This window comes from Panulirus ornatus, chromosome 57 (genome assembly GCF_036320965.1).
Source record: "Panulirus ornatus isolate Po-2019 chromosome 57, ASM3632096v1, whole genome shotgun sequence".
NCBI lineage: Eukaryota > Metazoa > Arthropoda > Malacostraca > Decapoda > Palinuridae > Panulirus > Panulirus ornatus.
In genome coordinates, this window is record NC_092280.1 from 29,870,381 (window position 1) to 30,014,559 (window position 144,179).

The 144,179-nt window shown below is 47.9% G+C and overlaps 1 protein-coding gene across 1 annotated transcript; it reads right to left on the reverse strand.

The window, feature by feature from the left end:
• Positions 1 to 12,400: 12,400 nt before the first annotated feature.
• LOC139766190 (neural cell adhesion molecule 2-like) lies at positions 12,401 to 80,221 on the reverse strand. Its single transcript, XM_071694462.1, has 15 exons — positions 78,408 to 80,221; positions 43,334 to 43,466; positions 39,972 to 40,180; positions 37,516 to 37,626; positions 31,250 to 31,453; positions 29,863 to 30,110; positions 25,753 to 25,962; positions 25,359 to 25,496; positions 24,984 to 25,143; positions 24,468 to 24,576; positions 23,655 to 23,842; positions 22,786 to 23,127; positions 20,670 to 20,900; positions 16,650 to 16,831; positions 12,401 to 14,434 (listed from the first exon to the last, which is right to left on the reverse strand). The coding sequence occupies exons 1-15, from the start codon at positions 78,496 to 78,498 to the stop codon at positions 13,958 to 13,960; spliced, it is 3,033 nt and encodes a 1,010-aa protein (XP_071550563.1). The 5' UTR covers positions 78,499 to 80,221; the 3' UTR covers positions 12,401 to 13,957.
• Between the last annotated feature and the right edge of the window lie 63,958 nt (positions 80,222 to 144,179).

Sequence of the window (144,179 nt, forward strand, 5' to 3'; positions counted from 1 at the left end):
GCACTGGCTAGGTTGGTGGGACAACACAGCACTGGCTAGGTTGGTGGGACATCACAACACTGGCTAGGTTGGTGGGACAACACAGCACTGGCTAGGTTGGTGGGATAACACAGCACTGGCTAGGTTGGTGATGAAAGCGTGGGACAACACAGCACTGGCTAGGTTGGTGGGACATCACAGCACTGGCTAGGTTGGTGGGACAACACAGCACTGGCTAGGTTGGTGGGACAACACAGCACTGGCTAGGTTAAGGATGAAACCATAGCACAGCGAAATGGTATTTACAGAAGACGTCAGTGTGACTAGATGAACCTACATTATTGTGGGGAAAATATCGCAGAGGATGTGTTCATAAATCATACACTTCATACAACGCTGTATTTCAGGTAATGTGCTTTGTTGCCGCCGTGTTGATTTATCATTTACCATTTATCACTTAACAACGAAGGAAAATGTGAATGGAAAAATCGGTTATTTATGCGTATGAAATTAACTGAAGATCTAATTAGGCAGACAGGTGTCCAGTTTCAATAGCGTAATAATCTCTCTTGTTACTAGTGATGGTAGAAAATTGTGGCATGAAACTGTTTATCTTGTCCGATTACCATGATGGATTACTGGAAATATATGTATATATATATATATATATATATATATATATATATATATATATATATATATATATATATATATAGAGAGAGAGAGAGAGAGAGAGAGAGAGAGAGAGAGAGAGAGAGAGAGAGAGAGCGAGCAGTAATCAGGTGGTTGGAGGAAGACCTGACTATTGGTGACGGGTGTGACCTGACGTTACCTGGAACCTGGCAGGTCAGAAGTGACCCCTGACCTTTGACTTAAGCCTGAGATGAGGGGAGGGAGGGAGGGAGGGGGGGAGAGACGACGCCAGTGTTGCCAGACCTGTGGCCTCACGACGCTGTGACAAGTATAGCCAACATGAGAGGAGAGATGAAGGCTAGTCCAGTGTGATTAATGTGAGGATCGCATTAATGTGATTAATGTGAACCCTGGAATAATATCTTGCAGAGAAAGTGGTAAGACCATATATATATATATATATATATATATATATATATATATATATATATATATATATATATATATATATATATATATATATAAAGTTGCATAGAAACGTATAAATCAAAATGACGGAATCACCAGAAGTAAGATCTCTGTGTTACGTCGTGTTATAGGGGTCGTTAGGATGGTCTGTGGTGGCGTAGTGGACCTCGGAGAGGTCTGTGCAGGGCATGAGGCCCCTCAGAAATGCTTGTGATGGTGTTTGGGTCTTCAAGAATATCTTTGAAGGTGTAGGAACCCATAGGGATGTCTGTGGGAGGTTCAGGGGGTCCTTAGAGGTAGGTGTCTGTGGTGTGTGTGTGTGACGCCGCCCGTCCTTGGCACAGACGTCACACTCGCTCGTTCATTGTTATATAAATAATAGATTACCAACAAACCTGAAAATTTATAGATTTGCAACAGGCAACACTGATCACTGAACGCGCCATTGATGGATGATTTGCATATCAGGAGCGGGACTTTTGAAGTTCAGGGAGATTTTCTCTGTAATTCAATTACCCGAATACATCAAAGAAAGAAATATTTTACAGCTGAAATGAAATAAAAGAAAACTGCTAAAATATCATTGCATTACATTACAAGAGTGAATGTGTTATGAGGGGCCATGATGTGAGGGGCCATGATGTGAGGGGCCATGATGTGAGGGGCCATCATGTTGGTTTATGATCGGGATGAATATGGCGGACCTGTGAGGCGTCTAGCTCTCGTATGACTTATTATCTGCAATAAACAATTTATGTCTGATGCGATTCACGTATACACAGCATCATTATTATTGTTTATCATTTGTTATTATTGTTATCTGGCCACAGTGTTGGAAACAGTGAGGCCATACCTCATGACGTCACACTGGGACAGGTCGTGACCCAACCTGTAAACCCTCTTCCCATCCCATCACCTCCCCCTAACCCTGCATAACCTTTCCTATTGGTCACCTTGGCTGATCACACACCTCCTTGACCCCCTCGGCGGCTGGGGGTCGTCCATGCCGGCGTAGTGGTCAGTTGCTGGTCGTACGCGCGACCCAGGTGAAGTTCCTGGGGGTACAGTGTGACCCAGGTGAAGTTCCTGGGGGTACAGTGTGACCCAGGTGAAGTTCCTGGGGGTACAGTGTGACCCAGGTGAAGTTCCTGGGGGTACAGTGTGACCCAGGTGAAGTTCCTGGGGGTACAGTGTGACCCAGGTGAAGTTCCTGGGGGTACAGTGTGACCCAGGTGAAGTTCCTGGGGGTACAGTGTGACCCAGGTGAAGTTCCTGGGGGTACAGTGTGACCCAGGTGAAGTTCCTGGGGGTACAGTGTGACCCAGGTGAAGTTCCTGGGGGTACAGTGTGACCCAGGTGAAGTTCCTGGGGGTACAGTGTGACCCAGGTGAAGTTCCTGGGGGTACAGTGTGACCCAGGTGAAGTTCCTGGGGGTACAGTGTGACCCAGGTGAAGTTCCTGGGGGTACAGTGTGACCCAGGTGAAGTTCCTGGGGGTACAGTGTGACCCAGGTGAAGTTCCTGGGGGTACAGTGTGACCCAGGTGAAGTTCCTGGGGGTACAGTGTGACCCAGGTGAAGTTCCTGGGGGTACAGTGTGACCCAGGTGAAGTTCCTGGGGGTACAGTGTGACCCAGGTGAAGTTCCTGGGGGTACAGTGTGACCCAGGTGAAGTTCCTGGGGGTACAGTGTGACCCAGGTGAAGTTCCTGGGGGTACAGTGTGACCCAGGTGAAGTTCCTGGGGGTACAGTGTGACCCAGGTGAAGTTCCTGGGGGTACAGTGTGACCCAGGTGAAGTTCCTGGGGGTACAGTGTGACCCAGGTGAAGTTCCTGGGGGTACAGTGTGACCCAGGTGAAGTTCCTGGGGGTACAGTGTGACCCAGGTGAAGTTCCTGGGGGTACAGTGTGACCCAGGTGAAGTTCCTGGGGGTACAGTGTGACCCAGGTGAAGTTCCTGGGGGTACAGTGTGACCCAGGTGAAGTTCCTGGGGGTACAGTGTGACCCAGGTGAAGTTCCTGGGGGTACAGTGTGACCCAGGTGAAGTTCCTGGGGGTACAGTGTGACCCAGGTGAAGTTCCTGGGGGTACAGTGTGACCCAGGTGAAGTTCCTGGGGGTACAGTGTGACCCAGGTGAAGTTCCTGGGGGTACAGTGTGACCCAGGTGAAGTTCCTGGGGGTACAGTGTGACCCAGGTGAAGTTCCTGGGGGTACAGTGTGACCCAGGTGAAGTTCCTGGGGGTACAGTGTGACCCAGGTGAAGTTCCTGGGGGTACAGTGTGACCCAGGTGAAGTTCCTGGGGGTACAGTGTGACCCAGGTGAAGTTCCTGGGGGTACAGTGTGACCCAGGTGAAGTTCCTGGGGGTACAGTGTGACCCAGGTGAAGTTCCTGGGGGTACAGTGTGACCCAGGTGAAGTTCCTGGGGGTACAGTGTGACCCAGGTGAAGTTCCTGGGGGTACAGTGTGACCCAGGTGAAGTTCCTGGGGGTACAGTGTGACCCAGGTGAAGTTCCTGGGGGTACAGTGTGACCCAGGTGAAGTTCCTGGGGGTACAGTGTGACCCAGGTGAAGTTCCTGGGGGTACAGTGTGACCCAGGTGAAGTTCCTGGGGGTACAGTGTGACCCAGGTGAAGTTCCTGGGGGTACAGTGTGACCCAGGTGAAGTTCCTGGGGGTACAGTGTGACCCAGGTGAAGTTCCTGGGGGTACAGTGTGACCCAGGTGAAGTTCCTGGGGGTACAGTGTGACCCAGGTGAAGTTCCTGGGGGTACAGTGTGACCCAGGTGAAGTTCCTGGGGGTACAGTGTGACCCAGGTGAAGTTCCTGGGGGTACAGTGTGACCCAGGTGAAGTTCCTGGGGGTACAGTGTGACCCAGGTGAAGTTCCTGGGGGTACAGTGTGACCCAGGTGAAGTTCCTGGGGGTACAGTGTGACCCAGGTGAAGTTCCTGGGGGTACAGTGTGACCCAGGTGAAGTTCCTGGGGGTACAGTGTGACCCAGGTGAAGTTCCTGGGGGTACAGTGTGACCCAGGTGAAGTTCCTGGGGGTACAGTGTGACCCAGGTGAAGTTCCTGGGGGTACAGTGTGACCCAGGTGAAGTTCCTGGGGGTACAGTGTGACCCAGGTGAAGTTCCTGGGGGTACAGTGTGACCCAGGTGAAGTTCCTGGGGGTACAGTGTGACCCAGGTGAAGTTCCTGGGGGTACAGTGTGACCCAGGTGAAGTTCCTGGGGGTACAGTGTGACCCAGGTGAAGTTCCTGGGGGTACAGTGTGACCCAGGTGAAGTTCCTGGGGGTACAGTGTGACCCAGGTGAAGTTCCTGGGGGTACAGTGTGACCCAGGTGAAGTTCCTGGGGGTACAGTGTGACCCAGGTGAAGTTCCTGGGGGTACAGTGTGACCCAGGTGAAGTTCCTGGGGGTACAGTGTGACCCAGGTGAAGTTCCTGGGGGTACAGTGTGACCCAGGTGAAGTTCCTGGGGGTACAGTGTGACCCAGGTGAAGTTCCTGGGGGTACAGTGTGACCCAGGTGAAGTTCCTGGGGGTACAGTGTGACCCAGGTGAAGTTCCTGGGGGTACAGTGTGACCCAGGTGAAGTTCCTGGGGGTACAGTGTGACCCAGGTGAAGTTCCTGGGGGTACAGTGTGACCCAGGTGAAGTTCCTGGGGGTACAGTGTGACCCAGGTGAAGTTCCTGGGGGTACAGTGTGACCCAGGTGAAGTTCCTGGGGGTACAGTGTGACCCAGGTGAAGTTCCTGGGGGTACAGTGTGACCCAGGTGAAGTTCCTGGGGGTACAGTGTGACCCAGGTGAAGTTCCTGGGGGTACAGTGTGACCCAGGTGAAGTTCCTGGGGGTACAGTGTGACCCAGGTGAAGTTCCTGGGGGTACAGTGTGACCCAGGTGAAGTTCCTGGGGGTACAGTGTGACCCAGGTGAAGTTCCTGGGGGTACAGTGTGACCCAGGTGAAGTTCCTGGGGGTACAGTGTGACCCAGGTGAAGTTCCTGGGGGTACAGTGTGACCCAGGTGAAGTTCCTGGGGGTACAGTGTGACCCAGGTGAAGTTCCTGGGGGTACAGTGTGACCCAGGTGAAGTTCCTGGGGGTACAGTGTGACCCAGGTGAAGTTCCTGGGGGTACAGTGTGACCCAGGTGAAGTTCCTGGGGGTACAGTGTGACCCAGGTGAAGTTCCTGGGGGTACAGTGTGACCCAGGTGAAGTTCCTGGGGGTACAGTGTGACCCAGGTGAAGTTCCTGGGGGTACAGTGTGACCCAGGTGAAGTTCCTGGGGGTACAGTGTGACCCAGGTGAAGTTCCTGGGGGTACAGTGTGACCCAGGTGAAGTTCCTGGGGGTACAGTGTGACCCAGGTGAAGTTCCTGGGGGTACAGTGTGACCCAGGTGAAGTTCCTGGGGGTACAGTGTGACCCAGGTGAAGTTCCTGGGGGTACAGTGTGACCCAGGTGAAGTTCCTGGGGGTACAGTGTGACCCAGGTGAAGTTCCTGGGGGTACAGTGTGACCCAGGTGAAGTTCCTGGGGGTACAGTGTGACCCAGGTGAAGTTCCTGGGGGTACAGTGTGACCCAGGTGAAGTTCCTGGGGGTACAGTGTGACCCAGGTGAAGTTCCTGGGGGTACAGTGTGACCCAGGTGAAGTTCCTGGGGGTACAGTGTGACCCAGGTGAAGTTCCTGGGGGTACAGTGTGACCCAGGTGAAGTTCCTGGGGGTACAGTGTGACCCAGGTGAAGTTCCTGGGGGTACAGTGTGACCCAGGTGAAGTTCCTGGGGGTACAGTGTGACCCAGGTGAAGTTCCTGGGGGTACAGTGTGACCCAGGTGAAGTTCCTGGGGGTACAGTGTGACCCAGGTGAAGTTCCTGGGGGTACAGTGTGACCCAGGTGAAGTTCCTGGGGGTACAGTGTGACCCAGGTGAAGTTCCTGGGGGTACAGTGTGACCCAGGTGAAGTTCCTGGGGGTACAGTGTGACCCAGGTGAAGTTCCTGGGGGTACAGTGTGACCCAGGTGAAGTTCCTGGGGGTACAGTGTGACCCAGGTGAAGTTCCTGGGGGTACAGTGTGACCCAGGTGAAGTTCCTGGGGGTACAGTGTGACCCAGGTGAAGTTCCTGGGGGTACAGTGTGACCCAGGTGAAGTTCCTGGGGGTACAGTGTGACCCAGGTGAAGTTCCTGGGGGTACAGTGTGACCCAGGTGAAGTTCCTGGGGGTACAGTGTGACCCAGGTGAAGTTCCTGGGGGTACAGTGTGACCCAGGTGAAGTTCCTGGGGGTACAGTGTGACCCAGGTGAAGTTCCAGTGTGACAAGTTGCAAGTTAGTTAACTTAATGTGTTCCAAGTTGGTCAAGTGTTGGCTGGGAGGTGAAGGTTAGGGCGGGGTAGGTAGGATGACCCGGCATTTGACCTGACCTCATCCTCCAGGGGTTCAGGTCAGGTCATAGGCCAGGGCATCTTACCCCAGGATCCCCCCGTCGCCCAGAGTAATTAATGATAATTATGACTGAGATCAGATCCCTCCATACTCGGTGACGTCATACTCCTCATCTCAATCTTCCTCATGACGTCATGTGTCTCATGCCAGCCTCATTCCCTCACTGTTCTCATCGTCTGTCTCATGTTCAGTCGTCCCGGATGTACGCCAGCAGTCGCCCCCTCTACAAAGACCACCTCCACAAAGCGAATATCTTACTAAGAAATAGTAATCTTCTTGCGAATACGTCAGAAAATGGGGGACAGAAGTGTGAGGGGAGATAAACAACTTGATATTAAAAAGATTTTAATTCAGATGATAATAATGAGAACAAATAGAACTTGTGAACCTTGACCAGAGAACAGAACGTGAACTGAACTTTGGGTCAGTGTATTATGGATGCGCATGTGACAGTGGCGTGGAACTGCTACAGTGAAGGTGATCACTGTACGTATGTTTGAAGATGCATGTACCGTCAGCCACTGTGGTACATGTACCGTCAGCCACTGTGGTACACGTACCATCAGCCACTGTGGTACACGTACCGTCAGCCACTGCGGTACACGTGTGTGTATGTGTGTGTGTGTGTGTGTGTGTGTGTGTGTGTGTGTGTGTGTGTGTGTGTGTGTGTGTGTGTACTTAATGACATATGGTTACACATACGGTATACAGGGACCACATCTCTCTTCGTAAGACACACCCATGGTACCCACCACACAGTCCGTGTTACCATTGTACTTGCATCGTAAAGGTAATCAGGTCTTACCAGGTGTGTGCTGTGCTGCAGGGTTGGGTCCTGGGTCCCTAGGTGAGTGCTGTGCTGCAGGGTTGGGTCCTGGGTCCCCAGGTGTGTGCTGTGCTGCAGGGTTGGGTCCTGGGTCCCTAGGTGAGTGCTGTGCTGCAGGGTTGGGTCCTGGGTTCCCACACGTTCAGCGTTCATGTCTACCTTCACGAAAACGTTCGCCATTCGTCCCAGCGGTGATAACGATCCATTCTGCTCTCAGGTACTCACACCTGACTGACAGATGTGGATTCCAGGAGAGGAACAAAAGAGCCAGACGCTGAATACAGTAAGATGCTGTAACATTCATGATTACATAAGTTTACAAGCTGACGTTGCTGGAGTATCCTTGGTCTCTGTATCAGAGGGAGGGAGGAGGTGTTTACTTAAACATGTCGCTTGGTTTACGCTTGATTTACTAAGTTTTACATCTGGGATAAGTTTAGTAAATGTTTTACAGAATAGAGAGGCCAGATGTCTATCGTCCTGTCGTGTCCAGCTGTCAACCATTGCACCAAATGGTTGTTCTTAACTACCATTGTAAACAGTGGCCATGTCCGGACGATGGTTTACAATAGGGAGGGGGGGGCTGGGATCCTCGTATTGTAAACACTGGACGTGTATTTGGGTATTGAAAATATGAATAAGTAAAAAAAAAACATGTTGAATATGTGATGAATGACGCTGTCTGACACCTGTGATTGTGTCGATATAAGACCAGAACATCTGTAATGTCATCATTACTTCCTAACACGTGTAACACCCACCCTACAACACCTGTGTCATGTACGTGTTATGTGTAACACCCACCCTACAACACCTGTGTCATGTACATGTTATGTGTAACACCCACCCTACAACACCTGTGTCATGTACATGTTATGTGTAACACCCACCCTACAACACCTGTGTCATGTACATGTTATGTGTAACACCCACCCTACAACACCTGTGTCATGTACATGTTATGTGTAACACCCACCCTACAACACCTGTGTCATGTACATGTTATGTGTAACACCCACCCTACAACACCTGTGTCATGTACATGTTATGTGTAACACCCACCCTACAACACCTGTGTCATGTACATGTTATATGTAACACCCACCCTACAACACCTGTGTCATGTACATGTTATGTGTAACACCCACCCTACAACACCTGTGTCATGTACATGTTATGTGTAACACCCACCCTACAACACCTGTGTCATGTACGTGTTATGAACAACACGTGAGTAGTTAGCGGACATAATGACCGTCTTGATATGGGCAGTTACGTGGTTACAGCCACTTACCTGGTCATGGGATCTAGTTAGCTTGATGCCCAGCCTGTTTCCTTCACCATAAATAGGTTTTCAATCTAGTTAATTGGCCATCAATTACGTTGTGTCTTTTATATCAAGTCTTACAAGATTTCTGGAATGGTTCCGTCTGGAATGTGAACCTTGACGAGCAGTTGTTGACCTTATGTATAGCCACATTTTCTGTCTGTCTTTTTGTCTGTTTATCTGTCTGTCTTCGGACTGTACACAGACCCGCCGTTAATCTAAACGAATTCAGTGTGATCTTTTAAACAATGGCTGGCCACCCTGGCACGAGTGACAGCTGGAAATGTCACGACCAGCCTGGAGGACCCGCCGTGTGACATGTGTTACAAAAGCAATTGTCACCAAGGTTACCGACGTATCTGGTTCCCCACTGTCCTCAACTAGGTACCAGTACAGACACCTTGTTCACCACTGACCTCACCCTTGTTAACCATGTGGTACGCCACTCTCCTCATTGCTAACGTGTCAACATCTAACATGGTGAAGTACCTCAGTTCATTTAACTACGCGACCCAGAAGATCTGGGAGGAAAGAACAGTATCCAATACTGGAACCCAAGTTTTGTATTGAAGTTGTGTATATCTTGTAATCTATCAAGAAACGTCTTATCTATATTGCTATATACTGATATAATATATGCAGTTCATTATTCCAGTTATCTTGAATAGTTTTCGGGATTATTATCCCTGATAGGTGGCCTTCATTTCATTTTCTGTAGTTACTGTGCTTTATTTGAGGCCCGCCTTTCGTTTTCTGTGGTTACTATGGCAAACAGTCGTTTTCTGTGGTTATTGTGCCTTATTTGTGGCCCAACTGTCATTTTCTTTGAGTATTGATCCTGACTGGTGGCTTCACTGTTATTTTCTTTGTTTATTGACATTTGTGTCAGCAGCAGATCATGTTTGTCAGAAGGGGCCATGTGTCAGCTGTATCAGCAGGTGCCTGCGTGTCAGCAGGTACCCCCTCACGTCAGCAGGTACCCCCCTCACGTCAGTAGGTATCCCCTCACGTCAGCAGGTACCCCCCTCACGTCAGCAGGTACCCCCCACACGTCAGTAGGTACCCCCCTCACGTCAGCCGGTAACCCCCCTCACGTCAGCAGGTACCCCCCTCACGTCAGCAGGTACCCCCCTCACGTCAGCAGGTACCCTCCACACGTCAGCAGGTACCCCCACACGTCAGCAGGTACCCCCCTCACGTCAGCAGGTACCCTCCACACGTCAGCAGGTACCCCCCACACGTCAGCAGGTACCCCCGTCACGTCAGCAGGTACCCCCACACGTCAGCAGGTACCCCCGTCACGTCAGCAGGTACCCTCCACACGTCAGCAGGTACCCCCACACGTCAGCAGGTACCCCCCACACGTCAGCAGGTACCCCCCTCACGTCAGCAGGTACCCCCACACGTCAGCAGGTACCCCCCACACGTCAGCAGGTACCCTCCTCACGTCAGCAGGTACCCCCCACACGTCAGCAGGTACCCCCCACACGTCAGCAGGTACCCTCCTCACGTCAGCAGGTACCCCCACACGTCAGCAGGTACCCCCCACACGTCAGCAGTTACCCTCCTCACGTCAGCAGGTACCCCCCACACGTCAGCAGGTACCCTCCTCACGTCAGCAGGTACCCCCCACACGTCAGCAGGTACCCCCCACACGTCAGCAGGTACCCCCCTCACGTCAGCAGGTACCCCCACACGTCAGCAGGTACCCTCCTCACGTCAGCAGGTACCCTCCTCACGTCAGCAGGTACCCTCCTCACGTCAGCAGGTACCCCCCTCACGTCAGCAGGTACCCTCCTCACGTCAGCAGGTACCCTCCTCACGTCAGCAGGTACCCTCCTCACGTCAGCAGGTAGGGTGATAATGAAAGAAACATTTGGGTACAAATTATTTATTCTCCTGCTGAACGCCGGAGCAACACCGAGATGGTAGAAAAGCTAACACAGTGAGCCGGGGTGGGCCGAGGTGTGGCCGTGTGCTGGCAGCGCCCCGACCCACACACCACCGACCAACTTGGGGCCCCAGGGAGCAAGGCTCTGGTAGGAGCCCCCCCCCCTCCCTCACTCCCCCCTCCTACTAACCCCCCCCCCCCCCCCCCCCCCCCCCCGGGTTTACAACTAAGACACCGTGAACAGCGACACGCTCACTCAACACACCTGCCTCATCAGAACATGAGGACCTCCTCATGATGTCTGAAACACACGGAGACATTTGATATAAATATTCCCTTTAGAAGGAACTCACTTTCGGAGAGAGAGAGAGAAGAGAGTGAGAGAGAGAGAGAAAGAGAGAGAGAGAGAGAGAGCTCTAACCATCTCTCTTTTTCTCTCTCTCTCTTCTTTACACATTTACAATACTTTTTTGGAAAAGTAATTTAACAAATACGACATAATGAGTGAAGGTAATGAAGATAATGTAACACACACACTTGTATTAATGTTAAAACCAGTTGAATCCAAAAATTACAAATTCTGGTTTTTCGTTAATCAAAGCCATTAGAAAGAAACCCTTCAAATGTACAGTTAATGTCAAAATGTTTTAGATCCACAGATCTAATGTAGGAGCAATCCTGCACAGTTTATGTATAAACATCTGTACATATACAAATAGATAATGTTATCTTTGAATCGTATCTATTACACAGTTATCACAGAAATGGATTCTTTTACTGGCACTCCCAAGTTCTGTGGTACAGAACCTGTATATATCCTGTATAGATCCCGTATGGGACCTGTATAGTGTATACAGTCGCTATGTTGATCACAATTCTTGACGCTTACAAAATACGATCCATCTTAAGCACATTTACTGTAAACACGTCACATTAGGTAGATATTATTGTATCTAAACACACACACACACACACACACACACGCACGCACGCACGCACGCACGCACGCGCGCACACACACACACACACACACACACACACACACACATTAACTCCTTGATAAACAAGAATAAATATCTGTATTGTTATCTCAGATACAAAGAAGCAAATATTAAGTTATATGAGCAGAGTTACCATAATAATTAGAACAGCTGCACGATGAGACAGAACTGGTGTTCAGCAAGAACAGCTGTTATTGAGTTAGGACAGCTGTACGTTGAGTCAGAACAGCTATTCGCTGAGTAAAGACAGCTGTTCAATGAGTCAGAACAGCTGTCAATAAGTGAGAACAACTGTTCAGTGAGTCAGAACAGCTGTTCAGTAAGTGAGAACAGTGTTCAGTAAGAGCAGCTGAATCAGAACAATTGTTCGTTAAGGACAGCAGTTCAGCGAGTAAGAATACTCACTTCCTTGTTAATGTTAAATTATGTTAAATTATGTTAAATCATTCTTAGGATAGTATAGGTGGCAGGCTTGTGTAGGTTATCTGAGAAAGTTACTTAAAAAAACGTTAAGTTAAAATTGTTAATAACACTCACTTCTCACAGTCACACCAAAATGTTAATATTACTTTTAACACACACATATCCTGTTGCCGTCACACCATTATGATAAGTTAACATTGTCTTTAACACATATCATCCTCCTGACAGCCACTTGAGAATGTTAGAATTTTTAACACATACACTTCCCTTGACAACAACACCAGAATGTTAAATTAACAATGTATTTAACACATCATGTACTGTTTAGAACACAAGGCTCAAAATATAATGCTTTGGAGAAAAGCAACAAGAATATTTTTTACAATATTTCATAAAGTTATAGTAGAAGGAGAGAGAGAGAGAGAGAGAGAGAGAGAGAGAGAGAGAGAGAGAGAGAGAGAGAGAGAGAGAGAGATTGTGCATCAACGTATTTGTTATGTTTGATCTGTGCATGAAAGTAAATCATTTACATTTACATGCGCTTACATAGATTTTGAGCGTATTTTTTTTTCCACATTTACAAAAGGGAATGATTGTGCTGATCTGTGTTGTTTACAAGGTTATTTACACATCTGGCTAATCTAGCCGGAATTTACACTGGTCTGTAAATCAGACCCTCGGGTTCTTGTAAACATCATCCCGGTATTTACACTTTTACATGGACTATATCTGGTTTACGTCTGGTTTTTAAGATGTATCAAGTTTGCCAACACCTGCAAGGTTGCCACCATTACCAACAGCCGATACTGCCACCAGCCCATCAGCCCTGCCAACACCCATGATGCTTTACTGGCATCAGTAGCCCCTGCCACCACCAGTACCACCAATAGCCCCTGCCACCACCAGTACCACAGCCCTGCCAACAACAGCTGCCATCCTTCCAACGCCACCAGGGAACACCATCATTACAAGTCTTATGAGCCAGTCTGATGGCAGTCGGGGCATTACGGGACGATGGTTCCTCCTTAACGAGTCGTTAATATGAGGAAATATAATTATATAATCAATTATGATTAATGGAATTAGCCAAACACTTAGGTTTATAAACATCTCATATGGCCAATTACTTTGGGGATAATTACCATTAAGGAGTCCAGGTTGGTCCTTACAAGAGGTAGTTATAGGATAACTCTGTTGTCGTATTAATTACCTGCTTCTTGATTATATCATTAGCATGGTACTCTCCATCCAATGTGTATGTACGAAGGACGGATAACACACGACCCCCTGATGATCTATGACGAGGTTATCTGCTGCAGGACAGTACGTGGAAGGGACAGATAACAGAAGACCTGATGGTCTACAGTGAGGTTATCTGCTGCAGGACAGTACGTGGAAGGGACAGATAACAGAAGACCTGATGGTCTACAGTGAGGTTAACTGCTGCAGGGCAGTACGTGGAAGGGACAGATAACAGAAGACCTGATGGTCTACAGTGAGGTTAACTGCTGCAGGACAGAAGTAGTATCCTACATTCATTATCTGTAGTGATGGAGACAGGAGACACATGCAGGAGGCTCCCCCTGGCCTAACACCTGCTAATGAGGCGGGCAGGATACCTGTGTACCCGGGTCTTGTAGCTTGCCTGATGACCTCCTCATTAGGGTAGGAACATTCCTGCCTCATCCTTCCCTTAATCTCTCTAAATCTGCCTCATAATCTGTTTCATGAGCTGCCTCATACTATGCATCATAATCTGCCTCAGACACCATAATGTGTCTCATGATACAGTGAGAAGCATGAGTCCTTGAGACATCTCTCACACACACCCTCTTGCCGCCAACCTTATGATTTGATAGGTAACGTGGGAGGGGCGGGTCTGGTGGCTGGGTCGTCACCACGGGAGGGGCGGGTCTGGTGGCTGGGTCTCACCATGGGAGGGGCGGGTCTGGTGGCTGGGCCTCGTCTCCCACTACACGGAGCTCTCCCGGTGCGTGGGACTCACACTCCTCTCACTCCCAGCCTCCCAGGGGCTGGGCAGGGGCGGCAGCCCTAAGGGCTCACTGCCTGGCGTAAGGGCCAGGGGTAAGGGCGACCCCTGGGTGATGACTGGGGTGCCAGTGAGGAGGCCGCCCGCCTTCCTGCCGAGGCTGAGGGTGTAGGTCGGGTAGGGCGGCGGGCATGGGTGAGGGTGGGCGGCGGGCGGGAGCTGGTGGTGCTGGTCGTAGACTGACGGGGCGGCCAGGAAGGAAGGCAGGTCCCGGGGCGTGGCGCCCACCTCGCACGGGTGCGGGATGGAGAGCGTGGAGAAGTGTGGACTGTGGTGCGAGAAGAGTGTGGACGGGGATGTGGAGGTCATGGGGGTGGAGGCCGCGAGTGGAACGTCCACCAGGGCCAGCGGAGGCGGCTCCTGCTGCTGCTGCTGCTCGCGTGACGTCAGACCGCCCTGCTGGAGGACAAACGTAAACAAAGCATGAGTCTCATACACCGTTTTCTGTAACTATCGTAATGGATCATCTGTAATGTTATGTTTACACGAAATGTCGAAAATCTCTGCAATAATTTTAAAGAAGGACAATTAAGCATATGAAGTACGACCATCGAGCACGACGGTACGACTCAGGCACGACGGTGGTACGACCCTTGAGTAAGGGTGACAGTACGACCCTCGGACATGATGGAAAGACCTTTGACCTGACACCACCGCTGCCGCCAGGTCCGCCAGTAATGAAAGAGAGAGAGAGAGAGAGAGAGAGAGAGAGAGAGAGAGAGAGAGAGAGAGAGAGAGAGAGAGAGAGAGATTATGAAGTAGTAATAGCTTGACGTAGTAGATGTAGGGAGGAAACCGCCCTTGTGTGTCAGGAAATTAGTCGTAGTGTGTGTGTGTGTGTGTGTGTGTGTGTGTGTGTGTGTGTGTGTGTGTGTGGTGTGTGTGGGTAGAGTGTGTGTGTGTGTGTGTGTGTGTGTGTGTGTGTGTGTGTGTGTGTGTGTGTGGTGGGTGTGTGGGTGTGTGGTGTGTGTGTGTGTGTGTGTGTGTGTGTAAGGAAGCCATCAGCGGTCTTTATCAATACATTTTCTCTCTAAGTTTAGCCATAAACAATAAATTTCATTTTTAATGACCACCTGTAAACATCACATTTTCTTTCTCTGTTTACCAGCAAACAATACATTTTCTCCTTATGTTTACCAGTAAACAACATCTGGTACGCAGTGCACAATAAACTCGCCTTTGCATTTCATGGCATCAAAATGTTTTTTTGTAAATATGATTATCATTTCACTATGAGGGAAAAGTAATTAGCTACGTAATCAAGCTCTAATTGGCGGGCTGTTGTAGACAATTTAGTCAGTTAATGATGGATGTGTATATCTTGTGCTTATAAAATGATATTAAAAATATTTCAAACATGTATTACCTTCCCTCAACTGCAGGTACCCTGCTGGTCAGCACAGTGTACCGTCACCGTACCCTGCTGGTCAGCACAGTGTACCGTCACCGTACCCTGCTGGTCAGCACAGTGTACCGTCACCGTACCCTGCTGGTCAGCACAGTGTACCATCACCGTACCCTGCTGGTCAGCACAGTGTACCGTCACCGTACCCTGCTGGTCAGCACAGTGTACCGTCACCGTACCCTGCTGGTCAGCACAGTGTACCGTCACCGTACCCTGCTGGTCAGCACAGTGTACCATCACCGTACCCTGCTGGTAAGCACAGTGTACCGTCACCGTACCCTGCTGGTCAGCACAGTGTACCGTCACCGTACCCTGCTGGTCAGCACAGTGTACCGTCACTGTACCCTGCTGGTCAGCACAGTGTACCGTCACCGTACCCTGCTGGTCAGCACAGTGTACCATCACCGTACCCTGCTGGTCAGACCGCCATAACAATGACTGTCAGTACAACCCGGAACAAAGTAGGGCAGTTGGGCAGATCCAGTTTATGTAAAAGCGATATTCATGTTACAGCGGTACAGAGCTGCATGTAACCAGCTGGGGTTTTAGACCGGCGGCTCAGGCTTCCATCTGCTGTATTAACTGCTACATCCACCCGCTTGCTTGATTGTACCCTCCGCCGGGCCTACCTGATTACAGGACGTACGTCATTACAGGACGTACGTCATCACAGGACGTATGTCGTTACAGGACGTACGTCATCACAGGACGTACGTCATTACAGGACGTACGTCATCACAGGACGTATGTCGTTACAGGACGTACGTCATTACAAGACGTACGTGATAATAGGGCGTGCATGATTAAAGTGTGCACGTGATTGTGGCAAGTACGTGATGACGAGCTTCACGTGTTCATGACCCGGCCTCCTCAGCCATCACCACCTCACCCTCCACCACGCCCTCCCGTCTCCTGCCACCTTCCCTCCCTCACTCCCTCCCTCCCTCCCTCTGTCTCACAGGTATTATCCCGGTAGTGTGTGTGTGTGTGTGTGTGTGTGTGTGTGTGTGTGTGTGTGTTGCTAAGGCTTGGACCAGCTGCACGGGAGGGGGCCGCTGCTTCCCATACCTTGTGTGCGGGCAACACCTACACGAAGACTGAGAGAGAGAGAGAGAGAGAGAGAGAGAGAGAGAGAGAGAGAGAGAGAGAGAGAGAGAGAGAGAGAGAGAGAGGTGTGGGTGGCAGCATGAGCGGGGTGGGGTGGCTTACCTGGCGCAGGAGTGAGCCTGGGTTGATGTACAAGGATCCCTCGCTGGCCTGCAGGTACTCCTTGGACAGGTGGTGCTGCAGCTGGCCCCCGTACAGCTCCAGCTGGCATGGGTGCTGCCGCTCGCTGCCCACCTCACCAGCCGACGTGTGCTTGTGTTGCTTGGAGGCTTGTACCTGGTGGTCTGAGGGGAGAGGAAAGCAAGTTAATGATCCGGTGTTGACGATCTCCACAGCAGCTGTGCTGTCCTGCTGTGCTTGACGTCAGCTGTGCTGTGTCTGCTGCTGTAGCTGTAGTGCAGGAAGGGTTACGATCTGACCTCAGCGGCAGCTCTGGTGATGATCAGTGAGGAGGTTGTGAGGCTCGAGGTGAGGAAGGAGATGTGAGTTAAGGAAAGACTCACAGATCTTGCAAGTCAGGAGGAACAGGAGTGTAGCTGGAGGGGGTTTACAACGGTGAGCCACGCGTGGGCGAGGCTCTACCTGTGTCAGGTGCCCAAGATTACGAGAGAAAAAGTTTTGTTCTTTTATGCACGAGTGAGAGAGAGGAGCCAGTACAGATGGAGGGTGAGAGAGACGCCATCAACAGCCGGGAGGAGCATGTCATATTCTGCACACGAGTTTCTGATGTTCAAAGGAATAAGTGGTTTTTGTACTGGATGAAAATATGAGGAGGAAGAGTATGAGAATGAGTTAGGACGTGTGGGGGTGTTAGAGGCATCTATGGTGGAGTTAGAGAAGAAGAGAGAAACAAATACATTTTTGTTGATAGGAATAACAGCTATACAGAGGAAGGCAAGACGACTGAAGTTGTTGGAGATGATACAAGCCAGAGACCACACGACTCCGTCAATACAAGACGAGGAGGAGAGGTTGTCGCATTTCCTCCATATAATGAACAACTTAACCTCACCAACAACATGTTGTAGTGAGTCACCAACACCACTGTTGATTGTGACGTGTTGAGGTAGTGGCTGCAGAAGGTATGTTATACTTGCTTATGTACGATTGAATATATATATATATATATATATATATATATATATATATATATATATATATATATATATATATATATATATAGTGAAATGGATGTATATATGTATTGTGATTGATGTATTCCTTCATGAGTACACAGCCCCAGACACACACGTGTGTACACGTACATGCAGGGTTCGTGGGTGAGGTTTACACGTTGCTGTGGTTTACGAAGAGTGAGTCAGGCGGAAGTTAATCTGCCAACCTTGCGAGTTCATCTTGCTTTACGAGGGGAAGATGGGTCGGTCCAGGTCTGGAGATGGAGTCAGGTCAGAGGGTGGCTGTTGACCTGGCTCCTCCTGCTGGGGGGCTGCACAGACACACACACACACACACACACACACACACACACACACACACACACACACACACACACACACAACAGTTTCTATAGTGACATAGATTGAGCTCAGTAGCCGGGAGCCAAGACATTGAGGTAAAAGGTTTTGTGAAATTTACAGCCAAGGAATTGGAACTTGGGAACCATTAGCCCCAGATGTAAGGGAGGTTGTAGAAGACGGAGGAATGGTTCACTACGAGACGTCAGAAGGCAGAGCAGCCTCGCGATGCGCTGTGGGGGAAGATATAAGCGGCACTAGAGCCAGCCAGCGCCTGTAAGGTACAAGGTCGCAAGAATCGAAGATAACAGGACGAGAGAAGGAGAACGGCTGGCAAATATCATAACATCTTGACTTTATGTGGATAACGATTTATTGAGGAAGCTCCTCACATCCTAGGTTTGGCCAGAAGTAGAATGTGTTCCTCAAGTTTGGTCAAAGCACCTACAGAAGCATAGAGACTTGATAGAGAAGGTCCAGAGGAGGTCAACAGATACGGTACCAGGGTTAAGAGAGATGAGTTACACGGAAAGGCTTTAGAAGACCTGAATTTGTCCATCATGGAAGAGAGAAGAGCGAGGGGCGACTCGATCACAACCTGTACGATTTTAATCCAGATCGATGACGTGAACAACGAATAGTTGTTTGGACAGATGGAAGAACAGAACAACCAGGTAACATGACATGGAAGTAAACAGAGAGGCTTGTTAATGAAGAGGTGGAGAAGTGTTGATGTAGTATGAGAACACTGGAGGAACGGAGGATGTGGTGAGTGTTGACAACATACAGACGTGTACAGAGATGTGTAGTGCCAGAGGGTGTTCAGATGGGGCCCAACCACTGTACAACTCCCTTTTGCACTGTGCGCGTACACACACACACACACACACACACCACACAATTAGTCTTTGGTGGTGTCATAGTGAGGGACAATAATGAAGGCGCAGCTCAACTGTGAGATAATGAGGAGCAGGAGAGGTTATAGACGGAAGAGAGGAGGTGGAAGTTTATGAGGACGTGGAGGGAAAACTTCCCCTCATAACTCCTGCCTCACTCACGAGGGTCATAACTCATCCATCTCTCCCACGTCGAGTGGAAACCTACCAGCACATCACCCACGCCCAGCGGGCACCCACCAACACCTGCCTGACGTGGCTGGTGCACACCTGAAGGTCAGATGGTTCAGTGTCTCTTATTTACACAAGTAATCCACATTTTCCCACACTTTTTGTGAAACTTTGACTCGCTTCTCTTTATTCATGTATGTGTGTGTGTGTGTGTGTGTTCTTCATGACAATACCTAAGCCACTTTTAAGTCACATGTTACTGTAACGTGCCCTTTAACCAGGCGATACTGTAGCAGGTCCGTGGGAGGCGTCAGGTCGCCCTCAAAATGATAATACTGTACAAAAAATCCTCACGCGAGATGGATGTGAAAAAGGCGAGTGGCCTCCGTTTGAGGCTCAGCTGGAGTGGGACGTGAGGCTATCAGCTGTGTCGACCGCTGGGCTGGCCAGCACCAGCTGCCTCCACCACCTGCCAACCCTCATACCATAACTCACACCTCAGGACTCCCATACCATAACTCACAACCATCAGATCACAACTCACGACTCTTATACCATAACTCACAATCATCAAAACACAACTCACGACTCCCATAGCTCATAATACTCATAACATGGTTCACAACTCATACTTTCAAACCGCAACTCACAGCTCACATATTATATCATAGAACCTTTATACCCCGTCCCATTTACAGTTCTCATATCACAACTCACATGCCTCATAACACAACCGTCATACCACAACACACAAGTCTCATATCACAGTTTACAACCATCATACCGTAGCCCACAACCTTCATACCACAACTTACACCTCTCATACTGCAACATGCATCGCATATCACAACTCAAAATCCGTATACCAGAACTTGGTACTCTCATACCACAACTCACGAACCCCATACCACAACTCATAGCTCTCATAACATAACTCAAAACTCTCATAACACAACAAAGAACAAGAACAAAAAGAGTAAATGTAGTGGTGTGTGTGTGTGTGTGTGTGTGTGTGTGTGTGTGTGTGTGTGTGTGTGTAAGTACTCGGCACCGGATGCATATTATAATGAGCCATTTTTCAGGTGATTTCCCTAATGGCTAAAACACACACATAAAAACAAATGGACTTGGCAAGTCTGTTTAACATGTTCATAAGAATATATACAAGAATATGTTTGGTAGTGTGGTGTAGTGTACAGGTCTTCTGTGTAGTTTATATTGGTGCTCAGGTAAGGCAGTTTTGTGTAGTTTATATTGGTGCTCAGGTAAGGCAGTTTTGTGTAGTTTATATTGGTGCTCAGGTAAGGCAGTTTTGTGTAGTTTATATTGGTGACGACAGTTATCATTTTCCTGTGGAGTCTGTGTTTTGTTAAGTCAAGGCTACGACTGTATGACCCTTGGGTACGACGGTACGACCTTTGGGCATGATGGCCTGGCTTTTGACCTGACCCTAAAGGGTCGTACCATCGTGCCGACGGGTCGTACTGTTGTGCTCAAGCATCTGTAACTCATGAGGTACGACCCCCACCCGGAGGTACGACCCCACCCGGCCCCTGTGGGTCGTGTGGCCCAACACTCACCGTCGTTGACGGGGATGACGTCAGGGTTGGGGTCGTCAGCGTCGTCGTGGTGCCCTGGTGACGACCCCTTGTGGTGGAAGACGACCATCTTGACCTCCGGCTTGTGGTGGTTGTGGTGGAGACGACGTGACCTCCTGACCAGGACGACCACCACAGTGGCCATGACCAGCAGTGAGGCTAGGACTCCCAGCACCACGGCTAGGAGCGACGTGACAGCCAGGGCGCTCCCGACTGGAGAGGGACATGACACTTGCTATGACAGCATGACAGGCATTATGACAGCATGACACGTGACATACGTATAACATCTCAAGTAGGAAGGTGCATGACACTAGCTATAACAACATGACAGTGATTATGACAACTTGACAGTGGCTACGACAGCATGACAGTGATTATGACAGCATGACAGGTGACATGTAAGTATGATCATACTGGAAGCATGAGAGCGTCAAGGCAAGGACGTTGGCCAGTAGTGGCATGACAGTGTGTACGGCAGCCTCACATGTGACATTGAACTAGAAATATGGATTTTCAAGATCTTGAAGAATTTTTGTGTATGTTTGAGTCGTGGGAAGAGACACATAACCATTGTGCTATCGTATACATTCCCTTATTCATACATACGTATTCACAGTATGAATATACATACGTCAGGACGTAACCGAACTACCAGATCATCTTGTTTGAGACGTATCCAGGGGGCACCTGGCACGTATAGTTACGCTCCCAGCAGATAATTTCTGCTTCTGTACCGAGGCTTCATGATGTACAGAGTGAACAGTGGCCAGATGAAGGGAGGCTGACGGGAACGTGGGATTTCAGTGAGGGATTTGAGGAGCGAGCGCTCAGGCCGTCAGCTGTCAATTACCAGAATATCTGAGTTCAGACACGTAATTTGTATTTCATTTAAACTAATCATGAAAAGGAAAAGTTCGGAAGGGAGTCAGGAAAGTGAATGGCGCGCGGGTCAGCTGCGTTCCAGACATGGCTGAACAGTTCACCGTTGTGATGAACATGGTTATGAGAAGAGCGTGTGTCAGACGCAGGATCCGCTCGTGTGTCAGACGGAGGATCCGCTCGTGTGTCAGACGGAGGATCCGCTCGTGTGTCAGACGGAAGGACCTCTCGTGCGTCAGACGGAGGGACCTCTCGTGCGTCAGACGGAGGGACCACTCGTGTGTCAGACGGAGGATCAGCTCGTGTGTCAGACGGAGGATCCGCTCGTGTGTCAGACGGAGGATCCGCCCGTGTGTCAGACGGAGGGACCTCTCGTGCGTCAGACGGAGGGACCACTCGTGCGTCAGACGGAGGGACCTCTCGTGCGTCAGACGGAGGGACCTCTCGTGCGTTTCCCGTCACGACCACGTCCGTCCATCTCGTACAGGAGGAAATCTGCGGAGACGTACAGAGGAACACGACGGAGTGAGTGTACAACAGTCGTGTTGTGTGGGCAGTGTAGTGTGGGTCGGCAGAGACGATGGCCCACAAGAACAGCTGACCCGTGGCTTAATGGATACCGCGTCCGCCTCGCGATCGAGAGTGCCTGGCTTCGATATCCGGGCAGAATTAAACTTTCAAGTTTCCCCTCATCCCTGGCTGGGATGAACACAACCGCGCTGGCCTGCTCGACCTACTCAGTTGATACGTCAGGAAACACTGGGCGCGTTAAGACCGGATGTGTGGAAGTTAACATCGTCTGCGGGAGGTGGTGGCCCTTGTGATGTTACACCGCCGAGCCAGACTACATTAACGCCTTCCACCCGGGAGGTGGGCAGTCAGGTGGTCAGTTAAGCACTGGTGGAGGTGATCGGCCGTCGGCCAACCAGCGTACACTGACGGGGAGAGTTTGTGTACCGCTAACAACACTCACGATCGGATGTCGTGCGCTCATGGTCTCTCGTGGACGGAGAGGAACACAACAGACCCAAGTGTTGTAACGCCAGCAGGGTAGCACCTCTCTCCACTACCATATGATTGTAACGCCATACACACTGTGCGTGTCATCATAACGTAACGCTGCTGGGGTAAGGACTGGAAGGGTGGGGGTGCTTACCGCCGCTGGGGCAAGGACCAGGGGGGATACGTAGTAAGGACACTGTGGCCCAGGACTCACCTGGACTGGTGCGCTTCTCGGCCACGTCCTTGAGGGTGAATATGGCCAGCCTGACGGGTTCACTCTGGCCCTTCTTGTTGACGCCCATGATGGTGAGGACGTACTCCGTGCCGGGCTCCAGCCCGCTCAGGCTGAACTCTGGCCGGGGTGAGGTCGAGGTGTTGGCCAGGACCCGCGGGGAAGCCTTCTTGTTGTCGCGGGCGCGGGTGTGGGCGCGGGCGTGGGTGACGGAGAGGGTGAAAGTCTGGCCCAGCCCACCGTCCCACCCGGCCTGGCACCGGACGCCCACGCCCGTCGAGCTGATGTTCTCCACAGTGCAGTTGTTGACGGGGTCGGGCGCAGCTGTGGGGCACACGTGTTAGACAGTGGCTCACTAGTGGTGGGTCTAGGTAGTGGGGGAACAAAGGGTGGGGGAAGGGGGGGGGGAGTTGTACAGGAGGCGAGGGACATGTGTTCATAACCTGGTCGTCAGGTGTTAGCCAGAGTTAGAATGAGGTAGACGTGGCTCTGCTGGGTGTCAGGTGTGGACGCTGTAGTGCCGGGGGGAGATTCCTACTCTGTTATGAGCAAGGGGGACAAGTGCAGACATACCTGGTCTCTTGATCAACCATTCTGACACACACACACACACACACACACACACACACACACACACACACACACACACACACACGTGGGTCTTAGATAAACTCCCTACATATTTGTGCCATCATTACTGACTGTCTCACACTAAAACCAAAAAACTTTTATGTTTAACAACTACAACAGCAACACCATCCCACGTTTTCCTTCTCCAGTCACACTGAAGCAGCATACATTCTTGGGAGGCCTGGGGCAGGAAGGTAGAGGCAAGATAGTGGTGTACCCACAGGCGTGGATGACGTGGAAGATGCATGGTTTCCTCTGGACCCCGACGTCATTGGTCGCCCAGCACAGCAGGGAACCGTAGTCCTGGTGTCTCCTGGGCGTGTACGTGACCTGGCTCCGACCTTTGCCCACTGACCTGACCTTACTGGCCGGTATGTCCACGACCTCAGACGAGCTGTTGAAGGCCCACCTGGGGAGCAAGACAGTGAGGGGAGTCAGTCAACACTCTCCCCGGGGAGAAGGTCCTTCTCAGGTTAAAGTTGATACAAAAGCTGAAATCTTAGTTAGGTAGACTGTGGTAAACCTTTGATGCTAATAAAGTAGACTCTGGTAAACCTTTGATGCTGCTAAAGTAGATTGTGGTAAACCTTTGATGTTAATCATGGTAGCTTACATGGTTGGCGGTATGAAGTGTTGATTTTAGAAGATTAAATGTTGCTGAAGCTTTTCCTTCTCTTCTGCTGAAGTGTAGGATGAGGTTTAGATACTGAGTGACCGGCTCCTGCTGCAGGACCTACCTGAAGGAGGTAGGCTCCTGCTGCAGGACCTACCTGAAGGAGGCAGGCTCCTGCTGCAGGACCTACCTGAAGGAGGTAGGCTCCTGCTGCAGGACCTACCTGAAGGAGGCAGGCTCCTGCTGCAGGACCTACCTGAAGGAGGGTGGGTTCTGCTGCAGGACCTACCTGAAGGACTCAGGCTCCTGCTGCAGGACCTACCTGAAGGACTCAGGCTCCTGCTGCAGGACCTACCTGAAGGAGGGTGGGTTCTGCTGCAGGACCTACCTGAAGGACTCAGGCTCCTGCTGCAGGACCTACCTGAAGGAGGTGGGTTCTGGGTGCGCTTCTACGCTGCAAGTAATGTTCAACTCTTCCATCTTGCCTGCACCGTAGACCAGCGTCTGGCCAGGTCGACACAAGGGCGAGACTGTCAATATAAACACAAGACCGTGAGTGCCTCACGGGTCACTGTAAGTGAAGCATGGGTCACTGGGTCACTGTAAGTAAAGCATGGGTCACTGTGTAGTAGTGTATGATCATCAACCATCATGTGTTTGGTTGTTGTGAGTACCTGATTCTGATGACGTCATTAACCATTCCTTCTAATTCAAGGTCAAATTTCTTAACGATTGAATAACTCTCATTCTGACACATTTGGAGGGAAGAAAATTGTAACCTGAGTCACAAGATTTTTGACACCTGACACAAAGCTCAGTTTTTATCCTCAACCTTCACGACTCACACTTGACAGAGCTCCCAACATATGACACTCAGACTTGACACTGAGCTGCACATATGACACACACACTTAGAGTTATGACACATGACACTCACACTTGACACTGAGTTGGACGGCGTTGGAGCCACATGTTCCCTGCAGGTTGGAGGCGGAACATGTGTACTGGCCTGAAGACGTCTTGCTCAGCCCCTGCAACACCAGCGATCGGTTGCTCTGGATGATGCCGCCTGACACGTTGTGCACCAGCTCCTCCCCCTGCAGGAGACGGCACGGGGGTTACTGGGGCAAGGTCCTGGCTGTTAGGGAGACTTGAACATTATTTACAGTGAACCACTGAACCTTTTAGTGAACCACTGAACTTTATATTGAACCACTGGATCTTACAGTGAACCACTGAACTTTATATTGAACCACTAGACCTTGTGGTGAACCGCTCAACCGTGTAGTGAAGCCACAAGTTTGTTACTTACATTATGGAACCACTGGACCTTGTAGATGTTGGGGTTGGCCTTAATACCACACTGGAAGTAAACATCGTTACCTTCTTTGATGTTTTCCATGTCCAGGGTCGTCCCCGCCGCCAGGGACAGTCGAGGCGCGTCTGCGGGGGACAGATGGATAGTAAAGGGTTATTATTCAGTCTAGCGTAGCTCCCTGACGCCAGGGACTCTTGACGGACGTTGGAGAGGACAGATGGATAGGAAGGGGTTAAGATTTGGTACAAGGGACGTCTGGGGCTGTGAAGGTGTGGAAAGGGACGGTACTAAAGGGGAGAATCAGAAGCGGCAACGTATCACTGCATAACATACGAGACAGAAAAGTTATCACTGTCCAAACCTGTCTTACTGGACGGACGAGACTCACCTGTCCACCACGTCTGTGTGGAGTTAGATTCTTTCCGTCTATACACAAGAGCGGGAAACGCTCTTCACTCGGCACATGTTGAGTCTGATAACGACATGACTCGCCCCTCCTCCCGCCCATAAACGACTCCACATTTGTGCCAAATGTGGGAGAAATACGTGGGGTCACTGTGGCAGGGGGACGCGAGCTGGCCAGGACACTTGGCAGAGACTGTTGCCAGGCAATGATTTATAAAGTTGTGTACAACATAGGAACATAGAGGCTTAATGTATGTACGTGTTGTGGTGCGACGTTGTTTGCCCAGTCACTATGAATCACGAGAATATGTTTCGATCCGTCATAAATCCTCTTAATGCTTGGAACATACAGTCTGCTATTTCTATGCCAGATACCACGGCTGATGAATTAAGTACTTGCCACACACTGTAGGTGATGGCGCTACTTGTAAACTTCTGAAGATGTTCATTTGTTCGAAAATAACTTTTGAAGACTAACGTAAGGTAATATATAGATCCAGGAACCTTAATTGATGTGTGTCATGAGAGCTCGGCCAGCCTCGGGGATCGGGGCCAGATGTTTACTTTATGAGTTTGTTATGTGTCATAGATAGAGACATAGATAGAGACATAGCTGTAGGAAGGAGATGCTATATCTCAGATACTAAGACATATCATATACGGAACTCGCTGTCCATGTTTTCCATGTCTTGATAACCATGAGACATAGAGACCGTCTGGGATCTTTACTGTCTGAAACCTTTTCAGTTTAGATCCGTCTTTGTTGTTGTGCTTCATTATTGTTCATTACTGATAAATGCTTAGATGAACCTAAAGTTCTGTAAACACTGACCTACTGCCTCAGGTTTCTAATAAGGATCCTAACGTCTACATGTTCTCGACGAGAGACTCAGCTAAGATAGGGTTTCTAACTCGTGCCTGAAGGTGCGCCAACATGACTCGCTAATATCAGTATCAAATCAGGAATCCTGTTCAATGTTGTGGAGACACTGATGATCCTCCACACCGATGGCTTCAGGCGAAGCTTCCACCACCATGACCTTCCAACACAGACTGAGGTGCACACATCTGTACAGCACTCGGTGCCACGGTAGGGCACCCACACTCCGCCCCACATGTAAGGCACTCCATGCTAAGGCCCTCCGGACGACACCACAGGAGAGGCACTCCATGCTAAGGCCCTCCGGACGACACCACAGGAGAGGCACTCCATGCTAAGGCCCTCCGGACGACACCACAGGAGAGGCACTCCATGCTAAGGCCCTCCGGACGACACCACAGGAGAGGCACTCCATGCTAAGGCCTCCGGACGACACACAGGAGAGGCACTCATGCTAAGGCCCTCCGGACAACACCACAGGAGAGGCAACTCCATGCTAAGGCCTCCGGACAACACCACAGGAGAGGGGACTCCATGCTAAGGCCCTCCGGACAACACCACAGGAGAGGCACTCATGCTAAGGCCTCCGGACGACACCACAGAGAGGCACTCCTTGCTAAGGCCCTCGGGAGCATGGTTTACCTTGGTCGTGGTGTACAGGTCGGGAGCATGGTTTACCTTGGTCGTGGTGTACAGGTCGGGAGCATGGTTTACCTTGGTCGTGGTGTACAGGTCGGGAGCATGGTTTACCTTGGTCGTGGTGTACAGGTCGGGAGCATGGTTTACCTTGGTCGTGGTGTACAGGTCGGGAGCATGGTTTACCTTGGTCGTGGTGTACAGGTCGGGAGCATGGTTTACCTTGGTCGTGGTGTACAGGTCGGGAGCATGGTTTACCTTGGTCGTGGTGTACAGGTCGGGAGCATGGTTTACCTTGGTCGTGGTGTACAGGTCGGGAGCATGGTTTACCTTGGTCGTGGTGTACAGGTCGGGAGCATGGTTTACCTTGGTCGTGGTGTACAGGTCGGGAGCATGGTTTACCTTGGTCGTGGTGTACAGGTCGGGAGCATGGTTTACCTTGGTCGTGGTGTACAGGTCGGGAGCATGGTTTACCTTGGTCGTGGTGTACAGGTCGGGAGCATGGTTTACCTTGGTCGTGGTGTACAGGTCGGGAGCATGGTTTACCTTGGTCGTGGTGTACAGGTCGGGAGCATGGTTTACCTTGGTCGTGGTGTACAGGTCGGGAGCATGGTTTACCTTGGTCGTGGTGTACAGGTCGGGAGCATGGTTTACCTTGGTCGTGGTGTACAGGTCGGGAGCATGGTTTACCTTGGTCGTGGTGTACAGGTCGGGAGCATGGTTTACCTTGGTCGTGGTGTACAGGTCGGGAGCATGGTTTACCTTGGTCGTGGTGTACAGGTCGGGAGCATGGTTTACCTTGGTCGTGGTGTACAGGTCGGGAGCATGGTTTACCTTGGTCGTGGTGTACAGGTCGGGAGCATGGTTTACCTTGGTCGTGGTGTACAGGTCGGGAGCATGGTTTACCTTGGTCGTGGTGTACAGGTCGGGAGCATGGTTTACCTTGGTCGTGGTGTACAGGTCGGGAGCATGGTTTACCTTGGTCGTGGTGTACAGGTCGGGAGCATGGTTTACCTTGGTCGTGGTGTACAGGTCGGGAGCATGGTTTACCTTGGTCGTGGTGTACAGGTCGGGAGCATGGTTTACCTTGGTCGTGGTGTACAGGTCGGGAGCATGGTTTACCTTGGTCGTGGTGTACAGGTCGGGAGCATGGTTTACCTTGGTCGTGGTGTACAGGTCGGGAGCATGGTTTACCTTGGTCGTGGTGTACAGGTCGGGAGCATGGTTTACCTTGGTCGTGGTGTACAGGTCGGGAGCATGGTTTACCTTGGTCGTGGTGTACAGGTCGGGAGCATGGTTTACCTTGGTCGTGGTGTACAGGTCGGGAGCATGGTTTACCTTGGTCGTGGTGTACAGGTCGGGAGCATGGTTTACCTTGGTCGTGGTGTACAGGTCGGGAGCATGGTTTACCTTGGTCGTGGTGTACAGGTCGGGAGCATGGTTTACCTTGGTCGTGGTGTACAGGTCGGGAGCATGGTTTACCTTGGTCGTGGTGTACAGGTCGGGAGCATGGTTTACCTTGGTCGTGGTGTACAGGTCGGGAGCATGGTTTACCTTGGTCGTGGTGTACAGGTCGGGAGCATGGTTTACCTTGGTCGTGGTGTACAGGTCGGGAGCATGGTTTACCTTGGTCGTGGTGTACAGGTCGGGAGCATGGTTTACCTTGGTCGTGGTGTACAGGTCGGGAGCATGGTTTACCTTGGTCGTGGTGTACAGGTCGGGAGCATGGTTTACCTTGGTCGTGGTGTACAGGTCGGGAGCATGGTTTACCTTGGTCGTGGTGTACAGGTCGGGAGCATGGTTTACCTTGGTCGTGGTGTACAGGTCGGGAGCATGGTTTACCTTGGTCGTGGTGTACAGGTCGGGAGCATGGTTTACCTTGGTCGTGGTGTACAGGTCGGGAGCATGGTTTACCTTGGTCGTGGTGTACAGGTCGGGAGCATGGTTTACCTTGGTCGTGGTGTACAGGTCGGGAGCATGGTTTACCTTGGTCGTGGTGTACAGGTCGGGAGCATGGTTTACCTTGGTCGTGGTGTACAGGTCGGGAGCATGGTTTACCTTGGTCGTGGTGTACAGGTCGGGAGCATGGTTTACCTTGGTCGTGGTGTACAGGTCGGGAGCATGGTTTACCTTGGTCGTGGTGTACAGGTCGGGAGCATGGTTTACCTTGGTCGTGGTGTACAGGTCGGGAGCATGGTTTACCTTGGTCGTGGTGTACAGGTCGGGAGCATGGTTTACCTTGGTCGTGGTGTACAGGTCGGGAGCATGGTTTACCTTGGTCGTGGTGTACAGGTCGGGAGCATGGTTTACCTTGGTCGTGGTGTACAGGTCGGGAGCATGGTTTACCTTGGTCGTGGTGTACAGGTCGGGAGCATGGTTTACCTTGGTCGTGGTGTACAGGTCGGGAGCATGGTTTACCTTGGTCGTGGTGTACAGGTCGGGAGCATGGTTTACCTTGGTCGTGGTGTACAGGTCGGGAGCATGGTTTACCTTGGTCGTGGTGTACAGGTCGGGAGCATGGTTTACCTTGGTCGTGGTGTACAGGTCGGGAGCATGGTTTACCTTGGTCGTGGTGTACAGGTTGGGAGCATGGTTTACCTTGGTCGTGGTGTACAGGTCGGGAGCATGGTTTACCTTGGTCGTGGTGTACAGGTCGGGAGCATGGTTTACCTTGGTCCTGGCGTCCGTCATAAGCATGCCGTCCTTCCACCAGGTGATGGTCGCCGACGGGCGTGACCCGGAAGACTCGCACACGATCTTGTACTGTCGACCCTCCGACAGCGGCGCCGCCTTCGATCCCAGGATCTTCACGTCCAGCGGCGGGACTACAACGTAGGACACACTGGTCAGGTCCACCACACCTCATACTCACCAGCAGACTACTGACTACACACTTATACTTCACTGTGAATGATGATGATGATGATGATGTCACTGATGATGATGATGATGATGATGATGATGTCACACTGTGTGATCATCCTGCTGCTCCGTGGCCTTCCTCATCCTTGATATTTCTCTCATACTTATGGTCACACTGTCCTCATACTTCACACTCACCGTCCTACTAAACTTTCCTCACTATCATACTACCATCATATATGTAACTAGGCAACCCCACACTTCCCTCACACTCATACTTCTGGTGGACTTTAACTTCCCTTCTGTTTATGTACCGTCATACTTGGTGTATGTAGAGTGATGGTGAAGGCTGGTGTACAGGAACAGCAGCAGTATCATGTACACACTGGATCATGATATTAGACTCCTAGTGACGTCACCATAGGTCTTCATCATCACTACACTGACCATCATCATCACTACACTGACATCACTCTATTCACATCGTCACTATACTATCATCACTATACTGTCCATTGTCACTATACTGACCATCATCACTATCACAAATACTGTTGGGCCCAGCGTCCCACCCATGGGAACTTCTCCCCTTACTGTGACTCTGAGAACATAATCAAATATCCGAATCTCTCTCTCTCTCTCTCTCTCTCTCTCTCTCTCTCTCTCTCTCTCTCTCTCTCTCTCATTGCGCGACGTAGCGGCATCACATGTGCTCCAGGCAAAATTTGTTGATTTGCAGATCTTAATTACCGTGGTGCTCGTCATCATGGCTGGTAATGATGCCCTCCACATTAACTGCAGCACTACACACGACACAATATGCTGGCCAGGTCGTTACCCTTCGTGACTGGTGTACGTACACGTCTCTCACGGTCACAAGATGTACGCCAGCATTTGCGTACATGGGAATGGATGTACACACGAGAATAGCAGGAATGTGTAGAAGTGTATGTGATGGTTTGGTCGTGGTCATGTACCTGGTCCCCATTGGTATAGGGATCGCCCGCGCGTGCGCACACACACACACACACATACACACACACACACACACACACACACACACACACACACTAGACAGACAGACAGACAGACGGTAACTAACAGCTCATGTCTAGCGTGACGGCGGCTGCCAGCGGGACAGAGAGGTTGGAGTTGGAGGCCTTGCAGGTCAGGACCAGGTAGAGGTCACTCCGGGTCAGGGCGGGCAAGGTCAGCGTGTTCACCGTGACCTGGGCGCTCTGCTCCTCGATGACGTCATCCAGTAGGGTATCCTCGTTCCACCAGGTCACGTGAGGCGCAGGTCGACCTAGCAGGTGGGGAGAGAGGGGTCATGAGACAGATCAGGTGGACCTGGAGACGGGTCAGATGTACGACCTGAGTCCAGGTCAGGTGGAGGTGTGGACACCTCACAATGCAGATAACCCTAACAACAACACATCACTCGCTTTAAGACAGTCATAACAAGTTGTTATCATCACCGTATCTACATGCGTCACCCACACTCTTGTCTTTCCCATCAACAAATGAGAAAGAGAAAACAAATCTCGTTTATAATTGTCATTCCTGGTATCCTGTAGTACCAGTACCAGGTAGTGTCAGTAGTACCAGTACCAGGTAGTGTCAGTAGTACCAGTACCAGGTAGTGTCAGTAGTACCAGTACCAGGTAGTGTCAGTAGTACCAGTACCAGGTAGTGTCAGTAGTACCAGTACCAAGGTGGAAGAAAATGGTATGAGTACCTCGGCGCTTCCCCACTTGAGGTCAGAGGTTAGGAAGTCGAGGACCACAACAGCTGTTCAATAATCCGATCAATGGCTCTCTCTTCCGTGCCCCGTGACTCAGCAACACCACCACCACACCACCACCACACCACCACAACACCACCACACCACCACCACCACCACCACCACACTTATCTACATCCTGATTAACCTTATCTGTTGCTCTTCAGGAAACACAGGTGAGCCTTCTGTGGTACTCTGACCTACTGGTGCGTTCCTTGTTCCCTGGTGAGCCTAGTGTGGTTCCTTGTTCCCTGGTGAGCCTAGTGTGGTTCCTTGTTCCCTGGTGAGCCTAGTGTGGTTCCTTGTTCCCTGGTGAGCCTAGTGTGGTTCCTTGTTCCCTGGTGAGCCTAGTGTGGTTCCTTGTTCCCTGGTGAGCCTAGTGTGGTTCCTTGTTCCCTGGTGAGCCTAGTGTGGTTCCTTGTTCCCTGGTGAGCCTAGTGTGGTTCCTTGTTCCCTGGTGAGCCTAGTGTGGTTCCTTGTTCCCTGGTGAGCCTAGTGTGGTTCCTTGTTCCCTGGTGAGCCAGGGAACACACTGGTAGGTAACCTCACCAGGCTTGAGACGACTTACCTACTGTGCATCACAATATCTATAACACACCGTAACCTTGTACTCAAAGGTCGTACCGTCGTGCTAATGGGTCGTACCGTCGTGCCCATGGGTCGTACCGTCGAGCCCATGGGTCGTACCGTCGTGCGCATGGGTCGTACCGTCGTGCCCATGGGTCGTACCGTCGTGCGCATGGGTCGTAGCGTCCGCCGTGTTCAAGGATCGTACCGTCGTGCCACGATACACGACCCTGAGGGCAATGACCCAGGACCACCAGGGTAACGACCCTTGAGTGCCACGCTGGGTAATTAGCCAACATAATATGGTTGATTGCCAGGTGGGTAATGAAAAGATGATTGGTCGACGCGTGGACGGTTACCCAGAGGATGTGGGAGAGAGAGAGAGAGAGAGAGAGAGAGAGAGAGAGAGAGAGAGAGAGAGAGAGAGAGAGAGAGAGAGAGAGAGAGAGAGAGAGAGTCAGTATTTACACTACACCGGCGGTGTAGGTAACCATTTTTCGGTGAGTGCAATACACAGATCCTAAAGTGTATCATGAATGGGTTGGCTGAGATCCTCAAGTACACACACTTACACTGAACAAGAGGCACTTATGTTGTAAGTACTTCAACGTTGAAGGTGAGTGCTTGTTATCAGTTGCCTGAGTGATAAGACGGAGGAGCCGTCTGAGGTGAAAATAAGGATAACAAACACCGGTGATACGGTAAGGTGAGCTGGAGGTGTGGGTCACTGCTGGGCCACGGAGGGAGGCAGGTGCGTACTGACACAATATATGGAAAATAACAATGAGATAGATAGACATTGATGGATGTAGAGATAGACAGACAGATGCATAGGTTGACAGAGAGACAGATAGATAGATAGATAGATTGATAGATAGATAGGTAGATAGGTAGATAGACAGACAGATAGGTGAATAGATAGATAGATAGATAGACAGACAGACAGATAGATAGATAGATAGATAGATAGATAGATACATACATACATACATACATACATAGGCAAATAGATAGATATTTACATACATACATACATACATAGGCAGATAGATAGTTGAGGCTGGCCTTCATCAGATGTTTTAAGTTCGTGTTTGGTTTACCGGTTTAATATTAAGTCACGTCCGACGAGGACTACTTCAGTCATGCTGCTTCCTGCAGAAGCCATGACTGCCTCACTGTTGAGGCGCCTCCCCTCCCAGCCACTCCACCCACCCGCTGCGCCAAGTGTCAAAACAAGGGTGAAGAGGCGGTACGCTAGGGTCGATAACCACTGTGGTCATGAATGGGAGACTGACCCCTGCCCGGTGATGCTTGAGATAGATAGATATAGGGAGGGAGGGAGAGAGAGAGAGAGAGAGAGAGAGAGAGAGAGAGAGAGAGAGAGAGAGAGAGAGAGAGAGAGAGATGCGCAAATTAATACCGCCACTTGAAAATCTCGTAAAACTGATTCAAAGAAAACACTCTGGACTCAACGACTTCTTCCTGTTTCTCTTATAACTTTGCTCCCCACAAGGCCAGAGAGAGAGAGAGAGAGAGAGAGAGAGAGAGAGAGAGAGAGAGAGAGAGAGAGAGAGAGAGAGAGAATCATACATGAAGCGATCTTGGCGTTTTCCCGGAAAGAGAGAAGAGGAGCACTTATCTGTGTTATCTTACTGCACCACACACTAGCAGTATTGCCCCTCCTGGACGTCGTTCTTTCTGGCTGGAATGAAAGAAAATGTATTTCTGCAATCACATTTTTGTTTGCCGTTTCCCTCTCAGCGAGGTAGCGCCAGGATCAGATGAGCAAATGGCCTCATCCGCTCACACTCAGTCTCTAGCTGTCATGTATAATGCACCGAAACCACAGCTCCCTATCCACATCCAGGCCCCACACACCTTCCATGGTTACCCTTACTGCCTCACATGCTCTGGTTCAGCCCACGTCATCCCCTGTATACCACATAGTTCCAAATGGTTTTTCCTCTCTTTTCAATCAGTATATACCCAAACTGATGAAGTGTTCGTCTGACAAACAAAGAATTTTGTAGTCTTTACCCAAACAACATAGTCAAATCTTAATTGATTCTGTTTGCAAAAAACTTCTTAAATTTGTCTTAAAATTTTAGCTACAGATTTCAAGTTTCATAAGATTTCTTCTTGCAGCCTTACTGACTTGTGTGTCAAAAAATTTCCATAATTCATATTGTAGAATTTATTCAGAATTTTGATGATCTTTATGTAATTACTGGCAAGGTTTTCCTCCCTGAGAGACGAGTGATTTAATCTGCTTGCCCCCCCTCTAACCACTTCATATCGTAGATTTCTTGGAACTGGAATTAGTTTTGTAGACTTTGTACGTACTTGTTCAAGGTTTTATTCTCCCCTTTTCGTAGCGGAAGGACCAGCACTGGGCTGCATGCTGAAGGTGTGGTCGTACCAACCCGTCGCAATGAGTTATTCTGGTGTGTTGTGTGTGATGTTGGTGACTGTAGAACCGAACATTCGGTTCGATATATTGGTGTTGCACTGCGCCGGTGTAGTGCGCGTTAGCTCATCACTGATAGCAACTCGAAGGTACTTGTCTTCATTTACTCTGCATAGCTGATATCCAGGCATTTTATAGCCTCGTTTTATATTCTCATCTCTAGAGGGCATAATTTTTTAATCGTATACGGTAAATAATATTTGCTATTTGTCTGACCATTCTTCTGATATGCTATGATCTAGCTGGATCACTTGTCCTCCTCTCATAACCTATCTCTTAGTTTCGTATCAACAGGTAATTTTGAGATCGTATTATTGAGATCCAGTTCTACATCGCTTATATATATATATTACCAAACAGAATGGGACGAAGGACCGATCCCTGTGGCATTCCACTTGTCACCTTGAGCCACTACACCTTCATCTTTCCCAGTGAGTCAGTCGCAAAGTGCGTTCATGTATTTCGTCTTCTGTGCCACGCCTTTGCAGCTGATGCAGTACTTTCTTGCGTGGTACATTGTCGAATGCCATTTGAAAATCCAGGTATATTAAATATGAAGGTACTACCGAGTGCCAGTTCTCGTATGTGTTACAGAAAATGTCTGTTGAATCTGCAGAACAGGATCTGAAATGGCGGTGGCCATGATGAGTGTGTGTTATGTGTATACAATTTTTCGGTATATTTTTTTCTTGTGAGAGCACAAGGTGAGGCTGCTGGGCCATGATTTTAAGTATGTTCCTCATCTCTTTCCTCACGTCTTGTATACAAGCAATGCAGACGTTAACAGGTGACCTTTCTCAGTTTCGACTCACTTGGTTTCTTATGTTGCCTTCGTAATTTACCAGCTGAACTCACAGTACAGTCTGCTGGCGTGTATGTCAGATGGTCGTCGCTCATCCTTCCCTTCACATTTAAGTTTTCGTCATATCAACATGAGAAAAAATGTTGTTATTGAGGTCTATGTATAAATCTTGGATCGTCTGTACAGAATTGGTGGCCTTGGTAAGTGTGTTTGTCATATCCTATATCATCGCCACAGATTTTTCATTGTCAGTGGTTTTCTTGTATATTTGATATTCTGTCTTTGCCTTACGTACCTAAAGAATTTCTTGTGAATATATATATATTTATCACTTCGGAAAGTTCATTTGTCATGTTTCTTCTATATTTGTGTTCTGCATTGCCTCTGCATATTGATGACGAATTCTTGCTGATGTTCATATTTTTATGTTAACAACATGAATATCTTGTACGTCTTTACTGACGGCGAATCACTGCTCCCTTTACTGTCCCAGTTATCCAGGTGGGGTGCCAGCTTATATTCGCTTCTTATTTTTATCTTTCTTACAATGTTTTAACTTTCAGGAAACATTTTTTTTTGTTTCGTTTTGAAATTATTCCACAAATTCATCCTCCGTATGAAGAGCAAGATGTATTCTGTCGCTCAGACCAGTCATGTAAAGTTTGATCCTTGGACTGTGTTCAGATCTTGTGTTTATTTTCGTGGTGGATGACGATGTGGTCGCCCTTTGCCACAAGCTTCACCTGCCTGGTGGGAGTTGACTACCTTCCTGTGTGTGGTGAGAGCCAGGTCAACCAACTTGCCTCCGCCAAGTGTATAATTCACCTGGCTCAGTGATGGCCTTCAGTCAGGTTGATTAACCTCTTCTCCCAGTTGATCACCTGCGTCTCTGTGTGTTCCAGCCTTCACTAAGACTGTCACCCACCATTATAACTCCCACTGTTGTTTACACTTCAGTTGGTCGTTGTTGTAGAGAACGAGTCCATTTTCTTCCTTCTTTGTGATAGGTGTGGGGATCCCACATACCTAGGTCAGCTCAGTGACCTTTGATTGACCCAGTCGGCCTCTGGGCTACGTAGGTATCCTTTATCTTGGCCCCAGTACCACAAGCTCCCCCCAGTACCACAAGCTCCCCCAGTACCACAGTACAGTAGTCCACCTCGCCCTGATGTCTTACACGAGGATTTACAACCAGTATGATACCAGGGTCGTGCCCGGACATGACCCTCGAGTGTACTGTGTTGGGTGGGCGCCTCCGTAGCCTGACCACCTCCTGTGGTCACCATCTGGGTCGATCAGTTGTCTCAGATGTGAACCTTCCTGGAAGATATATGACCACTGCAAAATCTCATGAAAACTTCATGCCAAGAAAACATTCCGTATTGATCCACCTCCTCCGGTCTCTCTAACATGTCTTACACATCCAGGTGAGAAATAGATAGATAGATAGATAGATACAGAGAGAGAGAGAGAGAGAGAGAGAGAGAGAGAGAGAGAGAGAGAGAGAGAGAGAGAGAGAGAGAGAGAGAGAAGAAAGGTAACAGAAGGCCACATCTTCAAAGGCAAGGGTCAACAGCTGTTACCATTAGGGGAAAAGTCTTTTAGTGTTCCACGTTTGTTGATAGTCACGTCACCAGCAGTCTCCTCACATCCTCTCTCTCTCTCTCTCTCTCTCTCTCTCTCTCTCTCTCTCTCTCTCTCTCTCTCTCTCTCTCTCTCTCTCTCTCTCTCTCCCCCCCCAGTACTCACCATTGTCCACCCTACAGTGGAGACTGAGTGACGCGCCAACTGGATACGGTCCTATGACCCCGCTCACCTCCACACCCGCCTCGCTCACCACCCGGATCTTCTTGGGAGGCACTGCCGGCAGAACGAGGTCAGAGGTCAGGAGGCGACACGAGGTCACACAGAGATGACTAGGTACAGTGCAGGTCACTTGAGAAAGGGTGGGGGTGTCATGCAAGATAGGGCTAGGTCAGGTTAAGTCAGGTCACAGGAGAAGTGGACACTGGTATAGTGATAATAATAATGCTAATGATAATAGTAATGATGATGATGATAATCATAATAATAATAATAATAATAATAATAATAATAATAACAATAATGATAATGATAAGAATAATAATAATTGATTATAATAATAATTGATTATGATAATGATAATATTGATAATGATAATATAATGATAATTACTACTACTACTTATGATGACCTACTTGACCAAGCATCAAGACCATATAAGTGTACTGTGTATACAGACACGTGTACGTGGATCAGGATCGTCCAATGTGCACACACACGTGTGGCTGTAGTACCATGACGTAACTAGCTGTTGTGGAATTACATTTGAACTGCTCAAAAGTATGAAAATAATTACGTTTAGCTTCAGTTACGATTACTGATCGGTCCAAGCTTAACCTGACCCCTAGCGGCGGTGAGGCGGACCACGGTAGCGGAGGTCCACCTCACAGCAGCTGGCTGGCTCATGTTTACTCGCTAATCAAGATCATTTTTATGCTAAAATCTCAAGCGGGTCAGGCAGGCCGCATTCGTGCATGACCTGTACACTTGAGGACGCTTGTGAGAGGTCAGGGATGAAGGTAATTTGATGGTAGAGGGTAATTAAGACGAGTTCAGACGGTAATTAGTAGAGAGGAAGTGACGGGCACGTGGACACATGACTGTGATTCCTACCGTCACGTAACGTAACGAGGCTTGAGGTATGTACCAGTGAGGGACGTGTGACCTGCAGCTGGTGACCTGAGGAGGATGCTGGGGGGGGGGGGGGTTAGTGTGTGGTGTGTCTGGGTCTTGCTGCCGTTCCGGGTGTGTCATTACACATGTAGGGAAGGGCTTAAACATGGGGTCATGGATGAAGAGATGGCATGGATTGATCTCCTGCAGGAGGCACTGATGGCCTGGGATTATAGGACTGTGATCAGGTCAGGTCAGCTTTTTTTTTATGGTGTGATCATGTCATCCTCCACTGAATTGGTCGTATGACATGGTGCGACCGTACCATCCTCCACTGAACTGGTCGTATGACATGGTGCGACCGTACCATCCTCCACTGAACTGGTCGTATGACATGGTGCGACCGCACCATCCTCCACTGAACACAGTTTGTGAGCTACTAACTGGCCACCTCCCTGAGGGGTCTGACGTCATGAAGTTAATGGAATAACTGGTATTATACTCGTCATCACTGGGAATGACCTAGTGTGAGTTACAAAGGAATTTGTTCCCACACATAAGGCAGGTCAGTCCAGGGCCGCTGTCCTGTCCGTTCTGGGAAGTCCCGCCCGCCCGGAGGGGAATTTATATCTTTTGTTCCTGGTATTTATATAGATTTGTTGACCCTTTCCTCAGGGGTGTGGAGGGTGGGTCAAGACACCTCCTCGTGTGCTGCAGCGAGACAATGGTTCTCTCTTCCGGGGAGAGAGTTACCACAGGGAAGGATGAACGGCTGGGTTTACTGTGAACCGGTTGGCTGCCTCGTCCGGGATTCGATTCCCGTGCACATTGGATTGGTGGGTTGCAGGCTACCCACTACATCACGGAAGTGTGTTGATGTGTACATATGTAGAGATATGTGAGTGAGGCTGTGTGTGACTATATGTATGGGTGTGTGATGGTGTGAACGTGTATGTATGGATAATTGTGTATATATATGTATGTGTGCGCGCGCGTGCGTGCGTGTATATGTCGGCACAATTACACACACACACATGATTTTACTGCCACATCCTGACGTCATCATCACTACGCCTTTACGTCATCATCACTACGTCCTGACGTCATCACATGAAGAGACTTACTGTACACCAGTAATTGGAAGATCCTGGACAGGTCATGACCACACGCTGACCTGACCCGTCCAGCGACGATCTCCCGGAAATAATATATATATATATACCACGACCTACCATGACCTTCATCTCCTGCCAATTTAAAGTTTACGCTTGAGATAATTTCTTCATAAAACCTGAAAGTGTTGGAAAAGTTATGAGTCTTTAATTATGGTTAGAAAAGGCGACCGATTCTGGCGTCACCACAAGTTGTGAAAAAACTGTGTGTCAGTTCAGGGAAAGGTCAGATAGATAGATATAGATAGATAGACATGTACATAGATAGATAGACAGATCATGAGAATAGAGACAGGTGGATGAGTAGGTAGCTAGATAGACAATGAGGCTACTGACCTATGACCTTGAGGTTGACCCTGACGTTCCTGGTGGGGGCTGACCTGAAGTCGACCCTGCAGCGGTACTCGTCCTGGTCAGAGGAGGTGACGGGGCTGAGCACCAGACCTGGCGGGTCTGAGGACAGGTCAAAGTAGGCCCTGGAGCCCAGTGTCTCCTGGTTGTACCAATGCTGTACTCTCCGCACGGGTCCATTACGACCATCAATGCTGCCGGGGACACATACTCACCTGGTTTACATGGCTTTAACTTCATGCCCTAAGTGGGTTTACCTGCTTAGTTTACATCTATGGTTTACATAAGTTTACCTGCTTGGTTTACATGGGTTTACCTGTTTGGTTTACATTGGTTTACCTGCTTGGTTTACATTAGATTACCTGCTTGGTTTACATTGGTGTACCTGCTTGACCCACATTGGTGTACCTGCTTGATATACACTGCGCACCTCGTTGGTTTACATTAGTATGCCATGGCGGCTTATATAAGTTTACCTGCTTTAATTAAAGTGACTTACTCAGTGCAGTGTTATTGTACGTGTTGGTTATAGTGTAATTCTTGTGAGTTATGATCTACTGATTGTGAACCACAAGATTCAAAATATACAACAAATAGTAATTTATTATTGATAATTGATTATTGATTGTGAATTGAAGAATCTCATCAAAGCCAAATTATTCATAAATTGCTGCATATTTTGAAGACAGAAACATCCTTCAATGTTGACTGATAAAACAGATGTAAAAAGTTATTTAGAAAATTACTTTGAAGGAGAAAAAAAAATGGTGGATTTTGTTGAAAAAAATCGGTTCAAAAATTGATTGAAAAAATTGGAGGCAAATTTGACGTGAAAAATGTCTTACTGTATATTGCATGTATGTCTTACTGTATGTTGCATGTATGTCTTACTGTATGTTGCATGTATGTTTAGGAAGGAAGGTATCATGGCTTGTTAAGTACAACCATACAATTTATATAAAAAAAATATTGTGTTCTTCATATCTGAAAAAGTAAACAACTTTATTGTTGCACTTAAATACATCTGATGGACCTGAAACTTGACTGAAACATCTGATGGACCTGAAACTTGACTGAAACATCTGATGGACCTGAAACTTGACTGAAACATCTGATGGACCTGAAACTTGACTGAAACATCTGATGGACCTGAAACTTGACTGAAACATCTGATGGACCTGAAACTTGACTGAAACATCTGATGGACATGAAACTTGACTGAAACTGACTCAAGTGCGAGTGACTATTGTTTTCATCGCTTGTTACCCCATTGTTAATGGTTTGGTGTAGAAAATGGTTTCTTGTGATGTAGAATATAATGTGGAAAAGTGTGTGTATGTGTGTGTGTGTGTGTGTGTGTGTGTGTAAGACAATAAAACACAGTGATGAAACACAAAGTCAGGATCACAAGGCAACATGGAACACAAAGAGAAGTTCTGCCAGAAACACAACTGCAACTCAACATACGATTCCCTTCACAACACAGACTCGTCATCACATGATGAATTACTTTGATGCTTTTAAGAAAGTGTAAGTAATTATCCCAAGCAGAGAACTCAAAAAATCATCCTTGACAGTTTTTGATGATGATGCAAACTTGGCCACTGTGCTGGTCATTAGCCTAATTACCTCCCCCCTCCCCCCACCTCCCCCACCTTAACTGTATAATGAACTTCGTATTATAATGTAATTTGAGACAACGTAATGATTAATGGTGAACAACCGAGTGAGATATCCTCAGATAATCACCAATGATCATATTAATCATCTGGCGCCACATTAATCTCTCCACTAAATTGGTTTATCAAGAAGAATTTTAAGGAATTTATTTTGACGTTTATGATAAACATCGCTTTAAGTTCTGGGTACGACGGTACGACCTTTGAGCACGACGACTTGACCTGAGGCACGACAGTACGACCCTTGAGCACGACCATACGACACGAGCGCAACAGCGCGACCCTGTGGTATAATGTCGTAGTCCTTGACCTGACCCTTATGGATGAGGTCAGGGGTCATGCTGTCGGACTCCAGGTTTCCCAAGGGTCGTATGGTCGTGCCCGAGGGTCGTATGGTCGTGCCCGAGGGTCATATGGTCGTGCCTGAGGGTCGTATGGTCGTGCCCGAGGGTCGTACACGTTAGTAGACTCTGATGACAACAATGTTGTGAGTATGACAATTAGTCTCAGAATGATGATAATCTGTCAGTGAAATGTGTCTCTCTGACACTGAATGAACTCTGTTATCTTTACCGACACACACACACACACACACACACACACACACACACACACACACACACACAAAACAAAGGCCACGTTTCTGATGTTTGGAAAATGTTTACACTGTTACATTGTTGGGTTAAGTTCATCAAGACCAGACTACACACTGAACATCCAGGACATGTTGGGGCAGCAAGATGTGTGTGTGTGTGTGTGTGTGTGTGTGTGTGTGTGTGTGTGTGTGTTCACAGAGCCAAACAGCTGGTGCTGCTATTGTGGAGGTATTAACACTAGCAGCACCAGCTGTCTGCCCTGCAGAGCAGCAGCACCAGCTGTCTGACCCCGGGAACAGCAGCAGAAATGCCTCCTTCTCCTAACGATCACCCCCCCCCCCCCCCACCCTCCAGCAGCACACATAACTTGGCACTTTAAACTTCCTCAAACTTTACCATCGCCAGAGGCCAGTCACAACAACAACAACAACAACAACAACAACTACAACAAGTGTGGGTTGATGACTCGCCATGTCACAACAGTGGTACCAAGTGGCGAACATGTTACGGGAAGAGATCACAATGTTGGTCACAACTGAGAGACGTCTCCTCATGTTGACACAATCAAAATTCTCTCTCTCTCTCTCTCTCTCTCTCTCTCTCTCTCTCTCTCTCTCTCTCTCTCTCTCTCTCTCTCTCTGAGGCGAGGCCTTGTTTGAAATATGGAAAAGTTTGATAATAAGGAGCAATAAGGGAAGAAGGAAAACGTTCTAAAGTATTCCTGCGATCATGGTTGTAAGGAAAGACACGATAGGCTGCAGAGATCCAAAGCTTGGCGGTGTAGTGAAGGAAATAGATATCACAAAGGGCCAGCACCTACTGAACTGCCACACGGTAACCATATGACACCCGTGAACGTGTCTCCACCTACCACAACAACCGTAGCGGTAGCACATGAGCGTGGCTCTCACCTGTATATGGGCGTGGCTCTCACCTGTATATGGGCGTGGCTCTCACCTGTATATGGGCGTGGTTCTCACCTGTATATGGGCGTGGTTCTCACCTGTATATGGGCGTGGTTCTCACCTGTATATGGGCGTGGTTCTCACCTGTATATGGGCGTGGCTCTCACCTGTATATGGGCGTGCCGACGGTCCTCCTGTAGAAGAGGACGAGGATGGTGTCGTCGCTGGAGATTGGAGGGCTCACCTGACACGGCAGCAGCACCCGGCCCTCCTCGAGCGCCTCCACCTCCGTCAGTGGACCTGTGGTGGTGGTGGAGGGTGGACTGGTTAGTGGATCTGTGGTGGTGGTGATGGACCTGTGGTGGTGGTGGAGGGTGGACTGGTTAGTGGATCTGTGGTGGTGGTGATGGGCCTGTGGTGGTGGTGGAGGGTGGACTGGTTAGTGGATCTGTGGCGGTGGTGGTGGTGGTGTAGACTGGCTAATGGATCTGTGGCGGTTGTAATCAGAACAGTTGTACACTGTGTTCTGGCTGGACCATCCAACCGAGTTTAACTACCCTACCCCCTCCCCTCACCCCCCTCCACAGGAACCACCCCCCCAGACCCTGGCTATGGACACAGCGCAGTTCCAGTGGTAATCCTGGAATGGGTCGACCTGGCTGTGGTAAACCTGTTTTATGCATATACGAACCTGGAGGTTTGCAAGGGAGTAATGTAAACAACGCAGACGCAGTCGCTCTCACAGACACCATGACTTGTATACACCATGTCTGCAACACCCTCACAGACAACATGTCTGGCTTGTGTATCACATACACCATGTCTGCAACACCCTCACAACCATGTCCCTCCATCTAGGCCATCACAGCTCACTCTGGTTTGATAGTTGAGCAGACAGACTTGTCGTGGTAACGCACGTAAATTATTCCTGGCTGCCTACTGATAGTCAGATGTATGAATATGTTTGACAAACACAATTTAGCAGCTCGTTTGATCTGTTATTGGTTTAGTGAGTTTATTGGACACTTACATGCACCGGCATGACGCGTATGTGAGGGGACAGAAACAGTGGCGATGGTGGGAAATAGTGACGATGATGGGAAATACTGATGTTGGTGAGATATAGTGATGATGGTGGGAAATAGTGGTGATGACCTTACCAAGCTGGTAGAGGGATGTTTTGTTACTCTGCAGGCAGTGAGAGATGAGCTGAAACTATCATTAAAATCTTAAGAAAATATTTAAAGAAAATTATTGTGGGAGGAGATGAATAGTGCGAGGAGGAGAAGAGGATACACGAGAGTGAGAGTGGAAGGACTGTACTGGGCAGGTGTGTGTGTGTCTACTACGGCAAAGACGAGTATGTCTGAGGATACAGCGACCCCCGGCAGTGTTGTATAGAAGACACTGTCAGGCATTGAATGCAAGTGACATGGAGAAGATGGACGTGTTGGACACAGTATGTGGCTCGATCATGTAAGATATGGCAGTGCAAACACCGTGGATTGGTAGTAAGTGTAGTACAACTGTCAGGATGTCGTAGCATGAACATTCAGGAAGGTGCGAGGCGTGCATGGGATAGAATAGCAGTTTGTAGGACTGGGATGTGGACGGTGCGGTACTTCATAGTGTCAGCTGGAGAGCAAGTGAGGCCATTGTTCTTTTGTTTCAAAGATGTACACGAGTGAGGCGCGAGTGGAAGTGACAGAGAGAAAGTTGTTATAGACTGTGTCTAGGATCATCCGTCTTAAAGACGTTTACAGCTGAGGAAGAACAGAGGAGAAAGATTCCTATTCTTGCTCGACATAATGACCTCTTATATCTGAATGCTTTAAAGGTCATGTGCCCTTGTGACCTGTAGACAGTGCCATAAAGATGAGTGAGTGGTTCCAGACCTGCAACTATTAGACAATGTAGTCTTCCAGACGCACCCCCCCACCCTCTCTCTCTCTCTCTCTAAGGACCATTAAAACCAGTGTCTCCTCTGAAGCCTGAACCAACTTGACCTCGACACTGTTACACAGACACATTGTTAACGGATGCTGCTCTGAGACACACTGTTAACAGATGAGACACACTGTTAACAGATGAGACACACTGTTAACAGATGAGACACACTGTTAACAGATGAGACACACTGTTAACAGATGAGACACACTGTTAACAGATATTTTTCAGATTTCTTCATACAGAGCCTTCCAGCATCAGGCATATGTTGTGTATCATGAGGAATTCGTCTTACAGCTACTCTTAAGGACGAAGCATGAAAAATGAGGCTATATATATATATATATATATATATATATATATATATATATATATATATATATATATATATATATATATATATACAGTGGGTACAGCAGGTACACCACTTGAGAGAAGCTGTACCGTCGGGATCCAGCAGATATTCCCCAGATGTCCCCACCCATGTCCCCTCCCATACCCTGCCCGTGTCCCCTCCCATGGTCACCTCCAGGTCCCCCCCTCATCATACACAACGACCGGTCGTCCGCCTGGCTGGTGTATAAGGGACGACACTGATACAGCGACCATCTCTCGTGACCACGTCAGGTCGGGAGAACAGCCTTTATACAGAGGTCCACTGTAAGTGTGTGGTGGTGAGTGTGTAGTAAAGTATAAGTGTGTGGTGGTGTTACTAATGATGACGGCTGAGTGTGTTGTGAAGGCAAGTGCGTGAGGTGTGAGTGCATGATGAATGCATGGTGAATGCATGATGAATGCATGATGAGTGCATGGTGAATGCATGGTGAATGCATGATGATGTCAGCAAGCAGAATAGAGGACGCTTCACCACCAGGTGTGGTACACTGTGGTACAGGACATCAGACATCCCCCCCCCCCTCTCTCTCTCTCTCTCTCTCTCTCTCTCTCTCTCTCTCTCTCTCTCTCTCTCTCTCTCTCTCTCTCTCTCTCTCTCCGTTTTCTGGAAATCCCTATATCCTCATCCAATCAGCGTACGAATATACAAGTATTGGAGTTTAATGTTTAGAATCGTCTATATTTCCAGGAATTACCAGATAATTAGTATTCTTTTGTCATTAAGCTCCAGTGTTTCCAGATTTACAGAATCCATGTTGTCGTTTACAAATATTCATTTACAAAAACAAACTACGTTTACAGTCTACCCTTCTATTTAACATTTTACCATAGTGGAAAAAAAAAAATTAAATGTTTTCTGTACAGTTTAAACGAATTGTTTCCCCCTCTCTCAGGGGAGCGGCACACGGGTTGTTGTCTACCCTCGTGTACCGTTCATGTTGTTAGTAGTGGGTCGAGGTACACAAGGTGTGTGTAACGTTGTGTACCGTTCGTGCCAGCGATGGGTCATGGTACACAAGGTATATGTACCGCTGTGTACCGTTCATGCTGGTCACGGTACACTAGGTATATGTACCGCTGTGTACCGTTCATGCTGGTCACGGTACACAAGGTATATGTACCGTTGTGTACCGTTCATGTTGGTCACGGTACACTAGGTATATGTACCGCTGTGTACCGTTCATGCTGGTCACGGTACACAAGGTATATGTACCGTTGTGTACCGTTCATGTTGGTCACGGTACACAAGGTATATGTACCGCTGTGTACCGTTCATGCTGGTCACGGTACATTAGGTATATGTACCGCTGTGTACCGTTCATGCTGGTCACGGTACACTAGGTATATGTACCGCTGTGTACCGTTCATGCTGGTCACGGTACACTAGGTATATGTACCGCTGTGTACCGTTCGTGTTGGTAGACAGTAATGAGACAGAGTTAGTGATGGTGGGAGACCCAGTGTACAGGTCTGGGGAACACGTGTCGCACGTGTTCCCTTGTTATCACGTCATATAAACCTTCCCCATGTGAGCCTGCTCATGGCGGGGTTCGAACCCAGCTTGCCAGCCGCGAGACGTAAAGTCAACCAAGTAGTTTCGTCCTTCCTTCCTCTCCAGTTAGGGTGATTAGGCCTGGTGTGGTAGTTAGGGGGGGGGTCATTCATACCTCCCAGTTATCTCGTGATATGAAGATAGTCTATCGTGAACAAGCTTACTATCTATCTGACCTTGTGATAACGTGTACGTGGAGGTCAGGGTATACCGCACTCACATGTCCTGCTCAAGGGTCGTGCTCGAGGGTCGTACCGTCGTGCTCAAGGGTCGTACCGCCGTGCTCAAGGGTCGTAGGGTCTTGCTCAAGGTAGGTACGGTTGGACCAGAAGGTCAAGGGTCAAAGGTTAATGGCAAATGGAGTCGGTATCCATTAATCCAGTAGCATAGAGGCGGCAATATGTGTGGCGGGAAGGGATCATTCTCTGTGTATACGACACACACTCACACATACGATAGATATAGAGGTATAGGAAGTTAGATACACAGAACGATAGATATAGAGGTATAGGAAGTTAGATACACAGAACGATAGATATAGAGGTATAGGAAGTTAGATACACAGAACGATAGATATAGAGGTATAGGAAGTTAGATACACAGAACGATAGATATAGAGGTATAGGAAGTTAGATACACAGAACGATAGATATAGAGGTATAGGAAGTTAGATACACAGAACGATAGACAGTTAGTTAAATGAATAATCAAACGTGACTAAGTTATTCATATTGGATTTACTGAGATGAGTAAATTGGGTTCAGAGTAATTAGCTTTAGATACATAAATTGGGTCTCCATAAGTAACTTAGGTCTCCATAAGTAACTTGGGTCTCCATAAGTAACTTGGGTCTCCATAAGTAACTTAGGTCTCCATAAGTAACTTGGGTCTCCATAAGTAACTTGGATCTCCATAATTAACTTGTGTCGTCATAAGTAATTTGGGTCTTCATAAGTAACTTGGGTCTTCATAAGTAAGTTGGGTCTTCATAAGTAAGTTGGGTCTTTCTAGACAACACCAGGTTTCGGGTGTGGGGGTGGGGACAGAGGTAAACATTGGATGTGTACGCACGTGTGTACGCATATATATATATATATATATATATATATATATATATATATATATATATATATATATATATATATATATATAGAGAGAGAGAGAGAGAGAGAGAGAGAGAGAGAGAGAGAGAGGTGTTACCGGACTCCGCCAGCTCGAGGTTACACTGCGAGTGGAAAAGAATAATCACGGGAGACCAGACGGCACCACAGTGCACAACGTCTTCAGAGAACGTCTCCAAAGTAAGGAGTTGAGAGTCCCTGCTACTGGAGGTAGCGCAGGCTTGGCTGCTGGAGCGTTTGGCAGGAAGATGGTGACCAGCACCAGGTGTGTGTGTGTGTGTACCTTGAATATATTGGTCCTGGGATAATTCATGTGTATGTATGAAATAAATAGATGAATGAATATGGCATGAAATCATTCAGCTTCATGATAATTATTTCCAACAGCAGCAATAAATATTAATTAATCAGTTAATGACATGACTCGTACATAACCATTGTACTTCCGGGAACCAGAGTGGTAGTTACCTTGTTATGTTGTTATTATCTTGTTATCATCATGTTGTTACCTTGTTGTCATTATGTTGTTATCTTGTTATCATCATGTTATCTTGTTATCATCGTGTTGTTATCTTATCATCATGTTGTTATCTTGTTATCATCGTGTTGTTATCTTATCATCATGTTGTTATCTTGTTATCATCGTGTTGTTATCTTATCATCATGTTGTTATCTTGTTATCATCGTGTTGTTATCTTATCATCATGTTGTTATCTTGTTATCATCGTGTTGTTATCTTATCATCATGTTGTTATCTTGTTATCATCGTGTTGTTATCTTATCATCATGTTGTTATCTTGTTATCATCGTGTTGTTATCATCATGTTGTTATCTTGTTATCATCGTGTTGTTATATTGTTATCATCATCTTGTTATATTGTTATCATCGTGTTATCTTATCATAATCTTATTATGTTGTTATCATCGTGTTATCATCATGTTGTTATCAGCATGGGTTATCATACGTCTCACTGATGCTGGAGATGTTATCACCATTCATAATATTGTTATCATGGGGGATCACCCCGGATGTACAGCCAAGGTTATCATGTAAATCTTCGCTTTTCTAAGTTATCTTGCTCGTGGTTTATCTTGTGTCACACTGTTATATAAACATTATCCACATTGCTCACAACACTATAACCATAAACATCGGCCCACAACACCTGCTCGACTCACATGTGAAGAAACACCTGATTATAGATAGAGTTTATACACGACCAGCTATACACGACCAGCTATACACGACCGGCTATACACGACCAGCTATACACGACCGGCTATTGTTATACACGACCGGCTATTGTTATATACGACCTGAACAATAGACTCGTTCAAGAACAGAGTGGGTGATTATTTCCAGTCGCTACATTGTCATTAATTAGAGAGTAATGAATGAAGATCATAAATCCATCATAATAAATAGCTTCATCATGAGTCTGTCTGTCTGTCTGTCTGTCTGGTGCTTCCTCATGTGTCCTCGTGACACACACACACACACATACACACACACACACACACACACACACACACACAGGTCACATGTCACCCGTTACTGCTGACCCCACCACCAACAAGGGTCATAATCGCCAAAAATGAGCTCAGGAAATCGTTCTCTTTGGCATAATATTTCCTCCCTCCCCCTGTGGGATAACTCGTTCTTCCCCCGCCCGTCTCCACCACTCAGTGTAGTCAATTATCGTCTCCAGCGTCCCAGTCCCGGTCCCAGTCCCAGTAGTGACCCAGTCCTGGTCCCAGCGTGACACTGTGCCACACGCTCGTGTCATGACCAGCCAGTGCCAGCGTGACACTGTGTCACACGCTCGTGTCATGACCAGCCAGTGCCAGCGTGACACTGTGTCACACGCTCGTGTCATGACCAGCCAGTGCCAGCGTGACACTGTGTCACACGCTCGTGTCATGACCAGCCAGTGCCAGCGTGACACTGTGCCACACGCTCGTGTCATCTCTGAGCCACAAGTCAGTTTGTGTTTCTAGGAAGGAGAAATATATATATTGTGATGCAGTATATGAGAAATAACTTGATGTCAGTGTAGCGGCCGCCAGCAGTGAACACACACAGAATGGCCCACCATCACGGCACAGGTTCGAACCCCCGCCAGACACTGGACGTGGCACTGGGCGACCCACACGTCATGACCACGATTTAGGCTTCTCAAACATTTACTCTCTCTCTCTCTCTCTCTCTCTCTCTCTCTCTCTCTCTCTCTCTCTCTCTCTCTCTCTCTCTCTCTCTCTCTCTCTCTCTCGTCTCCTTCCTCTTACATTCTCCTTCACTGTTTCCTTCCATCTTTCCCTCCCTCTGTGGCTCTCCTGCTCCACGACCCAGCAGGTACCACCCAGCAGGTACCAGCACACCTCGCCTGCTATACTCTCCTTAATTCTCCCTCTGTTGCCTCCCCCTCACACGCCTCTTACTCAAACCCCACTCCCCCTCTCCTACCGCACTCTCCCTCCCTCCTGCTCAGCCAGCAGACACCCTGGATCTCCTGCTGAGCCAGCAGACACCCCGGACCTCCTGCTGGGCCAGCAGGAGGTCCTGCTGTGAGTCAAGGAGCTTCAGCAGGACGGGTGAGGGAGTTCCGTTGTGGTGGTAAACAAAGGCGTCTGAACTGTGATGTTGACACAAGGTAACAACCCCCAGCCCTCCCTCCCCCAGCCTTCCCTCCCCCAGCCCTCCCTCCCCCAGCCCTCCCTCCACAAGCCTTCCCTCCCCCAGCCTTCCCTCCCCCAGCCTTCCCTCCCCCAGCCTTCCCTCCCCCAGCCCTCCCTCCCCCAGCCTTCCCTCCACAAGCCTTCCCTCAGCTCTCCAGCCTTCCCTCCCCCATCCTTCCCTCCCTCAGCCCTCCAGCCCTCCCTCCCCCAGCCTTCCCTCCCCCAGCCTTCCCTCCCCCCAGCCCTCCCTCCCCCAGCCTTCCCTTCCCCCAGCCCTCCAGGCTTCCCTCCCTCGTCCCTCCAGCCTGCCCTGCCCCTCCCTGGCAGCTACCTGCTCCCCTCCAACTCGCGGGGGGTGAGTACGAAGTATGACCAGCGCGTCAGAGCGCAGTGTAGCACCAGCAGATGTCATCCTCAAACATGTTACTTTTCCTCACCAAACTTGTAACGCCAACTTGGTACAGCAGTGTTGCCAGACGACACGCACCCCACCCTGACCTGACCTGACCTGACCTTAAGGTCACGGGGTCGACCTCCGCTGGAACTTTTCAACAAAGATCAATATGTTCTTTTTTTTTAGTTTTATCCCCAACCCAGATTTATTGGTTTAAGATGTAGTTTATTTGGTTTAGTGGTTATATATTGATGTTTACTGGAGAGCCAAGTTAGGTCATCTTTCGGAGGAAGACACAAGTTGTAGTGTAATTACCTGTGTAATTACCGTACCACCTGTTTATACTGTGCGGGAGGGAGTTCTGTAGTGGCGGGTCCCTGCTGTACTCCCGCCTGGTGATCGTGTTACTCTGCCAGTCTCCACTGTGGCACAGTGTCACATGCTTTCAGGCAGTCCACATACGAACCGTCTATCCATGTGTGATTACTATGTGTTATTACTTTTTGTTGTCACCTTCACCAGTACACCTGCCCGGCTGTGTACCTCCCACCCCTACACCCGCTACCTTCACCAGTACACCTGCCCGGCTGTGTACCTCCTACACACGCCACCTTCACCAGTACACTTGACCTCATGTATACCACATGTACACACTCGAGTGTACATGTACTTCAGACACCATCATTCTGCTGTGCTCTTCCTTCCTGAACTTTCCAAAATCTTCCAGCATTTTGTGAAACGTTCCAGGATTTCTCAGGCCATTCCAGACCTTTCTTAAACCCATCCAGATCATCCCAGACCTTTCTGGAACATTCAGAAATGTCCAGGACATTCCAGACCTTTCCCAAACCATCGCAAACCTTCTGGAACGTTCCAGATCGTATCAGGCCATTTCAGACGTTCCCCAGGACCTGCCAGAAGGACCTTCCAGAACTTCCTGGAACGTTTCAGATCTTTCCAGAAGTTTCCCAAAGTCTAAATTACCGTTGGACGGTGAGCCCGAGACTCGTACCAACAATACCATCGCCAGTTGTAAATGACCCGCAGCCCATCAGGGACCCTCAACAGCGGTGAAGCCTGTTGTAAATTCGTTTTCCAGTTGTAAAAGACGTCTAGAGTTATTCCAGCATTCCAGGACGATTTACAGACTGATTATGTGTGGGTCCTGGAACCCCTGGAATGGTGGGGGTTCCTCCTGAGGGGGGGAGGGGGTGTTTGTTTTCATCTATAATTCTTGAGAAAGTTTGAAATGAAATTGCTGAATCTTAAATTGTTGGTCCACGCGTCGTAAACCATTAAACCATAGTGGTAGGTGAATGTTAAACCATTGAAATGTAGTGGTAGGTGAATGTTAGATTTTTAAACCATAGTGTAGGTGTGTATTTAACCGTTAAACTGTAGTGTTACAGGAACGTTAAACTGTTGAATCAGTGTTACAATCATGTCAGAGCGTTAAACCAGAGCGTTACGTGCATGATAAACCGTGACGATGATTGTGTTACTTGAATACTAAACCACATGGTGGCAGACAGACCTGATCAGTCACGCTCATACGTTTATATCAAACCGTGTGATGATGCATTAAACCGTGTCATGACGTATCAAACCGTATCATGACGTATCAACCGTGTCATGACGTATTAAACCGTGTCATGACGTATTAAACGGAGTGATGACGTATTAAACCGAGTGATGACGTATTGAACCGTGTGATGACGTGTTAAACGGAGTGATGACGTATCAAACCGAGTGATGACGTGTTAAACCGAGCGATGACGTCCTTACTTAAACCAGGAAAGACGTATCTACATGTGGGGGAGCCAGGCAGGGTAGGCTGGGTCTGTGGCCAGGTGAGGTCATGTGAGGCCAGGTGAAGTCAAGTGAGGTCATAGGCGATCAGGTGAAGTCAGGTGAGGTCAGGTAATGGTGGGTAAGAGAGGCGAGATGGATAAATAATGGAGAAGAGGAATGAATGTGGGGAGAGGAGATAATGATGGAGGGGTGGATGGTGGGGAGATACTGGAGGGGTGGATGGTGGGGAGATACTGGAGGGGTGGATGGTGGGGAGATACTGGAGGGGTGGATGGTGGGGAGATACTGGAGGGGTGGATGGTGGGGAGATACTGGAGGGGTGGATGGTGGGGAGATACTGGAGGGGTGGATGGTGGGAAGGTAATAGAGGGGTGAAAAGAGGCGCTGGGGAGTCCTGGGGTGTACAGTGTTACACCTATGTACACTTAGAGAGGCTTGGCGGCTACCCCATACGTATACCAATATACACACCATGTACACCCATACATACACCATGTACACCCATACATACACCATGTACACCCATACATACACCATGTACACCCATATATACTGGACATAATCCCACCGAGTCCAAAATTCAAGGTGACAGTTTGGTTCGCAGAGCCATACACTCGCCGTACGAGGCGCAGATGGCCTAAAAAGCTATGACCATTTACAGCTGGTAATAAATACATTGTGAATGCATTTGCATTTCCATATTTACTTGATTTGCAGGTGAACCTAAGCTGTAAACATTTACACTCCATTAGCATGACCCAGTACTCCAGGACACATAGTACCAGGTCACATGGTGTGAGTCTGACCTGCGGATGATTTCAGGTCACATGGTGTCTGGTACAGGTCCATCTCAGGTCACGTGTTGTGAGTCTGATGTGGTGAGAGGTTGGGTAAGAGAGAGGGGGGTATATATATATATATATATATATATATATATATATATATATATATATATATATATATATATATATATATATATATATATATATGATAACAGACAAGCTGGTAGGGGTGGAAGACAAGAAAACGGAAGGTGGAGGAAGATAACAGGAGGTGGTTGAAGATAGAAAGAGGGGAAGGACAGATAGCAGGTTGAGAGAGAGAGAGAGAGAGAGAGAGAGAGAGAGAGAGAGAGAGAGAGAGAGAGAGAGAGAGAGAGAGAGAGAGAGAGAGAGAGGCTTATCATTACAACACACTCACCAACATACTCATCATAACGACACTCATTCTTTCACAAGAAAATCGTTTTTGCTCTTCACAAATCCTGTTCTCGTTTTCTTAGCTTCAGTAAGTACGTGTCAGGAGGGAGGTTCCAGGGTTCCAGGGTTGTCTTACTTCATACTGGAACATGAGTGGGAGTTGCCCTCCATCCTGCTCTAGCCTGGACACTGGATTATTGACCTCCTCCCCGCCACATGGAACCCTCATTCTGTTGCGCCACTCCTTCAAATTCTATTTCTGAAACAAGACCTGGAAGCGAGAGTCCTGGAAGGCAGGGTCCTGGAAGACATGATGCTGGAGGGGAGGAGGAGTTGTTGTTGGAAGGCATGGGGCTGGAAGTCAGAGTGTTGGAAGTTAGGGTACTCAGAGCGAAGATACTGGAAGGCATGGTGCTGGAAGTCAGGGTGCTGGAAGTCAGGGTGCTGGAAGTCAGGGTGCTGGAAGTCAGGGTGCTGGAAGATAGGATGGTGGGAGCGACGATCCTGGAAGGTAAGGTGCCGGAAGGGTTGGCGGATGGGCGGATGGGGGGGGGTGCGTTGTGCTGGAAGACAAGGTAATTGATATTGAGACGAATCGACGTGTCTGGAAGACTTAAAATGAAATTTGGTAAAATATTGAAGCTGGTGAGACCCGATGCCAGCGGCCGGGGAAACTGAAGTATAGAGAGAGAGAGAGAGAGAGAGAGAGAGAGAGAGAGAGAGAGAGAGAGAGAGAGAGAGAGGCAGAAGTGGAGAGCAAATAGAAAAAGAAGAATAAATATGGACGGGATGGGATCACCAATCCCTGGTGGCTGTCAACAATATCAGGTCAGATGTTGTTGTCAGCCACGTCATCACAGATGTTGTTGTCAGCCACGTCATCACAGATGTTGTTGTCAGCCACGTCATCACAGATGTTGTGTCAGCCACGTCATCACAGATGTTGTTGTCATTTACGTCATAGCAGATGTTGTTGTCAGCCATGTCATCACAGATGTTGTCATTTACGTCATTACAGATGTTGTTGTCAGCCATGTCATCACAGATGTTGTTGTCAGCCACGTCATCACAGATGTTGTTGTCATTTACGTCATCGCAGATGTTGCCAGCCACGTCATTACTGATATTTTCAGCTACGTCATCAAAGATGTTGTCAGCTACGTCATCGCAGATGTTGCCAGCCACGTCATTACTGATATTTTCAGCTACGTCATCGCAGATGTTGTTGTCATTTACGTCATCACAGATGTTGATAACTGTGACGTAACAAATGTTGTTGAAAGTGTGACATGTGTGTTGTCAACAATAACATACATCATCACAACTTAGTTGTAATCTGTCTTATCAGTTAAGGAGTTTATCATGAGTGGGAGTTTATCATGAGTGGGAGTTTATCATGAGTGGGAGTTTATCATGAGTGGGAGTTTATCATGAGTGGGAGTTTCCCTCCATCCTGCTCGAGCCTGGACACTGGATTATTGACCTCCTCCCCACCACATGGAACCCTCATGCAGTTGCGCCACTCCTTACAATTCTATTTCTGAAGCAGGACCTGGAAGGCAGGGACCTGGAAGATAGGGTACAGGAAGCGAGGGTGCTGGAAGGCAGGGACCTGGAAGATAGGGTACAGGAAGCGAGGGTGCTGGAAGGCAGGGTCAGCCTTGATGTGACCCTAGGCGCGTGACTGGAGCCTCCAGCATGACGTCCAGGATGCTGAGCAGTAAGATAAAGATAATCTTTGACGCGTCTGAGTCTTATGTGATACTACAGGAGGAGAGGATTGTCCAGTCCCTCCCTCGCTCTGTCTCGAGATGTAGTAACTTGTTGAAATGATGAATCATTACGAGGATCTAACCCTACACCACACATGAGGAGTAGCCCCTGTGACGTCACGTTACACACACACACACACACACACACACACACACACACCGCCATCATAAGCTGTGTGGTGGTTATGTGAACAGTGGAGTCGGTGCCGCGGGTTGCCGCCTACAGTGGTCGCCATGACAACCCCCTCCCCCCCCCCCCCCCCCCCCCACTACTGAGTATAAACGTACGTAATTACCAGACGAGAACATTATTATCATCTCACACACGACCTGACCTGACCTCACACACGATCTGACCTGACCTCACACACGATCTGGCCTGACCTCACACACGATCTGGCCTGACCTCACACGCCTCACAGAGGCTTGTGAGCTTGTCCGACTTGTCTCATGATCGGACACGAAGCGGGAGACGAACCCGGGTCTCGCCTTCTCCAGGTTCGGGTCTGGTCATGACCCACCATCTCCAGGTCATTGTTCAGGTCATCACAACCTTCTCGCCTCGTCTTCTGAAGGTATTGGCTGGTGTCGTCTGTGCCGTGTGACACAGTGGGTGTGGCAGGTGTCGTCTGTGCCGTGTGACACAGTGGGTGTGGCAGGTGTCGTCTGGGTCGTGTGACACAGTGGGTGTGGCAGGTGTCGTCTAGGTCGTGTGACACAGTGGGTGTGGCAGGTGTCGTCTGGACCGTGTGCCACAGTGGGTGTGGCAGGTGTCGTCTGGGTAGTGTGACACAGTGGGTGTGGCAGGTGTCGTCTGGACCGTGTGACACAGTGGGTGTGGCAGGTGTCTTCTGTGCCGTGTGACACAGTGGGTGTGGCAGGTGTCGTCTGGACCGTGTGACACAGTGGGTGTGGCAGGTGTCGTCTGGACCGTGTGACACAGTGGGTGTGGCAGGTGTCTTCTGTGCCGTGTGACACAGTGGGTGTCGCAGGTGTCGTAAGCTGACTGTGCCGAGTCGATAGCTTGGGACACAGAAATGTATGAGGCGTTAAACTTGCACTGGTTAAAGTGACACTTCCTGAGGGAGCGGTCATAATGACCCGGGCATGTTGACCTTATTGACCTGTCTTCTTCCCGTGTATATTTTGTCGGGCGACGTGGAGGCCGGGTGTCGAACCTGTGATCCCAACACCAGGGGTGGCATAGTGGTGACCCTATTGCCTCTACCATACACACCCTGGGGGGTCTTGGGGCTCCCGTGGGGTCTTAACACACACTCTCTCTCTCTCTCTCTCTCTCTCTCTCTCTCTCTCTCTCTCTCTCTCTCTCTCTCTCTCTCTCTCTCTCTCTCTCTCTCTCACCAACACTGTGGTGGTGGCGGAGGCTGCCCGTGTCCACCACCACAACCCGTGGTTGTGTTGTGTCCACACACCAGCCTTCACCTCCCCCAAGCCCTCTCCCAGCCCCCAGCCCTCCACACACCTCTCCCAGCCCCCAGCCCTCCACACACCTCTCCCAGCTCCCCCTCCACCTGCTGCAGGAGCGTCGCTCGTGCTACCTACGTGATGTCTCCAGTGATGGAGCTGAGATCTTCATACCTTTATGTTGTATTGGTCGACGTTACCTCACGCCCCACAGATTTCCTGCCATTTAGAAAGTTTCACAAAAGTTTCACAGACGTTACACAAAAGTTTCACAGACGTTACACAAAAGTTTCACAGACGTTACATAAAAGTTTCACAGACGTTACATAAAAGTTTCACAGACGTTACACAAAAGTTTCCCAGAAGTTCAACGTTTCAAGCTTTATCATCAAGTTAATCGGGCCAGCGACATGATGAACAGTGACACAGATAAGTTCTTGGCAGAACAGTTGAAGAACAGGTTGGTTCGTGTGTGTTCCTGGAGCAGGTGACCTCACATGTTCCTCTGGTGGGTCACGTGATGCATGGATGTGTGGGTAGGGAGAGGCTGGCCATCTTCTATCCCGGGTATGAAGGTCCCCTGGATGGAATAGCACACTATCCTCTCCCCAGCATGGCGCCCCCCTGCATGGGGCGGTAACGTATCCTCCCCATCAGCAGGCCCGCTGGGTGGAGGGAGGGGCACGCAGGAGGTGGAAGAGGAGGGAGAGAGAGAGGGAGAGTGTTGGAAGAGGAGGGAGAGAGAGAGGGAGAGTGTTGGAAGAGGAGGGAGAGAGAGAGGGAGAGTGTTGGAAGAGGAGGGAGAGAGGGAGAGTGTTGGAGGAGGAGGGAGAGGGGGAGAGTGTTGGAAGAGGAAAGAGGGGAAGTGGCGGGGGGAGGGGGGAGGTAGGGTTAGCTGCTGGGGGTAATGGGAAAGGGGAGGTGGGGGGTGGGGGGTGGGGTGGGTAGCGAGGGTAAGTATGTGTCATCGTCCGGGGAGGGAGGGGGGGGGGGTCCACCATCACTATCCTCCCCCGAGATCAAGTCTGTCTTGTTGTTGTTGTTGTTGTTGTTGTCCACTGGAACGATATGCTCTCACTGATGATGTACTTTTGACGAGAGAGAGAGAGAGAGAGAGAGAGAGAGAGAGAGAGAGAGAGAGAGAGAGAGAGAGAGAGAGAGTAAATCACGGGTCACATGACAGTGGTGGGTGAGGGTGGGGTGGTGTGGGTGGGTGGGCAGGAAGCAGAGAAACCATATGATATCGAACCAGGAAATCCGGCTACACCAGCCTGTGTGTGTGTGTGTGTGTGTGTGTGTGTGTGTGTGTGGTCAGAGCATCTCTCATGTGTGTGTGTGTGTGTGTGTGTGTGTGTGTGTGTGTGTGTGTGTGTGTGTGTGTGTGTGTGTGGTCAGAGCATCTCTCATGTGTGTGTGTGTGTGTGTGTGTGTGTGTGTGTGTGTGTGGTCAGAGCATCTCTCATGTGTGTGTGTGTGTGTGTGTGTGTGTGTGTGTGGTCAGAGCATCTCTCATGTGTGTGTGTGTGTGTGTGTGTGTGTGTGTGGTCAGAGCATCTCTCATGTGTGTGTGTGTGTGTGTGTGTGTGTGTGTGTGTGTGTGTGTGTGTGTGTGTGTGGTCAGAGCATCTCTCATGTGTGTGTGTGTGTGTGTGTGTGTGTGTGTATGTGTGTGTGTGTGTGTGGTCAGAGCATCTCTCATGTGTGTGTGTGTGTGTGTGTGTGTGTGTGGTCAGAGCATCTCTCATGTGTTGTCTTGGTCATGTCAGCCCCTCGTCTGTGCCACTTTTCTTCCCGTTCTGGAGGGTCATAAGGTCGACATCCTCGTGTTGAACGGGTTCAGTCGTCGTCCTCAGAGCATCATGACCTGGCCTTCCACATGACCTGTTTATTTTCCTCGACATATTTCCGTTAATAAACGGGAAGTGTACAAACAGACAGACACAGACCAGTCATCGCACAGACAGCGTCTGGCCACCGCAGACACAGACCAGCAGAAACCACAGACCTCCTAACTAAGGTTCAAAGGTTAAGACGAGAGCTCATTGTAATGCAATAACCCAGCAGACCAGGTCAGACCAGGTCACTACACTGGCTAGTTGGATCTGCCTGTGTAACACAGTTTGCTTTGTTGCCTGTGTTGGTGTTTGTAACACAGCACCCGTGGCTGACACACACTCGCCCTCTCTGTCTCGACCAGCTGAGGTTGTCGTCTTTATGTCTTCCTGTGAAGTTGATAACGAGACGTGTGTCGTGTTCATAACGAGACGTGTGTCGTGTTCATAACGAGACGTGTGTCGTGTTCATAACGAGACGTGTGTCGTGTTCATAACGAGACGTGTGTCGTGTTGTCGTGTGAGGAGGCCAAGTGGGTCAGGTCACGTATCGTTACCTCTGGGAACTCGTGTTTCCCTCCGTGAGGACGCCAGATGTGGCCTCATTCACACCACGTCATCTTGACCACAGTAACGTGTCTCGTACACGTTCTGTGGTCGCCCTCACAACGTGGCAGGTCAGCACGGGTCCCCACCAGGCCCCCCTCACTCCACCCGAGGTAACCCACTGTACACAGCTTTCCTCTGGCCACGTTTTTGAACAAGTAAATGTCAGACGACCCCACGGTCGCCAGCAGGTTACATGGTACAGGCTGCACGCACGGTACAGGCAGCACGGTACAGGCACCACGGTACAGGCCCTGGGGTATGGTACGGCGGTACAGGAGAGAAACACAAGGAGCAGGACAGAGGAAACAGCAAATCGAAATGAAAAACTGGTGTGCGTGGGTCGACCTGCGACAGGTCACTACGATCACGGAACAAAAAATATAGATGAAAGAAGAGGAGCAGCAAAGGCGGGGAAAATCTTCAAAGAGGAATTGGAAAAACAAGAGAACAACGTGGGGGAGAAATAGATAGGAAACGCCTCCAGGATACGACAGAAAGAAAAACAGATATATGAAGGGATCGACACAAGTAAATAGATTTAAGAGAAACTGGGAATCACAGGCGTAGAGTGTGGCCAGCAGCTGTCGGAATGGTGAGGAAAAAAGATTATTTAATACAAGAGAGACGAGGGAGGGAAGACATAACAGAGGCTGGAGTTATTGAACGAGATAAGAAGCCAGCCAGGCCGGACGACGGCAAGTGAGAGACACAAATGTCTCTAGATAAGGTGAGATAGTGGGTGGCACTGTCCCTGCCCTGGGTGATGGGTTGGGGCAGTGGGTGGCACTGTCCCTGCCCTGGGTGATGGGTTGGGGCAGTGGGTGGCACTGTCCCTGCCCTGGGCGGGGGTTTGGCTGACTGTAAGGAGACCTCGTGCCTTAGAAAACGACGGTACGACCTCCAGACACGACGGTACGACCCATAGTTAAGATGACGTGACCTCTGACCTGACCCCAAAGGGCTAGGTGGAGGATTAGACTCGTTCCATCGTGCTTAAGGGTCGTACCGTCGTGCTCAAGCGTCGTACCGTCGTGCTCAAGGGTCGTGCCGTCGTGCTCAAGGGTCGTACCGTCGTGCTCAAGGGTCGTACCGTCGCTGAGTTGTAACAAATGAAACTTTTTGGAAAAGTTCCCTCCCACTGTTTCATAATGTTTCGTAGAATAAACAAGTGTCGGTAAAATGTTTCATAATGTTTCACGTTTTATGACGTAAGGAGAAGCATTAGTGAAGTGTCCGGAACGACTTAACCAGAGACGACGGGGGTAATGGATCTGGTGGTGTCACTGACACCGGCACTCTGACAACACTGGAGGGAGAACCCCTGACAACAGTGGAGGGAGATGTTCACTGACAATAGTGGAGGGAGAACCGCTGACAACCGTGGACAGAGAGATCCCCTGCCAGCAGTGGTGTCAGGTCTAGTGGTGGTACCAGCAGTGGGAGACAAGCGTCACCTCCTCCCAGTGTCGTCGTCACCATAGGTGAGGGCAGACAGCTGGCACGCTCGTCCGCCTCCTTTTATAATTCACAAGTCAAACAGACGTGAAACAATGGCGTCGCCCCGTAGATAACGCCCCTTTATACCGGGGCGGGGCGGGGCGGGGCGTGGCGGGGGACATTCAGGCTGGACTGTTTGAACTTGGCTGAGCCGGTCACAGCGGCACCATCTCCATTGCTCGGGTAAATACAACGTACTACTTCACCTGAAGCATCACCCCCCCAACCCCCGGCCGGAGCGAGCCAGGATGAGGCGTGCGTCAACACATCTCCTGCTCTCTCTCTCTCTCTCTCTCTCTCTCTCTCTCTCTCTCTCTCTCTCTCTCTCTCTCTCTCTCTCTCTCTCTCTCTCTCTCTCTCTCTCTCCCCCCATATTTACCAGCAGGGAGGGAGCGTTAGCCTCACGGGGGACGATGTATGGACGTTGTCTGGGTCCCCTTGTGATGCGGTGCAGTCCTCACAGCCTTGCTCATGCGCGCACCGTCTCATGTGTCTCACCTTCTCTCATGCAAGTGTTTCTTTATTATCTGATCCTGTTCTTGCCTGAGCTTGTGTGTGGCACGAGTCTGCGGCTCCTGAAGTACACCTCCTCCCGTCCCTCCCTACACCTCCTCCCGTCCCTCCCTACACCTCCTCCCGTCCCTCCCTACACCTCCTCCCGTCCCTCCCTACACCTCCTCCCGTCCCTCCCTACACCTCCTCCCGTCCCTCCCTACAGTGCAGCACGACCCAGCTCACCTGGTCGTGCCGGAGATGGTAGGTGACCCCGCCTCACTTCCCCTCCTCACACCACGACTCGTCGTGATTCTCCCAAAATGTGATCCACCGGCTGGTCCCTGTCAGCCCACGCCCACCTTCATGACTTTATACATTATGCATCATTGTGTTTCATTATTCAGTGATCTCGCCAGATTCACGCCAGAGCTTCCATAATGTGGCCATCATCAGCATATATATATATATATATATATATATATATATATATATATATATATATATATATATATATATATATATATATATATTGGAAAGGATCACAATTTTGCCCGTGATCAAGATATTCCTATGAGTCCATGGGGAAAATGAAACACGAAAAGTTCCCAAGTGCACTTTCGCGTAATAATCACATCATCAGGGGAGACACAAGAGAGGAATATAACAGTCAGTTGACTCATAGGAATATATATATATATATATATATATATATATATATATATATATATATATATATATATATATATATATATATATATATATATGTATATATATTTCGACGTGGTTCAGCCTCGTTTGTTATATCATCACATGGATCAGATGTGGTAGTGGCCCCAACACTGACCCCTGACGCACTCCACTTGTAACGCTCGCTCAGATTACACACACACACACACACACACACACACACACACACACACACACACACACACACACGGATCAAATACAGACAAACGTGAAGTCAAACAGAAAATGGGACTTGAAAACAGACAGACAGACGTATGAAAACGTCGAATTTTCGGAAGATAAACAGACCAAATGCAGAGAAATGCAAAGTACATAGACAGACACAGACAGACAGACAGGCGAAGACCAGTGGCGTTCAGACGGTATCTTCAGATGACCAGACACCAGTTCTGGTCGAGCACTGCCGACCAGACACCAGTTCTGGTCGAGCACTGCCGACCAGACACCAGTTCTGGTCGAGCACTGCCGACCAGACACCAGTTCTGGTCGAGCGCTGCCGACCAGACACCAGTTCTAGTCGAGCAATGCCGACCAGACACCAGTTCTGGTCGAGCGCTGCCGACCAGACACCAGTTCTGGTCGAGCACTGCCGACCAGACACCAGTTCTGGTCGAGCACTGCCGACCAGACACCAGTTCTGGTCGAGCACTGCCGACCAGACACCAGTTCTGGTCGAGCACTGCCGACCAGACACCAGTTCTGGTCGAGCACTGCCGACCAGACAGACTTATCACACTCTTCAAAGTTTAGTGCCACTTCTCTCAACACAGGGAACGCACTTCTCCGAGCCCACACACTCTGTGTACCAACGCACTCTTCTTCCCCCACCCGACTCTTTGCACACACTCTCTTTAAACACACACACACACACACACACACACACACACTTTCGTTACATTCTCAAGGGACTAACACACTCACCCTGCCGAGCCTGGCTCCTGCCACACTCACTATGTACCAACGCACCCACCATCAGTCACACACTCACGTAATAACAACACATTCCCCCTTGAGCCCTGCATACATCCTCTAACACACTCATACCCAGCCCCACACACCCACGCACTCTGTACACCCTCAGTGGTCACGTGACGTGGACGAGTGCGTTCGAACTCTCAAAACAACAGATTACAACTTAGCGACCCTGTGAGGACAGGTTGTAAACATGTGGGTTACGCCTTTTATGACCACTCCCTCTAAACTGTATTTTCCTGTAATAACAATGATTCTGTAATGGCCGACCTCAGGTCATGGAAAATCAAAGGCAACAAGCTCATTAATTTGTATATGATTAATATGTAATAAATTAATTAGCAAGTAATTAAGGTAATTATATTTAGGTATTATTGTCATGATTATTTTCGTGTATTCATCTCTTTCCTCCCCCGTTACCCCTCATGTAAGTCTCCCTACACCCCAGCCTCCCCACCAACCTCCCCAATAGCCATTGATTTTCCCTCCCCGCTCCTCCCCGCTCTAACCTGTTTAATCTCCCGTCCCTCTTACCTGCTGTCTCCCTCCCCACCTTACCTGACCTTACATTCCTCCCCACCTTACCTGACCTTACATCCCTCCCCACCTTACCTGACCTTACATCCCTCCCCACCTTACCTGACCTTACATCCCTCCCCACCTTACCTGACCTTACATTCCTCCCCACTAGTCTCCCCTCCTCCTCCCCGCCACTGGTCAATATATGCCATCCACTTGCCATGCTGTTCCTTGGTGTTGTGAGCCACTACAGGCAGTGGCTACAGCGGTACAGCACTTACAGCAATACAGTAGATGTGTGGCACCGTGGTAGAAATACAGTTACATTATCCAGGGACAACTGTAATTATAATACAGTCAGGCGATACAGAATTAGAGAGAGCGGTACATGCGTATATCTTATGTACGATACAACATCTGTGTGTAAGTGCGTGCGGGCAGAGTCCGGTAGCAAATGTATACACATAAACAACAACAAAAGTCTTGTTATCATTTATTGTTGACGTGTTTATACATCACAACACTACAAGTGACTACAGTAACACTACAACACACAAGTGTTGTCGCGTTTCTGTGTTATAGAATTTTACCTGCAGTGTTGCAGCAATACATTATAATGAAGTGGCTCTGAAGAACGTGTGTGGTTGTTTTGTGTTGTGTTGCCACAAAACCTTGCTAGTGTTGTTGTGCGGGAGAACACCAGGGCCAGCAGTGGGTTTGTGTTGCACGAGGCAATGATGGTGTCGTTAGGCTGGTGTTGTACACTGTGTGCGGCCTTTGTCCATCCTCCCACTGCCTGTTGTGAGGGAGGGAGGGATGAGGGAGAGGGTTGTGTTGGGGGCTTGTGTGAGGGAGGGAGGGATGAGGGAGAGGGTTGTGCTGGGGGCTTGTGTGAGGGAGGGAGGGATGAGGGAGAGGGTTGTGTTGGGGGCTTGTGTGAGGGAGAGAGGGAGGGAGAGGATTGTGTTAGGGGCTTGCTTGTGTGGGAGAGAGGGAGGGAGGGTTGTGATAAGACGACGTGATGAAGGAACTGGAAAACATTATTCCATAATTTCTGTGGACCGATTTTAAACGAATCTGTTTTGACATTATTAACATGAACAGTCTGGTCTTGTGTCAACCGGTCTGTTGTTTTCCATATTTCCAGGTTTGAAAGTTGGTTTATCTATTCTTATTAACAATTAGTTTCATGTTTATAGTTGGAGGATCCATGTGTTCCCCCGGTGATGAAGATGTGTCACAATGGTGTATGAAGCTGGCTGGCCAGGCCTGGGTCAACCTTTCCCTCATGCATAGAAAACGGGTTGTGTTCGTCTAATCTTTCAATGAATGGCTTGTTTGTTTGTTCGTCCTCTTGTTGATCTAATTGTTCCATTTGTGCGGCGGTACAGCAGTTGTGCAACAGGCTTCGTGAAGTGCTGCAGCTGTAAGGTACAGCATATGTAAGGTACAGCACATGTCAGGTACAGCACATGTACGGTACAGCACATGTAAGGTACAGTACATGTACGGTACAGCACATGTAACGTACAGTACATGTACCCTCAGTACCCCATCACATCCTCAACCCTCACCCTCACAAACTTGCATTCTCTATATAATTATAGAATAAATCTATGATATACGAATAACTATAGAATAAATCTCTGATTTAACTATAGAATAAATGTATGATATACGAACCACTTTAGAATCGATCTATAATGTACGAGGTAGTTCAATGTGGTGTAGGAAGCCACAACCAGGACCACTGTACTAAGCAATATGTTCGTGTAAGTTGTAAGAATATTTCTGTGTTGTGAATTGATCATGTAAGACTATGCTGTGTTACCTGGTCCTGTCTCTCAGATACATCTCAGGGGACGCTTGGCTCTGAGATATGTATGAGAGACATGAATCTGAGAAATGTACGTAAGATGTAAGTTTGAGAAATATATAAATGAAGATATTATACGATGAGAACACAACCAGACGACCTTGGAAGGTAAGTAATGTGAAAATATAATTATAATAAATCGTTAAGAATGTGATAATGAGAACTATGTTTCGTTATCTCAAGTGGTGCGATAGTGAGACACAGAGACAGTTATGAGACACAGAGAGTACACAGAGATTATCCTGAGACACAGAGAGTACACAGAGGCGATCCTGAGACACAAAGAGTACACAGAGACGATCTTGAGACACAAAGAGTACACAGAGACGATCTTGAGACACAGAGAGTACACAGAGACTATCCTGAGACACAGAGAGTACACAGTTATGATCCTGACACAGACACAGTACACAGAGACACCCTCAGGTTCTTGTGATGGTACACGATACACCCAGTGAAGCGGCTCGCCCCAGTACACCCCCCCCCCCCCACCCTACACACTCAGGGGGGCCCACACACACACACACACACACACACACACACACAGACAGTGTGATGCATCTCTCTCTCAGCAGTTAACACGAAGCTTGGGGGGGAGGAAGAGGGTTCAGATAAGCCCCAGCTTGACCTTCAGGGACCTTTACAACGGCAGCTTACTATGCACACAAACATGGCCACAGACACTTGCTTGTCCGTCAAGTGTGTTGGTCAAGTACGACCAGGCTAGACATGGGTCAAGTGCGGGGGGGGGGGGAGTCTGTGACGTCACCCGTGGGGGTCAAGAGGGACATAATTGATGACCATGGTCATCCAGACCTCATCAACGGCCCCCGCGCACCACACGATCCCACACAGGAAAATAAACTTTACCGCGTCTTTGGGCATTATCTTGACCCCGGAGCCTGGCCCACATCATGGGGCTATTATTAGCCGGTCCATATAAGCAGTGGCAACGCTGCTTGGTCCTTATATACGGATGGTGTAAGACGTGTAGTGTATGTCTCCCCCCCTGCTCTCTCTCTCTCTCTCTCTCTCTCTCTCTCTCTCTCTCTCTCTCTCTCTCTCTCTCTCTCTCTCTCTCTCTCTCTCTCTCGCCTGACGCATGAGCAAGTATACGTGTGTATGCACATGCGTATGTATGTATGTATGTATACATCCATGCATGTATGTATGTATGTATCTAATATGTATGTACATGCACGTGTGTATGTATACACGTATGTGTATGTATATCATGATGGCCGACCATACTTCATGTTAACGTGGCTCAGCCGCCACTGCTGCTGGTATGGTGGCTGACGACAGAGAAGGTGTCAGCTGGTGTCAGGCTGACGACAGAGAAGCTGTCAGCTGGTGGCAGGCTGACGACAGAGAAGCTGTCAGCTGTGGTCAGGCTGACGACAGAGAAGCTGTCAGCTGGTGTCAGGAGGTTGTCAGCCAACCTGTGCCACACATCTTGTTGGAAGGATCGACTGAGTCGTTCGTTTATCCGTAACAGAACGATTGTTTGCGGCTCGTTCACACGGGGGGGGGGGGGGGGGGGGGGCCGTCTCACTAACTAGAGAGGTTTGTGTCTACCTCACAACACGGGAGACTGGAAAGTCGCAGCTAATGCATTTTCAAACATCGTATCTATCTATCTATCTATCTGTCAGTCTAACGGAGGAGTGGCCAGGCGAGGTGTGAGTGACGAGTAGCCATCATGAGGTGTGAGTTACGGGTCCTCCAGAGGAGTGAGTTATGGGCCGTCAGGAGGCGTGAGTTCCCGCACCTCAGCCTGGTCCCTCATCTTGCACTCTGCCTGTAAAACAAGGACGAAAATTTCATCTACATGTAAATTGTTGACCAGTGAGGAAGTTTGTAACCCCGCGCAGGTGGTGGGCGGTGGGCGGCACTTGTGGGCGGGAATGAGGGTGTAAGTGTTGCAGGAGAGTGTAACGTATACTGCGTATAGAAGTAGACCGAGAGAGAGAGAGAGAGAGAGAGAGAGAGAGAGAGAGAGAGAGAGAGAGAGAGAGAGCACTCGGTTGTATCTCTAATATTCTCTCACTATCATATCTTTATTGCCAGGACGAGGTAAGGTTCCACGCCCCAGTTAAGTCTAAATTCGTGTCATGTGTACGATTATATTCATGTATTCCAACAATAAACATACATAAATGCATACATACATAAGCACTTACATATGCATTCTTGCATAAATACATACATATACATGTATGCATACATACATAAATACATACATACATGCTTAAAAACGTAAGGAAGTGTACATACACACTGCACGGTAGGTACTTAAGGTGTACATCTGCCAGTGTGATGTAGGATGTGTACATGGTCCAGTACACGGTCCAGAGTACATATGATGTGTGCATGGTCCAGTATATGATCCAGAGTACATATGATATATACATGGACTAGTACATGGTCCAGCGTATGTATGAGTGTACATGGTTCGGTACATGGTCCGTACAAAGGTCACACGACCCTCAGATAGCCTGGTGATCCATGCAACACACACGCCCACTTCCTCGTCCAATCATCTGTATTAGAAGACGAAGCTAAGCAATTAGCTCAATAAAGTCCCAATTAGCCAATCACCAGCCCTGGTCTATGTCCCCAGTCAACTAATTAGCAGCCCTGGCCTGCTAATGACGGCTGAAGACTTTAGAGACTTTATGAAAGACGAGAAAATAGGGTAATTATGCACGACGCACGTAAACAATGCGGTGGCCGTGGGGTAATTAGAGTGTGTGTACAGCATCATGACGTAAGATGACGGAGAAGGTTTACGATCAGAGACGCTGACTCCCACGTCAGGATTTCTCACAACAACAACAACAACAAAAAAAACGAAATAATTTGATACATGTGGATGATGCAGGAAAAATATCGAAATCAGATGACCTAGCGGGTCACTGTCCACATAATGTTGTAACCTTAACTAGTAATGATAACCTTAATTAGTACTAACAACCTTAACTAGTAACAATGCTCCAGTAACTAATAATACCCTTAACTAGTAACAGTAATCGTTCCTGGTAATAATAAATTAATAAATCTTTTATCAAACAAAATATTGCCATTCACAGTTTATTATAAAATATTCAAGAAAATGTGACTTTGGACACAGAATATCGTAAGCTATAAAGCTTGTGCTGACGTTATCCCAGTACAACATGGTGTTCCTCCTTAGCTTTCCACTTGTCGTCTCAACGTTGAGCCAGAGTGAGCGGTGGGTGTGGCTGGGAGAGGCCTTCTGTTTCCGTGTTACGTCTCTGCTGGAAGGAAGATGATAACTTCTGGATATTATCATTCCCTTCCACCAGATAACCTCCTCATGGACCATCTGCTCTCCTTTTATCTCTCCTTCCCATCATTGCCAGTCACAGAGACCACTGGAATGGCTGATAAAACATCCAGACAGCCAATTACAGACCTTCAGCGGAGAAACAGCCAGCCAATCAGGAACCTGATGAAGTAAACAAGGTATACCCATTCAACCAATCAGTGTTTCCCGCTTGTTTCTTGTGGAAACCTCCCCTCTCCTAAATAAGCCAATCACCATCCTTGTCTTATTCCAGCAGGGACTCTAGCCAATCACCGGCATTATCCTATTTCCACAGCGACCCGCCGGCCAGCCAGGACCACCTGAGCTGGAGCAACTTCAGCAGACGATCTGAGGAAGAAGGTAAGACGACGCTTGGCTTATATTGACACGGCAGACGCTCAACAGTACACGTTGCCGGGGGAGTGGGAGGGCGTGGCGTGACCAGGGCTGTGTGCTGGGGGGGGGGGGGGGGTTGTTACGTGACGTCAGTAACAAGTGTAACGGTCAGGGTCGGTCGTGTGTGGGGGGGTCGGCCCCACATCAAAGGTATCAGCCGAGCGTAATGTGAGGGCTGGAGTGGAGTCCTTCGATCGCTTTGTTTTGCTTAGATTTTACGTAACCCTTTCCTTAACTCTCTCTCTCTCTCTCTCTCTCTCTCTCTCTCTCTCTCTCTCTCTCTCTCTCTCTCTCTCTCTCACATCAACGGGCCGACCACTGCCCAGTACGGGTCACATACGTCGTCTCTCATAAGGCACTGATCCTGTCTCTCATCATGTTTACCCACATGTTATATATATATATATATATATATATATATATATATATATATATATATTAGTTTCTAATGTTAGCCAACAGATTAGGTTGGCCAGCCTGGGTGACCTTCTCAGCCAACTTCCTCCACAAAACTCTGGCCAAAGTTTTCCGAACTCATTTTCTAGTCTTTTAACAAGCGACCTCCATCAATACAGCCTCCATCAATATGACCTCAATCAATATGGCCTCCATAAATACGGCCTCCATCAATATGGCTTCCCATCTCCTGCCGATAGAGCGAAACCTGTTCTATTTTGCCTCTCAGAATGGTTTGTGCCCTGGTGTGTCCTGGCGTGTGTGGTGGTGGTGGTGTGTCCTGGAGTGTGTGGTGGTGGTGTGTCCTGGACAACCCTGGAGCAGCTGAGAGTGAGCTGCTCTGAGCACACAGCCCTCACAAGTGCGTCTGGGATCAAGAGATGAGAGTCCTCTCCTGGGACTCAGGGTTCGGTATTCCTTAAGCAAGAACTCTCAGCTCACAAGACCTGACGTCTGGAGACGTCCTCCCAGGGACGAGCTCCCTCACCCTCAGAATACAGGCGTCCCTGGCATTCCAGAGCAGGAGAGCCATGGCTTCCAACACCCCATTCCTAGGGTTCCGTCGGTAGGAAGGAGGAGGGGGTCGTCAAGGAGTGGAGGATATGGACGTAGGACGTTTCTATGTAGAGATAGTGTCCTAGTGTTCTTCATGTCACAAAATGTATGTGGTTGATAATGTTATCTGGAGGAGAGATAAGAGACGTCACGGTATGTGTACTATCTCATGTTCGAAGAATGCTTTGGCCGCTCACGTCTCCAGGATTCAGTCATTTGGGGCACATGAAAGTTTTTCCATCCTTAACTCAGTGTTGAAGCCCCACTCACAGAATTATGGAGGTAGTTAACCGGGGTCCGGTATGCATTATGTTCGGAAAAGTTCTGTCCCTCTGAAACTGGAAAAGTTCTGTAAATCCTCCATTCCATTTACCCAGAGGGTGGAGACTAAGCTTTAAGCTTAGTCAAACATGTTTAGACTTTGTTGTAACTCTCTATGTGATCAGTGCCTCGTAGTGGACGTGGGGAGAGAGAGAGAGAGAGAGAGAGAGAGAGAGAGAGAGAGAGAGAGAGAGAGAGAGAGACATTACTAGACTCACCAGCTGGTTGCAAAAGTTCGAATTTACGTTAAACCCCTCTTGTTTACACCTACGTTAAACCCCTCTTGTTTACACCTACGTTAAACCCCTCTTGTTTACACCTACGTTAAACCCCTCTTGTTTACACCTACGTTAAACCCCTCTTGTTTACACCTACGTTAAGGGCCTCGCAACACAAGAAGTCAATACTTTGCAATTCGCTAATGGATGCTCGTGATGTTTTCCAGGACTGGAACCTTTGGTCACTCTGGATCCAGAATCAGAGCTCTGGGACTCCAGGACCGGGACTCGGGATACTGGGACCCGCAACACTACGGCTTCTCATCCCAATCCAATTTCCTCTCTAGCTCTTCCTGGGATACTGTCTCTCTCTATCACTGGGATATAAGGTGGGACGCCTGCACTGTGTGTTCTCCCGTCAGGTTGTGCATGAAGTGCTCCCGCCCAGGGCCATGGCTCCGGGGGTCACATTCCTCCCCTTAACCAGGGGGAAGAAATGCCCCTCACACGGCATTGTAGAGCTAGCTCTAACTTGCTCTCATGTGCCTCAGACGGCATTGTAGAGCTAGCTCTAACTTGCTCTCATGTGCACAGAGGAATTTATGATATAGAGACAGTTTCATTTATATAGGAGATCATCCGGGTGATGATAAGCGGAGGCACACAAGATGATTCACATAATGGAAACATAAAAATGGAGTGGACGAGGTATAACATGCAAGTTCGCCATTCCCGAAACGTTTGCCCATAACTCTCGGAACGTTTGTTTTGCACATAGGCGCTGACAGCTGTGCCAACGTTGGCAGCTGGTTGATGATGGACGTGTTCCAGCTGTGCCAAAGTTGGCAGCTGGTTGCTGTTGGAACTAAAGATTGGTGGAGGGAGTGGGGACTGGTGGAGGGAGTGGGGACTGGCAGTAAACATTAAGTCTTATGGTCGTTAGCGTTTGTTGACCTAATGACCCAGGCGAGGAGGTCAGTAGCATTTAATAACGATTAATGTCGATAACCTCTCGTTAATTCCGTTAAACTATTCTTTCAGGCGTTAAACCCAGCCGTTGCATGTTGTCGTTAAATGCGAACTCTCTTTATATTTTGACGCAGTCTGTACGGTGTAACATGACGCAACGATTACGCTATAACGAGGCAGTAGTTACGATATGATATGTCTTAGTACTCACGTTTTCTCTGTGAATGTGTTGAAATGTTTGAGGACAATATATGGTGTAAGTTGATCGATTTAGAAAGAACAGGATGAGAGAGATGTGTGGTAATAAGAAGAGTGTGGGTGAGATAGCAGAAGAGGGTGTGTGGAAATGGTTTGGACATATGGAGAGGATGAGTGAGGATAGGTTGACAAAGAGGTTATATGTGTCAGAAGTGGAGGGAACTAATATTGACCACAGGAGCCCCCCAGTGGAGACCTGGTCTCTTCCCTCCCCCCACCCCACTCTGCCCCCCCCCCCCTCAGTTCTTGATGATAAAGACCTGACCAGGTCTCATCCCCGACCCGGAACAGCACAAAAGAGCGAGTCTTAGACCAACAGAGTCCAAGACTGATTGATCTCCAGTCGTCAGGGTCTGGGATGAAGAGAGAGACACACACACATTTCTCTTCCTTCCTCACCAGTGAAATATTTTTGAAACATCCTGACTTGCCTCCCTCCCATTGCTGCACTCCTTATCACAGTTTTATCACTTCTCATCAAAGTGCCTGACATATTGGCATGGCATGACGGAGCAGAGAAAATTAAACTGGACCATTCTGGGAAGACCTCTGTTGTCTCCTTCACCAGTCATTATTCAGGGTATTGACGGGGCAACCAATATATATATATATATATATATATATATATATATATATATATATATATATTTTTTTTTTTTTCATACTATTCGCCATTTCCCGCGATAGCGAGGTAGCGTTAAGAACAGAGGACTGGGCCTTTGAGGGAATACCCTCACCTGGCCCCCTTCTCTGTTCCTTCTTTTGGGAAAAAAAAAAAAAATCAGTGAACAGAGGACTGCTCTGCTTAACACTACAAGATAAAGATCTAAATTTCTATCCGTTGGCAATATGAGGCGCTGGGAAGGGCCAAGCCTTAACGTTAATTATCCTTGTAATCATAGGGTAATTAGGGTGTGTGTGTGTGTGTGTGTTGTGTGTGTGTGTTGTGTGTGTGTGTAGAATACAAGTAATCAAATAAATAAAGTCAGGTTGTGTGGGCAGTGTGTGGCTGAGAATTTTAAGACTTTCCTGCAGGAGTAATCTTGTAAGTAATCTTGTTCCATCTCGTCCACCTCTGCCTTTTAATACATTTTCTCATTAAACTAATCAACTTCCAGGGGAGGGGTACGGGGGGGGGGGCGCCCTGCCTGAGGAGGAGGAGAGGGGGGGGGGGATGGGGGGGGGGCGTTGCCATGGTCAAAATCACGCCATGAATAGCAGAGTTGGAGCCCCGTCCCCCATTTTCACTGGACGACAGACACTGGTGGCTGCCTGCCCTCCCTCCCCTGAATGAATTGTTGATATAAAACCCTATTCCCCTGAGGCCTGATATTACACACTAGGGGCTAGAGGGTGCTATCCTCGCACACGGGATAGAGGACTCTATTCTCATCAAATAGCGAGGGATATTATCCCCTGGGGACACCCTCGCGCGTCGGGAGCCAGTGGAATAATCACGTGCATGGCATGGAGATTTTTTTCTGACTAGGCTCTACTTCCTGGGCATCAGAATGACATCTGCGTCTGGACGGATTCTTCCCACATTTTCCTGGACGAGGGAACGAGGCCATAACTCGTGCGGGGCCCAGCGTTATCTTCAGGGGTGGTTTTATCCCGATTATCTGGTTATCTTTAGTGGTTTTAGTTATCATACGTGTGCGAGAGCATCTGGTTATCTTCAGTGGTTAGTTATCATACGTGTACGAGATTATCTGGTTATCTTTAGTGGTTTTAGTTATCATACGTGTACGAGATTATCTGGTTATCTTTAGTGGTTTTAGTTATCATACGTGTATACGAGAGCATCTGGTTATCTTCAGTGGTTAGTTATCATACGTGTACGAGAGCATCTGGTTATCTTCAGTGGTTAGTTATCATACGTGTACGAGATTATCTGGTTATCTTTAGTGGTTAGTTATCATACGTGTACGAGATTATCCCAACTCGATGTCTTACGAGGGAGTGTTATCTCACTTGCTCACCTGACTTGACGAGTCGCTATCTTACTCGGACATGGTTATCTTCGGCTGAAGGGTTATCTTACTGCGGTAGACATATGGCAACCGCATCCAGGACAACAGCACATCGCTGGACCAAAATAAACTTTCTCCATAAGAAAGCTTAGCCCAGCGTTCAGCCAGGAAGTTTGAGCCCGTGGCACTACTTGCCAGTGTGGGAATTTCGCCCTCAAGGTCGAGCATGGTGGGCCCCGGGTGAAGGTAATGGCATGCGACATTTGGCACGGCAAAACAGTTCTTATGTCGGACTTGAGTGCCGAGTGGAAATTATTGAAATCCATCCTGAATATTCCATTGAGTTAGAATACATGATGGAATATGAAAGTTGATATCCCTAATGGTACATATAGAGACGTCTTACCTGGCAAAATATATTGAGTTTTCATGACCTAAAATTGTAAGAATTTATATCTATCTATCAATCATATATATATATATATATATATATATGTGTGTGTGTGTGTGTGTGTGTGTGTGTGTGTGTGTGTGTGTGTTTGTTCCTGACTATCTCAGAGGAGGGTTAAATCTACATATCTGTAATAACAGACACAAACAAACATTGTCTGACAACAATACACACACGGGTAAACAGACAGAAGTATTCGTATATGATATACGACAGCAAACAACCCTTTATACGGAAGACATTTACGAAATATATATAACAATTACACCAGTGATGAAAGAGTTTAAAATGCCTTGTTATATACTGTTAGCCTGTAGTTGTGATTGATCTAAAGGTATTAACGATATAGTCAGGTTATAGAAAAAGCGAGACAGAATGATGTGAACCATAATATTGTATATCATCAAGATAGCAAGTCTGGCTGGACGCCTCCCATCTTCTCTGGCCAAATTAACCTGACATGACCATCTGGGCAACGCTGAGACCTCGTGCACGACCGTGCGACCCTTGATCACGACGGTACGACCCTTGGTCATGACCGTGCGACCCTTGATCACGACGGTACGACCTCGAGCACGACGGTACGACCCTCGAGCACGACGGTACGACCCTTGGTTAGGATGTTCTGACGTTTGACTTGACTCTGATTAAAAGAAAGGTCGTAACATGAAAACTTTTTTCACGAATGCAAATAACTGTGAAGGAAACCGTGATTTAAGTGAAAGCAGATGATGAATGCAGTAGTCTGAAAGCTAATTGATGGCAAACAAAGGCACTCTCTCTTATCAGTTTTCAAGTTAGTGTGACAGGTTTGAAATAGCTCTAATTAAAGTATCTCATTAGAGAGAGATAAAAGAGAAGGTTGGAAAATATATCTGAAGACACAGCTTGAAAGACAAGATGAAGACGTGGATCTGCAGCTCATCTGGTGGATGGTTAGCTGGCTGGGTGGATGGTTGGATGGTTAGAGAGGTTGGTTGGATGGGTGGGTAGTTGGATGGTTAGAGAGGTTGGATGGTTAGAGAGGTTGGATGGATGGTGGACAGAGTTGATTATGTATTGATGTAGGAGGGGAAGGGAGGGGGGAGGATACTGTGTCCGTCAGCGGATGGCAATGTTGCAGATCCATATATGCAACACAGGAATGTCAATACAGCACAGATGTGTCATACAGACACACACGTTAAGGGTTGAGTGACACATACAGACACACGTTACAGACATGATCCAGACACGAAGCAGACAGGGCGAGTAAGTGCACGACTGACATGGTTCCTGTGGTGTGACTGACGAGTGGTAGTGTGGCGTGGCTGACGAGTGGTAGTGTGGCGTGTATGTGTGTGGTGTGGCTGACGAGTGGTAGTGTGGCGTGTGTGAGGGAGTGTGGCTGACGAGTGGTAGTGTGGCGTGTGTGATGGCGTGGCTGACGAGTGGTAGTGTGGCGTGTGTGAGGGAGTGTGGCTGACGAGTGGTAGTGTGGCGTGTGTGAGGGAGTGTGCCTGGTTCCCTTCAGAAGCAGAGACCTTCGTGTACACCTCCTGGGAAATGTGTTCCAGCCGGCAACACCGTGCACCACGTGCGCCCCCTCCCTCCCGCCCGTCGTGTTCCTCCCAAGTCATGAGTTACGGCGGGAACGTAACATGAGGTCCCTCCCACACATGAGTTACAGGTCGTCTCCACACCACACACGCCGGTCAATATAACCACACCGCTGGCCTCACCACAGGTAGGTGCCCTGCGCCACACGGCCGCCCCTCGCCACGTCCTCCACACCCGAGGCTGACCCGCGCTGGTTAAAGATTCCTTCGCTATGGAAGGTCTTCGCTGAAGAAGGTCTTCGCTGTAGAGCGATCCGTGTGACTTACGTTGATATAGAGAGACTCACGTATTTTCGGTCTGGCTGACGTGGTAACCTGGTAATTTTGAGGAGAGTTTTGGAGCCATCACGGATCGTCTGAGGTGCGTTTGAGTTGTTGAGGGCACAGTAGCCGCTACATGTGAAGTGAGGGCAACTGGGAGATGACTCACAATCGCTGTCTTACTTATATCTGAGGTGTTGAGCACGACGGTACAACCCTTGAGCACGACGGTACGACCATTGAGCACGACGGTACGACCCTTGGGCACGACGGTACGACCCTTGGGCACGACGGTACGACCATTGAGCACGACGGTACGACCATTGAGCACGACGGTACGACCCTTGGGCACGACGGTACGACCACTGGGGCATGATGGTCTGGCCTTTGACCTTACTATTAAGAATCATGTCATTATACCCAAGTATCGTACCGTCATGCCCAAGGGTCGTACCGTCATGCCCAAGGGTCGTACCGTCATGCCCAAGGGTCGTACCATCATGCCCAAGGGTCCCACCTACGTACTCAAGGGTCGTACCGTCGTGCTCAAGGGTCGTACCCTCGTGCTCAAGCTTCGTACCGTCGTGCTCAAGGATCGTACCGTCGTGCCCAAGGGTTTAGATTTAATCACTTCTTACACATAAACGTATAACATATGAAAGATCAGCCAATATGAGCCTTACGCTACGTCATCATCCAGTATAACACTCTCTTACAAAACATAAAACCACCAAAAATGCCCCCTATTGACCCAGCAGCCAATGAAATTTCAGCAATAATGGGGAATAACCAATCAAAACCTACGTTGAACTTACCAGTCAGGGTGGAGAGTGATGCTCGCGAGCCAGCGCAAAGCTAAGCTGGTGCCAGATTAGCCAGTCAGGGACCCAGTCATAAAACTGTGTTTACCATCCAGCAGTCAGTAGGAAATGACTGGGCGGTGATTGGTCAATAATATCTAGGGATTGGTGGATTTGCAGATCGAATCAGATCAACAGATTTCATCTGAGCGAGATTAATTCTCTGATGGATAACATATGAGGATTACCTAGAATAACCAATATAGTGTTCAATCCAACATCCCTGTTAGTATACGGGAACGCACGAACAGAAGCCTATTGGACAATTAGAAGCAATCATAACGCAGCCAGACACTATCAGAACCGCAAAATGAACTAATATGAACACGTATGTAAACACTGACGGCTTGTGAAGTGAACAGGCATGAATACTGACAACATATGACATGAACAGATATGAACATCGACAACCAATGACAACAAAAATAAAACGCGAACAATCCAAGCCAATCAGACTTCAGGATTGAGCCGAACTAACTCATCAGAACCAGTTGACAGATACAGGTATGATCTCAGCCACTTGCAACAAACATGAACACAGATGAAGAACATGAACACGTCCAACTTAACATGAACACAGATGAAGAACATGATCACTTCCAACTTAACATGAACACAGATGAAGAACATGAACATGTCCTACTTAACATGAACACAGATGAAGAACATGAACACGTCCAGGTTAACATGAACACAGATGAAGAACATGAACACGTCCAACATGAACACAGATGAAGAACATGAACAACTTACTGCTCTCTAGTCCCCCTCGAAGTTTGGGTTTGGCCGCCACACAGCAGGAGCTGGTCTGGAGGATGAGGAGCCACACGATGGGACCCATCATGTGAGTGTGACACACAACTCTTACTGGACGAACACTTGACCCCAACCAACTGACCTGACAGCCATTTATCTGTGTCTCTCTGTATGTAAAGGTCACGGCAGTGAACAGTGTTCAGCGGTGGGGTGAACAGAGTCCCTACCCTCACTTGGTCGCCCTCAGCTCTGATCGAACCCCAGGCTTAGCTGTAGCTTTGTCTGGGCTCACTTAAGGCTTATCTGAAGCTTTCACTGAGCTCAGGGCTTAGCTGTAGCCTTGACCAAACTCACTTGACTGATCGAAAATGAACTCACTGCAGGTCACTGTTGGTTGAGCTGTTCAGTTTATCACTGTTGTTTCTTTCACCGTTTTCCCACGTATGTCACTGTTGCGTCTTGTTCCCTTGTCCTCTGTTCTCATACGTTCACACAAACAAGCCGTTTCCGTTGTCTAACTACCGCTGGTTTGCGGTCATTAGGAACTAACGAGGTAATTGTCTGACTGCCACTTAGCCAACCATTTTCCAAGGAGTTAGGTCTCACGGGTCTGGCGTTCCTGTCTCATGACATGACAGCTGACAGTGACGTGCGCCTCATGATTGTCATTTCAGTGTCACATGAGACGTGTCCAGCGGCTTTCATGTCGTGGTAAACTGATTCATGAGTAATGTACATAACAGTTTACCTCCCATGTACATAACAGTTTACCTCCCATGTACATAACAGTTTACCTCCCATGTACATGACATGATTAATACTGAACACAACGCGTGGCTCAGTGGTCAACGCGGTGACATGTCACGGGGTTCGAAAATCTTGTTCTGTTCTTGTTCAACACACTAGATTGCCTGTACAGAAGGTGTTCAACACGCGCAGCAGTGGTCCCAGCCTACTGCTCTCAACAGATGTAATTTGGTTTTTCATTGATGTTCCTTGTTAGAGAGAGATAGATAGATAGATAGATAGATAGATAGATAGAGAGAGAGAGAGAGAGAGAGAGAGAGAGAGAGAGAGAGAGAGAGAGAGAGAGAGAGAGAGAGAGAGAGTTATTCAGATTAGCAGAAGGTGAGACGTGGGAGGTAAGTGTTCATCTTTGATCCTCTGTCACTCGTCAAGGCAATCTTTCCCGCTGTTTGTGGGACACATATGTATACTGGTGGACACGTTTATGTATACTGGTGGAGACGGTTATGTATACTAGTGGAGACGGTTATGTATACTGGTGGACACGTTTATGTATACTGGTGGAGACGTTTATGTATACTAGTGAAGACGTTTATGTATACTGGAGTTTGATGATGTGTACGGTTGGTGGGTCTGGCTCCCGCGTCCTTCTTGTGCCCGTCGTTGAACCAGTCACTGTCTATCGTGAAGTAGACACCAAGTCCCTGAGGGAGACAGTTCACGTCCCTCACTCGTCCAGGATCTCACCGTCACTAGGTCAATATCTCGTGCAAATCTGAGAGACTTTGAGCTCAAGTGTGTCTCAGGCAGAGCCACTGGGCGCTTCTAGTCAAACACTTGGCCAAACCTGATGAATTATCTTTACTTTGTACTGACTTCAACCGCCATGATTAACCTCATTACTGTCTGGCGCGAGGTAGAGAGATGATGTGAGTCTCTCGCGAGACGTTTGACTCGGGGAGATGTCTCGAGGGTAGCGCGGGGGAGACGGAGCTGGGAGGTGGGAAGAGCTGGGTGGCGCGTCCTAGCCCGACCGAGGTTGAGAGGTAACTGAACTGGTGGGGAAGTCTTGCTTCCCCTCTACCACCTCCACCACCTCCACCACCACCACCACCTCCACCTCTCGACTGTGGTGGTACTGGTGGAGGAGGCATTCCACTTCCTGCTGTAACCTGGCCTGTAGGACGTCGCACGGCTGTAAGAGCGTCGGTTCGTTGATCTGTCTGAGGCAATTATCATACGGGGGTGGAACCTCCTGTGTGTGTGTGTGTGTGTGTGTGTGTGTGGAGGGGAGTTGTTTGGGGGTGTCGCAACGCGCTGCCCAGGCTCATGCCTCCAAACCTGGCAGCTGGAAATTTAATCCTAGGAAAGGGTAATGCGCTTAGGGTATTAACGTTAAAAAAAAAAAACCCTGCTATATTAGCACGGCGGAAAAACAGAGAAAGAGGGTGTCATGCAGAGTGAGTTAGCGATCATATAGCGTGAAGTATATAATATATGATGACGTAATACACTGTATTCCACGACGAAAAATATGTAAATATAAAATGGTCATTTTGTCCCTTTTTTACGTAGGCGAAGCAGTGTGTGGGGTTGGTGGCAGACAACACTGGGGTACATCTGACGTACACAGTGAGTTGTTCACGTCTGTAGGAACACCGTTTTCCTTCCTCGTCCCTGTTCTTCCTGGAACTTCCAGCAGCCCCCGGGGATGTGGGGGGGGGGGGGGGGAGCCCCTCCTCTCCCAGCTGGAAAGAGAAACAAAATGTAAATTTTCCTAATAAACGTCAGGGTGTTGAGAGGCGGGCCACGGCACCTGTAGCGCTACCCTCCAACCACACACACACACACACACACACACACACACATATATATATATATATATATATATATATATATATATATATATATATATATACATGTATATGTATGTATGTATGTACGTATGATGAGGGAGCAGAATGGATGGGATCGTGAGGGGTCACAGGAGGTGAATCAGTTGCATTTTGCAGATGACGCGGTTATGGTGGCAGACTCCAGAAAGAAAGGCGGATCCAGCAAACTGATCACTTGCTCCATTAAGGGCGAGATCAAGGTTAGTCAGTCATGCTCTGACCGTCCCTCAGTGTCGGCAGCAACCTGAGAGCCAGGTGGTTGGTGATGTATACAAGACACGTGGAGGTCGTGTGAACACAGTGTATGTATTGCTGGTCCCCCGCTGCTCACGCGGGCCAGACCGGCTCTTGTTGTGGTTGTGGTAATGGTGGAGGGGTTGTACTGTGACCTGAGGCGCCCCTCAAGGACTTGCTGAGGGACGCCAATGTACTCTCAAGCTGGAGCACTCAAGCTGGAGCACTCAAGCTGGGCTGCTCAAGCTGGACTGCTCAAGCTGGGCTGCTCAAGCTGGACTGCTCAAGCTGGGCTGCTCAAGCTGGGCTGCTCAAGCTGGGCTTTTCAAGCTGGGCTGTCCAAGCTGAATTGATTAAGCCGATGGTCATGAGTGCATGGTGAGGGTGTGGTCATGAGTGCATGGTGAGGTGTGGTCATGAGTGCATGGTGAGGGTGTGGTCATGAGTGCATGGTGAGGGTGTGGTCATGAGTGCATGGTGAGGGTGTGGTCATGAGTGCATGGTGAGGGTGTGGTCATGAGTGCATGGTGAGGTGTGGTCATGAGTGCATGGTGAGGGTGTGGTCATGAGTGCATGGTGAGGTGTGGTCATGAGTGCATGGTGAGGGTGTGGTCATGAGTGCATGGTGAGGTGTGGTCATGAGTGCATGGTGAGGGTGTGGTCATGAGTGCATGGTGAGGGTGTGGTCATGAGTGCATGGTGAGGTGTGGTCATGAGTGCATGGTGAGGGTGTGGTCATGAGTGCATGGTGAGGGTGTGGTCATGAGTGCATGGTGAGGTGTGGTCATGAGTGCATGGTGAGGGTGTGGTCATGAGTGCATGGTGAGGGTGTGGGCGGGGTGCATGGTGAGGGTGTGGTCATGAGTGCATGGTGAGGGTGTGGTCATGAGTGCATGGTGAGGGTGTGGTCATGAGTGCATGGTGAGGGTGTGGTCATGAGTGCATGGTGAGGGTGTGGTCATGAGTGCATGGTGAGGGTGTGGTCATGAGTGCATGGGAGGGTGTGGGGCGGGGTGCATGGTGAGGGTGTGGTCATGAGTGCATGGTGAGGGTGTGGTCATGAGTGCATGGTGAGGGTGTGGTCATGAGTGCATGGTGAGGGTGTGGTCGATGAGTGCATGGTGAGGGTGTGGTCATGAGTGCATGGTGAGGGTGTGGGTCATGAGTGCATGGTGAGGTGTGTTGTCCATGAGTGCATGGTGAGGGTGTGGTCATGAGTGCATGGTGAGGGTGTGGTCATGAGTGCATGGTGAGGGTGTGGTCATGAGTGCATGGTGAGGGTGTGGTCATGAGTGCATGGTGAGGGTGTGGTCATGAGTGCATGGTGAGGGTGTGGTCATGAGTGCATGGTGAGGGTGTGGTCATGAGTGCATGGTGAGGGTGTGGTCATGAGTGCATGGTGAGGGTGTGGTCATGAGTGCATGGTGAGGGTGTGGTCATGAGTGCATGGTGAGGGTGTGGTCATGAGTGCATGGTGAGGGTGTGGTCATGAGTGCATGGTGAGGGTGTGGTCATGAGTGCATGGTGAGGGTGTGGTCATGAGTGCATGGTGAGGGTGTGGTCATGAGTGCATGGTGAGGGTGTGGTCATGAGTGCATGGTGAGGTGTGGTCATGAGTGCATGGTGAGGGTGTGGTCATGAGTGCATGGTGAGGTGTGGTCATGAGTGCATGGTGAGGGTGTGGTCATGAGTGCATGGTGAGGTGTGGTCATGAGTGCATGGTGAGGGTGTGGTCATGAGTGCATGGTGAGGGTGTGGTCATGAGTGCATGGTGAGGGTGTGGGCGGGGTGCATGGTGAGGGTGTGGTCATGAGTGCATGGTGAGGGTGTGGTCATGAGTGCATGGTGAGGGTGTGGGCGGGGTGCATGGTGAGGGTGTGGTCATGAGTGCATGGTGAGGGTGTGGTCATGAGTGCATGGTGAGGGTGTGGGCGTGGTGCATGGTGAGGGTGTGGTCATGAGTGCATGGTGAGGGTGTGGGCGGGGTGCATGGTGAGGGTGTGGTCATGAGTGCATGGTGAGGGTGTGGTCATGAGTGCATGGTGAGGGTGTGGGCGGGGTGCATGGTGAGGGTGTGGTCATGAGTGCATGGTGAGGGTGTGGTCATGAGTGCATGGTGAGGGTGTGGGCGGGGTGCATGGTGAGGGTGTGGTCATGAGTGCATGGTGAGGGTGTGGTCATGAGTGCATGGTGAGGTGTGGTCATGAGTGCATGGTGAGGGTGTGGTCATGAGTGCATGGTGAGGGTGTGGTCATGAGTGCATGGTGAGGGTGTGGGCGGGGTGCATGGTGAGGGTGTGGTCATGAGTGCATGGTGAGGGTGTGGTCATGGGTGGGGCAGTAGTGTGGCCAGCTGGAGCAAGACACAAGGTACAGCGAAGGCGGAGCCGCACACCATGTTTTATTCTCTGTGTGAGACACTAAACTCTATCAAGGTTGATGGAAGCCGGGGCCCCACCTCCCCTGCTCTCCCCAGACGTGGCTGTTGGCTTCCAGGTGCTGGGGAGCCCAGCTAATGCTCCTCCTCCTCCTCCTCCTCCCCGATCTCCCCGCTCCTCTGTACTCACGTCCGAATTACCAGTCCTCTCCATCTTTAACTGGCTTGGTTTTAAATCTCTCTCTCTCTCTCTCTCTCTCTCTCTCTCTCTCTCTCTCTCTCTCTCTCTCTCTCTCTCTCTCTCTCTCTCTCTCTCTCTCTCTCTCTCTCTCTGTTCCAGTGTGAAAATCGTCAACCATTTTGACTCTTTGGGTTTTCTTCTTGCTAGTACGACCCCAGTTGTTCTTGATCCCTAATGTCGTCCATTCGTCCCATAAGAAGACTCTGTTGAACAATAGTTTCTCCATAAGAATAATCCCGGGCAAAACATGTTTACATAACAATAGTCATATAGAACAGTTTGTTCTATAACAAGAGTCATATAGAACAATACTGTTCTATAACAAGAGTCATATAGAACAGTTTGTTCTATAACAAGAGTCATATAGAACAGTTTGTTCTATAACAAGAGTCATATAGAACAGTTTGTTCTATAACAAGAGTCATATAGAACAGTTTGTTCTATAACAAGAGTCATATAGAACAGTTTGTTCTATAACAAGAGTCATATAGAACAGTTTGTTCTATAACAAGAGTAATATAGAACAGTTTGTTCTATAACAAGAGTCATATAGAACAGTTTGTTCTGTAGCAGGGGTCTTCTGGAACAATGTGTTCTTCTATAACAATGTCCGTGTAGGATGTCCATGACTGAATGTTCTTCACTTAACAATACATATTTTCATACTACATTCTCCCAATTCTTTTCGTTGACTGTTCTCATTTCTGTGAATATAATTAACTGCTGTTATCATTATGGTAATTATTGCTACGACTTATGGTTACTTTGGTCAATTATACACCTGCTCCTGTCATTACTGCTGAATATATATATATATATACATATATATATATATATATATATATATATATATATATATATATATATATATATATATATATATATATTGTCATCATTCATAAATACCGTGTTATTACGATAACTACAAGTATTACGACTGCTGCTAATAATGATATGAATAAATGTTAATGATCATCATTGCAATTATCATCATTATTATTATTATTATTACTATTATTATTATAATTATTACTATTACTGTTATTATTATTATTACTATTATTATTATAATTATTATTATTATTATTATTATTATTATTATTATTATTATTATTATTATCATTATTGTTATCAGTGTTATTAAAGACCCTGACAGGTCACTGGTGTGTGTACATAAGGACCCTGTCACTGGTGTGTGTACATAAGGACCCTGTCACTGGTGTGTGTACATAAGGACCCTGACAGGTCACTGGTGTGTGTACATAAAGAGCAGTGAGCCAGTTTCACAGTTAAGTTGCTTCGGAGAAACAATTGGTTGATGCTCTGGGATTGGTCTGCCCTTCGTCCAATCACATCGTTAACGTTGACCAATCCATCACTCACAGTCCAATCCTGTGTCTCTCGTAGCATTCTCTTGCCTCCAGCAAAAACGTATTTCTTTATATAAAAATAGATTTAAGTCTTTAGGTTACAGTAAGCTTTCGTCCAACGGCGAATATGATTGTGAACACTGGATGAAAAATTGTGATTATTTCCTATGTTTTAAGAGTGCGTCTTTATGTTCATGTGAATTAAGCTTTGTTGAGTTTTAGTGTAAACTTTATTTATGTGTTGTAGGTATATGTCAGGGGTCATGTTACAGTAAAGACTCTCCATCAAGAATTCTTAAGGGTCCTTTGTATCGTATGTACAGTGAGCTAAACTACACAGTAGTTCTGTATTGTGAGGAGAGAGAGAGAGAGAGAGAGAGAGAGAGAGAGAGAGAGAGAGAGAGAGAGAGAGAGAGGAACTTACAATGAGGTTTTTGCCAGACGGCAGCATCCTGGGCCAAAGCAGTGAAAACCATCCACTGAAGTGCTGCCGTGTTCACTCCGTCATCCCAGCAGTTGTCTTTTCATTGCCCCCCCCCCCACCCCTCTCCCCACACGACAGTGGACAACACGTAACGTGCGCGACCCGGTCATCGGAATTCTACAGTGTCTGCAGGGAACCTTGTCTGCCTCCCCCATACGTCACACTTACATTTAACTACTTTATCATCTCTCTTATGACCTTGATTACCATCTAGAGACGTTTGGGTGTGGCAATGGCAAGGTCCCTGAAGTGTTGCAGGTCCATGTCTTGGGTCCAGAGGGTCTTGATCTCCTGAATGAGGCGAGGCACTGTGAGGTGTGGCAAAAAACAGTCGCCCGACCCTGCTTCCTGAGCGACCAATGGGCCTAGTATCTCACGTGGACCTACATATCCTCGCTTGCAGCAGAGAATTCGAGTTCTCTACCTTAGAAAGGTAAGAGCCAACCATCATGAAGCACAGAAGCGAAATTCCCAAAATAAAGTGGCAGCCTGGAAGAGTAAAGAAAGAACATCCACTCCTCAAGATAGCCTGAGGCACACTGAGGTGGGTTGCTAGTGTTCACACCGTTAGAAACATTCGTCTCAACAAGCAGATGTACGACCATTTCACCCAGAGAGCGGCGCCATACGCTTGTACCCACAGTAAAGCTGAGCCGTGTATCGTAGGGGGAAGGGGCGGGGGGGGGGGGGGGGGGGGGGGGGGGGACAGATGTATCTTGCATACACTGTAGAATGTCCTCCTACTGTGAACGCTACGATCGCTCTCGCCATTCTAGGTCCGGAGGCAATTATGATTTGAAGAGTTATTTAAGTACCATTATTTTCATCATATATTTTTAGAAATAGAGAACAAATAACGTATTTCATTGTATTCACAAAAATAAACAATAATTGGGAACTGTGCGAGCTCAGTACGCTAAAAATTTCTGATGGTGAAATTTTATTGTACTTGATAATGAACAACAAATTCAGGAGTCACCCTGGCATATACACACTGCAGATAAACACAGTTTGATCTCTAACTCTGCCGAGTTTAATTTGGATACACACAAAGATGGATTTTTAGGATAAACGAAATAACGAGAGAGAGAGAGAGAGAGAGAGAGAGAGAGAGAGAGAGAGAGAGAGAGAGAGAGAGAGAGAGAGAGAGAGAGAATTGTATACATCGCAGGAATGCACGTAATCATACATTTTCAGAATTGTATAACTCATACAATGTAAACATGTGTTGAGAGTGGTCACTCCACATGACCAGCTCAGGGTTGGATCACTCCTCCTCGCTCACTCAAATGACCCCAGATTGATGATGACCCGGTCGTGGAGGTAGTTCAGCTCGGCTGTGCTCGCGGCTTCAGTGAGATCCCCCCGTGTGTTGGCAGACCAGGTCATCAACGTCCAGCGAAGTTGGTCATCCACTCATAAAATGGTCATCACTTACAGGCGACTCCGTCTTGACTCAGGACACGCGACACATGCAGTATCAACACAGTCGACTTCAGCTGAAGGTGTTGTGCTGAAGTTATGTTAATTAATTGTTAAAAGTGAGTGAAGGAAAATGTTTCTTGTTTGATATTTTAACCGATGGGATGGTGGCGTGTTCGAGAGGGAGGGGGCAGGTCGCTGGTCTGGTCTGTTTCGTCTCGTTACTTGGGTTAATGGCATCCGAAACACACTCAAAAGTTTCGTCATTAACAAATTGGCGTCTGGGGAGGTCAGGTGCGTGGTGAGGCGTGTGGTGAATTGTTTGGTGAAGTGTGTGTGGTGAGGTGCGTGTGTGGTGAGGGGAGTGTGTAGTGAGGTGTGAGGGCTCGCCAGACACAGTACACAAGGTATAATGTCTGTCTGTCATGTGGTCGTGTCTGGCCAGTGCCCTGCAACACAATGGTATAATCTTTAAACACAACGGTACAACCCTTTGGTTATAATGGTTATAGAATCGTACCATTGTACTCAAGACTCACACCATTGTACTCAAGGATCATACAGATGTACTCAGGAGTCGTACCGTTGTCCTCAGGGGTCGTACCGTTGTACTCAGGGGTCGTATCGTTGTATTCAGGGATCGCACCGTTGTACTCAAGGGTCGTACCGTTGTCCTCAAGGGTCGCACCGTTGTACTCAGGGGTCCTACCGTTGTACTCAGGGGTCGTACCGTTGTACTCAAGGGTCGTACCGTTGTACTCAGGAGTTTCACTGCTGTGCTCGAAGACGGTCTTCAGCAACACAGTAATTGCTTCACAAAGCGCGGGACGCGAGGGAAGGCATCTCATCCAGCCATGTATACGTCATTCTCCGTCATAACAGAGATTCAGCCATACTGTTAGTGTGTTGTATGGCTCACAGGTCTGTGTACCGAGCCATAAATGTCAGTGATAAATGGAATATACTAGGAGGCTCGTGAGCCTGGATCGCCCTGTTCGAAGCAGTGTTTCAGGCGAGGTTCAATACTGTGTCTGAAGCAATGGTTAGGACGAGGTTTGATTGCCGGGAATATAATGGAAGACTTGTTCAGCTTTGAAAAAAGATTTGTGTATTTGTCTTCAAGGATTGAGTGACTTTGGATTTAATGAGAAGACAGAGGAAGTAGCGACATGATGTTTGTCAACAAATAACGCAACTTGGGACATTAATCATTACTTGTGTCGTGTGTTGGTTGGTGGGGAGACCAGAATGTTTAATAAGATCAGAATGATTGGTAGTCAAGGAGCCAGTAAGAGGCTGGTGTGGGAAGTGACCTTACAAGGTTAGGTTGCATCTCATTACGGCCAACACAGCCTTGTGGATGTACGTACTGCAGGTAAGTAGATAGGTAGGTAGGTACATAGGTAGGTAGGTACCTAGGTAGGTAGATACATAGATAGGTAGGTAGGTGGGTAGATACATAGGTAGGTAGGTAAGTAGGTAGATACATAGGTAGGTAGGTAGGTAGGTAGATAGGTAGATACATAGGTAAGTAGATGGGTAGATAAAAATGTACTCTCTCTCTCTCTCTCTCTCTCTCTCTCTCTCTCTCTTTGTCCTTCACTCAGGGAACACAGCTAAGTCATCGAGCTCTGTTTGCACACACACACACACACACACACACACACACACACACACACACATACATATATATATATATATATATATATATATATATATATATATATATATATATATATCATATAATATTATATAAAGAGGACGATGGGAGTGGAGTAAATTGATTAATATCGTCGACTCATATTTGCTCTCAAGACCCAGCTGACTGTGTCAACAACAGTTAATAGAAGTGTATGCAAAGTGGGATGAAAATTATACTGTCATAGCAGTCAGGTGAGGGGCGAGAACCCCGGGTGTTGGAGATGTGGTGGCGAGGATGTTGGTGAAGCTGTTGGCGAGAGTGTTGTAAATGGTGGTGGTGGTGATGGTCGAACCTGGGAAGACACCAGATGGTCGTCCATGACGAAGTTATTTGCGGTCATCATCTTATTTTTGATGGAAACAAGATAGTTCCATGCGACACCTTCCCCACCACCTCTCCCTCTGGCTCAACACCTGGCAGGAACAAAGCTGAAATGGAACGCCATTTTTGGTGTTTCTGACAAGCTAATCTGACCTTCCCTATAAGTGTGTATAGGTATGTATGTGTCTGTTAGTCTGTCTGTGTAAGAATATATGAGCGTGAGTGTCTGTAAGCACCCACGTGATTAACATACACACAGGAGAGAAGCTACACCCGCTACACCCCGAGCCAGACAGGCCACCCGTGTGTACGTGGGTATGAGCGTGGCGACCCGGCCTCTCCCACAACCTGTTGCACTGGTGTAATGAAGGCATCCTCTGCTGCTCATGTTGAGGCAGCGGCTCCTTATTGCCTATATCTGCACCCCAGCCGGGGTTATGGCGTCTTGAGGGCGTCAAAGGCCGCTAGACGGGGCGGTGGTTGCGCCTGGCTGTATAGCGAGGCGGCAATATACCGTCACCAGCGTCTGACGAAGTCACTCTCGAAGTAAGATGAACTGCGGTGAGTCAGACTCGCTCCAGCCTCCCAGAGGCCAGAACTCCCTCCCGAGGAATTGGCTTCTGTATCTCGTATAGAAAATGCAACATGGTTACCCTACAGGTAGATTCATGATGGGGAAACCGTAGAATGAATTTCTTAATTACACCGACGTAGGGAGAGAAATTGGTACGTAGATGGGAAGGGCGTCTGTGACCAGAGAATCACAAGAACGTGCGACAGAGTTGAACCCTGACCCTGTGACCTGGGGGACGGTGAACCCCAGCACCGGGGCCTCAGCAGCATGACCCCAGGAGACCCGCGCGTGTCTCTAGAGGGTCACAAGAGGTGACCCGACCGCCCACCACCGACCACTTGTGTCCGCCCGTCAATCCTCACGCCGACGGACTGGAACTAGCAAATGGTCCGTGAACTCCTGAAGAAATAGCAGACGCAGGAGAACCCTCACTTCCTGGAAAGTAAATTTTACCACTACGTCTTCCAGCGAGCACCCAGCACCCTACACTCAGGCAAGACCAGAGTCGCGGGTGTACGTTAGGTCAACACACACACACACACACTTGTGACCAGGCTGTCCCCTCCCCACCAGCCTACACATGTCGGGGTGTACGTCAACACGTCACAAGGGAGGCTCCACCCTCGCTGTAATGCTTGTGGGATCTAGTAACACCCCGCTAGTCTGTCTTGTTCATAGTGAGATGTAACAACGTAAGAGGAAATAGATATAAAAGGTTTCGTGCAAGAGAGGCTACCTGCATTTTAAGACGAGCCAAATCAAAGTTGTTTACGTGGAGTTCGAAAGGTTAGCGGTGTAGGGGAAGAAACAGACACCACAAACTACCTACATTGAACTACCCGTCGGCCACACAGTAATCATGTGACGCAGTGTATTACTTGGTTCAGCTCATGGTGGGGACACACAAGCAGCCAGGCCTCAGAAGAAACCTAAATAATATCTGTACAAAAGGGACAGAGAACCAGTCCTACTGTGAAGTGGGTCAGGTTTTAAGGTCAGATTTGGGGAGTGTATGAGTTGGTCGGTCTGCTGTACGTAGACTGGCATCTGGTAGATGAGTACATGGAGGCACAACCTCCCGGACGAGGAAGCACTACTCCACACACGGGTGAACAACTCGATGACATTTTTGTGTTTGATCAGGAGGGAAGGACCAGTGTCCAGCGACGATCAGGAGGGGACGACCAGTGTCCAGCGATGATCAGGAGGGGAGGACCAGTGTCTAGCGATGATCAGGAGGGGACGACCAGTGTCCAGCGACGATCAGGAGGGGACGACCAGTGTCCAGCGACGATCAGGAGGGGACGACCAGTGTCCAGCGATGATCAGGAGGGGACGACCAGTGTCCAGCGATGATCAGGAGGGGAGGACCAGTGTCCAGCGATGATCAGGAGGGGACGACCAGTGTCCAGCGACGATCAGGTTAGGTGCTCGTGTAATGGCGGGTGGTCATGATGGAGGGAGTCGCGTTCATTGTCTCGTTGTCCAGAACGAGACTGACGACCGCACGAGACAGTCGCCCATAATGTATAGTGTCTCGTGAGCAACGAGTGCTCCTGCACCACCACACCACCACAACCACCACCACTATTACTACTACTACTACTACTAACCACAGTGACCTCCCCCCCCCCCCCCCCCCTTTCCCTCACCACTACTATACCTGCTGATGCTTCGAGTAAGACACCCGAATCCCTTACTACACTTGTGGAAGGTTCCCCCTCGCTACACCCGGCCCTCGCTACACCCGATCCTCGCTACACCTGGTCGACCCTCGCTACACCTGGTCGACCCTCGCTACACCTGGTCTGGTCGACCCTCGCTACACCTGGTCGACCCTCGCCACACCTGGTCGACCGGTCGAGGCTGACGTGCAGCAGAGCCCTCCCGCCCCTGCGTCAGGGGGACCTCCTGCCAAGTGAGGAAATTAGTGTAAGTCGTGAGGTTGTCCTCCGCTGGTGGAGGGAGGTGCAGGGAGGAGCCATGTTGGTGAGGGACGGAGGGGCAGACAGGGTCTTCCTTGTGCTCTCTACCTCCCTCCTCCCTCCTTCCCTCCCTCCCTCCCTCCCGTCTCCCCTCCCTCACTCTTCCGTCAGCCTTGCCGTCCCACAATTAAACACCTCCAGTTATTAATGTGCGAAATAAGACCCTGGTCCAGGGACGTGGGCGGCGCCGCCCTGATTTATGGCCCTAATAAAAATGGTGTCCCTAGCCGCCCACACCCACACACCTACCTCTCTACCCCACAACCCCAGGATACCACCCCACAACCCCAGGATACCACCCCACAACCCCTCCATTCTTTTGTTTCCGTCTTTTGCTTCTAACTTCTAGTTTTCTAACTTTCTGCTATTTAGCTATATCTGTTGGTCTGGTCACCAGGAGGTTTACCTGTTTGTGTGTGTGTGTGTGTGTGTGTGTCTGTGTCACTCTGGTGTGCGGATCCCGCGTGTGTGTTGCATGTGACACGTCTTGCTGACCAATCAGCAGCAACCTCTGTCCTCGTCGCTCCAGTACCTCCTGACCAATCAACAACCCTCTCTCTTGGGTGTTTCAGCAGCACCTGACCAATCAGCAGCCTCGTCTCTCGTGTGTTTAAGGTATTGCCGACTCTGTGACCTGACGCTTAAAGGTTAGGTCAAAGGTGAGCCCATGTTCCTAAAGGCTGTCACCCTCTTGTTCAACGATACAAGAAGTGAACATCATGCTTACCTTATGAACACACACACACACACACACACACACACATATATATATATATATATATATATATATATATATATATATATATATATATATATATATATATATATATATATATATATATATATATACATCTTATGTTTGTGTGTGTGTGTTTGCGTGTCTACACAAACCCTGGTACATTCATTACAGAACTTTTGTTTTATAAAAGTTTTAATAGCTGTTGGCGTGAGCGATCACGAAGACATCGCTTCGATCCCCTGTGATGTCATGCCTAACACCACCACATTACAGGAGGGAGGGGGGCTGGATCTTGAGGAGGAACATAATGATTAAAACTCGAACATTCGACGTCACAATGATGACATTGTTCATGTGTGTGTGTGTGTGTGTGTGTGTGTGTGTGTGTGTGTGTGTGTGTGTGTATGTGTGTGTCTGTGTCTGTGTATGTCTGCTGTTTCTTGCGTTTCCTTTTCCTTGCAGATGTTGCCGGCTTCACAATAATGGACCTTAGAGCCTCGGAATGTCCCTGTGATGCCCCGAGACCCTCTACAGGGACGAAGATCCCACAGTCGCCTGCCGGTACGAGGCCCCACTGTGTACTAGCACAAGTGTGTACCTTTATTCTCGATTCTTTCAGGAGAGAGATGTTCTTCACGGAGACGATCCCCCCCCCCCCCCATCCCCCATGCGTATACTTCTGTGCGTAGCGAGATGCGTATATCGCAGTGTACTGTATATAACCAGGTGCGTATATATAGCAGTGTGCTGTAGGTGAGGAAGTGCGTTTAGTAAACTGTGTTGTGTATGTAGCGAGGTGAGCTCGGGCAGGGGCATAACCTGGGTCGCATGGGGGCCAGGCGCATGAATATGTGTGTGTGTGTGTGTGTGTGTGTGTGTGTTCAGCCGGCCACTCGCAACTCAGTTTTCAGGTCTCGGGGCTTGGCCACGGGGGCTGGGGGGTGGGGAAGGGGCCTGAGACATGGCTGAAGTACTGAGGGCGAGGCGGGGCGGGTCTACCTGGGTGGGGCGGGGCGGGGTGAGGTGGGTCCACCTGGGATGGGGCGGGGTGGGCCCACCTGGGATGGGGCGGGGCGGGGTGAGGTGAGCCCACCTGGGATGGGGCGGGGCGGGGTCGTGGTGGGGCTCGTCCGTCCCTCCCGCTGACACACAATGGTTCATATATTTCGCCACACCACCACTAACTTGCTCACTCACACCTGCTTCCCCAGGCTCTGGGGGAGGACCGGGGTCGGGGGACACCTAGGGGACAACATGAAGAAATTGTGGACAATCTGGCTCCAGGTAATGATAGTAATAATAATAATATTAATAATAATGATAATATATATATCTATATATATATATATATATATATATATATATATATATATATATATATATATATATATATATATATATAGGTGGGAAGGAGATAGGCACCACCAGTTACCTATGGGGGAGAGTTGGCGATGGGGATCTCCAACAGTAATCCCCAACACTGGAGGGGATCTCGGTTCTCGGAAAGACTTGCAGTACAAGTTGTCATTATGTGTAAAGCTTCGTTATGTTTTGTGATGATAGATTAACCTGACTGTTACACACACAGACACACACACACACACACACACACACACACACACACACACACACACACACACACACACACACACACCCACAGAGCACTGTACTGTCACTGCCACGCCTTACATTCACACTTGTGTACCTTGGAATAATCACTGGTTATAACTAGGGACAAAAACGTATATCAAACAACAAAGGAAAAAATACCATATATTTCCCCCATGACTAACTATATAGTTATATTTATACGGTAATGACCTGAGATTATGTATATATATATATATATATATATATATATATATATATATATATATATAATAGTGGAATAGTGGTTCCAACAATGCTGTATGGTTGCGAGGCGTGGGCTATGGATAGAGATGTGCGCAGGAGGATGGATGTGCTGGAAATGAGATGTTTGAGGACAATGTGTGGTGTGAGGTGGTTTGATCGAGTAAGTAACGTAAGGGTAAGAGAGATGTGTGGAAATAAAAAGAGCGTGGTTGAGAGAGCAGAAGAGGGTGTTTTGAAATGGTTTGGGCACATGGAGAGAATGAGTGAGGAGAGATTGACCAAGAGGATATATGTGTCGGAGGTGGAGGGAACGAGGAGAAGAGGGAGACCAAATTGGAGGTGGAAAGATGGAGTGAAAAAGATTTTGTGTGATCGGGGCCTGAACATGCAGGAGGGTGAAAGGAGGGCAAGAAATAGAGTGAATTGGAGTCATGTGGTATACAGGGGTTGACGTGCTGTCAGTGGATTGAAGCAAGGCATGTGAAGCGTCTGGGGTAAACCATGGAAAGCTGTGTAGGTATGTATATTTGCGTGTGTGGACGTGTGTATGTACATGTGTATGGGGGGGGGGGTTGGGCCATTTCTTTCGTCTGTTTCCTTGCGCTACCTCGCAAACGCGGGAGACAGCGACAAAGTAAAAAAAAAAAAAAAAAAAAAAAAAAAAAAAAAAAAAAAATATATATATATATATATATATATATATATATATATATATATATATATATATATATATATATATATATATATCTTACTTTAAGTTGTGTTGGTGTTGGTGGGGGATATGACTGACACTCCAGTAGTGGACTGTTGTGGTCCACAGGATTGAAAAATTGACCAGATATTGAAACGTAACCCTCATATATATATATATATATATATATATATATATATATATATATATATATATATATATATATATATATATCACATGATGCCAGGTACCCGTTCATCGAACCAACACCAAAGGGGAGGATGAATGGCTGGGTTGGCTGTGAACCGGTTGCCGGAACCGGGAGTCGAACCTCTTCCCACGAGAGACACTGGTGGTCACAATATTGTGCACTACGTGTGTGTGTGTGTGTGTGTGTGTGTGTGTGTGTGTGTGTGTGTGTGTGTTTTCTAATCAGTCTTTCTCTACAATTATCATTTATCTATCTCCTTATCTAACGTAGGAATTCTTGATAGTGTAGACCTCAACAAAACGTTCATTCAAATCAGACCATATTATTCTATGATATATGTCGTACGTTTGGCAGTGCTGCTGCTGCCGTGTGCTTCCAATGGTCTAGGAGAGGCTGTCGTACGTGTTTCCTGGAGGAGTGAGGGAAGGGGGCTTCTTCGCCCCACCGTCAGGAGGGGGGGGGGGGAGAAAGAGTTAGTGTGATCTAATATTGATTGTTAAGTTATCTTTCCATCAAAATATATACATATGTATTCTATGATATAAGAATTAGTAAATAATAGTTTTGTATTTAGAGCTTTACATTTAGAAAACGGCTGGTGTTCCTGTATTTTTGGATATTACAGGATACAAAACGAAACTTCAAAAAATACTCTGTATTTCCTCCATTTCATCAGCTGGCTTTTAACGAAAAAACTTTTAGCAGAACATTTTCTGTTCATGCGACGAGAATACGAGGCAACCACTCTGTCAATTTCTTTCTCTCTCTTCGTTTTTTATCCATAAAGAATGTTATCGTAATTAGAAATATAGTGTCGTCCTCAGTGACATGCGGACGACTTCCACAACCATCAGGGTCGTACTGCAGGTCGTAGCACGACCCACACAGTCGTACTACAGGTCGTAGCACCACCCTCACAGTCGTGCTACAGGTCGTAGCACCACCCTCACAGTCGTGCTACAGGTCGTAGCACCACCCTCACAGTCGTACTACAGGTCGTAGCACCACCCTCACAGTCGTGCTACAGGTCGTAGTGGGTCGTAGTGTCGTTGCGACATTCAGTCATGTCGTTTGTTACATACCTCAGCTTCTCAGCTAAACCTACTTTCGCTTTAACTCGTCACCCCGCAGCTAAACCTTGAATTGTCACCCCCCAGCTAAACCCGCTTTAGCTTTTACTTGTCAGCTTCTCAGCCAAACTGTCGTTACCTTTACCTTTAAATATGAACAGCTAACAACAGATGTTGAACTTTAAGATGTAAAAAAGACGAAGTTGTAAAGAAAAATAAACATTACGTTTTCTTTATGTTCATTTTCTTCCATTTTATACTTGATAAGAAATGTTTAGAAAAGATGATTTTTAACTTGGGTATTTACACATGTTGGATGGTTATATGGGTAACCTGTGTCTGTCTGTCCGTCAGTTTGGCTGTCTGTCTGTCTATTTCCACTCAGGGTTTGCGTGCACGAATGGCGTACACTCACAACACTTGGCTTGCTTGCGTGTGTGTGTGTGTGTGTGTGTGTGTAAACGCACGCTTCGTTCAGTTTAATTACTGAAATGATGCTTTCAATATCCGTAGAGTGTTCGAGTGAGTAAGTTCTTGCAAGCACATGCACGTGCAGGAGGATAACACGTGCCCGTGCGCACGCGCGAGGGGGGGGGGGGAGGGTTGAAGTCCTGCATCATTTGAAATTCATTTTTGTATCATAATTGACGAACTGTTTTCATGCTTCACACAAATCCACATAATTATATATGTATAAATTGCTTCACGTAGGCAGACGGTGAATGGTGCGTGCGAGATCATTACAATATATATATATATATATATATATATATATATATATATATATATATATATATATATATATATATATATATATATATGTAGGAAGAGAGGAAAGTGATTGGTTCTCAGTGAATGTAGGTTTGCGGCAGGGGTGTGTGATGTCTCCATGGTTGTTTAATTTGTTTATGGATGGGGTTGTTAGGGAGGTAAATGCAAGAGTCTTGGAAAGAGGGGCAAGTATGAAGTCTGTTGGGGATGAGAGAGCTTGGGAAGTGAGTCAGTTGTTGTTCGCTGATGATACAGCGCTGGTGGCGGATTCATGTGAGAAACTGCAGAAGCTGGTGACGGAGTTTTGGTAAAGTGTGTGGAAGAAGAAAGTTAAGAGTAAATGTGAATAAGAGCAAGGTTATTAGGTACAGTAGTGTTGAGGGTCAAGTCAATTGGGAGGTGAGTTTGAATGGAGAAAAACTGGAGGAAGTGAAGTGTTTTAGATATCTGGGAGTGGATCTGTCAGCGGATGGAACCATGGAAGCGGAAGTGGATCATAGGGTGGGGGAGGGGGCGAAAATTTTGGGAGCCTTGAAAAATGTGTGGAAGTCGAGAACATTATCTCGGAAAGCAAAAAATGGGTATGTTTGAAGGAATAGTGGTTCCAACAATGTTGTATGGTTGCGAGGCGTGGGCTATGGATAGAGTTGTGCGCAGGAGGATGGATGTGCTGGAAATGAGATGTTTGAGGACAATGTGTGGTGTGAGGTGGTTTGATCGAGTAAGTAACGTAAGGGTAAGAGAGATGTGTGGAAATAAAAAGAGCGTGGTTGAGAGAGCAGAAGAGGGTGTTTTGAAATGGTTTGGGCACATGGAGAGAATGAGTGAGGAGAGATTGACAAAGAGGATATATGTGTCGGAGGTGGAGGGAACGAGGAGAAGAGGGAGACCAAATTGGAGGTGGAAAGATGGAGTGAAAAGGATTTTGTGTGATCGGGCCTGAACATGCAGGAGGGTGAAAGGAGAGCAAGGAATAGAGTGAATTGGAGCGATGTGGTATTCAGGGGTTGAAGTGCTGTCGGTGGATTGAATCAAGGCATGTGAAGCGTCAGGGGTAAACCATGGAAAGCTGTGTAGGTATGTATATTTGCGTGTGTGGACGTGTGTATGTACATGTGTATGGGGGGGGTTGGGCCATTTCTTTCGTCTGTTTCCTTGCGCTACCTCGCAACCGCGGGAGACAGCGACGAGGTATAAAAAAAAAAAAAAATATATATATATATATATATATATATATATATATATATATATATATATATATATATCCACAGTTTTGATCGTGGAAGGAAAGACGCAGATGTTGAATCGATCCTGAAATGTCTTGATAACCAACATGATATGGCTCCAGGCTTCATGACGTGGCTTATAGTGAAGACACTGGCGTGTACAGTGTACAGTGGGACACTGAGGTGTACAGTGTACAGCGGGACACTGAGGTGTACAGTGTACAGCGTGATGTTGTCCATCATCATTATATAAGGACATGATAATGGTCTGGTCCCTCACTAACAGCTTCATTAAGCTGTTCCTCGAAATATAGATCCTCGGTCATGGGGGGGGGGGGGGGGGGGGGGAGCTACTTACGTGAGAGGAGGAGCTTATTGGATCCACTGAGGTGGGTGTTACGTAAAGTGTAAGTAGCTGTTCCTGGTACTACTTACTGTGAAAGAAGAAGTTTCTGAGGCTACTTAGTGTATAGGTATAGTGTTCCTGGTCCCACTTTGTGTGTGTGTGTGTGTGTGTGTAGGTGTGTGTGTGTGTGTGTGTGTGTGTGTGTGTGTGTGTGTCCTCATGTAAGTAGAAGCGATACAGTCAAGGGGAAGGAGCAATTATCAACTCTTATCGACCCCCCTCCCCTTCCCACATTATAATGCATAATTAATATTCTCATTTGACTATTCTAATTGATGAGTTCTCTCGCGCCAGCAATACAAAGAACTAGGAAAACTTTTCAGACAATATACAGCATAGAATATACAACATACAATATACAGCATACAATATACAACATACAATATACAGCTTACAATATACAATATACAAACACAGTATACAATTACAATAAGCAATTTAGGACATAGGAAGATAGAGCGCAATATGCAATATACGATAATGATATGTAATAAGCTGAAGATTATTTGGGTGGATGGAAAATTACTTTAGTGACCCCGACCAAAGAACACGTGTCAGGGGCTCTCTGAAAACGGGGCTGCGGTCACCAATGGCGTGGTGTGCCACGGGGCTCGATCCTGGCACCATTACTCTTCTTCCCCTGTGTCACTGAACTCGCCAGGGAAGATGGGACTCAGGCTTGAGTGTACACAGCTCGGAGGATCGCATCAGGTAACAAGACGACCAAGACAACATCCATTGTGGGTCTGACACGCGGCTCATGTACCTCAACCCGAGTGTGAGGATGGCAGATGGTTGAAGGAAGACAAGACCTGAATATTACGTAGCAAGAAATTACCTGTGTGTGTGTGTGTGTGTGTGTGTGTGTGTGTGTGTGTGTGTGTGTGTGTGTGTTGTGTGTGAGGAACGTGCGAACTAGGAGTCAAAATTGTACGAGATTCAGCAGCAAGCCACAGTAGGCGAGTGTCATACCAGACACACCGCTTGCTCCTGCTTGCTTGCTTGCTGGCAGATATTATGATTGCATTAACACAGATTAAGTAATGATGAGTATGGTATTCACAATCTGTGTTTCACAAAAATTACAATATAATTCTCAAGTTTGTTTATCTGCGTACATCTGTTCAGTAAGACAATTAAACCACAGAATTAAACCGTAAGTTGAGACGTATAGATCAGGTCCAGGACTTGACCTGGTGAGTACAGGTCCAGGACTTGTATCTCGCCTGACCTGGTGAGTACAGGTCCAGGACCTGTATATCAGACCTGACCTGAGGAATAAACCATGATTTGATCCACAATATTTTAGTTGGTAAAGTGGTTGATGCATCATGTGAGGTGAAATACTTACACTTCCTTCCACCACAACCCTCACCACAGCCCTACACTTTCACCACAACCCTCCACTTCCTCCACAGCATTTCCTCAGCTCCACCACAGCGGTTGTGAGAACGTGACAGTGTGATCGTTGATGTTGTAGGGACGTTAGGTTGTGACTTTCCAAGGTTATAGGAAGGTTATAGGAACGTATAGTTATGCGATAGTAAATTGTGTGAGCTTCATTTTGTAAGAGAGTAAGATTGTGAAAAATAATATTTGTGAAGTTGTAGATTTAGAGGATAAGAGATTATGAGAACGTAAGGCTACGTGAACTGGTGTGGGACGACCACGCTGTGGGTGGTGAGGACCACGTCAAGTGTTTACGTTCTTATGAGAAACAATCCGACTTCAGTGAACGCCTGCCTGGCTCGGATTCATGCTTGACGTACGTGGGTGAGGAGGTGTGAGTGTAGGGGTCGTCGTACGGGTGAGGAGGCGTGACGCAGGGGCACATCCTGACTGGCAGGGAGGAACACGCCCTCTGTGCCACAGCCACACCCCTGCTAAGGCTGTCCAGGGATATAGAAGAGATGGAAGCACGAGAATACACGATTGACATAGAAGAAAACTGAGGATTGAGGAAAGGATGAAGTGGAATGTTGGTGATGACTGTGGTTATCTTCTAAAGTGAAGTGGAAGATGAATTCAGGTTCTGGATTACAGCGGGGGACAGGTGAGGGAACCGTTGATGTGGGGGGAGGTGGAGGGAAAGATTGCTGGGGTGAGGGAGATCACACGTCTCGGAATGTTGGATGGGAGAGGAATATTTGTCACAGGGAGAGGTGAATGTTGAGTGGGAGAGGGACGGTGAGGGATCCTGGGGGAGAGGTGAATGTTGAGTGGGAGAGGGGCGGTGAGGGTTCCTGGGGGAGAGGTGAATGTTGAGTGGGAGAGGGGCGGTGAGGGTTCCTGGGGGAGAGGTGAATGCTGAGTGTGATGGAGATGAATGAAGAGGAAGGAAATATCATCAGAACGCAGCCTCCACCATCCTCCAACGCTCCCACAGGTCCCTCCATCACTGGTGGTGGTGCCCTCCTCCACCAGTGATGGGGCAGGCTTCCTCTACCAGTGGTGGGGCAAACCTCCTCCACCAACATTCCCCACCAAAAACTTGAGCAAAACTTTGGAGAAAAATTCAAATTTCTTCTGGCATTGCATGGTTGACCTGCCCCAGTTCAGGGTCGGCTGGGGATAATATCATTTTTCCCCCCGTCATTTATTCCCTCCTTTACCTTGTGTATGAGGGAATCTGTACACACGTGTTAACACAAGCATATAACTACTCACTCCTCGTTAGGCTTCAGGTCAGTGTTTATGGATCAACAGTTCAGTATATTGGCTTGAATTATTTACTTCTTATATTCTTGTTAGCACCAGGTAAGAAGGCGAGACAAGACATAAATAACATATATTCCTGTTAATCTTGAGTGCTGAACAGTGTTCACCTCACCTTACGTTGTCCAGGTCAGACGAGTATGACCTCAGATGACGAGAATGATCGTCAGGGATCCTGGGCTGGACGGGTCTTGCTGTCAAGGACAAGGTCGGGTCCTGCCACCCATCAACACACGATTCGACTTGTTGACATCATCACGGCCACTGCCACCGTGCCTGGCTCAGCTGGTGACAGTCATGGGGTTGACCCTTGACAGCTCAACCTTGTGGTAACAACTGAGGAGACGTGGGGATGGTCTCCTGCCAAGTGAGACCCCAGCTGACGTGTAGAACATCCAGTCAGGGTTGCCACCTTCCATTTTCGTATGGCTCGTTGGTCAACTTGGGCCATATCACGTGATACATCGATACGCAAACATTTTCATAGGGACCCGGGTCAGGTTAGAGAACGTAGACCTGTATCTGCTGACATTAGCAAACATAAGACGTTCAGAGTTAAGCTTAGAGAACGTATAGCTGTGAGGGTAGAACTTAGAGAACATAAGACGTTCAGAGTTAAGCTTAGAGAACGTATAGCTGTGTGGGTAGAACTTAGAGAACATAAGACGTTCAAAGTTAAGCTTAGAGAACGTATAGCTGTGAGGGTAGAACTTAGAGAAGGAAAGGCTCAGAGAGTCGAACTCAGGGCACGTTGGGTCGTGAGAACAGATGTATTTTTGATTAAAAAGACTGTAATTCGAAACATGATCATTATGTCCTTCCTTCTTTCTTCACAAAGGAATTAAATCATAATCAACATGAAATCAACAAAGCCAAACTCTTGTGGTAATGCCAGATAAACTTCAGGAGGGCAGACGTGAACAGGTGTGTTAACATGTTGAATAATGCAGGAAGGAAAGATTAACCTACTGGTTGAAGTCAAGTTGAATATTAATGTTGTAAACTGACAACTTTGTTCTTGACACTAGTCAGGTTGTGACCAGGAAGATATGTTGTAATGAGAAACAAATACTGACTTTTCCGTGTAAAACTAACTAGAAAAACACGTGTGTTGGTTGAGACTGGTGTGGGACGACTAGGCTGTGGGTGGTGAGGCTACGTCCAGTGTTTACGTTCTTTCACAGATCTGAAAGAATCCGTCTGCCTTCACGAACACCTGGCCAGGATTAATGACTGAGGCGAATGCGCTCGACCTGGACGAGTTAATGCAAGATGCATGGCAAGTGTCTGAACAGTTGAATGAACCAGAGTCATGCGGACAGTTGATGAGTTAAGTGCAACATGAAGAGGCATTTGAGTCAATGTCTTCACAATAAGAGGAAGGATGGGTGGAGGCCGCACCTCCCTCATCCAATCAGCGAAGATGATCCCGGTACACGAAGGAATGAGAAGTGGTTTGCGGGCCACGGAGCCGGGCACATGTGGAGTGGGATATCAAGGGAAATAAGTGATCTTAGTTCACAATAAGTGATCTTGGTTCACAGTAAGTGATCTTGGTTCACAATAAGTGATCTTGGTTCACAATAAGTGATCTTGGTTCACAGTTAACCTTGATATTAACCAGATCAAATTATAGACCTGCGGGAGGGATCAAGGTAGGACGTATGAGGGACAAACAATTGTGAACGAGGTGGATGTGAGAGGCGGGCTGGGCTGTGCCTGGCAGGAGGAGGAAACGTACGTAGGTTGTCCCTGATAGCCAACACCTCTCTCTCTCTCTCTCTCTCTCTCTCTCTCTCTCTCTCTCTCTCTCTCTCTCTCTCTCTCTCTCTCTCTCTCTCTCGAGGCAACACGCACAAGTGTACCAGAACTTCCCACGACCTCAAACTACACCCACCTCGCCTCACTACTGCTCTACTACGTCGGTTGTAACACAGTAAAGGCGTTTCACATGCATACCCGTCTGCCTCGGTTTTACCCGAGGCAGACGTTCGCAAACCCATCCGGATCCGTCCGGATACCTAACTGAAACGTAAACATATCCCCGCATTTATGTACCCCTTCCGCTTCAGTCGTCAAGTCTGCATATGCAAATCAAAGCAACACGATTTTTTTTTTCTGACATCCAGTAATTAGAATATTAAGTATTTGCTTCTCATTAAAACGTATTCGTGGTTCTGACTGGCCTAATGCCAGGAAGGTAGCTGTTAATTTGCTGAAATAATATTTAACGTCATTTCTGCTTGCATTATTTAACATGTTAATATTGCTGTTAAAGTTCCATTAGTTGATACTGAAACACTGCAGTAAAAGGCCCATTAGTAGCTATGCTAACTATGTACTGTAAGTTCTTTTATTAAACATGATACCATTGCAGCCGTAGTCTGCATAATTAACATGTTCATATTGCAGTTAGAATTCCATGAGTTAATATATTAGAACTGTACTTACATGGAGGTTTGGTAACAAATGTGTATGTCAAGTGAAAGTCTTGAGTATTGTACTTCAGCGAGTCAGTGGATGAAGGACTTCTCATTTACATACTGTAAACGAGAAGATTGACCACCTGTTGAGGTGTGAGGGTCGTAGGTCGTGTTATCGTCCCCGCTGTACAACTTTGAGGGTCGTGCTACAAATAGTCGTGCAGTGGTGTGATTAATAGGTCGTACTACATCTTTGTGAACGAGTGTGAGGGTCATATGTCGTACTATAACCAGATGGACGACTGTGAGGGTCGTAAAGGACGACTTGATGACCACCCCTGAGGATGGGCGTAGTGCCTTCTACTCACGATCAAAGTTTCCCCTGAGGCAAGGAAGTGCAAGATGGAAAAATGTCTTTTTAAAAGGAAAATATCAAGAGGCAGCCAATTGTGATATCTGTGTACACACAGGAAACAATGATCATATGAACATCTGAAAAAGTTCGATGTATTACGAGAACCCAGAATCATTAATGAATCGAATACGATCATTACAAGAACAAAATTGTATGAGAGTGCATTCGTTTGATGGTGGTGAAGTTGAGTGTTGTCCCTGGATCGGTACGACAGTTTTTCCCGAGGCGACTGGGAGGTTGGTGTCGGCCAGTCCCCCGTCGCTTGTCCCATGGACCGGCCTTAAAACACACAGCCAGACGTGGTGTCACATCATATTAATCTATGCCTTTTGTATCCTGAATTTACAATCATTCAGGTCGTGTACAACGAGGAATATCTTCAGTATTATTCATGATATTTGCCGGAGAATAAACCCGATGAAAATAACAGGTTAATCCTCCGTTGGTCTGGCTGCAGTGAAGCAGAGCAGTGAAATCTCCTGGACGGTTGAGTTCATCTTTAACATCCAGTGAAAGAGGATAGTCAAGGTTCGACCTGGTAAAATGTGTGAGTTTCTGCAGCAGTTGTCAGGGATGTGAGGTTTTATACCATGTACATGTTGGTGGAAATGATATCGGCTCGTAATAGGTTCTCTGGAGAGAATTGAAGTGAAGTGCTTAGCTGACTGACACAGTAATTATGATTATTTTGATGTCCAGATATGTACGATACATGATTCTCTCTCTCTCTCTCTCTCTCTCTCTCTCTCTCTCTCTCTCTCTCTCTCTCTCTCTCTCTCTCTCTCTCTCTCTCTCTCTCTATCTATCTATATATATATATATATATATATATATATATATATATATATATATATATATATATATATATATATATATATATGCATAAAGCCACGTGGAAAATGAAACACGATAAGTTCCCACATGCACTTTCGTGTAATGATCACAGTCAGGGGAGATACAAGAATGAGATAGAAGACATAGAACAGTTAGTTGATATATAAGGAAGAAATGTAGCTAAGACGTCATTGGTAAACAAGCGTTACCGGATGATGGTGTTCGGGTTGGTGTGTTCGGGTCTGCCATCATGCCTGTCATAAGATCTTTATTATGTGGACAAGAAAGGGAACTGTTTACAAATTTTGCCCGCGGCAGAGCTATCCACTTTGTATAGACCTTCACAAATTTTAATGTTACAGTTCTTTGTGTATTTAATGATAGACATTCAGTGATATCTCTCGTGGTAAAGGAGTTAGAGTTAATAACTGGTTTAGCGTTACTCCAGTCAGTACTTTGATGATAATTCTTAACATGATTAAAAACAAAGCATTTGATTCTTGTCCTGTTTTTATACTATATTTATCTTGCTTAAGTCTAACATAAAGGTCCTTACCAGTCTGCCCAACATAAGACATATTGTAGTTTTTACAGGATACTCTGTAAACACAGCCTGCGGAATTTTCTGTTGAGTTTTTGCTTAAGATATTCTTTGCAACATTGTTGTTGCTGAAGGCTACATTTGAATTAAAGGATTTAAGCAACCTTGGAAGTAATGTAGAATTATCACTGAAAGGAAGAAGTAAAAGATTCTTGGTATTAAGGGAAGGTTTGGGTTTAACTCTATAAAATGATTTCTATGCCAACTTAAGGGATTCATCAATGAAAGATCTAGGGTACTTTAGCTTGGGCCCAGTAGAATACATTACCTCAAATAATCATATGTCAATTCTGGACTGCATACAGGTAATGCCTTAAGGAGCATCAACTGGAGGGATAATAGTTTAACTCTGTTATGTTGAGCTGAGTAATAATGAATATATATTAAGCAAACATTTCTGGGTTTTCTGTATATACTAAATTTAAACATGTTTCTATCCCTATGGATCATGTAATCTAAAAATGGTAACATACAGCTATTTTCCACTTCCACACTAAAGTTGATGGAAGGGACTAAATTGTTCAGTAAAGGGAGAAATGTTTGTAAATGTTGGTTTGTTGCTTCAGGGTCTCCGTATCATCATCCTGCAGCACTCAGGAAGGTGGCCACGTCCACTGCTCGGTACCACAGTTCACAACGTGTTGTGATGTTGTGTGTGTGTGCGTCTGTGTGGAGAGAAGGTTAAGATTACCTTTCGAAAAGACAGACGTTTATTAGGGCGATATTCCGATAAAAAGCAAATGTTAATATCATGTGTTGATGTTAATTTTGTTCACTATTGAAGAGACTGGACGAGGAAGAAGTATTGCGATGTATAATGAAATTTGTTTATTTGGTTGATAATGAAAGCCAGGTGAGGTCGACCAGGACGCCAGGTGAGGTCGACCAGGACGCCAGGTTAGGTCGACCAGGACGCCAGGTGAGGTCGACCAGGACGCCAGGTGAGGTCGACCAGGACGCCAGGTTAGGTCGACCAGGACGCCAGGTTAGGTCGACCAGGACGCCAGGTGAGGTCGACCAGGACGCCAGGTGAGGTCGACCAGGACGCCAGGTGAGGTCGACCAGGACGCCAGGTAGACAAAGGTGCAGAGAAAATATTTTTCGGTCGGTCAAGTCACGACCATACGACCCGATCTTTAGTATGGAGGAGCGACCTTTGACCTGACGGCAGCTGGCGTGGGCGGCGAGGCAGGTGGTGAGGGCGGTGAAGTAGCTGGTGTGGAGGATGAAACAGCTGGTGCCTAAGTACAGGAGGACTGGTCCGCCGTGTGTACAGTTTGTTATGAAGTTACTGAATGAACTTAGTCAGGAGACACTTTGTTGACTGTGTTGGCTGTGTGTGTACTGCTTCCTAACTAGATTAAACCCTCTCTCTCTCTCTCTCTCTCTCTCTCTCTCTCTCTCTCTCTCTCTCTCTCTCTCTCTCTCTCTCTCTCTCTCCAGCCCAGCCACCATTTTTGGCTAACTCTCGTCGTAGGTACTCGTAGGTAGGTAGACACTGTCACCCCCCCCCGGTCTGTACACACAATGCTCTGACCTTCACCCTGCCGCCCTCTGGGGCGTCTCCTACAGTAACGTCAATCTTGACCCCTCGTTGAATTTCCCTCATCGACGAGAGAGCCATCAATAATTGTAGCTGTTTGAGCATAATTTATTAGCGTATTATTGAATGTATGATAGTGTATAATTCCCAACAATCATGTGAAGGTTAGTGTGTATACGACCCATGCCTCAGTATCACAGAAATATTCATTATTCACGACCAACTCTTATTCAATCCTCTTTCAAAAGATGAAACGAGTTTTCTTTCATGTGTTTCGCTCGCAGACATTTAGAAAAAGATTTTGAAATCAGCGAAATTAGATTTTGACATTACAGAGTTTCTGGTGTGTTACGTCTCTTGTGTCGCTTGCTGCTGTGTTAAGCCATGTATGTTTCCACCTTAGATATGTTGTCAACACTCACACTGACAATCACTTTCCTTTAAGTAAATATATATTTTGTTAATCGAGTTTTCCAATAAATTCTATTTACGTATTTCTAGGATAGTGGATGGTTATGAGCAGTTGGGTCATATATATATATATATATATATATATATATATATATATATATATATATATATATATATATCTTTTTTTCTTTTATACTATTCGCCATATCCCGCATTAGCGACGTAGCGTTAAGAACGGAGGGCTGAGCCTTTGAGGGCAATATCCTCTCTTGACCCCCTTCTCTGTTCCTTCTTTTGGAAAATTAAAAATGAGAGAGGAGGAATTCCAGCCCCCCGCTCCCTCCACTTTTAGTCGCCTTGTACTTCACGCAGGGAATACATGGGAAGTATTCTTTCTCCCCTATCCCCAGGGATAATATATATATATATATATATATATATATATATATATATATATATATATATATATATATATATATATAGAGAGAGAGAGAGAGAGAGAGAGAGAGAGAGAGAGAGACTGGATGTATGCAGATGTGACCTTTCTTCGTCAGTTCCCGACGCTATAAACACCCCAGCATTATCCAAACAAGGGCTGCTCTTCATATGAGGCAGACAAAGAACTCTCTGCCTCTTGGATTTGTTTATATTCCTTCATGTGATAGTCTTTTGTTCTTCCACTCCCAGAAGTCTTGGAAAATAGAGGAAAGTTTAGGAAAATCTTATTCTATTTTCCTACGACCTTATATATATATATATATATATATATATATATATATATATATATATATATATATATATATATATATATATATATGTGTGTGTGTGTGTGTGTGTGTGTGTGTGTGTGTGTGTGTGTATACGAGGGATTAAGAAAACTTTATATATTGAACCAAAATCCCGAAGAGAATTGTGGATTTAATTCCCAGCTAACACTCCACGGTGGAGGTCGTACTCCACCTCCAGCACTGGACCAGCTCTCCAAGGTGGAGGTCCTCCTCCACATAATCACATAACCTGTAATCACCTGTCATAAAATTTACATAATCATCTCACTCAGCATAACAAGAGAGGAAAACAGGGGCTTTAAATATTGTAAATGCGAAAGCTTGTAAAAGTAAATAATCATAAAAAAGTAATTAATATCAAGAGCTTTTATGCTCGTAGATTTTTATTTAAGGGAGATTGTGATAATCGTAGAACACTAATGGTAGTATATTATCACATGTGAGGGACGATTACTCATGTGAGTCACGACTCACTGCTGAGTCCAGGATGACTGGTGGCTCACAGTGAGTGAGTCAGGGTCGTCTTGATGACTCACCATCAGTTCCTCACCAACCACAACAACAACAACAACAACACAGGTGGGTGAGGAAGGCTCTCTCCCTTGTGCCATGTTCCCTCCCTCACACCACCCATGCCATGTTCCCTCCCTCACACCACCCATGCCATGTTCCCTCCCTCACACCACCCATGCCATGTTCCCTCCCTCACACCACCCATGCCATGTCATCCAGTACCCCGGTCTCTCCCCCGACACAGATCACCACTGGTCTGTTCCACTGCAGGTGATGGCTCCAGTTCCTCCCTCCCTCCCCTCTACACAAGGGACGACCACTGTCCTCCAGTTTCCTGTTGTTGAGTTTGACAACCAGATCCAGGGACGTTGGGCCCCTCCCAGTCTCCCACTGACCGACGGTTTGGAGACAACACCAGTGGAGGACGTGGAGCTGAGGGTGGAGTGATGGATGTGGAGCTGAGGGTGGAGTGATGGATGTGGAGCTGAGGGTGGAGTGCTGGATGTGGAGCTGAGGGTGGAGTGCTGGATGTGGAGCTGAGGGTGGAGTGCTGGATGTGGAGCTAAGGGTGGAGTGCTGGATGTGGAGCTGAGGGTGGAGTGCTGGATGTGAGGATAGATGTGGTGGTGGTGGAGGGGTGCACCTCGTACTATACACGGGTCAGACACATCACTTGGTCTCAGGTGTCCACAACGCTGGTGTTGAGCCAGAGTTTCTGACTGACTGACTCATATATTTTCTCTAATTACTTCCACAATTAACCACGCAGGTCATTACACCAATGCTTTCATTAGATTCCGTAATTTTTCAGGACCTTTCGTTATGTTTGATGTTCTACAAGATCTCAGGGTAACATTAAAGCCTCACTTGATCGTTCATCAATTTAAGATTTTTCCAATTTTGAAACAAAAATATATTTTTTTTTTTTTGCTCGAAAAAATGAATAATTAGAATAAGTAAAAATCATGATATTTGTTTGTGATGATAATGAACGGATATCTGAGGTCTGAAAGCTGCATATCGCGTAACTAGTGTCATTAACATTGCTGTAATTACGTGTTAATGAATTTCATAATTAGTGCCGACCTAACCTTCCTGAGACCCGTTTTATCCCACACTACATCACTGTTACAGGTAATTGAGGCTTCATCAACTGTTTGTGTCATTCTGTTGCAAAAATGATTTATTTTCTGTTTTTTTGACCGGAAAAGAAAATTAACAGTACCCTTGTTTTTTGCTCTCTCTCTCTCTCTCTCTCTCTCTCTCTCTCTCTCTCTCTCTCTCTCTCTCTCTCTCTCTCTCGTTTTAGGTCACACTTCACTGTACTACTCCATGACAGCTGGTCACACTTCACTGTACTACTCCATGACAGCTGGTCACACTTCACTGTACTACTCCATGACAGCTGGTCACACTTCACTGTACTACTCCATGACAGCTGGTCACACTTCACTGTACTACTCCATGACAGCTGGTCACACTTCACTGTACTACTCCATGACAGCTGGTCACACTTCACTGTACTACTCCATGACAGCTGGTCACACTTCACTGTACTACTCCATGACAGCTGGTCACACTTCACTGTACTACTCCATGACAGCTGGTCACACTTCACTGTACTACTCCATGACAGCTGGTCACACTTCACTGTACTACTCCATGACAGCTGGTCACACTTCACTGTACTACTCCATGACAGCTGGTCACACTTCACTGTACTACTCCATGACAGCTGGTCACACTTCACTGTACTACTCCATGACAGCTGGTCACACTTCACTGTACTACTCCATGACAGCTGGTCACACTTCACTGTACTACTCCATGACAGCTGGTCACACTTCACTGTACTACTCCATGACAGCTGGTCACACTTCACTGTACTACTCCATGACAGCTGGTCACACTTCACTGTACTACTCCATGACAGCTGGTCACACTTCACTGTACTACTCCATGACAGCTGGTCACACTTCACTGTACTACTCCATGACAGCTGGTCACACTTCACTGTACTACTCCATGACAGCTGGTCACACTTCACTGTACTACTCCATGACAGCTGGTCACACTTCACTGTACTACTCCATGACAGCTGGTCACACTTCACTGTACTACTCCATGACAGCTGGTCACACTTCACTGTACTACTCCATGACAGCTGGTCACACTTCACTGTACTACTCCATGACAGCTGGTCACACTTCACTGTACTACTCCATGACAGCTGGTCACACTTCACTGTACTACTCCATGACAGCTGGTCACACTTCACTGTACTACTCCATGACAGCTGGTCACACTTCACTGTACTACTCCATGACAGCTGGTCACACTTCACTGTACTACTCCATGACAGCTGGTCACACTTCACTGTACTACTCCATGACAGCTGGTCACACTTCACTGTACTACTCCATGACAGCTGGTCACACTTCACTGTACTACTCCATGACAGCTGGTCACACTTCACTGTACTACTCCATGACAGCTGGTCACACTTCACTGTACTACTCCATGACAGCTGGTCACACTTCACTGTACTACTCCATGACAGCTGGTCACACTTCACTGTACTACTCCATGACAGCTGGTCACACTTCACTGTACTACTCCATGACAGCTGGTCACACTTCACTGTACTACTCCATGACAGCTGGTCACACTTCACTGTACTACTCCATGACAGCTGGTCACACTTCACTGTACTACTCCATGACAGCTGGTCACACTTCACTGTACTACTCCATGACAGCTGGTCACACTTCACTGTACTACTCCATGACAGCTGGTCACACTTCACTGTACTACTCCATGACAGCTGGTCACACTTCACTGTACTACTCCATGACAGCTGGTCACACTTCACTGTACTACTCCATGACAGCTGGTCACACTTCACTGTACTACTCCATGACAGCTGGTCACACTTCACTGTACTACTCCATGACAGCTGGTCACACTTCACTGTACTACTCCATGACAGCTGGTCACACTTCACTGTACTACTCCATGACAGCTGGTCACACTTCACTGTACTACTCCATGACAGCTGGTCACACTTCACTGTACTACTCCATGACAGCTGGTCACACTTCACTGTACTACTCCATGACAGCTGGTCACACTTCACTGTACTACTCCATGACAGCTGGTCACACTTCACTGTACTACTCCATGACAGCTGGTCACACTTCACTGTACTACTCCATGACAGCTGGTCACACTTCACTGTACTACTCCATGACAGCTGGTCACACTTCACTGTACTACTCCATGACAGCTGGTCACACTTCACTGTACTACTCCATGACAGCTGGTCACACTTCACTGTACTACTCCATGACAGCTGGTCACACTTCACTGTACTACTCCATGACAGCTGGTCACACTTCACTGTACTACTCCATGACAGCTGGTCACACTTCACTGTACTACTCCATGACAGCTGGTCACACTTCACTGTACTACTCCATGACAGCTGGTCACACTTCACTGTACTACTCCATGACAGCTGGTCACACTTCACTGTACTACTCCATGACAGCTGGTCACACTTCACTGTACTACTCCATGACAGCTGGTCACACTTCACTGTACTACTCCATGACAGCTGGTCACACTTCACTGTACTACTCCATGACAGCTGGTCACACTTCACTGTACTACTCCATGACAGCTGGTCACACTTCACTGTACTACTCCATGACAGCTGGTCACACTTCACTGTACTACTCCATGACAGCTGGTCACACTTCACTGTACTACTCCATGACAGCTGGTCACACTTCACTGTACTACTCCATGACAGCTGGTCACACTTCACTGTACTACTCCATGACAGCTGGTCACACTTCACTGTACTACTCCATGACAGCTGGTCACACTTCACTGTACTACTCCATGACAGCTGGTCACACTTCACTGTACTACTCCATGACAGCTGGTCACACTTCACTGTACTACTCCATGACAGCTGGTCACACTTCACTGTACTACTCCATGACAGCTGGTCACACTTCACTGTACTACTCCATGACAGCTGGTCACACTTCACTGTACTACTCCATGACAGCTGGTCACACTTCACTGTACTACTCCATGACAGCTGGTCACACTTCACTGTACTACTCCATGACAGCTGGTCACACTTCACTGTACTACTCCATGACAGCTGGTCACACTTCACTGTACTACTCCATGACAGCTGGTCACACTTCACTGTACTACTCCATGACAGCTGGTCACACTTCACTGTACTACTCCATGACAGCTGGTCACACTTCACTGTACTACTCCATGACAGCTGGTCACACTTCACTGTACTACTCCATGACAGCTGGTCACACTTCACTGTACTACTCCATGACAGCTGGTCACACTTCACTGTACTACTCCATGACAGCTGGTCACACTTCACTGTACTACTCCATGACAGCTGGTCACACTTCACTGTACTACTCCATGACAGCTGGTCACACTTCACTGTACTACTCCATGACAGCTGGTCACACTTCACTGTACTACTCCATGACAGCTGGTCACACTTCACTGTACTACTCCATGACAGCTGGTCACACTTCACTGTACTACTCCATGACAGCTGGTCACACTTCACTGTACTACTCCATGACAGCTGGTCACACTTCACTGTACTACTCCATGACAGCTGGTCACACTTCACTGTACTACTCCATGACAGCTGGTCACACTTCACTGTACTACTCCATGACAGCTGGTCACACTTCACTGTACTACTCCATGACAGCTGGTCACACTTCACTGTACTACTCCATGACAGCTGGTCACACTTCACTGTACTACTCCATGACAGCTGGTCACACTTCACTGTACTACTCCATGACAGCTGGTCACACTTCACTGTACTACTCCATGACAGCTGGTCACACTTCACTGTACTACTCCATGACAGCTGGTCACACTTCACTGTACTACTCCATGACAGCTGGTCACACTTCACTGTACTACTCCATGACAGCTGGTCACACTTCACTGTACTACTCCATGACAGCTGGTCACACTTCACTGTACTACTCCATGACAGCTGGTCACACTTCACTGTACTACTCCATGACAGCTGGTCACACTTCACTGTACTACTCCATGACAGCTGGTCACACTTCACTGTACTACTCCATGACAGCTGGTCACACTTCACTGTACTACTCCATGACAGCTGGTCACACTTCACTGTACTACTCCATGACAGCTGGTCACACTTCACTGTACTACTCCATGACAGCTGGTCACACTTCACTGTACTACTCCATGACAGCTGGTCACACTTCACTGTACTACTCCATGACAGCTGGTCACACTTCACTGTACTACTCCATGACAGCTGGTCACACTTCACTGTACTACTCCATGACAGCTGGTCACACTTCACTGTACTACTCCATGACAGCTGGTCACACTTCACTGTACTACTCCATGACAGCTGGTCACACTTCACTGTACTACTCCATGACAGCTGGTCACACTTCACTGTACTACTCCATGACAGCTGGTCACACTTCACTGTACTACTCCATGACAGCTGGTCACACTTCACTGTACTACTCCATGACAGCTGGTCACACTTCACTGTACTACTCCATGACAGCTGGTCACACTTCACTGTACTACTCCATGACAGCTGGTCACACTTCACTGTACTACTCCATGACAGCTGGTCACACTTCACTGTACTACTCCATGACAGCTGGTCACACTTCACTGTACTACTCCATGACAGCTGGTCACACTTCACTGTACTACTCCATGACAGCTGGTCACACTTCACTGTACTACTCCATGACAGCTGGTCACACTTCACTGTACTACTCCATGACAGCTGGTCACACTTCACTGTACTACTCCATGACAGCTGGTCACACTTCACTGTACTACTCCATGACAGCTGGTCACACTTCACTGTACTACTCCATGACAGCTGGTCACACTTCACTGTACTACTCCATGACAGCTGGTCACACTTCACTGTACTACTCCATGACAGCTGGTCACACTTCACTGTACTACTCCATGACAGCTGGTCACACTTCACTGTACTACTCCATGACAGCTGGTCACACTTCACTGTACTACTCCATGACAGCTGGTCACACTTCACTGTACTACTCCATGACAGCTGGTCACACTTCACTGTACTACTCCATGACAGCTGGTCACACTTCACTGTACTACTCCATGACAGCTGGTCACACTTCACTGTACTACTCCATGACAGCTGGTCACACTTCACTGTACTACTCCATGACAGCTGGTCACACTTCACTGTACTACTCCATGACAGCTGGTCACACTTCACTGTACTACTCCATGACAGCTGGTCACACTTCACTGTACTACTCCATGACAGCTGGTCACACTTCACTGTACTACTCCATGACAGCTGGTCACACTTCACTGTACTACTCCATGACAGCTGGTCACACTTCACTGTACTACTCCATGACAGCTGGTCACACTTCACTGTACTACTCCATGACAGCTGGTCACACTTCACTGTACTACTCCATGACAGCTGGTCACACTTCACTGTACTACTCCATGACAGCTGGTCACACTTCACTGTACTACTCCATGACAGCTGGTCACACTTCACTGTACTACTCCATGACAGCTGGTCACACTTCACTGTACTACTCCATGACAGCTGGTCACACTTCACTGTACTACTCCATGACAGCTGGTCACACTTCACTGTACTACTCCATGACAGCTGGTCACACTTCACTGTACTACTCCATGACAGCTGGTCACACTTCACTGTACTACTCCATGACAGCTGGTCACACTTCACTGTACTACTCCATGACAGCTGGTCACACTTCACTGTACTACTCCATGACAGCTGGTCACACTTCACTGTACTACTCCATGACAGCTGGTCACACTTCACTGTACTACTCCATGACAGCTGGTCACACTTCACTGTACTACTCCATGACAGCTGGTCACACTTCACTGTACTACTCCATGACAGCTGGTCACACTTCACTGTACTACTCCATGACAGCTGGTCACACTTCACTGTACTACTCCATGACAGCTGGTCACACTTCACTGTACTACTCCATGACAGCTGGTCACACTTCACTGTACTACTCCATGACAGCTGGTCACACTTCACTGTACTACTCCATGACAGCTGGTCACACTTCACTGTACTACTCCATGACAGCTGGTCACATGTACCACGATTCTAAAATTCACTTACACGTAACTTGACACTCGAAGGAAATGCTGGCTTCTTCTTGTGTTGTTATGATCATTATGATGTGTCATTATTCATGTCAATATAGTCTCTATGTTTCTCATGAAGAGTTGATGATTCTCATGAACTTTCATCTTACAATGATCAGGTCAACGTACATCTTGCTCCAGGACTCACACACCAGCAGTACATGATGAGATGTGTGGCACCCACTGCTTGCTCTGGCATAGCAGTGCATATGAATGGTAACGGTCCCAGCTATCCCAAGACCTCCCAGCTATCCCAGAACCTCCCAGCTATCCCAGGACCTTCCAGCTATCCCAGAACTTCCCAGCTATCCCAGAACCTCCCAGCTATCCCAGAACCTCCCAGCTATCCCAGGACCTTCCAGCTATCCCAGAACTTCCCAGCTATCCCAGAACCTCCCAGCTATCCCAGAAGCTGTCCGGGTTACCAAGGTCATCATGTGGCCGGTGGGTGGGTGGGTTGGCCCCGCACCCGACATGGTCACCACTCTCACATTAGTGACCCTGCTGGTTCCCTCCTGTGTTCTCATTCCCACACCTTCCCTCCCTCACACTGATCACTGCATGACGTGGTCATCATTCCCTCCCTCACACTGATCACTGCATGACGTGGTCATCATTCCCTCCCTCACACTGATCACTGCATGACGTGGTCATCATTCCCTCCCTCACACTGATCACTACATGACGTGGTCATCATTCCCTCCCTCACACTGATCACTGCATGACGTGGTCATCATTCCCTCCCTCACACTGATCACTGCATGACGTGGTCATCATTCCTCCCTCACACTGATCACTGCATGACGTGGTCATCATTCCCTCCCTCACACTGATCACTGCATGACGTGGTCATCATTCCCTCCCTCACACTGATCACTGCATGACGTGGTCATCATTCCTCCCTCACACTGATCACTGCATGACGTGGTCATCATTCCCTCCCTCACACTGATGATACCACTATGTACTGTGTATGAGTGGTGTAACCTGTTATTCTGTGCTGGTAAGAACAGTGTAGCCAGATTTAGAGAACGTGTGAGAGCTTATTGGTAAACTACTTATGATCTAAGTAGATCAGGGAATTATTTCCATGTGAGATGGATGACTTGTGTAGCCACATGGATGAAGCAGACAGCTGGTCACAACTCTCGGTAACAGCATTACATACACAAGTTAAGGTTAGGTTAGGTTAGGTTAGGTTAGGCTAAGTTAGGTTAGGGTAGGGTAGGTTAGGGTAGGTTAGGGTAGGCTAGGTTAGGTTAGGTTAGGTTAGGTTAGGTTAGGCTAAGTTAGGTTAGGGTAGGGTAGGTTAGGTTAGGGTAGGCTAGGTTAGGGTAGGTTAGGTTAGGGTAGGCTAGGTTAGGTTAGGGTAGGCTAGGTTAGGGTAGGCTAGGTTAGGTGTGGGTAGTGTAGTGAAACGTGGGTGAGCGTCTCCGTAGAGTTGTTGGTCGTGGTAGTGAACTATGGTCGTCAACATCCGTAGAGTTGTATGGCTCTCTTGATCATATGTTAGTTTTGTAAGTCCGTAGAGTTGGTTGTTGTTATTGTTAGTTTATGTAGAGTTAGCAGCGAGTGTGTGTACGTACATGCAGAACTGTGTAGCGAGTGTGTGTACGTACATGCAGAACTGTGTAGCGAGTGTGTGTACGTACATGCAGAACTGTGTACGGGATGAATTCTGTAATGGTGCATCCCTCTCTCCTTTACAGTCTTCTTCTGTCGCACGATCTCTTTCTGTCTTCCTCTTATCCATACTCTCTCTCTCTCTCTCTCTCTCTCTCTCTCTCTCTCTCTCTCTCTCTCTCTCTCTCTCTCTCTCTCTCTCTCTCGTCTTACGTCATCATCGACGGGTGATCACCAGTGGTCGTTACTGTGAGGCGGCGGGTTTCAAGATGTGTGTCCAGCCATCTCCTGGCACGAACACACACACGAACACACACACGAACACACACACGGACACACGTCGTAAATAAACCTTTCGTATGCCTGGCTATGTAATCACCCCCCCCCCCCCCCCCCCCCCCCCCCCCCCCCCCCCCCCCCCCCCCCCCCCTCCATTATATATTTTCTCTGTCGTGGGCACAGAGGCCCCTCGCTTGCCATACGCCTTCATCCTGACTAACTACAGCCTTCTACTAACTTTTCAGCCCAGGATTGATAGCTTCTAGCTAAAGCTATAGTCCATAATAACTTCCCCGGGAGGTAAATATATAGCTATGGGAACAGCGACACTAGCGCCAACTGTTGACGTCTGGGTAAGTTATGTCCTGCCACAGTGGCGTAAGATGACTACAGTGACGTGATTCCAGTGTTCCGTTCCAGTGTTCTGTCCTAGTGTTCCGTTCCAGTGTTCCGTTCCAGTGTTCCGTTCCAGTGTTCCGTTCCAGTGTTCCGTTCCAGTGATTTGTTCTAGTGTTCCGTTCAAGTGTTCTGTTCCAGTGTTCCGTTCCAGTGTTCCGTTCCAGTGTTCCGTTCAAGTGTTCTTCACATTAACGTATTCAAAGGTCAAAGTGTGACCTTTACTGGGCTTAAGATACATGTGGCGCACGTCCAGCCCCTGACTCCATCATGGAAGGGGCGACGCCAGAATCAATCTATATCACTAAGCTATATACATTGAGTCTGACACTCGCTGCTGAGTTATATACACTGAGTCTGACACTCGCTGCTGAGTTATATACACTGAGTCTGACACTCGCTGCTGAGTTATATACACTGAGTCTGACACTCGCTGCTGAGTTATATACACTGAGTCTGACACTCGCTGCTGAGTTATATACACTGAGTCTGACACTCGCTCCTGAGTAGCATTCCTTTCATGAAAAACTAAGCATTATTGATGGCGCACGTGAAGGTTTACATTTGACCATACCAAGCTACAGGTCAGCAGGTCTGCGTATATTGTACTGCGTACATACATTTGCAAGGCATCATCTGCGTACACTGGTCACCAGCTGGGCTGAGCAGTTCCCCTGCCTCCTCCCGTACACCATCATCTCTGCTTCTCTTCATCAACAGCTAGTAACGTCCCCCTCAAACTCCTCATTTCTATCCAGTTTCTAACACGAGTTCATAAGCTGCTCCCAGTAGCTGGAACGGAGGCGAGAAAGAGAGAGAGAGAGAGAGAGAGAGAGAGAGAGAGAGAGAGAGAGAGAGAGAGAGAGAGAGAGAGAGAGAGAGAGAGAGAGAGAGACTACCGAAACAAAGCCAGAGAACAAGAAATGTTTGAAAATATATATCTATTTGTTTTTCGAGTCGTGAGGCAAGAACTCACCATAAAGACCAGCTCTCGTCCCTAAAGATGTATTGATATGCTTTATCATGAAGACAAGCCAGCTGCGGGATGTGTAATCGCCTTAATTAAAGAAAATGTGGGTCGGTACAGCCAACACCCACCACCTCCCAGCCCCAACACACCTCCTGACCTTTCTTGGCTTACTGGTGAACCCTGTCTCCTGCTGGGTAGGTCTGGACTTTATGGTTGTGATTTGGTGGTCCAGGCGAGTTGTGGGTGGTTGTGGTTGTACCAACATGGTGGACACACACACACACACACACACACACACACACACACACACACACACACACACACACACACAGCTCGTCCATACCAACTGCAACAGAGTACATTAGAATGCAGATCGGGTCTCATCTGTAGAAGCGCCCAGCCTCACAGGTCTACACTTCTTCCCATCCCCCCTCACCTCTCCCATCCCGCCCCATCACCAGCTCTTCCCTCACACGGTTCCGTCCCACTTGGCGCCAAGGTGGTGATAATGGTGGTGATGGTGGTGTTGGAGAGGCATGAGGGAGAGGCTAAATATGCCCGTTTTTGATCATCATTAGAACGAGGTCATCACGTGAGAGAGAACAGGAAGTGGTTGTCACCTGATAACAAACACAAAGAAAACGAGGTGTGTCCGGGCAGGAGGTGCATGTAATGATCCCGTAATGTTTACATCCTGTAACGAAGGCTGTAATCACGTGGTAGACATTACCAAGACGAACGGTTCCTGTAATGGTTCCGTCCGGGGCAAGACGGTGCTACACACCGCCACACCCGGACCACACGTCATTAAACCAATTAACACAAACATGAATTAACGAGGCAACTACTGAGGTTGGGTCAAGATAATGCCTTTAGTTAGGTTATACTTGTGTTGTTGTTGGTTATACTTGTGTTGTCGCTGGTTACACTTGTTGTTGGTGCAAGATATGGCACGACGGAAGACGTGTTCCATGCGTGTGTGGCGTGTGAGGTATAGGACCAGTATGGTACGGTTATCTGGGGGTATACTTATGGTACGGTTATCTGGGGGTATACTTATGGTACGGTTATCTGGGGGTATACTTATGGCACGGTCATCTGGGGGTATACTCAAGTATGATGAACGTTATAGCTGGATATACATACACGACAACCAAACGTTACCTCAGAGCTGTGGCTGGCCCGGGCCACGGCCGTGGTTGGTGTAGCCGGATGAGGCTGGAGCTGGACTGATGCTACGCTACATAACAACATGGAGTTACAAAACACAACAAAAAATATATTTCTTCTACTGTTGACGTGATCCAGACACCGGCAGGTGATGATTGCTGACCTTACGCGAAGCGCCTCTGGCTCAACCTTGACAAAGTTGATAGAGAAGGTCACAGGTCATAGACGTACAGTGGATCTTAGTAGAGTGGCTCTAATGCTGCAGGTGAAGACAGCAAGAACTGACTCACTTCCAGAGAGAGAGAGAGAGAGAGAGAGAGAGTGTGGGAGGTTAAGACTACTGCATTATTGTGTGTGTAATGAACCGTCTCGTTATTAGAAAGATAATGAGAAGGAATTTCTCCTGGCATGAAAGAATTCCTATTAAAGATATTCATGATATATATATATATATATATATATATATATATATATATATATATATATATATATATATATGTAATTCAGTGTGTCAAAGTTCAAGCCGTGAACATTACAGAACATATATATGATAACTATTTACCCGACCTTCACATACGTTTAGTATTGGAAGATGTGTAGGAAGATCGTGCGTGGGGCCCCAACACACAACACACAACAATTTTTTCATGCTAAAAAAAAAAAAAAAAAAAGGACAAAGAAAAATAGGAAATGTTGAATTTCTGGAGGTTACATTTAGGGGTTTATTGTACTTACCAGAGAATACACACACACACACATACACACACACACACACACACACACACACACACACAGACTTTATCATCAATATAAGGTATTGTTAACCCTTCAGTCACTAAATGAGTGTTAGTGATGGTGGTGACCCCGAGGCTGGTGGTCACCATGTTGACCCAGAACCGTGGGGTCACACTGGAGGTCACCACACACCATAGGCTCTGAGGAGTTACAGGAGGAGGAGGGGGCGGGGGGGGTTAGGGTTCAAACACGCGCCTCCAGACTCTAGAGGTCACCAGGCGACCCTAAACTGTAGGGGTGGTCAATAGTGGGGGAGAGAGAGGACCCCCCCACCCCCCATTGAGTTAATGGTGTTTAACATCAGGTAAAGTGGTTAATGACCCAGTCTGACTGCATGATAACAAGGTCATTAGCAGCAGCACCGTCGCCAGGAGGAAGGAAGAGGTCAATAATTAATGTAAGTCAGGGAATTTCTCTCGCGTGACCTAAGCAGGGGTCGGTAATTAATAGTCGTAATATTACGTCTAATTATCTACGTGTCGTGGGCGGCTAATGGTCTGTTGACTTTGTCAGGAACCATTACAGGATAAAGCTTTGGGTTTCTTGCTCCACCACACTGCTAGTGCCTCCATCACACATTATAACTGGTGGCTCATGTCCCGCTGGGGCCTGGTGCAGGAGTCTTGCCTCAAGGTAAGTTCTTATATATATATATATATATATATATATATATATATATATATACATAGAGAGAGAGAGAGAGAGAGAGAGAGAGAGAGAGTGGCATAGGGTGAAAGTAAATATAAGATGGGAAGTGGAAAATATTTACGAAAGCAATGCGGATATGAGTAGATGAGGTATATGGTTTGCGGGAGGAGGGATGTGGACGTATGAGAGTAGAGAGTAACCATTGGACTGAGAAAGTTAGTTTGCTGGTTAGACAGAAGAGAGCGATGTATGGATGGTACCTGTAGGGAAGGAGTGCGTGTGATTGTGAGGATTTCAAGAGAAAGCTGAAAAGAAGAGCAAGTTAGACATTGGATAAAGAGTACCGATGAACTTTAGAGAGCATAAGACCCGTCTGCTCTCCCGCCAGCAGCAAGGTAGCGCCACAGACACGACTGAGCCGTCGAGGAAAATTCCCCCTCGCATTTGGACAGTATATCACAGGAGGGGAGGATTTCCAGCCCCCAGCTCCAGCCCGTCACACTCGCCCCCGCAGGAGATACGTGGGTAGTGTTGCTCCCCCTGAGCCACACACAGTCGTGTCCAGTATAACCCCTGGGCCAGGGAGACTCCCTCACCCTGCTAACAGTATGGCCGTCTCCAGCAACAGATTCACAGGGGAATTCCAACAGATAACTAATGGCCAGGGAAAAAAGGCAGCGCTGGTGCCATTCCTTAGGTGTAAGTGGAGCGGAAAAGTTAATTAGGGGTGTTAAGATGGTTCTAAATCACAGAAACCAGCTTTCTCCCGCACTCAACCCGCTGTAGAGGTAGTTACTTGAGTTTTCCGAAGTGTGGTGGAAACAGGAATATTGTGAGCCAATATCAAATTACCAGTGATGTGTCTTACATGGAATATACTTATGTATAGTTTGTATAGCTGGAAAGGCATATGTACCTCTGTGCGTGAGTATATATATATATATATATATATATATATATATATATATATATATATATATATATATATATATATATATATATATATATATATAATCAGACTTTATGATGATACTGAGTTATTGTTGTATGTTAGACATTGAGGTAAGGGTTGCTAGAACCTTGGGGTTACTCCATGTACAGTTAATATTGATGATGGAATGGAGGGGAGTATACCGTGTGGTGTGCTACGGTGTGGCTGGAGTATACCAGTGTGGTATGCTACGGTGTGGCTGGAGTATACCTGTGTGGTATGCTACGGTGTGGCTGGAGTATACCAGTGTGGTATGCTACGGTGTGGCTGGAGTATACCAGTGTGGTATGCTACGGTGTGGCTGGAGTATACCAGTGTGGTATGCTACGGTGTGGCTGGAGTATACCACCATGATTTATCATGATAAGAGAAACACATTAATACACCTGAGACGGTTTCCCACTGATTGGTTCAGAGGGTCGAGAACCCCAGGTGAAGACTGTTATTCAATTCCTTAATGGCCTTCCCTCTCGGCTCATTGGATCAGCCAAGGACGAGAGAGAGAGAGAGAGAGAGAGAGAGAGAGAGAGAGAGAGAGAGAGAGGGGGGGGGGGCAGCTTTCTATCTCAGCGCCTCACCATGGCTGTCCAGCCAGGGAGTGTGCACAGTGTTATCAGTCATGGCGTCTCCTCGCTCACCATCACCAGCAGCTGTGCTGGAATCCTTTATGTATATTTGTAGGATTATTTGAAGTGCTCATTTCCTTGATAACGGAAATAAAGGAAGAAAGTTAGTAGGAAAGAAATTAATTTGAATGGACATAGAATTATTTCATGACAATACGCTCGAAAACACACACACACACACACACACACACACACACATCCTGTCATCCTGGACGACATCCTCCAGCAGGGTGTTCACCAAGACTGATGAAGGTGTCGACCCTACTGTCGAGGACTGGTGTTACGTAGGTAGGTAGGGAGGGAGAGAGAGAGAGAGAGAGAGAGAGAGAGAGAGAGAGAGAGAGAGAGAGAGAGAGAGAGAGAGAGAGAGAGAGAGAGAGTTTCCTCAGACTTATTTCTGTTGTCATAGATAATCCAGCGGGACCTGTACAGAGTCCAAGATGTCCTCACCTTCGTCAGTGTTGTCGAGCGTTAGGTCAGTTCCTTCCCTCAGCCGTGGAGCCTCGTTAACTTCCTCACTGTCTTCTGGCCGGCAGATGTTACCATGAATATCTTCATGAAAGAGACTAGGTAATGCCTCGCTCTGTGTGTGCACCACTGACATTGTTTGAGCCACCGGCGCTGTAGCACAAGATTACAGTGTGTGTTGTCCTCCATCATCACCTTTCCTCTCCTGCTCGTGTCAACACACTCACATGTTCGTCTCCCGCGCCTCCCATCCTCCCACTGACCCACTCCTGTGTCGCTGCTTGGATCCCTTGGTGTTCTTTTCTTGATTTATAGTTTGTATAACATGGGATGACTTGCTGGGATCAGTACCTTCCCGTACACATCACAGACTGATTATATGTTCTCTCGAACACGATAGCACGATAACTGAACACGACGGTACGACCCTTGAGCACGACGGTACGATCCTTGAATACGACGGTACGATCCTTGAATACAACGGTACGATCCTTGAATACGACGGTACGATCCTTGAATACGACGGTACGATCCTTGAATACGACGGCACGATCCTTGAACACGACGGTACGATCCTTGAGGAACAAGGTACAACTCCTAGGCATATTGGTCGTCTGTACACTATTTGTGGGATGTATTTAAGACCGTAAAACGTAATACGAAGATGCCGAGTGTGTAAGTAAGTAAGTAAGTAAGTAAGTAAGTATGTACGTAAGTAGGATTTAAGATAGTAAGAATATTTGGAATGGCTTGCATGAAGCCTGTGCTTCATGCTTCACTCTGGCCAGATGGATTTTCACGATGTCAACCTCAATTATTCAAATCATGGAGATAACGTCTGTCCGAGGTAGTACACCGACGTACAGTATCATGTGTATACAGACGACCAAGAGAGACAAGTCTTGACTCACTCGTAAACCAGATTCCACACTACGATTATCTTGTACTGTAGATCACGAGTTAATTAAACAAAGTGATATTTGGAAGTTTGTACCAAGAGCGGGCTAAGATGCAACCCACCTTCCTCACCACCGAACCAAGGTTAACACTGAACATCTACTGTGTAGATAACTTGTGCCTCTTTATCTTTAGTCCCTCCCCTGTAACCCCCTCCCCCCCCACCTCCTGTAGTCTCTGTAACCACATCCTCTTATGAGCGGACGCTGACCCTCTGATGCACACATGTACTTCCATGTCGACCCAGACGAGTCCTCACTCCGTCTGTAGAGGATTTCTGTCTCTGAAACAAAACACAAATAAAATGATCATCTACTTACTTATGTTTCCCCGACGAGAACCCAAGCCGAAGCCAAAGCAAACTTAGCCCAAGGCTGGAACAATACTATAAACAAACACATATCGTGGTCTTCCATTTAACAAAAGGCCACTTGAAGAAGACCACCCTCATCTATCTTTCCTCAAAACAAGACCCACTAAATAAACCCCGCGTTTTCTCCAGAATTCCAGATGGCCTCAGGTAAGGTCTGGAAGCCCAGAGGAGCAACGCGAGAATGTGTTCCTTGTTCTGGCGACTTAATTTGTCAAGTGGAGCTCCCAGTGGGGACAGCGGCCCACTTCCTGACGACCTAAGAAGTCGATGGAAAGCAGATAATCCTGCCTTCCCTGGGGGCACCCCGCCACCCCCGCGCCACAACACCTCACACTCCAGCTTTTCCTGAGTGACGTCACAGACAAGGAGAGACTCAAGCGGCAGGACATGTAAACCTCGACCATGATGATGGCAAAGAAGGGTCGTGCTGTCGTGCTTAATGGTCGTCCAGACGTGGTGAAGGGTCGTGCTGTCGTGCTTAATGGTCGTTCAGACGTGGTGAAGGGTCGTGCTGTCGTCCTTAATGGTGGTGGGTGGGGTTCCAGAAGCTAGTCCTGGAATCCAGGTTGTCGCGTTAAGGGAAGACCTTCCTGGAAAGGTAATAATAACATGATGTCTCTCTCTGTACATTTCTAAGACCCAGATAATACCACGGTTCGTTGAGTGATGTCTGACGTCAGAGAATTAATCATGTCTGACGTAAAATGGAAGAAGATCCGAAATAACAGCTTAGAACACCCGGGAAATGTTCACAGAAATCTGGGAAATGTTCACAATAAAGTTCTGGACAAGTAAGAGAGAAATATTGAATGTTTACAAAATGACACCAGTGAGTCCTGAAGTGGAGGCAGGAGGATTGTGGAGGAAGGATGAAAAACCTGGAAATAACTGGAAAAATGATGATGACTTTTCATGACTAATGGTCAGGAACAGTTGTTGTTGTTGTTGTTATTGTTGTTCTTGTTGTTGTTGTTGTTGTTGTTAGAGCCTGGCCACGTCCATGCAGGAGCCGGCCCTTGTCATATGACACAAGGTTGAGGGCTGACACGGACATAGTCATATGACACCAAGTCCAGAGGTGGCAGGTCACTTGTCGTGTGACTCTCTCTCTCTCTCTCTCTCTCTCTCTCTCTCTCTCTCTCTCTCTCTCTCTCTCTCTCTCTCTCTCTCTGGTGTATGGGTCTTATTCACCAGCTGAGGGAGCAGGGAAATACCTTGGGAAATCTGGAGGAGATTGTGTGAACAGTGTGTTGCGCAGCAGCTGTCGTGGCACAGCCTGGGGCACAGACGGACTCACTCGAAACTAAATATTTACTTGATTGTTTCCTAGAACTATTAGTTGCATCAACAAGATACAGTAGTTGCATCAACAAGATACAGTAACTGAATTATCGGATTAAGATACAAGATACAGTAGTTGTGGTCATGAAGGTCAGGTGTGAGTTGTGAAGGTCAGGTGTGGCACATGACTCTACCAGACACTACCAGAGCACACGGTCATCGACCAGTTGCAACAGAAGATAACGACCAGGTTATAAACCTGAGCAGGACACACTGGAGGCTGGCCGGGCCCTGAACTGTGGTAGGGTACGACCCTTGACCACGACGGTACGACCCTTGACCACGACGGTACGACCCTGGATGTTGGAACACGAGAATCAGGTCATCACACGAGACTTTCTCATGTTCAGGAGAGACTTTCATCGTGTCTCGCTCTTGTCTCTTCCTATAATGTTCTCTCATCATCTCCTCACTTTATCATCTCTTGTTTTATTCATTTCTTTCCTCATGCGTCAGCCTCTGGCTTCTCCTTTACTGTTCCTCATCTTTATCTCTCTCATGTGTCACACTCGCATCATCTCTCACTGATCATCATCATCATCATCATCATCCTCATCTCTCATCTTCCTCATCTTCTTATCTCACACATGTGCACCTCATCCCCTCTCTCATGTTCTACACAGTGTCAGTTCTCATTGTTTTCCTCATCTCTCACTATCCTCTCTCATGTCTCACTGCGGCGTCGTCCCTCGAACTAACCTCATCTCTCACCTACCCATCCCTTGAGACACACACACACACACACACACACACACACACACACACACACACACACACAGTCTTATCGTAGAGGTACACGTGTTTGTTGTCATTCTCAGCTGGTGTGGGGAGGTTACAATAGCTCCAGCTGGCGTACGTGGTGGACTGCCAAGGTCCCAGCTGGCGCACGTGGTGGATTGCCAAGGCCCCAGCTGGCGTGGAAGGTCTAAGTTCACGTGAACCAGCGTAGGAGGCCCGACCTCAGACGGTCATGACCCTATATTGAAGTGAGAAACAGTGAGAGGTCAGGGAGAGCCAGGAGCGCTCTCTCTCTGGGGTCACGGGGTCATGAAGCTGTCTGGGATAGACTGGGCCACTCTGACCGGGATCACGGGGTCATGAAACTGTCCGGCAGAGGCGTTTGTGAGAGTGGAGGAGAAAGAGATGGTGACATTCTTATAGTAAAGTGAGGGAGGGAGGCTCCAGCGGTGGTGGTGAGGGAGGGAGGCTCCAGCGGTGGTGGTGGTGGTGAGGGAGGCTCCAGTGGTGGTGGTGGTGGTGGTGGTGAGGGAGGGAGGCTCCAGCGGTGGTGGTGGTGGTGGTGGTGAGGGAGGGAGGCTCCAGCGGTGGTGGTGGTGGTGAGGGAGGCTCCAGTGGTGGTGGTGGTGGTGGTGGTGAGGGAGGGAGGCTCCAGCGGTGGTGGTGGTGGTGGTGGTGAGGGAGGGAGCAGCGGTGGTGGTGGTGGTGGTGGTGGTGGTGAGGGAGGCTCCAGTGGTGGTGAGTGAGGGAGGCAGTGTTCCTCACGAGGAGGCAGCAGATAACGCAGGATCCTCTCCTGCTTTACGTTGTTGCCCCTTAAACACGGCCGGCTCTTAGCTGTATGGGGCCAGACACACCTTAAACATGGCCAGCCACTCCTCCTCCTCCTCCTCCTCCTCCTCCTCCTCCTCCTCCTCCTCCTCCTCCTCCTCCTCCTGAACCCCAACACTTGTCATGTTTGCCCCCACACGAGGCCAGGATGGCCAGCTGGGGCCACACGAGGCCAGGATGGCCAGCTGGGGCCACACGAGGCCTAGATGGTCAGCTGGGGCCACACGAGGCCAGGATGGCCAGCTGGGGCCACACGAGGCCAGGATGGCCAGCTGGGGCCACACGAGGCCAGGATGGCCAGCTGGGGCCACACGAGGCCTAGATGGTCAGCTGGGGCCACACGAGGCCAGGATGGCCAGCTGGGGCCACACGAGGCCTGGATGGCCAGCCGGGGCCACACGTGGCCTTTTACCAACGGTTCTCTGTTGTCTCTCTGTTGATTGTGTTGACCGTTTAACACACAGATCCAACGGTTAATATACATGTACAGAACCAAAACATTATGTAAGGGCAATTGTAAAAATATTCTCTACAGAAAAAACAGATGTTTATATTGTGGTAGTTTATATTACCCTGTGATGTTTATAGTTAATGAGTATATATATGTCATGCTTCTGTATACTAATGCTTATATATATATATATATATATATATATATATATATATATATATATATATATATATATATATATATATATATATATATATATTGTTGTTTTTCGAACCAGTTATTCTTATATTATAGTAATGTTTATTGTAACTTGTGATGTTTATTTATGGAAATGTTTATATAGAGCTGTTGTTTTTATATTATGGTAATATTTGATTAACATGTTTATGTTATGATAATGTTTACATTAACCTCTAATTGAAGTGAACACTTTGTTTACAACACCATAGAAATTATTTGTATATGATTATCATTTTGTTGGTACGTTTATTCAGGGACACACACACACACACACACACACACACACACACACACACACACACACACACACACACACACACACACAGGGTTCGCCGTACTTAGCGAGAATGCTCTTGTGTGAGTTATAGTGACTAGTGAGTGTCGTGTTCAAGGGTCGTACTGTAGTCGTGTTCAAGGGTCGTACCGTCGTGGTGTTCAATGGTCGTACCGTCGTGGTGGTCAATGGTCGTACCGTCGTGGTGCTCAGTGGTCGTACCATCGTCGTGTTCAAGGATCGTACCGTCGTGGTGGTCAATGGTCGTACCGTCGTCGTGGTCAAGGGTCGTAGCGTCGTGGTGGAGGGGATGAGAGAAGACTCAGGTGTTTGATCAATAACCTGGTCTCCTGCACTAAGGTCGTGTATCTCTACATCATCATGTAGATTCTGAACCTTCTGCACACAGCCAGCAGGTACAGGGGCAACACCTGTAGTATACCCAAATTTCTCAGTGACCCTTACGTCGACAACAATGATTTATATAACATCAAAATCAATCGAGGTTTTCAAAATATTTTGTCTATAATTATCTGATATTTGATTCTTAAGAAATATCTTCACTTCGCCTCCTCACATTCTTCACCTTTTTTTTTTTTTTACGAGACAAAAATCGGCTTTAAGACCTCATCATGAGGTGAAACTTCCCCTCATTACCATAATTAACATACTGATCACCCCCCCCCTTTCCTGCACCCCACCCCAGCGAGGCCCCACACACCATCCTGGGATAAAACTCACGTCTAATTGAATGTCCCCCACACCATCCTGTAAGAAAATGGCCTTCACACGTCGGATGTCCTGGGATAAAAACATCCCACCCACCTGTGATAAACACACACGTCCTCGGGAGGGTGGCCGTACACCGTCCTGGGATAAAGATGTGTTGGGATATGGACGACCCAACCTGGGCCACCCGTCGTGAAGGTGGTGCTGTCCAGTCGTGTCTTGTGTGGTCGTCTTTGGAGAGGTCGTGCAGACAGAGCATAAAGGTCGTATCCCAGGAACATTTCAGGATGCAGAACGACGAGGATTTGATCTTCAAAAACTGGTCGGTCAGATATGAGGTCAAAGGTCAGGTCTTGATATTAGGTTAACTGTCAGGTCCGACGTCAGGTCAAAGGTCAACTAATATCACCAGGTCACCTCCCCTCTCGTACCCTCTTAACCATCATGTAAACACACATCATTCCTCATGCATGGCTTACATTACCATCGTTTCATTTACACAATTTATTTACAACTGATTTACAAAACATGAAATCTGTCGACCAAGACATTTTATGTAGTAGACACGTCTGAAGGTCCCCAGGAGGAGAAATGTCGTGTGTCATCCAGAATAGAGATAAAGATTATCTATAGATACTTTATCAAGTATATATATATATATATATATATATATATATATATATATATATATATATATATATATATATATATATATATATATATGGCAGATGGTATAGGTGAGCCAGCCATCTTCTGGAGGGTGGGTTAGCATGTTATACGATAAGTAATGCTCATCTGAAAGGTTTCAAGAAGGATATATTTAGAATTCGTTTGAGTGGGAGTGTCAGCCTTCCGGGCGAGAGTAGATTAAGTCTGATTAATACAATGCATTGCCAAATTGGGGGGCGGGGGAGGGGGGGCCCCCCGGCAGGATATAATTAAGACAATTTTTTTCTTTAATAGCGACTGGTAATTTGATTCCCTGAATGGCGTGCTAGGAATGTGTACAGGACGTACTGAGAGAGAGAGAGAGAGAGAGAGAGAGAGAGAGAGAGAGAGAGAGAGAGAGAGAGAGAGAGAGAGAGAGAGACAGAGAGAGAGAGAGAGACAGAGAGACAGAGAGACTGGTTACATATAGAGTCACGGTTCAGGGATGTGAACACCCCCGACACAATAAGTAAACATACAGCTGACACATGTGTACCTTCACCACAACACACACACACACACACGAAGACGGCAGCTTGTGTGTGTGTACACCTCTCAACCCACACTTACAGTGTGTGTGTGTGTGTGTGTGTGTGTGTGTGTACATGTGTTAGCGTCCATGTGTACACGTGGGGTGGGGGGGACGCATTCCACTTGCCCCCCCACCTGCGTGCCTCGCTGGTGATGTCGGGTGGTCGCGCTGCTCACACTTACCTGGAGATGGTCAGGAAAATGTGACCACAGCTGCTCACACTATGTGGGGGAGGACCTGGGGTCAGGAGGGCGGGAGGACCTGGGGTCAGGAGGCTGCGGCAGGGGAACGTGAAGAGGTAGGGTCAGGAAGGTGTCCTCCGGGAGGGTAGCTAGCACAGGTCCTGCTCCTCCCGTAGAGGTCATAACACAACCACCTTCCTCCCGCACTTACGTGTAATGACCTCCCGCTGCTCTTCATAATTGTTCTCACTAATTATGCTAATTAATCAACTGGGTGGGTGGCGGTGCTGTTCCCCGTGATGTTGGTAGTACTGCTGTTGTCTGTGTGGCGGCGGCAACACTGAATGGAGATATCATGTTGGAGATATCAAGGTCATGTTGGAGATATCAAGGTCATGTTGGAGATGTCAAGGTCATGTTGGAGATATCAAGGTCATGTTGGAGATATTCCGCCCGGGGTAACTTGACCCCCACAGCACCACCATACGACCCCAGTGTTACCGGACTCCGCCTACGTCAGGTGGAGGGTCATCGATGGTGAGGCTGTGACGTCATCACAACACAACACAGCCTTCATCACTACCTCCTCATGCCGCAGGAGTTCCTCGTTTTCTTGCTACTGATTGTAGCGCAGCCTGAAAGCTGCAGGGATTTCTTGAAAAAAGGCTTTGTTTCATAACGTACACTCACTGTACAGGTCACCTAGTGTGTACAGGTCATGTGTACAGGTCACCCAGAGTGTACAGGTCACCCAGTATGTACAGGTCATGTGTACAGGTCACCTAGTGTGTACAGGTCACCCAGTGTGTACAGGTCACCCACAGGTTTCCCCAACTGTGAGGTTGTATGCATGAGCAGATGTGGTGAGGAGGCGCACCCCGGCTGGTGTTACCATGGCTGGCTTAACTGAGGATAAATATTGGGCAAATGAAAAAAAAATCAGAAGGAGAATTTTCGACTGGATCAGGAGGTCATTAATTCATTAATCTGGTCTTATGTTCAACGAATAATTTGACCTTACCTTAAAGTTGATGTTTACTGCAGGAGCAACACACATGTTTGTACATGTTACACACACCTCCTGACCGGCCTGAAGTACCACGGTACCGGCCTGAAGTACCACGGTACCGGCGTTGGGCTAAGATGTTCTGGCCTTTGACCTGACCCTTGGGGGCCAGGTCAAAGGCTAGTCGTGGTCAAGGGCCGCACCGTCGTGTTCAAGAGTCGTATCGTCGTGTTCAAGGGTCGTACCGTCGTGTTCAAGGGTCATATCGTCGTGTTCAAGGGTCGTACCGTCGTGTTCAAGGGTCGTACCGTCGTGTTCAAGGGTCGTACCGTCGTGTTCAAGGGATTAAAAGAAAAAGTTTCATTCTGTCGTATTATGAGCCATATCCTTCCTGAACCTGAGGCAGAGACGTGGGAGGGTGGTTGGGTCAGCTAACAACGCATCATTAGCTGACAAAGTTCGTGTAGATCAGGATGAGGAAGACGACCCGTGTCGTCAGGGTCGTCAGACGACCCTCCGCTTCAATCCCTGCCGGATTATAGAGAGTTTCCAGCGGTACACACCACTCCAGACCAGACCAGACCAGACCTTCCTCTGCAAGACATTATTAAAACCACTTTTTATTTTGCCGGTTCTTGGAATTTAATTTCCTCTGTGACACCGTGGGAGAGAGGAGGGAGGTCCAGGTGGGAGAGAGAGAGAGAGAGAGAGAGAGAGAGAGAGAGAGAGAGCAAGACCCCTGGTTGGTAGTTATGGCCACCATAGCATCATTTCGTCGCGCTAGAGATGTTGTTTTGTGTATGAGAGTCACACTCGACCAGGTCGTGTGTTACCTGCCCCACACACCTGAGGTCGACCAGGTCGTGTGTTACCTGCCCCACACACCTGAGGTCGACCAGGTCGTGTGTTACCTGCCCCACACACCTTAGGTCGACCAGGTCGTGTGTCACCTGCCCCACACACCTGAGGTCAGCCTCCATCAGGTCAGGTCAGGTCAGGTCAGGTCAGGTCAGGAGACTATTCCAGAGCACCACCTGACCCCGGCAGACCAGGGTCTGTTCAGCGGACGGTTTCACTGGCCAGAACCAGCAGGGGACGCAGACGTGACCCAGAGCAGACCCTGGACGATCACAAACTGTTCCAGGAAGCTTCCAGTCAGACCATCCTGGAAGACACTGGATGAAACATCCTGGAAGACACTGGATGAAACATTCTGGAAGACACTGGATGAAACATCCTGGAAGACACTGGATGAAACATCCTGGAAGACACTGGATGAAACATCCTGGAAGACACTGGATGAAACATCCTGGAAGACACTGGATGAAACATCCTGGAAGACACTGGATGAAACATCCTGGAAGACACTGGATGAAACATCCTGGAAGACACTGGATGAAACATTCTGGAAGACACTGGATGAAACATTCTGAACACGAATGAACAAAAGTGTGCGTGTTTACATTCTTGCTTGACTGATGTGTTTGTGTTCATTGTACTGACACTTCCTAGCCTCTCCTGCACAGCTGACACTTCCTAGCCTCTCCTGCACAGCTGACACTTCCTAGCCTCTCCTGCACAGCTGACACTTCCTAGCCTCTCCTGCACAGCTGACACTTCCTAGCCTCTCCTGCACAGCTGACACTTCCTAGCCTCTCCTGCACAGGTAGGTTCTAGTGTTGTATCATCGCCACCATGCATCGTGTTGTGTCTCCACAATGTATAGATTGTATGATACACTAACGTATACAGACAGACGGACGTACACGTATACATTATACACTTGGTCTGAGGCTCTCCTGACGTGTATAGGTCCGGGTTATAGGGTGTGTAGGCCCGGGTTATAGGGTGTGTAGGTCCGGGTTATAGGGTGTGTAGGTCCGGGTTATAGGGTGTGTAGGTCCGGGTTATAGGGTGTGTAGGTCCGGGTTATAGGGTGTGTAGGTCCGGGTTATAGGGTGTGTAGGTCCGGGTTATAGGGTGTGTAGGTCCGGGTTATAGGGTGTGTAGGTCCGAGTTATAGGGTGTCTGAGACATGACCTTGCCTACACGTTGGTCCGCCAGCACCAGTGAGGGTTGACACTGTCTTGAGGGTGAGGGTTGACACTGTCTTCAGGTAAGGTTACGTGAGGTTCATCTTTAGATTCCCCTCACCGTAGAGCCCCTCCTCCCCCCCTCCCCCTCTCACATAAGGGACTTCATAAAACCATTATCTTGTCCGCCTCGACTTAAGAGTTCCTCTCCCCCCCCCCCCACCATACCCCGTACGTAAAGCTTCTTTGGGTAACCGAAGCCGCTACTGTATACACACACACACACACACACACACACACACACACACACACACACACACACACACACCTCATTCCCTGGAGCATTGACCTGTGTGGAAACTATCGCATGATATTTGGCCCGTGTGTGTGTGTGTGTGTGTGTGTGTGCTATCTCTTAAGATCGAGGAGTTGGTGTAGAGACAGGTATTTCTCCTGAAAGACGATAGAAATAGTAGAAAAAAAGGGACAGTAATGGAGTGAGAGACAAAAGATACAACAGTGAGAAATGAGAGTGAGTGAGAGATATGGAACGTGTGAGAGATATGAGAACAGCAAGATATGAGAGAGAAATAAATGAGGGGCATAAGGGAGGAGTAGCGAAAGGACACTGGCATGAGAACCGAGAGGACTGAGACATGAGGGAAGAACACCTGAGACGGGAGGAGTATGAGTGAGAATGAGAGGTGAACATCGCTATCTTCCCTCACTATATCCTGTCTCTCGTGAGGTCCACCTTCCCTTATTGTGTCCAGACGACGGTACAAGTCCCTAGGCTGGTGGCTTGGGATCTGGAGGGCCTTCATGATGTGGAGATTACTTGGTACGATCGTGGCTGGGGTCGCGGGTTGTAAGTTGTGGGTTGTGGAGGTTGTTGTTTTGTAGTGGCAAGACGGTCGACAAAAGACCTCTTGAAAATTACCATGATCTGACCATTTCCAACTGCGGTATGAAACTCGTGTTGAGTCTTCTACATGTGAATGAACGGACAGAGAAAATTAAGATTTTACTGTTTCCTTATCTTACATGTCCCGTGTTTCCTTATCTTACATGTCCCGTCTCGTTGTGTGAGACGAGGTTGTACTTGCTAAGGAACAGATGAACAAAAGGAAATCGATATCCCGTCTGCTGCTGGCGGCGCTGCTGCAGGAGAGGAAGGGAAGACTTGACTTTGTGCTGGGCTGCTGGACGCTCTCCAACACCATTTTTCTCAACCTTAAGTCCTTTTTTTCCCCCCTTCACTCGAGGACTTGGCCTCGTATTTAATGCTTAGGCTTTTGACTAGGACCCAGAAGTTTAATAATGACCTCTCTCTCTCTCTCTCTCTCTCATACCAAGACCTGGTCTTTGTGTATATAGACCTGTCTCAGGTCAAGACCTGGTCCTCCTATTGAAGTGCCCTGCCTGAGGGAGGGGCTGAAGCCTCCAATCTCCTCCCAGGGAACAGTTAAAAGCTCTATCAGTCATTCGGCCTAGTGCAGGTAACCCTCAGACCTTATCTTTGAAAAATAACATGACGTTGTAGGAATGAGTGATGCTGGATTTCTACCTTCCCCTGAGGGAGAGCCGCTGGGCTTCGCTTGGTCTCATGGTATTCAGTTCCCCTCCAGGTGTCAATGGAGACAGTTCATCTCGTAGTCTCATCCTAACATCGAGAATAATGAGTTTATCTTACAGTTGTAACGGGAAGATGACGGAAACGCGGAGGAGAATGTAGATATTCTCACTACTTAATGTCTGTGTTTACATTATTCATCCAATATTCAACTTTACTTCAAACGAGGAATTATTCACTGGATGTTCTTTTAATTACCGTGATTTTGTGGCTCGCTGCATCATACCTAATTCACGTGAAAAAAGTTACTATAAATGTCATTCCGAAATGATTGATGGTGACCAGAACGCACAAACAAACACATGAACAGCCCATGATCAATGGCTCTTACTTGAGGGCAGGGACGCTAGGCCGTCCTCAGAGACGTTTATTCAACACTCTTCGGTCTGCGGCCGCCCTTATGGCTTGAATATTGCACCAGGAATTAGATTAGTGTGGCACTCACACTGTAACTGACCAGCGGAAGCCTGGCCCTGGTGAGCGCCTGTGTTGGCCTCAGCCAGGTCTGGGGCTACACGGTGTGGCACCAGCCAGGTCTGGAGCTACACGGTGTGGCACCAGCCAGGTCTGGAGCTACACGGTGTGGCACCAGCCAGTTGTGGTGTCACAGAGTGTGGCCTGGTCTTATGTTACTGGTACCACACAGTCATGCAGAAGGACTCCGCCTCCTAACCAAGAATAGGACAATCCACACACACACACACACACACACACACACACACACAGAGGGCAGTAAGGGTGATGCGTGGAGGAGGGGCCCGGGAGGAGACAATAATGTAATATGGAACAGGTAAAACATGGTTCACTACCCACCCCAGGCGACGGGTCAGGCGTGACGTGAGTCAGAACCAACGAGTCTCATGCTTTGACAAGAGTCATTTGATGGTTAGCCACAGTGTATAGCCGGCCAGACGATCCCTCGCTCGTAATGATATGGTATGGTAGTTAGCGGGGTCTACCCTCAAAACTACAAACCACAATTTGATTCACACTCGACGATAAGCCCACACCCAACCCAGGTGTTCCTCCTCCGGCCTGGTTCTGGTCCGTGTGAGGGTACCTGGCCTCACCTGGGTTGTATGTGTAGACATAATGCTGAGCCAAGTCTCGTGTCCACATGGATACCTGTTATCAATACATTCCTGATCATCATTACCACGATTTATGACCAACTCATAAATCATTATAGATCCCAGCAGCCACTTCTATTTTTTCTATAGAAAACAGCAGACTCTTAAACAATAGTTGCTTTATTGGTGTGTGTGTGTGTGTGTGTGTGTGTGTATATATATATATATATATATATATATATATATATATATATATATATATATATATATATATATATATGAAGAGTAAATTGTAGCTCAGTAAGAGTTCAAATAATTTATTCACAGTTTACAATACACGACATGTTTCACGGAGACAATGTCCCTCATCAGGTAGAAGCAATTCATAAAGTTTCAGATCCCAACAGCGACACACAAGCTTGTACACCTTGTTGCCGGCCTGCCAGCATGAGGACTGACTGTGGCATGATGTACAAGCTTGTGTGTCGCTGTTGGGATCTGAAACTTTATGAATTGCTTCTACCTGATGAGGGACATTGTCTCCGTGAAACATGTCGTGTATTGTAAACTGTGAATAAATTATTTGAACTCTTACTGAGCTACAATTTACTCTTCATATATATATATATATATATATATATATATATATATATATATATATATATATATATATATATATATATATATATATACATATATATACAGAGAGAGAGAGAGAGAGAGAGAGAGAGAGAGAGAGAGAGAGCTTAGTCGTAAGTAGTACGTAACAACCACATTTGGTAACATACCAGAGCCTTCAAAAAGCTCCAAACTTACTGAGGGGCAGCCAGACTCCCTGCCCCCCACAGCCAGTCCTCGGGAGCCAGATGACCCCCCCCCCCACACAGCCAGTCCTCACACATCGTCCAGACAAAAGTGTAAGACAGAACATTTCTCAGACGTAACACAGAAGTGGTCTAGGCCCTCCCGGTGCTGCACAGGACCTGGAGAGAATCGTACAGTTTAATTTTAAAACGATACCAAACTGGTTTATTGAACTAATATATGCAAAGTGATATGCAAATACATAACTGTGGAAGAATTCAGGATGGTCCAGCTGGGCCGACCCCAGCGCCCCGGGCGACGGGAATTCCACACATTGGCAATGATGATCACAACTGTGTACAGGGAAGGCGACCCTCCTCCCGGGAAAGCCAAGCAATCACTTGTGATCAGACTTGTAGATGGCATCAGAACGTAATCATGATGACACATCACGTAGAACACTGGGGATGACAGTGAGGGAGGAAGACCCGAGGTAACACATGATGGAGCCACACGGGAGCCGCGGAAGTGGACAGGACTGGCAACACAAGAGACTCACAAAACACTAAAGATTTACGAAGTTTTACATGAAAGATCAGATGCAGCAGGTAAGCTAAAGCACTTGTTGTGTTGATCCTGGGGGTCATATATCGGCCAACATAAACAAACCATTGAGACAGTCTCTCTCTCTCTCTCTCTCTCTCTCTCTCTCTCTCTCTCTCTCTCTCTCTCTCTCTCTCTCTCTCTCTCTCTCTCTCTCTCTCTCTCTCTCTCTCTCTCCGGTACAGGCAGCATGGATGGCATGAGCCGTAGTACAGCGATGATTGTCTGTATGTTCGTTACAGCGGAGTAAGACCAGTCGTAACGCAGAGGTTCCTTCTCTGCTACGTTACACCAGCAGACGGACCATCATGCCCCACCTGTAGCTCGTCTCATGGCCCTGCTGGGTCCTGGCCTGGACCTGGGTGGCTGGGCCAGTACTGGGGAGGGACGTGTGGAGTGAGTTAGAACATACACAAACCAAGTGTAGCTCAGATTATGTATAAACATGACGGGGCGGGATCAAAGATAGGACATGATGCCATCCCAGCCTGACACGGAATAGAAAATAAGAAAAATGTGACACCAGCCGCCACAACAAACATAGAACAACAATAGCAGAGATGAGCAGACACAACACTGAAACACAACACAGTCAGGCGGAGGCAACACAAGCAAGACCAGCTGTGTCAACACTAAGGGTAAATGCCACTTCCCAGCCTGGTGGCTCTGAGCTGTGTGGTAAATATTGTGGCAACTCCTGCTGTGGTAGCGACCGAGGTAAGGGACGCCCTGGCAGAGGTTACCCTACCAGGGATGGCCTGATATGGGGTACCTTGGCAGGGGTTCCTATTGTAAGGGTTACCCTCACCTCCCATCTCCACACCCTCTTCCCCTTCCTCTTCCCCTGCACCAGTCAACGTACCTGGCATCATCGCAACACAAGACGTGTCTGAGGAACCTCACGCTACACAACAGTTAAGTCTGCCTTCATGATGCTGGTAATCCTGTTCAAGTGACGAGCAGTTTTCTCATGTGGACAACTGTCGGCCCGACTGTATACAGGAGTGATGCGTCGCTGTTTGGACGACTACTCTCATATCGGAGGAGGTTCTGGCCCAACATTCGTTCATTATGACCTCAATATTTGACCAGTTAACTCGGTGCCACAGAGGTGTTTCTCTGCCTCTCTTCCACAGTTATTACTCCATCTTCTCCTCGTGAGAACTGAAGCTGCTTTTGTGCTCCCACCATCAGCTAGATCGCGTCCGACTCACCACACTACCTCGTCACATGACTCCTGTGTAGCTGATGGCAACTCGAGCATGTTGCGACGTTGTGACCTCTGTTTCTCTTCCTACACCGCTAAGCTTTAGTAATGTTTACATTTTCATGTCCTTCCCAATACCTACCACCGAGAAACATTTTAAGCGGCAATTTCCACCTTCGATTCTCACATTTCCTCTCCTTTCCTTGTACTTTCGTGTCTCGTTAGCCTTTTCTTTATAATGTTTATATTTTCGTTTTCCTTCGTTAACATTTAAGACCTTTGACCAGGTGTCATGGAGGCAAAGAACTGTGTCCTAGTTAGAGTTGCCCTGGCTGACTGAACCTCCCCAGGACGTGTCCCGTCAGCGCGTACCTCCCCAGGACGGCACAGAGGCTGGCGTCACACCACCACCTCTGCGTCACAGCCCTGGCGGAAGGAAGGGAGGCCCTGACGTGCCTGGGGTAGACCCCAACCTGCCAATGGCAGTCATGTTCCTGAGCAGGTCTGGTGGGGGGGGGGGGGGGGGGGGGGGCGAGAGGCTGCCACGGGAGAGAAATTGATGTAATGGAGTCAGCCAATCAAATTACTGGACGGGAATTACCAGTGACGCCGTCAGCCAATGAAATTACTGGGCGAGAAGTGGTCTGACACCGTCAACCAATTACCTTTCTGGGAAAGAAATGGGACTTCCGTATAGTGAGATGTGGAAATGATGGATGAATGATGCGGTGAATATAATGACCCACGACACACACACACACACACACACACACACATATATATATACATATATATATATATATATATATATATATATATATATATATATATATATATATATATATATATATAGGGTAGGCTCGTGATCACATGATCTCGTCATTCGTTGCGTAAATCACACAGTTGCAGGATGACCATCTGACCAGACTCACTCACGTCTTTACTCATGCCTCACTTGCCCTTTAGGGTGACTCACCATGACTCAGGGTGAGAGACCGCTCTGGTGAGAGAGTCAGGCACTCACAAACACCACCATTATCATCCTCCCCCTCCCCCTTTCCCTCCTCCTCCTCCCCCTCTTCCTCCTCCTCCTCCCCCTCTTCCTCCTCCTCTTCTATCATCGTAGTTACGCCACAAATGAGAAACCATTATCTTCCTTCGTGTTTTTCTTCATTACATTCCTGGAAATGAGAAATACTAATTGGTGAGATTTTCCAGAGAGTCAGTTGGGATTACAAGTTTGGCTGTGTGCGTCGCTCTGGCGCTGCCAACAACTTCTCCTGCCTCACACACAGAGAATATTGCATGGTCAACTTAGCCATTCAGACTCTGGCCCCTAGCCAGGTACACGGCTCTCAATACTGAGCCTAATAGGTAAAGAGAACACTTTACACAAGTTTTCCTCTTATTGCTGGACTTATCTTCCATAATGATCCAGGCGCTGGACGTACAGGGACTTACGTCCACTGGAAGGTGTGGGACTTGGTACAAGCTTGTTCATGGGATGATGAGCTATGTCTCGTCATGGGATGATGAGCTATGTCTCGTCATGGGATGATGAGCTATGTCTCGTCATGGGATGATGAGCTATGTCTCGTGATGGGATGATGAGCTGTCTCGTCATGGGATGATGAGCTATGTCTCGTCATGGGATGATGAGCTATGTCTCGTCATGGGATGATGAGCTATGTCTCGTCATGGGATGATGAGCTATGTCTCGTCATGGGATGATGAGCTATGTCTCGTCATGGGATGATGAGCTATGTCTCGTCATGGGATGATGAGCTATGTCTCGTCATGGGATGATGAGCTATGTCTCGTCATGGGATGATGAGCTATGTCTCGTCATGGGATGATGAGCTATGTCTCGTCATGGGATGATGAGCTATGTCTCGTCATGGGATGATGAGCTATGTCTCGTCATGGGATGATGAGCTATGTCTCGTCATGGGATGATGAGCTATGTCTCGTCATGGGATGATGAGCTATGTCTCGTCATGGGATGATGAGCTATGTCTCGTCATGGGATGATGAGCTATGTCTCGTCATGGGATGATGAGCTATGTCTCGTCATGGGATGATGAGCTATGTCTCGTCATGGGATGATGAGCTATGTCTCGTCATGGGATGATGAGCTATGTCTCGTCATGGGATGATGAGCTATGTCTCGTCATGGGATTATGAGCTATGTCTCGTCATAGGATGATGAGCTATGTCTCGTCATAGGATGATGAGCTATGTCTCGTCATGGGATGATGAGCTATGTCTCGTCATGGGATGATTAGCTATGTCAAGTTATCTAAAGCGTCAGGTCATCATACCCACAGGTCGTACCCTCGTGATCAGAGGTCGTACCCTCGTGCTCCAGGGTCGTACCGTCGTGCTGAGGGGGGTTAACTAAGGGCATGAGGGCCGGGGCGTCCCCACCAGCCCTCCAGGTAGGGCTGGAGGGCTGGTAGGTAGGGTTGGAGGGCTGGTAGGTAGGGTTGGAGAGCTGGTAGGTAGGGTTGGAGGGCTGGTAGGTAGGGTTGGAGGGCTGGTAGATAGGTGGGGAGGGCTGGTAGGTAGGGTTGGAGGGCTGGTAGGTAGGGTTGGAGGGCTGGTAGGTAAGGTTGGAGGGCTGGTAGGTAGGGTTGGAGGGCTGGTAGATAGGTGGGGAGGGCTGGTAGGTAGGGTTGGAGGGCTGGTAGGTAGGGTTGGAGGGCTGGTAGGTAGGGCTGGAGGGCTGGTAGATAGGTGGTGAGGGAGGCCTCAGGAGTGTTGCCAGAGAGGGTGTGGTGGCAGGGTCCAGGTGTGGTGGCAGGCCCCTCTCAGCAGTGTGGTGCGGGTACACTGTTTCCCTCAGGTCATGCCAGGCTGTGTACTGACACACACACACACACACACACACACACACACACACACACACTGGAGCGTTGTGGACGGGAAGTGAAAAGTTGACAACATATCGCCTGGCGGCCACTGTAACATTTATTTTTTCTCAGTATATAAGAACCCTGCTTTGGTCATTCTCTTATTAACCTCCTTCCTTAACGTCTTTATGATGTTTTATATATATATATATATATATATATATATATATATATATATATACATATATATATATATATATATATATATATATATATATATATATATATATATATATATAACACGTCAGAACATAAACAGAATCGCTGGCATAATAACATTAGCTAAAATTAAACGCGTGAAACCTGAACATTATATTGTTCTTAGAATTACAAGAGAAGGAAGTCTATAATGGGTACATGACACACCACACACATGACACACTACACACATGACACTCTACACACATGACACACTGCACACATGACACACTGCACAGGTGACACACTACACAGGTGACACACTACACAGGTGACACACTACACAGGTGTTGCACACCCTGGGCGCTGGATGAGACGACATCTTGTCTGAGCGACCTGTGTTGTACATGGTCCTCTATGGGAGGCGATGGTCAGACTGTCTGTAAGGTCAACAGCCAGAGGTCACGTGCGAGGCTCAGTTGCAGGCTGGACACAGCTGCACGAGACCGCCTCCAGCTGCTGTGGTGGGGCTCCAGCAGTAGACCCGACAAGACCGCTTCCAGCTGCTGCTTTGACCTTCACGTCAGAAGGCTGTCGACTGGGTCTGGGATGAAGCTAATCTTCCACTTCCCAGTGATCATAAAAAAGTATTTCATTCCAGCAGTGTTGCCCTGGTGGGTCTGGATGTCTGTGTTGCCCTGGTGGGTCTGGATGTCTGTGTAACATATTTCCAGTACTGTATTTCACATTACAGTTTGCTTCTCAGACGTCTTCCTTCATAAAAGAATAACTTCGAAGGAAATCACAATAACTGGAAGCTACCATCACGACATCACTAAGATGATGTCACTTGTGGCAAGTCGGCATAATGATGGCCAGCCAACTCTTCTTTCAGGAGACAACACAGCTTCCAGGTTCCAGCAAGGGTTCTTTTGAACCTTCCAGCCCCAGCGATAATGAGTCCATATAATCTCGGGCTGGAAATAAATTTCCAGGCTCCAGCAAGTCATCATCTCATCCCCTCAGCGGCAGTCCAGGACCCAAGGCCATCAACCTTTCCTCTAGATAAGCTGTACCGACCCTTCCAGCAAGCCAGAGACGGTACACCAACCACCTGAACCAGGCCAGAGACGGTACACCAGTGACCTGGGCCAGGCCAGAGACGGTACATACGGTACAGACTGGTCAAGTCTGCCTGGGTTCT

What these genes read in the sequence shown, in the direction of transcription:
- LOC139766190 (XM_071694462.1), bottom strand. Translation starts at nt 78,498, where the DNA reads ATGATGGGTCCCATCGTGTGGCTCCTCATCCTCCAGACCAGCTCCTGC. An exon ending in GGTCAACCTCAAGGTCATAG is followed by an intron (nt 37,627 to 39,971) that starts GTCAGTAGCCTC and finishes TTCTGCCGGCAG; the next exon opens with TGCCTCCCAAGAAGATCCGG. An exon ending in CGAGAAGCGCACCAGTCCAG is followed by an intron (nt 20,901 to 22,785) that starts GTGAGTCCTGGG and finishes GTCCCTCTCCAG; the next exon opens with TCGGGAGCGCCCTGGCTGTC.